Below are 143,029 nucleotides of genomic sequence, written 5' to 3' on the forward strand. Positions count from 1 at the left end.
AACAATGCTCAACGATGCGTACGTGTTCGAGACGTGTCTTGTGAAATGGATAATTAATCACTGTCATAAAAAAGCCTGTCGGCGTGGCGTTAAAGCGGTTTCTACGCTGTGAAAACAACCACTGTTCGAAGTAATTATTTAACGCTCAAAGATGACGTAAAGTTCAATCGTTATTATTACCCTGCCGATGCTTTATGACCGTTGGATGATTTTGAATGGGAAGTGGTTTCAGTGCCTTTGTCAGGATTTAGCATCCTTGCAATTCCTTTGATGATCAATCACATTGAAACGATTCGTCAACAGCCTACGTTGAATGTCTGCACTGTTAACTCATTCCTATTATTTCGCAGTGTGTAAAATATATGACGGTCAATGTAGTTAGATTAAGACATAGAGCCTTTGCAGGATAAGGGTAGCGGACATTTGAGCAAGAGTGCCACATTAGGCAATTTTTACTACAACTACTAATACACATTACTACAATTTGCTTTCATCTGTTTTTAAAAAGTTGACTATGCGTTCATTGTCATCTTGCATTTATTTATTCATTTCATAATTTGTCATAGAAAAGATAAATGCAAAAATATCAACTTTGAAGAACGTCCTGGCCGCAGTGCTAAAATATCTATTTTATGAATGCGTTGAAAATTGTCAAAAATGTGATAACTTCTTGTGATTTTACTTACTACTACCTACTTACCCACTTACTTACTTGTCAGACGCTAAAACCCCCTTCGCGGTCTTGGTCTGCTGCAATCTTCTGCATGTCCATTTTCCCAGCCTTTCTGATGGAGACATCAACGCCATCAGACCATCTCAATTTGGGCCTACCCCGCTTCCTTCGCCCATGTGGACGACCTAAACAGATTTTATGGGCTGTGTCGTCCGGCGTCATTCTAATGACATGACCAGCCCATCGGAGCCTGCCAAGTATAATACACTGTACGATAGTGAGTTATGGGGCGTCCATGAATTGCTTTGAATTACGTAATATAACTTTAAAAAATTAATTTTATGATCCTTGGTCCAATGTCTCATCGCTCTGTGTATCATATGTTTTTGTTAGAGTAAAAAAAATACAACTTCTTGCCGTGTAAAGACCAACGCCACTGTCGTTTCTAACACAGAACCGATCATGTTGCGTAATATCTCGCATAAAAAGTTTTGATGGCGGGGGGTGGAGGCCCTGTCAGAGTTTCGTTTTGTTACGATAGGGTGGGAGGGGGTCAAAAAATCCCGATTTTACCGTTACGTAATTTGTGACTGCGGCTTATTCGTACAGTTCGTAGAGCGCGTCATTGTACTGGCTTCGTCCTTCCACACATACGGCCGAAAATCCTTCTGAGCATCTTCCTAACAAACTCGGTTAAGAGGGTTTCGTCAATTTTAGTTAGAGTCCACTTCTCAGAGGCGTGTGTGAGTACTCGGACAATAAAAGTTCTATATAAACCTAGCTCAGGTCGTCGCAACAGGCGTTATAAGTAGAACAGATTCGTCGGACGAGCGAGACGTCGGACGAAAAGTCGGACGAGTGAGAGGTAATCAACAGGTGGAAGTGGTACTTCGACAGACTCCGTAACGGAGCAGATTTAGGAGGCACCGAACTAGGCGCAGGAAGCAGAGGAGTGCAGAACTTCGACAGCTAGCATGACGATGACCGGGTACCCCGCCATCCCTGGAAGAAGTCATCAGTGCCATCAAACAGCTGAACTGCAACAAATCAGCTGGCAGCGATGGGCTGGTGGCCGAACTGTTCAAGATGGGTCCGGAGAGGTTTTCCGCCATCATGCATCGGCTGATGGTTAAGATTTGGGATCAGGAAGAACTACCCGAAACTGGGTGTCATACACGCGGTGTACAAAAAGGGCGACAGGATGGACCATCACAGTCCTGAATGCTGCCTATAAGATCCTGTCCCGAATACTCTTCTGCAGACTGGAGCCCCTTGCGACAGATTTCGTCGAGAGCTACCAAGCTGGATTTGTCGGAGGCAAATCGACAACCGACTAAATCTTTACTCAACGGCAGATCCTCCTAAAATGCCGGGAGCACCAGATCCCTACACACCACCTGTTCATTGACTTCAAGGCGGTCTACGATACCATAGATCGGACCGAACTACGGAACACCATGCAGCAGTACGGATTTCCTGGGAAGCTGGTACGGCTGCTAAAGGCCACTATGGACGGGGTGCAGTGCAGGGTGAGAGTTTCGAGCATGCTGTCGGAATCGTTCGAATCTCACCGGGGTCTGACGCAAGGAGACGGACTCTCCTGTTTGTTGTTCAACATCGCTCTGGAGGGTGTCATGCGAAGCGCAGGCTTCGACATCCGGGGCACGATTTTCATCCGATCTCTCCGATTTCTTGGCTTCGCGGATGACATCGACATCATCGGACGGACAACTGTGGCGGTGTGCGAGGCGTACACCCGACTGAAACGCGAGGCAGCAAGAATTGGATTGATGATCAATGCGACGAAGACGAAATACCTGATTGCCGGAGGCTCTGATCGTGATAGATCCCGGCAGGGAAGCAGCGTGTTAGTCGCTGGCGACAACTTCGAGGTGGTAGAGGAGTTTTGCTACCATGGTACGATCGTAACTTCGAACAACAACGTAAGAAGCGAAATCCGAAGACGCATTGTTCAGGGGAATCGTGCCCACTACGGACTCCACAAACTCCTGCGATCCAGAAGACTCCAACAACACACGAAATGTACGATTTACCGCACCTTGATACGTCCGGTAGTCCTCTACAGGTACGAGTCTTGGACTATGCTGACGGAGGACGCCTCGCCATTTTCGAACGGTGCGGTGTGTGCGAGCAGGGTATGTGGCGAAGGAGAATGAACCACGAGCTAGCTGAGCTGTTTGGCGGTTCTGATATCCTGACGGTAGTTAAAGCCGGAAGGATACGCTGGCTGGGGCACGTGATAAGCATGCCGGACTCATGCCCCACAAAGATGTTTGTCGTCAGCGACCCGTTCGGCAGGAGCACAGCGAGCTCGGTAGCTGGATCAAGTGGAGTCTTACCTGTCGGAGATTGGATGCAGCGTTGGATGGAGAGCTGCAGCCCTAGACCGGGTTTCCTGGAAACTAATTGGAGACCTGGTCATGTCGACACGACGTACTCAATCATGAGCACGCCAAGAAGAAAAATAAGAAGAAGAAGAAGAAGAAAAGGCTCCCGCACACATTAGAAAGACTGACCTTTGACCTGAAATAGGTGAAGTATTGGACGACCGCGAAGCTGCGTCCACCTATCCGCACGACACACCTGCGTGAATGTTCGCAGGGCTGCTAGTGGTGCCACCATCAATCTGGTTTTTACGTAGCATTAAACCAATGATGTCATCTATGTCATCAGCGTACGCCAGGATTTGGATTGACTTGTCGAACATGGTCCCCGAAGATTCCACCTCCGAGTCACGGATGGCCCTCTCAAGCGCTAGGTTGAAGAGTAGACAGGCTGTCCCATCTCCATGCCGCAGACCCTTGGTAACAAAGGGCCCCGAAAGTTTTCTATTCACCATTTTCCATTTGTACTAGTCTGGTAAGTTTAACTGGGATTCCAATTGGGCTCACTGCTTCGCACAGTCTTACCCTAGCTATGCTATCGTATGCGGCCTTGAAGTCGATGAAGATATGGAAAGATCCGCCATCTTCTCCAAGATCTGCTGCAATGTGAAGATTTTATCCGTTGTAGGTTTTCCGTTTCGCGATCCACTCTGATACTTTCCAACTGTCTCTTCTATATATATTTTGAATATTTTGACTTTGATACCCCTGTAGCTGCTGCATTCTAGCTTATCTCCCGTCTTGTATATGGGATAGATGATACCAAGTTTCCAATCACAAAGCATCGATTCGCCATCTCATGCCTCAGTAATAACTCGATGAATCTCCTGTTCTAGTGCTGCACTGCCGTTTTTTTATCAGTTTATTCCGTTGGTGCATAAAATCATCTAAATTTATTAAATTTGGAAAATCAAATGAGGTGTTACACTAGCATGTGTTACGGATAAATGTGGTTCATCAATTCTTCCTCTCGTTGTGCATCTTTAAGCTGGACTAAGGAGTCGACTCGTTGGGTTTCAAGTATTTGACGTGTGTTATCAATAAAGCTAAGTATTTCTAAGCGGATTGTGTCACCTAAGTGCTCATTCTCGCGGCCTATTCCATTCCACAGCCGCTAACCATCTTTTTTGGGACCTAGCCCTCAAATAGTATAAACCATCCTGCTTCATTGTGAACTAGTGATGAAAAAAAAACGGATTGGAATCTGGGATTTTATCCCTAGTCGGATCGGTTGGGATGCGAATTCCTATCCCGAATTGAAAGCTCTAGGCTGTGAACAACAACAGTTTTTTATAGCTCTATTCTCAATAAAATCTACTTAAAGTCCGTGGAACGCTTGCCCTAAACATTGGTGACTCTTTTGCCCTAGAAGTTATTTTATTTTAAAATGCATATTTTTTGTGAAAAAATAATTGATTTTTCAACTGTTCCCTCCAATCGACTTCTTTTTGTCTCTATTTTGTCCTGTAATTCAAAGCTTTTTTTGTTGTTTCTTGGTGTTTTGAGAGCTTATTTGATGTGGGTAACATGTTACAATATTATCAATTTTGTTGAGCAGCAGAAAAAAGATGATAAATTTGTATTCATTTAGATACATGCTCTCAGTTGGTCGTTTAATTGAATTTCCGTACAATATAAAAAAACCCGTTTTATGAGCTGTATTAAGTTGTTAATTTAAATTTCAATATATTGTAGCGATAATAGCACAATACAACAAAATATTAGTTTACTACTGTAATTGTAAAGCTTTTTTTATTTAATAAATCTTGACTACAGTTTGTGCTTCTTCTGCTGTTATTGTTAAATGAAATCAAAATATTTCAGTTTTCACCTTTCTTCTGCTATCATTGAACATCGTTGACATGTACATAGCATTAATTATGGGTTATTCTAAAAAAAAAATGTTCATAAAAACTTTTCCTTTTACAGTTATTATCAACCAAACAACGGCTCCCATTGTTAAATAGCGAAAAAAGATTACGTACTAAAGCTTTTATTATAATTTTTTAAACACGTCTTTATCCCAGATGAACCCTTTCATTTATCTTTTTATGAAGTCCTCCTAATTCAAAACCCCAGAACGCATCTTTAGGCACACGCACATACCCTGTGACAGTAACACATTTTACATCCCCTTGATTAATGATCAGCTCTTTCGTCCCTCAGAAGCTGCATCATCAATTCCAAGTTTATGGTGGATAGGAAAAAAGAACAAACGGATAAAAAGGCTGGCAGTACAAAAGAAACGCAGCGCACCATTTTGCTATTGTAAGAAAAAAAGGATCATTATGCAATCGTGTCGTTGTAAGTAAAACAAGGAAGTCGTTATTCTAGAATGAAGAAACAACGTCTTAGTAGATTGGTCTTACATGTTGTAACAATCAAGAATTGTATCATTTTTGGGTTAAATACTTCAGTTTGATTCGGTTACATTCCTTCAAATAGTACAATCCAACGAATGAATTGCCCAGGCTGCTTTTCTGGGTCAAAACTTTAATTTTTTCCTTAGCAGTTCTTCTTTTTTCTTTTTGGCTTAACGACCTTTCTAAGGTCATGCCGGCCATCGAAATCACTACGGGGGACGGTCCGCCGGATGGGATTTGAACCCCGATCTTGCCGTTTGAAGACCGGCGCCGCTGTCGCCATAACTACCCAGCAGTTATTCCTTAGCAGTTGTAAGAGCCGATTTGGCGTGTTTTGTGCAATGTTAACCCAGAGAAGTACCTATGTATTCAACATCCCAATGCTCAATGCAGTTCTTTCTCAGTTTCTTTTAGGGAAAGTAATCTCTGCGGCTATTGGAGACAGCATCGAGGAACGATCGAGGATTATCATGTTTACCTTATCCTACGAAGTATTTTCTAAAACCACTGATAAACGGAATGCTATTTTCACTCAATGCTAACTGTCAAATCGTATTTCAGTTGTGTGAAATTAACTTTAACACGGCTTTAAGCATTGCTAAAATGATTTTTTTCTCAGAGCAACTATAATTTCAATTAACGACGCTGGCTTATGAACATTACACATCTGTGAATCTTTGCTGTCAATTTGGCTGTAATTTGATGATTTTTTTAGAGTTATTGTCGCTAGTAAGCCTTGAGAGCTTTTGTTTTTATAATGTTTTGGGTGTTATTTTACGATTCAGTAGTTTGAATCGGTTATTAAAAAATGTTATAAATTCATTTTGGCATTATTTTACCGATTGCATGACCCTTTTTACTGGTTTTTTCACGCATCTACAAATGAACAAATGACAGTTCTTATCGACCAGTGACATTTTTGTGTGTCTCGTCTGAAAACCAAGGGATCGAGAAACTTTGAGTTAACTGAAAAAGAATGTTTCAAATTAGTGAAACATGCTATCGTTTACAAAAGCTTTGACAAGTCCTATAGTTAGGTGACGTTTCCCTCTGAGTCTTTTATGGTAGTTTTTTTTTGCAAGTTTCTGCGATTGACTTCGGCCGATGACAATGACTATAAGTAGTAATATGCTCAAATAAGTAGTACTCTTCTTGGCTCAACGACCTTAGGGGTCATCGCCGGTCATCGCATGGCTGACTGGAAACTTGCTAATACGTAGGCTGCTATTTAAATTCCAGGCTTAATAATGAAAATGCAATTATTTATCATCAAAAATGGTTTTATTCTTTTGCAAAGTGTTCTCCAGCATGATTCATACACTTTTGCATGCGCTCAAACCAATTGTCGAAGCACTTTTTCCACTCTGATTGAGATACCTCCAAAACGTGATTTTTGAACGCAGCATCTTCGGGGGACAAAAATCGTTGACCACGCATTATTTTTCTTGATGTGCGCGAATGAAAAGAAGTCATTGGGTGCCAAGTCAGGGCTATAGGACGGATGACCCATCAATTCGACTTTTTATTTTAAAACTATATATTTTAAACATTTACCGAAATGATTCTACAAATCTATTATATGGATAGAAACCCCGTATGTGTGATGTTATGATATAATAATTAGAAATTAGAAACAATATGGCCAGGCCGTCCTTCCTGAAAAATAAAAAAATCGATGATTAATCGTAAAAAGGTTGAAGATTTCAATTTTCTCAAAAATATCGTTGATTTTTCATCCAAAAACTCACAATACAAAATAATAAGATAACATTTTCTCAACGCCATAACTAGTTCACGTTTGATTTAAGTTATAAAAAGCTACATGTCATATAATCATGCACTGTGAGTACAAAAAACAGAAACAAATACACATCAAACCACCTTACTCGACGAGGTGATTACAGTCATCCGAACAGCACGATCCTTTATTTTCTACCTCTAATGGAGTCGTAATTCCAACGTCCCCAAACGAGCGGCTGCTGTGTATTTAAATTGATTTACCTAATCGTTGCCTGTTTGGTTCGTTTCAGCACTTCCACATTCACGTTCCGGCACCGGCACACAACGTGTATAGAACGTCAGAAGCCGCTCTTGAAATGGATACATGTATTCGCAGCATAATGGGTTTTCCATTCGCAAGCACTCGCAGACTCGCAGACAAGCGACAACGACTTCATTGAAACGCGAAGGGACGCCTTAAATTGCGGGAGTCTTTTCGCAACCGGCTGAAAGGTCGCTGAGTCGGTAGATTCTTGATTAGCGGAGCTTGCCCCGACTCGCATGTTAACCTGTGTTAAGTCATCCGTGTGATAAGCTCTGGCCGGGCGCGTCCTTTTTCACTAAGCTTGTCGCCCTCGCAGGGTCGTCTACCGCAGCAGCATCCGTCACTGGTGATGTCGTATGACAGCAACACACGAAGCAAGACGCCGAGAGTACCGCCGTAAGCAAACGCATCTACTCCATCCTCGGTTCCGTCCGTCCGCTTTCAAGCACTTGTTAATGTAATGTAACCGGCTTTGGTTGAATGTCTCTTCAAACGTCAAAAAGCCAACCTTTCGGTTTGGGACTGAGAGTGTGTTTTATTCTTCGGGTTCGCACATCCGGACCCCAACTCAGCTGAGCACTGCTTAGACAGGAGCAGACCGGAAATGGGAGACAACGGGGCTTGGGTCCTCTTAAAGCTCAAGGACGATTATTAGCCGACTTTACTAGGGGGTGGACAGATTTTTCAGGATGCCATTTCATTTCTCGCTTCACAGTTTTTTGTCTCCCGATACCCACTAGCTGCTTGCCTCAGAACGCACTCTCCCTTACACACTCTTGTCCACTTATTTTCTCAGTTATTGAACTCATCAATCAACAAAGCAGAAGACAATTGATTAGCTTCCAAATCCAATTCGACCTATCGGCCTCAAACAGGCACACGTTAAGACTTAAATTGACCCAGTTTTATTGAGTGTTTCCGGTTCGTTCTGAGTTGCCCTAAGCTGTATCAAGTGTTGCAATTGTTACACCGCGTCTCACTTTGGGTTTCTTTTGTTTTACCTTCCACATGCACCAAGAAAAATCAGACAAAGCGAGACGGCAATTGAAACGTTGTGAGTTAATCAAATTTAACCCTAACAAACTGAGTATGAAATATGATTAATTTGCTTTGCAGAAAAAGGGTTCACCAAAAGGGTGTTGGTGAGATGAAAGGTTAGTTTACCGTTTTGACGAAAAGCGAAAATCCCTTGTTATAAGTGTTTAAAATTACATACAATTGTTTTCAAATTACCTAGCAAAGGCAAAGGCAAAGAATCTGAAACAATAGTCCGAGAAAACTTTCGACACTGCACAAATATTTATAAATTGTTAATTTTGCGTCAATATATTTTTATGTGATTTAAGTAGTAGTGTAGAAAAAAAGGAATTGTTGCTTATGAAAAGAAGCCCGTTATTGTTGTCATACTTGTTTTATTGGTGATGAACACTTATGAACGTTTAAACTTTAAGTTGATTTCAAGGTTTATCTCTTTTTTATCTGCCTTGTAAACGATAACTCATCCTCAAGTTCATGTTCAAAAATCAAATCAAATTTTTGTAACGGAAAAATTTGAATAAGGCTGTGAAAATAGCTAAAAATATAGCAAAGGATTGTATGCCTCATCGCACACAAGCTTTTTTTCATAAAGGACGGCCAGGCCGTATTGCTTGCACACAAGCTATTTATCGTTTGCAATTTTGTTACACAACTTTGCGTACAATTTATTAATCGCTCTCTCCTTGGTTATTTCAGTCTTTACAGATAAATAGAGCACGATTAATAAGGTGTATAAAATTCATTATACTTACATTTGCCACGCTTTCTTCTAATTACTTTAAAATTGCACCTTTGGTTTACTTTGTGCATGACGTTGATGTCGACTAGACCATTGTCGTCATCCACAGTTTTTCCAACCCGTGCATACCAATCAATGTTTTTTAAGGACCAGGTTACCGCATAGGTTTATTTTGATGGTTTTGTCATTTTAGCTGGTTGTTAGAGCTGTTTGGAGTCTGCCTTGGTAGTCGATAGGCACCTGAACCAGTGACGCCTTTGGAACTCGATGTGTATGTTACGACTGTAGGACTCGTTAGAGCTTTCTTTTACAAACGTTAAATATGATAAAGCGCCGATGAAATGTTTGCTCAATATTTTGTGTACATCGAATGCCAAATTGACAACAAAAAGGGTTAGATTTTTTGCATTAATTCCTTTAGCCAATGTGAGTTCGACAGCACTACTTTGGTGCCATACCAGTTGCATACAAATTCAAATTCATCTTGTAAGGTCCAGAGTTGTCAAACTCTTTGCGAACTACTCGGACGTACGCATACAGCGAGTGATTAAACCAGTCATACCAGAATAAATAGAATAAAATATGAAAATGATATGATTGTTAGCTAACAAGCTGTCATCAAAAGCACATTATACAATAAAACAATAGAACCAAGTCGAAGCTTTGTTGATTAGTTTGAAAAGGTTTTAATATTACTATCATGAAATTTTTCCACAAACCCTACACTTTTTTCGGTCCGCGAAGGCCATTCTAAATTTTCGATTTTTTTTTTTGCTACAGACATTCAATGTGTGCTCAAATGCCTGCACCAGCTTTATAACGTACCCGGTCGTATGAACCGCGCACCCTACTGCTCGTAGTCTGCGGCGTGTTTTGAAAGTTCGATATATAAATAGTAAAAGTCCCTCTAACTGGTCCTTACATAAGAAATTATTACAAAAGTAAATAGTGTATAATGCATTGCGTCGTCTCAGTACACGGGTTTCAACGTTTAGTATGTATACAAAGGAAACTCATAGAACATGTACAGCTCCACTTACAGAAGGAAAACACAAACGCTATTCCTCTTTCTTATTGATGTGTGCCTTATTGATTGTTGATATTTCGAAACTTTACCACGATTTGAAAACGAATAGTAGTAATGATACCACGCACAATGCTGGGTGTTGCCTAGCGTTTGTCCCGCGTATCTCTAACTTTAATTTTCCTACTAGCTTCCATGTGCCGAACGGTTTCATTCCCAAACTACACTGCTCTACACAACGACATGCATGCATATGTTTATGTGGTCTAGGTAATACAGTAAAATATTGTTCCTACAACCTGGGACAGTACAGACAGAGGGTGAGTGAATTCCGGTGACTACTAAGAACAAGTGTAATGACGGTACACGTTAACGGAAATATTGATTTGGAGTAAACGGTAGTAGTAACGGACTTTGATTTCGTTTGATTTCTATTCGGTTTAGTATTTGTTTCTTTTTTTCCCATAATCAATCCCATCTTCTAGTGACATTCTTTTTCCCTACCATTATTCGCAACACCCTAACACTTTTTTGTACCCTTTTGACGCGTTTTGTTTTCGATATTCTGCTCTTCCTATGTTGTTTAGTGTGTAACACACCCCAAAATTTTAATGTTTCCTATTTGATCTGCGCTAAGAAAATTCGTGCAATAAATGATCGCAACTAGTATGTATAGACAATGGTAAGATATGAAGAGCGAGAAGACGATAGAAATGCTAGCATACAATTTGGTTGTTATACATAGGTTTCACGTAAAACACTCACAGAGTAACACTATACGAAGCGAGCATGTTGTTGTCTTTCGGCAACAATCGATAATGTTCAATAGATTCCAGACAAAGGACATGCGTGAGAGTTGTCTTTGCAAAACTAATATAACAAGTAGCGATGATGTGCAAAAAGTTGGCAAAAACGTGGGGAAAATAAGCCGCGCATTATGCTTGTCCTGTAAAAATAGCAATATAATTATTCAACAACATCATTGATATGATCATCAAAGCATAGCGAACAAAGCATCTTCAAAACCATAGCAGAAAACACTTCCCCGACTAGTAGGTAAATAATGCTGTTCATTACTTTAACCTGGCGAGATTACAGAATGTTACTAAGTATGGTCGATGTTAAACAGATTGATGGTTAGTTAGTTACCGTGGGGGGGAAATAAGATAAATAACATTCTTTCAGGGTGTTACTCTTATTATCATAAGTTGTAAATTGCAATCGAGCAGAAGCTTTGTATTGTCCTGCATTGTTATTGGAACATTAATACCCTTTCTTTTGGAAATCACGCTGACATACTTTCTCCCAAGCGTGTCTCACAAAAGATCTTATACTTGTGGCTTCCTTTCCTTCCGCTCACAACCTTTCTTTTGCAATCATGATTTTGGTTCTGCCAGGGACTGCTTGTGTCAGGAGCCTTCAATCCTTTTCTGCTTATACAATGCGCGCGCGAAAGAAGTGCTGCAAAATTCTTATTGTCCAACAGTTTCAACCCTTTCGTGGTCTTCTACCAAAATAGAATATAATTAACTGTATACGCCCCGAATCAGTGTATGAGGTGAGACATCGGTGTTTGCTAGCAGTTTGTATTGCGTATCAGTGTGTGTGTGTGTCTGTGTCTTTGTGTCCATATCAGTACGGTTCAGCATATCTGAACTTCGAGAGGTTGCGCTGTATGTTTGTTCTTCATCTCTTCGCTTCGAGTTGTATGTTTTAAACGTATTATCACAAATGTTGTTATCTTATAGGCTAGCGTTTTCTGTACTATTTCTAAGTTTTACTTGCTTCAACACGTTATTTTGAGGAATCATCAACGTGGCCAAATACCACCACGTTAAGTAGCTTGTATGCCATGTTAGTGTTGCTTCCTTTACTATAATGCTATAAGGTGTTATATGGTTTCGTGTGTATGTATTACAAGTGTGTAAATGTGTATGTGTGTGTGTGTGTGTGTGTGCTTCCTATCGTTTTATCTCAAACATCGATCGAGAGGAAACACGCTATTGCTTCCTGTGTCATACAAAACCATTTACAACCAGTACTGGTGTATACATATATAAGTATAAGCACACGAGTAAAACGCTTGCTTTTCGTAACCTGACTAATTCGACATTATTTGTAAGTCTTGGGCATATATTTGGAACTTGTGCGGAGCAAGCACCTTGTATAGTTAGACCACTTTGCACTCGCTTTCTAAATACGCGAAAGACTATTACTCGGTAGAACAGACGACAATCGGCTAACTAGCAAAAGTCCTGCGAATCGGTACCGGTGGAGGCGATTTTAGTCTATCCTTTGCTCCAATCGGGACGGGAATGTGCGTTTCCTGTGTAAAATTGATAGCAAGTCATCAGTACAGTATGCTTCATTAAACTGTGCAAGTATTTACACCACATCATTACTTACATGCACACCGTTACCACGCTGTATTCGCCGCCATCCCGTACTTCTTCGCCAGGTTGGAGACGCTGGCGATTGAGTACGGTTGGATGCTGAGTTTTCCGCCTTTGGAGCGGTTTTCCCATTCAGCTGGTTGTGGCACGTGATCAGCACATCTTGTAGCAGATCGGCCGTGTTGAGCGATAGCGGAGGATTGCTGGTGACTGTACCTTTCACGACATCAGCTTCCAGCAACTTATTTCCCATATACCGACGATTTGGCGATTGCGGCAGAGATTGAGCCCCCTTCTTCGGTGACGTTGGCTGGCAAATAACAACCTCATCTTCCTCATCGATGGTTGTGGTTGCGCTACATGATAATGAGGATGTTGCCGGTAGCTGCAACTTTTCCGTTAATGCGTCACTCGATTCGCTAGACGAACAGCTGAGCACCTGCGCTCGTCCACCTTCGCTAGGTGTAGGACTTTGAGACAGTCTTTCATTCACATCCTCATCGCTGCTATCGCAAAGCACTCCCTTGATTGCATCTCGGGCTTCAAGCGTGCTGCTGCTCGTATCCTTCGACTCACTCGTGCTTAGATCTACACTGCTCTCGCCAACAGTGCCGCCCGCGGCCATTGGAGAGTGTAAGCTGCGCGTACTTCCGGACGTAAAACTGACTAGTCGATAAAAGTCACGAGTGAAATTCGTACACGCTACCTCTTCGTCTTCGGAGTACACAATCTGCAAGTAAAAACCACGGAAAGAAGCATGATTGACGACTATTGTTCATACCGCGCAATCGTTAGCAACATCAACAAACAACGCACCTGGTCATGTAGCAAGGCCGTAATGTCTTCAGTCTGCGTTTCCGCCGTTGTTAGAAAGCTGGAGTTCCATATCCATTCATGATTTTCCTCATCTAGCGCAGTGGCTAGCTCTTCCTGCGACATGCTCCAGTCCTCCATGTCGGCTGTGCAGGGTTCCGCCGACATCAGCCACTGTTCCGGCTCTTCGGGCAGCTCCTCCAGGTGTCCTTCTGCGGGCGGTTGTGGCTGACCCGAGCTCATCGTGCAGTATCCTTCATCTCGACTCTTTGCCGGACTGGCATGCGTGGTGACAAGTGCTGCATTCTGCGCTTCCAAGTCCCGCACACGGCTTTTCAGTATCGCCACCTCATCACGCAGACTATCCTCGGCTACGAGTGCATCCACCACCTTGCGCATGATGTCGTCCAGGCACGTTTCGTACTGCCGTACTCTTTGGTGTAGCGATTTATTCTCATTCTGCAACGCCATGAGACTGTTTTCTTGCTTCTGAAAGCGTACCTATGGAAGGAGGCATAACCGTTCATTAGTGTATTTATTCGCGCGCTCACAGCTTGCATGTCGTACGCCACACCACCCACCTGCAATGTTTTATGCTCTCGGCAAACTTGCATCGATTTTCGATCCTTTGTCTTCATCGCTTTGCTCATACTGTAATCGAAAATGGAAAACGGAAACATTAATTTAACAACATCTATATAACTTTGCAAACCACCGCCACCACTGCTGCCAAGTACGGTTTTGGGAACCCTTCGCTAATGGGACGGGAACGTATCACGGGGACGGGAACGTAGCAAAACTTCTTAAAGCTATCAACCCGGTCATTGAATGTTCAGGGTTCAGGATTAGTGCGCTATGGTAAATCCCGGAAAAAGGGCCGATCACCAAGGATACCAAATCACCACAAACTCTCGTCTGAAGAAGACTGCTTATGGCCTTCCGAAAAGATAGGGCAAGCAGCTCTTCTAGCACCCTCTGTTTTATGAGGAATTAAGCGTATCTATACGGATAAAATGTAACATTTAAACAACCCTAATTTCCTTCGGGGATATGAAAACAAACACAGATTCAACTAATTCCTTCTGGTAAGAAAGTTTCCGGACGCCGCCATTCAACAGTGCCAAAGGGAAAGAAGGAAAAGGGAAGTTTTAAATCGATAAAAAATTCATATCCTTATGCCAATACGGAATTATACGTGGCAGAGCATACAATTTAAAGAAATGGAGAACTCCTGTGCGTGGATCTTGATCGGTTTGACTGGGTACTGCTTCTTCGACTAATGCTCAGGTGGTTGCGATTCAATGCGAGCGTAGCATATATTTGCTAAAAAGATTACACTGCACACTGCTACCAGGCGGAAATTGGGAAGGACGGTCCTGGTCTGGGCAAACAAAGCCCAGAAGAAAAAGGGTTATATACAGAACGGCAACGATGACGATGATGATGGTGGGTGTTCTTCTGTCTCTCTCCAGTACCTAGTTTGCTTTTTCTAATCGTTTCACTGTACCGCAACCCATCCCGATGAGCTCGAAAAATGCGTCTTTGCAACAAAAAGTTTCCCTTCCGACCGATCTTCGCGCCTCTACGTTGAGAAGAAAGTCGCACATTTTCCTACTTCTTGCGAGAACATAAATCTCTTCCCAACCCCTGCAACTACCCCCAGTCCGTGTACCGAGAAAGATCTTCTATTAAAATCCTAGGTTAAACGGAAAACCCACAACCCAAACCCCTACCACTCTGCCACCCGCCGCAGGACTAACGAAGCACGCAGTCAAGTTTGTTTCCGCAGGTGACTTTTGACGACGAAAACCAGCTTTTCCCGAGGAAAGGAAAATTCCACATCCTCAGGGGCCAAATCGTTGGGCCCACTCGGAAAAAAAACCCTTCGAATACCTGTCTTTCTCTTCAAATACGGTGTCGGTGTGAATCAGTTGACAAAATAAAACCGCCCCATCTCGGGACAGGAAACAAACACAAAACCAAAACCTTCTTGCGCTATCGTATCCCGGCTCTCAGGGTCGTTTCGCTTTTCTTTCGAGACCGTGGCCCATACTCCCGCTTGCTTCGACAGCTACGCGCAGCTGGGATTTTCATATTTAGACAACTTATTATCAACGCCACGTAGAACAAAGAAAAAAGGGAAAGGTAAATATTTGCACGTTTTTTCGGCTTGTTGCTACCGGGTGAAACTAAACAATCGCGCAACGTTACCCCGCCGCCATCGTCGAGGGAGCATTTTTGCATCTGTGTGTCATCTTCATGCAACGCAGGTTTTGTTACTAAATTCGTTTGTTTTGTTTTAATAAATACGGAGGGGTTATTGTTTGCTGCGACTCTATACGACTAGGCACCGCAGAAAGAGCATAAGGAAAAGGGAAACATATGATAGAAATTTTTTGAATAATTTGGAGCAAAATACAGTAGTAGATTATTATCAGGAGTAGTTACTAATTTTTGTTTGTGATACCATTGTCTTTAAGTTAAAAAATTGTTAATGTTATATACTCACATTTCTAAATGCTCTTTTATCTCCTTTTCCAACGTTGGTGAGTTGCATTGACTCTGTAAATGAAAGAAAGACACATTATTAGCAAAATCGTAAAGTAAAGCCAAAAAGGTTCTAACATTCACTACTCGAGCGCACAATGTTGCTGTACCGTATAGCTATTTTATGACCGTGAATTCGTAGCTAGTGTTTTCATTTCACTTTACCAGCAAAGAGCTCATTTTCGAGTCGGAAATGAAACCTTCCCCAAACCAGATGTGCCGTCGTGAATGGAAAACTTTCGCATTCAATTAAAACCCAAACAAAGTGTCACACGGTATCGGTCGCAAGCTCGAAAATGGAATAAAAACAACCGGTGTCGGCCGCATCACATCGTACCATGACATGAAGGGAAATTCAATCGCAATCCTACTCATCACTACCGCATCAGTTTTGCTCCCCAGGCCCGCCCCAGCGTCACTCAGTAACCATTTTCGTAACGGTTTGATGGGGGGAGAGCATGGAAGAATTTAAATTCACTCCAGGAAGGAAAACTTCATCACAAAGACACAAGAGCCATTCGGAAGTCATCTTTGCGCAGGCCGACAACTACCACATTGCACCCTCCATCGTCGGTAGTAGTCATCATCATCATCATCACCATCATCGTCAAGCTCTGCAAAGCCTTCCCCACGAACAGAATGTTCTCCTGCGTTTATCTGTATCTTCCCCCTTTTGTTGTTTGGAGCATTTATGTCACTTTGACGTTCGCCACACTGATGGTTATAGGAGCTCTCACGCTGCTTGGTAGGCTATTCGTCGAATTATCCGTTAAATTAGAACCAAAGCGGTACGGAGTCTTATGGTGGGAAGTAAAAGCTTGAAAATTGTACTCTCCAATGCAACCCGAACCGCCACAGCTTTATGTACAGCAAAAAGGCTATTTCCAGCCGGTCCTTTTCATTTGATGTGCTATTGATGTTACTATGTGAAGCGAGCTTCGTCATTTTGCACCGAAGAAAAAGAAATTTTACGACGAATGCTACTGATGACCTTCCGATAACGGAAGAAAGGAAAACCGGGGGGAAAAAAGGCCGAACATAAACATCCAAAAACCTTTTCCCAATTATCTGCACACAGTGAGCAACCATTCAACGGAAACATCCAATCATTAGAGAATCTCTGATTGATTAGCAGCCGAAAAAAAAAGGAAGCGTTTTTGCACCCTTTTTGCAGGAAAAAATTCAACCCTAGGCAAAGGAATCACTGTTTGCCTACTTGAAATACCTTTTCAAGCAGTGATTTTCCGTTCGTGACGAGGAAAGAATCTACCAATACATCAATGAGTAGGCCCATTTTTTTCCTTCTTCTGAACATCCCACGTTTCGTCACCATTTCGTACACACTTTCCTCCCAAGGCCACGATGACGATGGCAAAATCGACCGGCCCTCTGAATCTCATCATCGTGTGTGCCAGCGATGGGCACACAGGAAACATTTTATTGGAAGGTTTGAAAATTTTCACGCACGTGTTCCATTCGCCTGTGACAGCGCGTTCCTCTTTCTGTCCCATTAGCACTGCCATTAAAGCAAAGCAAAGCGCGCCATGGAATAAAAATGCGTAAACACACATAAAAACAGGCAAACTTATACTTCGACGAATGTCATACGCGTGTCTCAGCAGCATAATGAAGCATAATTCTGTGCATATTTAACAGTCAAGCGACATCCATCAGTACATGCCACTCGCCCGTTCCCCGGGTCTTTTGTGTTGCTTGGGTGTATTATTTTTTCGAGATGGCTCCCTCTCCTGCAAGGGCTCTCAAAACATTGTTCTGCTATTCCATTTCAATGAAGCGATGAGTAATAGAACCAATCAGACGAAAAGCCACTAAGTGGCGCAAAGGATTAAGGCGTCCCCCATTTGGAACGGTATAATGTACCATTTCCGAAAATGCAATAAAATATGCCTACAATCAGAAATATGGCTCCATAAATAAATGTGGACAATTCAATTTAAAACTAAGCGTTTCACTGCCGTCTTCAGGAAAAAAAGCTAACTCCTTAAAGAAATTTTGCTGATAATATAAATAAAGGACTTTTCAGTTATTTTTTGTATTTCACAAAAAATAAACAAACAATTTAGCCCGAAGAGATTTGATTTTAAATTTTGACATTTAATTAAAAATAATGTTTGTATTGGTAAATAAAGAAAAATCTAAATATTGTAACTACAAGATCTTTTTTTATTTTCTAGCTTCTAAAACAACTTCATTTTGGATAGTTTCTAAAACGTTACTTCTATTTCCCTTATGCATGAGCATAGGGAATTTTTCATATTCTACTCACTTCCATGGCAAGCAATCGCAGCTTGTGTATTTTCCATCCACGCTGTGTAGTCGAAATTGTAGTTAGAAATCAAAATAATTCTTAGTCATCAATTATTCATTTTTGCTGCCACTAACGTTGTGTGGTCATCACGTTTTTTTTCCCTTTTTTCTAGCTGTGCCACACCACGTGACGGATGGTTCCTACCCATCATCATCTCCATTCGGCTGGATTGCACTTTTTGCTTTCTATGTGTTTGTACCATTTCCGGAACGCGTTGTAATTGGCCAGATTGTATGGTATTAGTCCTGATGCTCTGTTGTGGTGTTTTAGGATGTGTTTTTTTTTACCCGTTACAAGGAGTTCCCAGTAGATTGTTGTGTTGGTGTTATTGAAAATGCCCTCTTTTCACGAACAACATACCCCCGCGCCTTACGCCATCCCTGAATGTCCTGATAAGGTCATCCGACAGGGAAGTTTTTGTTACTCTATTCACTTGAACGCCTTCGCCCCAAAAACACCGAGCCGAGTCGAAGCGTCCGGTTGCAGAAGTCAGAATTGAAACGCCTATAACGAACGATATACCCAGTCGGGCAGTTGGGAAAACCCCCCCCCGAAACTAACGACGCACAAGTACGGAAAGTGAAATGACTCGAACGAAAAGCGCCCTGGGTGTGTTCGCTCCATTTGGCGCCAGTAAAGCACATTCATTTCGTTTTCATTAGCGAGACGACAACAGGACCTCAGTACAACTACACTGTCCCTGCACTGCTCTTGGTGCGTCTTACACAGGCCGGGGGATTTCCTTGGGCTTTGGTTTTTGGAAGGCAAGCGCAAGCTAAGGACGAGGGCGGACTTTGCGTTCGTCCGATCGGAACTCCCCTCGGTACGGTGAACGATTGGCGCCAGAAAGCGAACAGAGGATGTGTGTTCGTCAGTGGTAGTGATACCGACTCGTAACTCGCACTGACACCACCGACCGTTTCTTCGCCAGTTTAGGAACCTTTTTTTTTATTTCTTGGGCTTTGAAAAATCGTTTTCCACTCAATGTTACTTATGCAAAATCAATTACTTGGTAAACAGTGCTCCCGACCGGTAGGGTGAATTTGCAAAATTTCATAGCTTAGACTCTTCCTATCTGCAGGCGCCGGACGAGCAGAATATCGATATGAGAAGAGTGGAAAAACTGACATAAATTTGATGATACTTCGCTGCTACGTAGCGAGTAGCTGTCACATCACTCTACGCTCCCTTGCTAGTGAATTAATATTTAGCAGCAAACGCATTGTTTGTTACCGCTACCGGAAGAATACAGAACCGAAACAATCCCTCAAACTTGTTATCTATCCGGGCCGGGATTCTTACCAGTGAATCGGTAATAAAATGCGGATCATATTTCGGGTAATAAAGCAAGATTTTATCTTCCCATACACACACCGTAAAATCCAACCGGATGAACCTGGCGTCCTGATTCTTATTCTGCCACCACCTTGCGGCTGCCCAACCTGTCATGTTGGGCAAATACACACAACAACAACAAAAAAAAAGCAACGCTCTTTACCACTGAAAATGATCCCCTGGGACACACTGGTCCTACTGGTGTGTCCATATCGAGCTCCAGCTCGATACGAATAAAGGGGTTACATGTGCGTGAAACTGAGCACAGGAAACACCCGGATGCATCCAAAGGTTTAGTACGATGGTAACACTGGCGATATTTTGTTGTTTCTTCTTCCCCTCCCATGCGAACTTGTCGATTAGCTTTACACAAAAACACACACATGATGGTGGTTCCCTCAGGGACGTTATAACGTAGATATTTCCCACATACGACTGGAAGAACCAAATTGTACAGGTACTCCTCTATCAATAGCTTTTTTTCATTTCGTCCGTTTGAATTTGTTCGGTGGAACGAGAAACCAATCGCAGAAAGGAAAACACCTACGTTTTCGCATCCAACCAACGGTGCGATGTCTGATTCACGCGGAAAGAACGTGCTTTGGTGGGCATTTTAAAAGGTGGTGATAAAATGCTGTTCCCCACGCAATCCAAGAGGGTCGTGATGGGTCGGCCCAATCATGCAAAGCGATCCAGTCAACGAATGACCCTAAGGGCTTCACAACATAAACAAGAAATGAAATTTTTGTTCACGCACCAAACCCACAACAGTCACTCGATGTTTTATATTGACTGCGTCCTGGGTATTGGCGTTTCATGCATGTGCTTAAACCGTTAAATTCATCATATTCAAATTTGGCATCAGTTAATATTTTATTTACATCATGGTTTTGTTCCTTGCAGTATGATTAAAATCATCAGCAAAAGGCTTGTTTAAATTGGTGTGCACAAAAGTTACTTTCTTCGGAAACTGCAGAATTTCGAGGGTTCGAACGATTTCGATTTTATTTAAGTCTTTTACTTTTGTGCTGTTAAATTAACTGTATCGTTACGTTTTCCGTTTTTGCATACACAAGATCCATACTTACTGACTCTTATGCCTCATCGGAGCTAATCATTGCAACTAATCGGATTCGATTTATTAAAATACCATACCGAATTGCAGATATTTAATTGTTTTCATACCCAAATGTTCACCAAATCCTAACAAAATTACGCAATTTTCAGGCGAACTCAAGTGCCATTTCAAATTACGGTGTAAACTTCCGCCCAGTTTATTAAGAACAGATCCAAACAATATAAACTCATAATGCAACTTCCTTCCCTACAAATGTATTGAGTTTTTCGCAAATGTCTGGCGTCTGTTACATCGATTTCGCCAACCAACATCCTTCTTCCCGCTTTTACGTCCCATCAGCGCAATAAGTGGAAGCAATCAGGTGAGCAAAATGTGTCCGAAAAAAGAGGAACTGATTCGCTTCGATTGCCAGATTATAAAACCAATTCCAGGGATAATTCAAATAACAGATCATCTCAAGAAATCATTTCCCAGCTTAGCGGAGGAGTGTTCCCTTTTCTCTTTCCCCCCCTTTTTTTTCGGTCACGATTGTCCTGCCGTCCGGAAGACAAAAACTTCGACCCTCGACAAAGACAAAGAGATTTTCTTTCAATTTCATCATTTTCCTTACGAGCGGGACCAGGTTTCGGGTGCGCAGAAGAGGAAACTTTAAATTTCAGGCCTTGGTGCAGAGAAAGACTCAAACCGGCAGTAGAATGTATGCCAGTTTAAGGGTGTTTTCTACTGGAGAAGAACATAACATTCCATATAGTATTTAAAGAATCAATCGTGCACGAACATTCCAAAATTGTAGCCCTTCTTTTGCAGAGAAGCAAAAAAAAAGTGGAAATTTATGCTTTTGTTTCTGCCAAACACTCTGTAAAACACAATTTGTTTCGAGATAAATAGTGGTAAACTTCCTTATCAGGCAAGGAAATCGGGATTTTGTCACTTTTGCGTTTCCTTAATACGATTCTACGCAGTAGAATATTCAACGTCGTCCTTCGTGTCTCCTCCACCTTTAAGGGTACAATCTTTATCCATTTCCTACGTCCTTAAGTCCTTCTGAGCCCCTGGAAGTTTTTCGATTCTTCCTCTCACGTGGAACTTTCAACCGAATTGATAGTTAAGCCTGGTCTTCCTCAGCAATGAAACAAAAAAAAAAAGCTCTCCGAAAGCGATGGGCAACTCCAACGTGGCTGTGTTGCTCCAACGAAACGCAATTTATGTGAAGTAAACTTTAAGTTTGCTTTAACTTTAAGCGTTCTCCTTTTTGATTGTGTTTTGTTTTTTTCTTTTATAACTCGAAAATGTGTGACACTCTTTTTGCGTGCGTCGAAAAAACGGAACCATCAGACAAAAAAACACCGGAAAGACACAGGGCACGGTGGAATATTAGGGTAAAAATTAGGCAAAGTGAGGTTAGCAATTTGCTTTACAACAAATCGTAATAAACAGGATTTCATCCACTACTACACTTACTTGGTTTACTCGTTCTTGTAGCTTTAATAAGGCCTCTTCTAGTTCCGCAATGCGAGCTTCCAACATTTCCTGTCGATTAAAAAATAAAAACAAACAAAATTAACAAATTAAGATTCTAGTCCATTTCGATCCATTTACTGTGTTTTAAAACATTAAAAACCTACTGCAGATGATCATGTAAAAACAGCGACATAATGCAAGACAATTAAATGCATCAATCACACGTTCCACACAAACACGATGCGTTCAGACAAAACATTAATCCCGCTCTTGTCATCGGCTCTAGCGATAAGTGTGTAATTTTTCATGGAAGATTTTTCTGCCCTTTGATTTCACTGTCACTACCGAAAGGCTTTTAAAATCATTCTCGCATTTACGAACCATACACAACACCATACGGGCCTCCGTACATTCTCACTCAGCTTTTTTCAAATGTACTCTAGAACCTAGCCCGGATCCACTTCCCCGTGCTTTGATCTATGGCTTGATTAGTTTCCACTCATCTTTCAGCGCGTCTTTTTTAAAAAGCCGAACCAAAGAAACCCAAATCAAAACAACGACCGTGCAATAGAGCCGGGTCTAGAGAGACGAAGGAAATGGAAAGAAAAGAAAAAATCTAAACTCCCGCAACTTGGTTCGGAACCGATAGACGGCGGCACACGGCGGCTGGTGGGGCTGGAAGAAAGACCAATTTTGAGTTATTTTCAAACTCTTAGTGCCACCACTGCAGCATCGAAGTTTGTGCTGCGCGTAAAAAGAAACACAAACCTTCCGGGAGAAATTACGAACCAGTGGAAGTGTGCGACTTCTCTCGCTCTTCTATCGTTCGGCATCCGGCGCATTTGGCGTCGTTAGGTTTGCTGCATCTTATATTTTGCTTTTCTTAGGAAGAGAGCTGTTTACAAATGCTTACTTCCGAATGATGCCGCAAACGAACGGTTTAAGACAATCGCTTCCATCGCATCGAATCGTTTCCAAAGTACACTTTCACTGCTGGGGTGGCATAAAATATGCTGCTGATCTTTGGAAAATGTTCTAAGAAATTGAAGGTCTCCAATGGCTACCCTGAACCGGACGACTCGCGAACTTTGTACAGGAAATTACATCTCGCTGGCATGTGTTTTGCACGCTTCTTCAAAGGAATGCCTCATATTTCGAAGATGATCCTGTCTGCCTTAATGGCCACAGTACTGATTGACAGATGAGTGATGGTCGGATGTCAATTTTTGCGAAAGATATCGTACAATATATAGCAAATGCATTCCAAACACCTCACACCTTCGACAAGTAAGCTCCAAAACCACATCACGACTCCAATCGTGTGGCTTCCCTCACACAAGATCAAGTCCGAAAGGTGAATGTTTGTTTTTTCGCCAGACAACGTTGCGAAGATGTGTTGGCAAAATGTGTCACACCATAAATCACAACCATTACCGACGAGGCAGCAGCATGCCGATGACCGAATTCGATCAACCAGCGAGGTTTGTCATACTTTTTAGCGAGATCATTGCACGAACGGAAAACATCATTAGCAAAGCTAACGCTTTGATGGTTCTCAATCCATGCTTCAGGGCAGTGCACCGTACGCGATTCTATATTTGCGCCGGTGGTTTTATTTATTATCTTCCACCTCTCCCCCCCCCCCCTCCCTGCTCAAATTCTTTTCAAGTTTTTTTTTAATTTACATTTGTTTTTCAGTTTTGAAATCCTTCTCCGATCGGTGAGTGAAAATGGCAAGCAAATACCGTCATCCGATCGTTCAACCACATGGGAGGTTCGCTTCGAACGTTCGCGAGGTAGGCTCGCCGGGCCGGGAACCAGTTTTATTTATTCTCCTTTACGTAAAAGCGGCCTCGCCATCGTCATCCATTTGCATACGCGATTCCGGCGACATCCGGACGCATAGCATAACGACCTATGCTGGGAAAGGGGTTGGCGTTGCAGCGCACCTTACGCACAGCATACGACCGTTAATGGATACACATGATCATCAAATTACGCTTGATGGCGGTTCCCATGGGTGGAGATTTTGTTGCCGTTATTTTGTTTTTATTTGACGCAAAACATAGGCTACGGAACGGTTAGAGAATTTGTTCAGTTATCTAATGAAAAATCGATTCGCGATAGACCTGACGTTATTGTCTCCAGTGTCCAGTTTTTGCTACACTTTTTGAAGTGCTCCTACAATTTGCTGGGGAATATAACTCGATAATAATGCCGTCTAATGACCATCAAACAGAGTCAATACGATGTTTATCATTGCACAATAACCTGCTTGAATTATGTGGGTCATCCATCTCCGTCGATTATTGTTTGATTATTACCACCGCAAATGGTATATTAAAAAGTGATGGGAACGTTAGGCCAGACCCGGTGACAGTTCAGCTTAAAGGGCACAGGATGCACATTGGTAGTATTTCGATGAGATTTCATTTTTATGACTTTACTATGCACGTAAATATGAAAGCAACATCTACGTTACTTTCGCCACATTTCAAAATTCCATTTCCTTTTTCAACTTCAAACGCGTCTTGCAGCGGTAAATGCATGGTGAAAACAATAAAGACTTCCAAAACGAACCACAGCTGGTTTCGGACAGACGAGAGAGAAAAAAAAGGATTTGCGCCAAATCCGGATGAATGCACAATATAAAGCCTATTTATGTATTCCTCTGTTGACATTAAAACGGAGAATTTATGATCTGGTAAAAATAAATTATACAAAAACCCTCTCACACCTACAGATTTCTTTCAATCTGAAGCCCTCGGTTTCTTACTGCTTGTCCAATGGAGTTACGGTGCATCATCATCAGCGAGATACAGCAGGTACTGTTTGTTTGCAAGTTGCGACATGACCATCGGCTATTTGCACATCAGTTTCTCACCTTCACGCACTGGACACGCTGCAAGTGTAATGATGCATCGAGATTTACATGATATTTTTCATTAACGACGGCACGCATAAAAAAGAAGCAACAAGAAGCGCGTTCCGTTGGTGTATGGAGCCTTTTTTCCCCCCTTTTGCATAACATCATGATAAAACAAGTCAATTAATGGTCCGGCACGAAAGCAGGAAGCATGCGATCTACTAGAGAAAGCGTGTTCCATTTTATAAATGTATTTGCCACGGTAGCCCATTCTTTCCAGCTTCTTTTTTGCTCCACACTTTACACTTTGCTGAAGTCTTCACAGCCTCACACAGCCCTAGAAACTGCAGTGAGCGTTGAGGATTCGTTAGCAATTCATAAACACCACCAACGCACTGCCCGTTTTATTGTAAATAATCCGTGCGACGATCCCGCAAGAGAAAACGATGGAAAAAAAAGGAAAACTATCTTTCAATACTGAGATGATGGTAAAGAAGCTTTCATCATCATCATCGTCGTCATCACTCCTCAATAACTTCCTCGTCACCCAGAGCGTGTTTCATGCATGAAAAGTATATTCCATAACAACAACAACGAATTAAACAAAAAAAATAAACAAACTCTGAGCTTCGCGTAACACCGTTCTTTCTGCCTTTTTTTTGCGCGCGCGATGAATTATTTATAAAATACTGTCCCCGGAACAACCGGAGCACATCAATAGGCTTTCAGTTTGTTCTTCTCTTTTTGCCGTCCAACGCACCATTGTGGGCAAAATATTTGTTTGTTTATTTTTTTTTTTACGATGATTATTGTTCCTCTTCATCACCTCCTTTGCTAGCGGAGCGGATTTAAGGCGCGCAAGTAACTTCAACCAACGCTAAATAAAAGTCAAAGCCCACCACTAAACTGTCATTTGTACCACTTGCAAATGTGACGCTTTTATGCTGTGATGGATGGACCGCTAATAGGTTGTTTTCCAGCATTTTTTTTTTTTTTCGCGTTGTTATCCAGCTCCTTGTTTGCGCTTTTATTATAATTTTTTGGCTCATTTTGATGCATTGTAGACGATTGTTCGAAAACGAATGAAGTATTGTGGGAAAACGGCTCTATTTACTCTGCCTTTATCATCGTAGCTACATCAACCACATTCGCCAATTAAGCTACGGTGAGCTTTTTAAATCAGAATACCAAATGTTTTATTTATTGTGATCTAAATTATGATCTAATTTTTTTATACAATTTTTTCCTTTCATTTTCGCAGTTTGGTTTCGTTTAGCTTTGTTTTCTACTAACCGACCCGTAATAAAAGAAATTGTTTCGAACATTTTTTATTTCAATGATCATTTTACTCTTCTATTGTAAAACCAGCAAGTATTAGTAAATTTATGACGTATTACAGTCATGATGTGTATCTATAAGTATGACAGTTTATGAGCCATGGCAGTTACGCATGATGCACCACATACTACACAAAGACATTGTGGGAAGCCCTGTGATGTAGGCAATTAACACATGCTATAAAAATCAATTGTTATTAAACAAGCAGTCAAATTATAACTCTTTCATAAATTAAACCTTCTTAAATTGAAAACGCTGAACAGAAACAATGCGGCCTTAATACCAAAAAAAAGCCATCATAATTCTTAATGCATAGCAACCGCATATTTTAGTTACATAGCAAGAATTCTAAGCACCGTCAAAAACAATGCCAATGATTTGTTCGCAAATACCTTACATAAGTTTTTGGTACAGCCACTGTGAATCCTCACACCCATTCTCACACAACGTGTAACTGTACCCACCATTTGTGATTTAAATGTGCTACTCTACACGGCACCAGCACCAGCTCTTACAAATGTCCCGTTTTCTCGTGTTCAATTGTGCCTATCTCCGTATGGTTCACCGCCACCGCCACTAGTGAGGAAGCGCAAAAAACAACATCACATTCCACCATACATTGGCCCAAGAAACACACCAACTAATCTCGATGCGATCCCATCTAGAGCGTACATCACATGTAGTGAGAACGTACGGCTTTGGTTGCAATAAATGTTACGCACGGTGCTGCAAGTGTAACAGTCGTCGGTCGAGTCACGGACCCGGCTAAGACAATTTCTCTTCTCGACGCAGAACTCAACGGAGCGTGCCAGAGGGCGCGCGCTTTTCGGCAAGCCAAGCATCACACTGATGAAAACAGGAAAGACAAAAACGCGCAGTAAGCCAAACGTACCGCACATTCGGAAACGAAAGAATACACACCAAATGGGAAGAACGAATTCCACCATGGAATTGCTTGCCCTCGATCTCGTTCTGGATGAGAGCGCAGCATAATTGCTGGAAGCAACCGAACGCCCGAACTGGGGTAAAAGTCGGCACGGTCAGGCACACTGGCACGACCCGACCTGTTTCGATCTCGATCCCAAGATCTTGAATGCAAAGCGAACGGTATCAGATCAGATCATTGGGTAGCTCCAAAGGTCTCTTAGCCTTACAACTAAGAAGCTCATTCTTCACTCTTCTGCGTCTAGATGCACCTCCCCGTGAATCGTGGACGCGGCATATGGCAAGTGTGTGGGAACATCGGCACCACCACTCGGTTCCACTGACGCGCACCCCGATGGTTACGCTTTACGAGCTACACCATCAACAAGAGCATAACTTCCCACCACGCACCCTCTACTGCATCGATCCGTTCCACAGTCGTGGCTACTCCCCCTGCTTTGGCTATGGTCAATCATGTACACTTAGGAAAAAAGCGAACAGTGTAACGATTTAATTATGCTCGCTGCTTTATGCTTACCGTGTTCTTGCAGGAGTCTGAAACCGTGCCGGAAGTATTCCGCACAAGTTTCCCACACTCGTGCACGGGTGAAGAAGAGTTCGGGCTGCATCCTTGGCGTACCGTCGGCGAAGATGGTGGCGAAGGTGGTAGGGGCGGAAACACTGTTGCTTCATTTTCGACCCCAGCATCCGGGAAGGTCGTTGTGACCATCGGATATCCAGGAGGTGCCTTGTCACGGTTGATTCGTAAAACCGAATCTCGGCCATGCTGCTGCTGCTGCTGCTGCTGCTGCTGCTGGTGTTGAAGATCAGTCTTTTCGCCGTCCGGGAGTTGACCACCGTTCCTGATCGGAAGCGGAGGTGGCTGTTGCTGGGAGGATTCGAGCACGATCCGTCCCTTCCGCACTTCGATGTAGCGCGGTGAGGAGGCGGCTAGCGTTGCTTCGGAGGCAGCTGTGGCAGCTGCTTCCTCGCGATAGTTTTTCAGGAACTCCAGGTACCGTGGGGAGGCAATTATTTCGCTTAGACCTTCGCGTTCCGCTTCGTACTGATTGTCAGCTGACACGGATCTGAAATGACGTAGCAAAAACCACACTTTAGGTATTAGGCGAAAGTCAGCATCTTTACTGAAGAATTCTTTAGCAGAAAGGCACACAAATATAGCTGTATAAACAGTGAAGAGTCGGAGAACTAACCACAATTCAGACAAACACCTTCAAAACGTTCTAACCCCAGACGTGACGTATCTCATCTCGTGACGTTCATAGCATCGCCAGAGTAATGAAGCATCCACTTGTCGTCCATCATTTGTGGCGGCTTCGTTCTTTACCAACATTTACTCTCTTAGTTCATTGTTATTCATACACACTTGGCATCTTTTTTCCTTCCTTCATCGTGGCTCCTTACAACCCATGCAAGTGTGTGCGCATACGCGATGATTTCATACAATCTATTTACTGATTTTATTAACGAGGTGTGAAAAGTACAGCCCCTAAGTGAGGAAACCCTTCATAGATCTTGAAGGGTGATGAACGTTCCAAGTTCAACAACAGGTGACATCAACGGAAATCATCAAAGTGTTGTTGTTACATCAAGGTGTAAGAATTCTCGAACTCGATCGAAAACGTTTGAAATCCTTGTTTATCCTTCTTAATGCACGTTTAAAAAACAAAGAAAAGGTGGATGGCCAATGAAAGAACATAAAATTCATTCCTTTAACATTGATTCATTCAGAATTTCATGCTTTCATTTACTAAGGCACCAAAAACTATGATTTTATTGGATAAAAGTTTAGCTTACTCATTTTCATTTATTCATTGGACAACTAAATCAGAACGCCACTCACCCACTACATGTCTCAGAAAGACACAATTTCTATTTTCTGAAACCATTATGAAAGTATCGTGTAAATAATTCAATCGAAGATCCGGTTGAGGGTGTGTGTCATTTCATGACAAAACTTTGATGAAAGTGACGTTTTACAATCGTGGGTAAAAGCATTAACATCAACAACCTCTCTATAACCTGCCAACACGCAACTTTCCTATCTGACAACAACGGTCATCCAAACGATGGAATCCTTCCAATATTCTCATTCTACTCCAGTTGAGCAGACGCTGCCTTAGTTTGATCAAAAATACAATCCACTATGTTCCCTGCTCGGTAGAATCGGTAGCTTAAATTCTTTTAACAAATTTGAATATGAATACCTAGCGTTCCTGGAATGTTCGGGCATTTAAACCTCTTGCAAATGAATGGACGAAAGATTCTGCTGCCAAGTTCAAAAGGATAAAATACCACACACTGTGTCGCTGCAAACTGGCACTGGTCCAATCGCTACGAGGGATAAATTAATATTTTACATAATCACTCCGAACTTTACCAATTAACCTCTCCGGAATACCATCCTAATTTATTCATTCGGCACTTTGACCAAATTGAAATAAGTCTGAACGTCACATTTAGCACATCCGAAACAACGACGCACACACGCGCCCCCTCCTTTCACCTGAGATTATCGTCGGGCTGCAAACTCAACACACATTACATATGCAGGGAAGGATTAAGTCCGAGATTTCGTGACCCAAATATATCTTACTTCATTTAAATGATATTGCAAACTTTAACGCAAGGGGCAACATTTCATTCTCCAACACTCAAGCTAGAATGAATCAGCCAGTGGAGGACAATAAAAACGAACCCACATTTACTTATGTGCATTTTCCCTTGGTAGCAAATCATACACGATGCTACGACATCTTTACTTTGCAATTTTCTATCCATCGTATTTTCCATAGCGCGTGTTTTTGGCATGCGATTGGTAAATGGCAGCCAAACGAATCCTGGGACTATCGGGAGAATTATGCGACCTGCCATCAACAGCGAGCGCGGATAGTCCCTTCTTCTATCAGCACAAGCCAACGTAGGCGCAGGGTTCGTTCTACCCTACTCACATTTAATTGATTGTTCTGCCAACAGTAGCAATGGTTGGAACAGGAGAGTTTTCTTTTCTTGTAAAACAACTGCAAGGGATCCTGACATAAAAGATACATCCGTTCGATGCCTTTTCAAACAGGGTATTAGAAATATTTGCTTTCCAAATGGTTTTGTAATCGCTATTTTCTTACAATAAAATGTGGTTTTATTTAACAGATTTTTCCAACAAGCTGCCGAAAACTGAAGCCTCAATGTGGGAAATTGCACTGATGATTTAAAAGTCACGCTAAACTGTTAAATGCTCATTTTCTATTGAACAATATTCGATATATTTTACTAGTAAAAACGAATTCTAACCATAATCGCATCCCTGGCAGCAGCTTGTGTGTGAATGGCTTGGTAACATCACCAGCAAACATGTATTTGCAATAAATTGGTTGGCAGCAGTAAACGGAAGCAACTGTCGCCACCATTTTCCAAAATGAATTTTACTACTCATCCGTTAAATTTTTGTTTCTTCGTTTATTTATAGAGGCTTTGAGTCTTAGAGACTACATTCGCCTTTCTACTGCATAAATAAGTGTCATCCGTCGGTTGATAGAAACTGTTTTTGTTTACGAATTGTTAGGCTTGGATTTCTATAGTTGAATGATCAAACGAACTTTGTTATAAATTCCATAATTCTCTCGATTGCTGTATTACATCATAATTGCTTGTACGACTATCCAAAAGTATCTCGAGTTTCTAAACCTTAGCCTGTAAATACAAACCAAAGAAGAATTGTTAGTTTAAAGACTTTTCCAACGATGTTGTCTAACGCAAGAAGTTTCTACGCTCAGATTGATGATGGAACTTTCTCTTTCATCTCAAATGTGTCAATGTCCAACACACGAATCAACCATCAACCCAACGTCGGTACGGTAACCTAACCGGTAAAACGAACGAGTTTATTTATCATGTGACAGTGATTTAATTAAATGATCGCTGCTGTCCATCCGTTCGACCGTATGTGCTCGTCCGGCATGGATCACTAAGGTTGTCAAGCCAACACAGACCTCGTCTAACTAACGCCGGGGCATCAACCACACGGTAACAGGCGACAAGAAAGAGCACTTCAATTAGACCTATGATAAAGTCCGACCAACCTGCATCCTGCAAAACACACTCTGTGCGCCCTCGTATCACGTCGCTACACAATTTATCTCGCTCATATTACGATTGGGACGAAGCCTTCCACGAACTGGCCGCGCGGTCTCGGCTCATATTGAGGTTTTTCTTTCCGCTTTTCGTTACAGTGCGCTTCTAATGTTTACTCCATTAACATTTTGCTGATTTTTTGTTTCATAAGTACAGAACAGCTTGAAAAAATTGTTTGAATAAGCCATTACGTCTATCACTTGCCTGTGTTGGTTTCTTCTTGTACAATATGTATTCTATTTATGAAATAATGTTTTTTATGAGCTTTCTATCTAGAGATTACAGTTTCGAATGTTATCCGCGTAAATAAACGAAGAACTGTGGAGAACTGTTTACTAAGAACTGTGGATATTTTGTAAAGATTTAAAAATTAATTGCAGTAGAGTATGTCCTGTTTGTCGTCCCTAATTATGGTAATTATTATTACATAGACCTTGCAAATCACTGTAACGGAATTATTCACTGAATCATGAAAACAGTAGCCACCTTTTCAATATTGACGTTGAATCATCTAAAGAAAGGGGGACAATTTTACACTTTAACAAGATCTATCTTCTCTCTATCGCACTCTTCTTCACATGCCCAACATTCCCACTATCGTACCTCTTGTCACATCAACATTTTCAATTAAAAACTGCAGAGCGCTTCTTTCACCCGATCGTGTTCTTCTACGCGAGTACACATCAAATGACACACAATCTTCTCACAGGAGAAAAAAAGTCTTAGCCTAACCACCGAGAAGCATTCGTTCCACATCGGAACAACGAGCGGTTGCTCGAGCGCACAACAAAATATAACGTGCCTTCGCTTCGAGGGGCTTCGGTGGGTCCCGTTTCAGCAAAAATCAGCACTTTCATCACGTCACGAGCAATTTAGAGCGCACCGTGAAAGGCCCTCGAACTGCACCAATGCACCGATGAAAATCTCTCGCAGGCGACGGCCAAAGACACGCTTGCTGACCAATTGATGGTTGGCATAATGCCGAGTCCGGCCTATCCCAACACCAACCTCCGTTTCATCATTCGCTTTACACGCATCCATACACACGCACAGGGGCTCGCGCCCACTCTCACAGTCGCTGAAACAGTCGGTGAAATGGTGGAATGCACCGCGAAATGTGTTTTCGCTACACTTCACCAAAATGCCATGCCGCAGCCGTAAATGATGTTCCCTCATTCTTCCCCATTTCCTACCATTACTTCACCCCCGGGTGGAGGCATGTCGAATCAACCGAAAGATGGAGAAATTATGCTCGCTTTTGGTGGCTAAAGGCGCCCTTAATCCACCAGCAACGATTGACGCGTGTAGGAGATTAACACCAACACGTCCTCTCGAACCGCGGACTCATGCGCTGCGAGAGAAAACCCCTTTTCAGTTTAGTGACACTGATCCGCACACAATTGTTAACAACATGTCACCATAAGCGATGACAACAACCACACATTTATAAGCACTCAGTAGCGCTTTTGCGTGGAAATTGCATGCTGTGGATGGTAAGACTACGAAGAAATTGAGGATATTCAAGCAATAGCAATCGCCCACGATCAACGTACGAGAATAGTATGATCTACTCTGCTGAAGTATTGAAGACAACTGAAACATGTTTATATAAAAATTGGAACAATTCAATTGTATACGATAACAAAGTGTAGAGAAAATTTAATCGATTCAGAAACATATAATATGTTTCTTGTTAAAGCATGTTTAAAAGGCCTGATTATCTCTTATAAACGGAAAAAAAATCATTATGAAACTGTTCGTGTGACAGGCAAGTTTCGTTAAGCAATTTTTCGTTAAATCTTCAAAATCAATCTGTCAAAGTGATGAAAACAAAACAAAAACAAAAATTGTAAACAACTGTTTTTGTTGAGAAGATATTCTGTGTTGTACCTGATATTTTGATATCAAAAAGATTTTTCAAATCATTTGAGCGATGATAGCAGTAGTGATGATGAAGGAACGGAAGTTCTTAATAAACAACATCGGCTGCTTCGTAGTATGATCGATCCTTTGGAACTAACCAATCAAGCGTGAGTTTATCTTTTGACTTTTGTGTAAAATCTTTTTGATATGTTCTCATGGTTGTTCTTTTCAAATTTCAGAAATTTTTCGAAAGATCGAAGGTCATTTTCTTCGATAATTCCTAATAGATTGAGCCAAAGTTTTCGCCTGTTAAGGCAAAAAGACTCACGCCAAAAGAAATGTTGGCTGCCACCCTGCGGTTTCTTGCGGAGGAGAGTTACCAAAATGGAACCGGGAAAGATTTTAATGTAGCAATTGCTCAACCAACTTTGTTCGTGGCATTTAACAAGTGTTTAAATATTTTGGAAGAAACTTTGCGCCTAAAAACATATCATTAGCAATGGAACCAAATGAGCAGTAAGAGCAGCCTGACGATATTTTTTTTCTCCCGTAGTGGCAAACCTGGCTTTCTGAATTAAAATACTCACATTTTGATTGGAACTGCACAAGAAAACGAACTGGAAACACACAGGAACCAATGAGTTTGGCGCCTTTCCATTTCGAATAGGTGACAGAAAACAGTTTGACAAATATGAGTCTCCGTTTATGTTAGAGAATACCAATTCTAGGCTGTGTACTTGTAAGTTTGTCTTTCGTAAAGTTCTTCTTTCCAACAGACAACACAAACGGCTGTCATAATTCGAATCTTCCGTTTTTGACAACTTGTCTTGACAATTTGTATGTGGTAATCAGGCCTTATATCTTCATGTCTAGCTTAATACTAGAGCAATCAAAAAACACATATTAAGTTTTTCTAAATCAAAAGTCATTCTCACACCAAACGATGGTGTTCGCCGTGTTTGTTCAACACGAAACTTTGCTGCTTTCCCCAGAAAAAAACTTTTATACCCAGTTCATCTCAGACACCGTATCTGGAAACAGTCGTAACACAAATCGGAAAACTTTTATCTGCACAGACAGCAGCTATCCTTGGGCCTGCATATGGGAGATAATAATATAAAAAAATACTCTGATAAAAACCACACACACCGCAGTCACCAAAATAAGAAAGTCCGTTGAATCATGAGCAAAAATGAAGTGTTCCGTAACCAGCATCCACCCTTGCGTACGGGAGCGAACGTATACCATTCATGCCATTATCTTATGCATCGTATGATGTACGGGATGATGGTGGAGTTCCGCCACGATCAATACATGAACGAGCGCAGAAACGTTGACGCCGGCAGGGTTCATAGGCGCCAAATTGGTTAATAGTGTAGAAAAAGGGTGCCTGGTGCGCAACACCCGTACCGCATATTATAACTGCAAACGAAATTATCGATAACGAGAGTTGAGAAGGATGGTTGCTTCTTCGCCACAGCGCAACCAGACATTAGCAACAACCCAGGTATTATCGTTCATTTATTTGTCTCCTGCGGGCGGGCACTTGGAATAGAAAATTCCTACGATCGGCCCATCGGGTGTCCTGCAAAGATCTTCGGTAAAACTTACAGTCTCCAGTGTTTATGCATCGTTTACTTCAGTTCTCTTCAGACTTCTGTGTGAAGAAACGAAACGTGACTTGGACACCCTCAGAAGAAGCTAAAGTGGAGTGGCGAAGTTGAGCTAACATCAACGGACAACTTATATTCACTGGTTCACGTTGTTGATCTTCCATGATCTCGGAATATTAACGTTAGTTTCGAAAATTACTCACCACCAATGGTCGAGTGTTTGTACGCTTCCTGCCAAGCTTTCCCATTCTAAGACGAGCATGTTGCGCCTCGTGGATTATTACTGCTTTTCAACCTATTTGACTCGAAAATACCATCAAATTCTACTTTACGCACAGCGCTCGATGACTCCCATTACAAGCTCTTCAGACGCTATAAATACCATCAATTATAACTCAGATAATTTTCTACTGGGCAACTGGTTCTCAAACGAGCACTTCTCGCGTTTTCCAGTGTTGTGTGAGCACTGCGCGCCGGAGACGGGCAAGATTCTATTTTGCGCAACGCTTTCTCCAATTCTTCACGGCGTCTCAGGATACCTTCATCTCTTACGTGTTTCCTCTCTTTTGCTGTGTTCCCTAGAGGTCACCGTTAACGGAAATGCGAAGCCAACGTTGGGCAATGTCAAGAAATAAAATCCACTCCACTCACAGGGTTAGAGTTACTGGGCGTATGGGGGGCGGGAAATGAGGATATCGGAAAATATTTTGCCATGAAAAATGTGTGATGAAGAAAGAACATTCCTGCCCGTCAGCAACATTTGGCGAAGCTGACAAAAACGTTGCATAGGACACACGCTTCATCCCTCCATGACTATGGCGTCCAAATTCGACCGTTCCCCACCATTCTGTTTCGACCGGAGTCGAGTGAATTTTATTTTCTATAGAAATTCCATAAATTCAGATGTGCGCTCTACAGGGTGGTGGTGCTCCGTATGCAATAGCAAATAACCTAGTCAACCGTATCGGCTCGTTCGGTGTTCAGAAATCTGTGTAAACGAGCACATATTTGCTCTCGAATGTCATTCCCCAGCGTATAACCAGCTCTTTTTCGGTAACCGACACTTCCGTTACCGCTGGCTACCGAATAGTTGACAATTGGCCAAAAATGTGTCACATACAGGGTTTGCCATAACGTGCCTCAACAAACCAATCGACGCCCACGTGCTGCCTCACGGCTTCACGTTGCTCCACTGGTCGATATTGTCATATGATTTCGGGCACAAGTCGTACAATGCAATATACCGACGCACCCACCCACACCGGTTCAGTGCCTGGGGACAACCCTTTCGCCATCGGTACCATCACGCCCCGTTAGGAGTTTGCTTGGCGCCATACTATGCGACCTGCTGACGCACTGCCGTGGCGTCCCAACACTTTCGGGGACCGTAATGTTTCTTCCTTCCCTAAGGCAGGAGTCACCGGAGTTATTTTGTTTCTGGGTTACGCAAACAATGCCAGAAGATAAAGCCAAATTTTATAGCCCAATGTTTGATGGCCATGTTTTTCGGGGAACCTCGTGCGCGCACTGGGTGCGTTGCGAGGGCTTTTACACGATCGGACCAAGATAAAGGCACAAGAAAACACGCTGAGACAGTCACAGTCACATATGCTGCTGCAAAGTGAGCTTTGTGCTTAAGAATTTTTGACGATAAAAAAACACGTGTTTATTGGGTAGTATGTGAGTGGATAGGTATGCTCCTAACGGGCACACATCTGCAAATAACAGTAAGCTCCAACGTTTGCGTCGGCTGGAATAAGTTGAAACCAAAGACCAGTCAACTTTTATTTTTCCAAGGCAAACCGAATAAATACTGTGACCCAGTTTCTAATTCCTTGTTATGCGAGCGGCACTTAAGCTACCACCATCATCTAATGAGTCCTCCACAGGAAACAAAGAGCAAAGATGAAGGGTGTTGCTGAGTGAGTGGTTGATCTCCAATAAAACCATCGGCCATAAATAAAGCCGTTTGTTATAATTCGAGCAGCCACGGCGGCAGCATAATGCCAAAGATGCTACCCGTTGTGTACCGGAAGAATAATGCGATTGGAGGGCCTGCGCTTTGCAAACGTCCCGGAGAAGTTTTACAACTCCTCGCAAAAGAACGCACCTCAAATAAAATCTTCTATTAAACTGATTCATGAAGCTCACAACTGAAAAAGAATATCAAATCTTGGCCAAATCACGTTCCACTTATTTTTTTTTTTTTTGGTTCAGTCTTCCTTATTGCAACGAAAAACAGCTTACACGAAATGGCAATTCGGGCAAACCGTCACATCCTGATGTGGCAGGATGTTTTCATAACCCACCTACCTACTTTTACTCCCATGCGGAACTGAACGATTTCCTTCCCGCTAATTAATCCACCTCAAACCAACTACCGTACCGTGTCGTATCGTAAAGCTGACAGTCGATATCTATAAAACCCCAACAATCTGCACTAATTAGTCACTGACGTTCCCGGGTCGGCCCTCCCAGCATAATCATCGACAGGGTACATCCCTTCAAAAGAAAACAAAACAGCCAAACAGGACTTCTTTGAGGGTGGAGACTAGAGCGGTAATGGGAGTTACCGTCCCAAAACGTCGATGTAATAAAATGCACTCTCGTTAGTCTTTCCGTCTTTGAGCTAGTGAGCCACCGATCCGGGCCGGAGTTTTCGCGCAGCCCGCAAACTTGATTGCCCTTTTCCGACGAACGACGAACGAGGTCACGCTAGCTAGCTCTACACCAAGAGGTATAGGCTCTGGATCCACCGCTGAAATGCTCAGCTCGATCCGGGGACCGCTCACGCCCAGATACACTCGACGAAATTAAATAATGCTGACAGAAATACTAGGACTACTCCGGGTGGCTCCCTAAAACAGCCAACAACACCAGAAGGAAGGAAGGCAGCTTAACTTCCTCACATTCCAAAGCACCACAGAAGAGTGATGGGTTCGCTATTGTGTTGCGACCAATGCTTTCCCTCCTTCATTCTTTTTTGCTTTCTATCATGGATCTTCTGCTTCAATAAAAAAAATGTATTATGCCACCCCGCACCTTGCTATCCGATTGTGTTTCGGTTTCGCCTCCAAACGCGGCGACATGATGCCAGAGAGCGCAAATGGGATGTTGTAAATATGTCCACAATTTACGCGATGGAACGTGACACGATAGATCTTTTCGTGTTTCGCGGCAGCGACCTCTGCCCAACCCTTGACCCCATGTCTATCTTATTAGTGGCTAAAGGGTGTCCGTCCGTCGAAAATCCGCAATATCGGGCACATGCTGACGTTAGTGGAAATAGAAGATATCATTTGTCCGTTTCACAGCAAGGATTTGCTTGCCTTCAATAAACGGTTAAATTGTATGTACGACATTTGCATACGATGTTTATCGTGTTTGCTCTTCGTTATGAATGTGTAGGGAAAAATCTAAACCATAAATATTACCAGGGATTCACAGGGACATACATAATTGCATGGAGATAAGAAATCCGTTTAAGGAAAAGTGACAAACAAGAATATTGTATGATGAACATTATGCAATGCCAGTCAGAGATACAATATTTTAAAGTAATTTTTGCTGTCCCACATTTTAAAACAACTTGTACAACTTTTTTTCTGCGACAAACATAAACAATGTTTTCTTCTACGCGAAAATTGAATGCAATACCGGCACAGAGTTTGAGGATAATAAAAATACAAAACAGAATTACAATGCTGCTCCATCAGCCATGTGCTGAAATCCACTGAAATCCATCGCCCCTTGGCTATAATAAAACAGGACCCATATCGACGGGGAACGAACGTTGTCGTAACGATTGGGCAAGCAATGTTTTATGTGCCTGGCTTATGCACAGTACAAAAATTACATTTTTATTGAAAAATCGAGTCCCAAACAGGCGACACAGTTTCATGCTTTAAAATCTACCCAAAAAAACTGGCCACAAATAACCGTCCAGAGTCTAGCTTGCCCGTTTTTTTTTTTGTGTGCCATGAATCGATCAAGATTCCTCTACCAACCGTAAAACATTTGCTGCAACATGTTTCCGAAGATGATAAGCGTTTCCGTGCCAAGAGTTAAAAGCCCCCATCTCGGACAAAACGGCAAAGAAACCTGATTCGAGCCCCAGACATCAAACCGATCATTCGACGAACAAATCATAAAATCCCGCAATAAATTGCGATTCCTCATCATCATCATCGTTTTCTAAAGGAGGAACAACAACAGCACATGGCGTACCTTTGACCATTTTCGCCAATACCATTAAATCGACGATTCTTTTCACTGTTCGTACACAATTGCAGTCGGCAAATCGCCCAAAATTAGGTCACTTATTTGCTGCCACCACCGGGAGACTGGCAAGTGAGGCTGATTGCACAACAAGCCCCCACTAGAGGCTCGTGGTTCCAGACTGTCTCATGATTGTGGCACTGGGACACACGACGACGCTATCGTAAACGCCGGAAGAAGTGGAACGGAAAACGGAGAGACAACGAACAAACATAGACCCAACCAGCTATATGGCGGTGGCGGGTAAGCCGACCAAAAAGACGAAGGCTTTCTACCGCACTATTGCAATCGAGCACAATCCGTCACATCCGCCGTTATCTAGTTATGTTGCGATACACAGACGCGCTCGCAGCCATATTTTTCCTCCAATGCAACGGAGAAAACACAAGAGATTGAGCAATCCCTGCCTAAAAGCGGAAATAAATACGCTTGGCGCTTGTCCAGGCAGAATGAAACTGTTGTTGACTTCCTACTTTTGGAATTCTCGCCAATACTCCGCTGGATGCAGCTATGCGAATATGGAGAATCTCATCCATCATTTTGCTCGATCGGAGTCCCAATCTACCTCTGGTGCCGTGCATACCCTTCAAGCCAGACAGTTGTTTTTATTATATACAACTAAGCCCTACAATTGAAAGCTTTCAACCTTTGCAAAACTCCGTGGGTAGGTTCAGAACCTAGCTAAAGCGATATAATGGGGCCTACTCCGGACAAAACACACCAAAAAACACGATTGTCAGCATTTTTCCGCTCTATTTGCTTGGTTCCTGTTACACGCTCATAAATTCGAAGATGGATAAGTTCGTGTGATTGATTGTGGTGTAAAATAATGAGTCTTAGTTTGCTAAAGCAAGTTAATGTAATGGAAATTCGCCTCAAAACCTTTCTACATAAATTTGTAAAAAAAATTGCTACAAATCTAAATTTTTACACAACTCCTCGAAGCGTCGACATACAGTACTGGACAAAATAAATCATACGCACAAAGTAAAAATGCTCTTTGAGGAGTTTTTCAGATAAAAATCATGATTTATTTGGAAGAATTATAGTATTTTTATTAAAATTTTAAGTTAAAGTTATTGCGTCGTATGAAAAGCTTTAAATGTCAGGAAAACCAACTTCGCTTGATGTGAAAAATATGGTTATAAGCGATCGCAAAAAAAGAATTGCTTTCCGGAAAATTGCTGAAAAAGTATTCGATTTCTATTGGAGCTGTGCAGCATATCTGGTAAAAATACACGAAATCTTTAAAATTGTGCGCAACTTATCTGTACAAGGACGCTATCGCGTAACGACCCGTCGTCGTGATGATGCGAGAATAATTTGGATGGCAAAGCAAAACCCTAAGTTGTCTTCCAGGGAAATTAAGGAAACGATGAATCTGGATGTCGATCGCCGTACCATACGCCGGCGCCTCAACGGGAGTGGTTGGAAAAGATGTTTGGCATCGAAGCGCCTTTTCATAAGCATGCTAAACAAACGGAAGAGAATGGAATTTGCCAAAAAGTATACCGGGATGTCCATAGATTAAGTGTATTATGACCGCAGATGTATACAACGAACTTGTTGAATGAAAATTTCGAGGTTTTTCTATTGAAAACTGGTCTAGAAACAAATAACATTTTTCACCAAGACAACGACCCCAAACATACGGCCAAAAAACTACTGCGTTCTTCAAATCTAACCGAATTAAGGTGCTCGATAGTGTATTTATGGTGTTATTTGGACGATAAAGTTGACAAAACATCGTTCTCCAACAAGGACGACTATTTTGATGTTTTGAAAATAGCATGGGAGAATAGATTCAGAATATCTACGGAATCACGTTGAAAGCATGCCTCGTTGATTGGAAGCGGTGCTGAAGTCAAAGGGGTGGTCATACCAAGTATTAAGGGTTCAAATATAACAGGAGATATTTGATATAAGCATAACTTGTGAATAAGAAATCTGGTGTATGATTTATTTTGTTCATGCCGATCCTCATCCTTTCCTGGAAGATAGCATATATTGAGAAAGTCATGCGTAATTCTGATAACTTCACTTCTACAACATTATTGCATGATAATAGGACAACAACTTTCCTAAAGAAAGCATTGTTGTAACATTGTTGTATTACATTGAAGGAAATATTGAGCTTGTAGAAAGAATAGCGTATGAATTATTTTGTCCATTACTGTATATTTGTGTCCAGAAAGGGACTCTACATACACGACCAGTGAAATGAAGTGAAATAAAATTAATTTCAAGGGAACTTTTCAATCATTTTTGTAGACTATTATGCGTCGGCAGAGGCCAGGCGAACGACCCGAACAGCAACCAGCGAATATAAACAACAACAGCAAAAAAAAAAGCACGCAGCACGCAGACAGTCCAAGCTGCAAAAGCTAAGCTGCATAAATACGATTGTCTCTCGGTGCATCGCATCGTACTGCACAGTTTGTCGAACCCTAACGACACCCATATAATACCTTCTGGACACACCCCACTCAGTGATGTTTTGCCGTTTCCACGTGTTCGACCCACCGGCATCATTCCACTGCTGGCGTGCTGTTTTTGCAGCTCCATTATATTCGCCCAACCTGACGTAACTCGTCTGCTGTCTGGGTGCATCCAATGGGCAAGCGAATGACCATGAACGAACGACGAGCTTTCCGTACTCTCGCGCGAAGACGAATTGGCGGAAAACCGACGTTACAACCGTACCGGAGCCATTTAATAATACTGGCACCTTTTTTTGTATCCTTTTTCACAGTGTACGGAAGTTCATTCTTCTTTTCGTCGACGTCGCTACACGCCGCCAATCCGGAGAGGATGGCGGCCAATCCGTAAGGATAGGAGTTTACGGAGCTAAAGAACAAAACGTCACGTGTCGCGTCCGGAGAGTGAACCGCATTTCAAATCACTTCCTGTACGTATGAGGTCCGATATTTTTCTCCTGTTGCTTCATTCCTTGGGTGGGCATAGACAACGTATGGAGGAAGACTTTTATTGCCCATTCATAAGGTGCATGTTTCGACAAGCAATGCTGCCTTCTTTTATCCATCATATGAACGTAAGTTAAGCACAGCAATTCATTGAAGTTGTAGTTAATTTATGCGATTCGAAGGTCCAATATGAAATCGTCACATGACGTTGATAGAAACATCTGATGTCAGGAAAGGTATGAACTTATTTAGATGGATTTAAAAGTCAAATCACTCACTCACTCAAATAAAATAGTTTTTAAAACAACTTTAAATTCCTCTCTCCCTCATGGCAAAATATGTTTTCGTACCACCACAATCGGCACATGTCGCTTTGTTCTATTTATGACATTTTATTTACTTTTGCTCTACCAACCTTCTCGTAGTCCTCCATCGACGCTTTAGTGCACCCAACATTTTTTTTCTTCGCTCAGCTTCCGTACGGTAGGGCGCAGCTCCGCTACTGCATCAAGCAATGGTGCATATTCGCGTCGTCGGCAACGGGTTTCGCCACACGGATACCGAAAGCAAATAGCAGAATTTTATGCGCTCGTTACGCTGTCGTCAAAATGTCCATATAACATTCACTCAACACATCACTTCCGCGCATAGGGACAAAAGGTGTTGGGATAGCACGTAGGGTTGCTGTTTTGTTGCCCGTTTTCTTCACTATTGTTTACGCGCTAGTTGTTGCGCTCTCTTCAACGAAGACTTTGAGCAAACCTTTGCCGTCGTATCACACTTTAAACACCGATCGATATCGTAAGCACCATTCGAGGATGGTTCATAATTTTCGAAAATATCGTGCCAGAACTTGACGTATTTTAATTCCATTCATATCGAATACACGTTTTGCACAGAAAGGTTTAGTAAGCACTGTAATAAATGGATTTTAAATCAGATGTAATGTAATAAGCTAGAGATAAGTTTTCTCGTGTTTTTGTTCTTTCACATGCATTTGGTTTCATCGCCAGGATTTGATAGTCAGTGCAGTTAGTTGCTCAACAATCCTCTGTTTATAATTTACGTATTTATGCAACACTTTATTTTTCTTTTAACACCGAAGGTAATCCAAGATAAATTATGCTTTGGGATGAAAATTATTGCTTGACGAGTGAATAACTCTTCTGGATTACCTCATAAAACGATCGCAAATCATTATTTAGCTCAGAGTGCGTAAATTAACCACGTTGCCACTCCACACGATCAGGTTTGATGGCCGTACGCGCCCACACGCACACACTTTTGCACTTCGTAATGCATCAGACACGCTGTCTAGGGTGAAGCAAACCCGCATTCGAGACATCTTACGCTTGTGAGCTGTAGCTCCGTCCTGCTTTCTCATACTCACTGATTTATTTGCCCACATCTGCCAGCATCTGTGGCCTTCCCGGTGGCGACGATGTCAACCTCTAGCATTAGAAAGGTTCGCCTAACTGAATGCCCCCCTCCGGTTCTCAACATGAAGCGCATCTTCTCCTTCTTCGCTCGACAGTTGCTTATCCAAAAGGGATGCGAAATCGAAGCGAAATTCAACAGCAATAAAAATATTCCTTTTCTAACTCAGAAACATCCGGAACTATCTGATCTTTTCACGGATTTTGTCCGGTAAATGTTTTACTACAGATCCCCGGCAATAATTTCGGTACTTTTCTCACTTGGTATAAAGCCATATTTATCTGGGTTACCAATTTGTGTCACTACGAATGGAACGGCATTTACCGGAGCTAAGCAATGCATGCTGGTGCACAAGATATCCCTCAAAGATGCTGCTATTGCACTGGTGAGGTAGTCTATCGTGTGGGAGTTCCACCACAGCAGCGAGTTCGTCAAGCGCAACAAACATCCAACCGTACGCGAGCTGCGTGAGTGTGTATTATGCACCATTTGAGATCAACTTGGTCACATATTCGAGGCAACGGCACACGCCAGTCGCCGCTGTGCTACAAACCCTTCTGAAATCGACAACTGCGGTATGTTGCGGGAAAGATAAATGGGAATCAACAGAACGACGCAAGGATCGAAAAGTGCTAGCAATGGATGGATGTTTTAACGAACTGTCAACAATGTTATGGATTTTGGTTTATTGGAAAAGAACTTTGTAAAAAAAAAAACAAAACAAAACAATTCTTAAAATTTATTTTGCTAGTTCTACTTGACTTCTGCTGTGTCAAATTAATTTGGCTTTTATTGGTGGTCCTGTGGAATAATATTTTAAAATCATATGAATGCCTCAAGTTTGACTGCATTTCTTGCACCCTACGTGAAGAATTCTGTTTTATAAGCCTTTTTTCAGATACATATCAACTAATGATACAAGCGATGTACCCCCGGGGACAAAAAGAGAACGTTCAACCTGCGCGCTCGCAACTCCAGCTCGGTGTTCCACTCATTGCTCAGCTCAAAATCTATGCGACCTCATAGATTTCACCCTTCCCACCACTTTATCCACAGGAAAAAAAAGGGGCAAAGCGATTTTTCCCTTCAGCCAATACCCACACACACACGCACACAGTATTCAGTTTGAAATTTTTTGCGCAATGCATTCCTTGAGAAATGTGATCCAAAGGAACCGGCACTATTTATAGCTCCCCGTGGCCTGGCCCGGGTGGTACGGGTCCGGCCCGGAGAGTTTGGCAATCGAACATTAGAAGATGGTGGTGACTACTGCCGTCCGTCACCATCGCACCACCAGCGTTAACGGCCGTATGAGCATCAAACAAATGCTGATCATAAAGTGTTGTTTGGAGGAGCGCACACTTATGCGCGCTTATTACGACGTCATAAAACGCCCGAAACGGTCCGTCAATCCATCACGCGGGTGAACGATGTGCGATCGCTTCGCTCCTACCCGAGAGCCTTTTCGCCGACCGGCCAGCTTAAGCGAAGCCGTTAAGAAAAGAAACATTTAAATTTCGATCAAGCTTTCGCGATCAGCTGCTGAGCTGAGGCCGGTGTGTTTTGATGCTGATCAACGCCGTTGAAGAATGGGCCCTTCGTAGCGGGGAGGGGGGAAGGCATGAGAAGTGACACATTCTCGCTTCCCACTTGATTCGATCTTGATTCGCATACATCAGCTTGACGTGACAGGAGCGCGGTGTACTGCCCGCACAAACAAAAAAAAAAGGTATCTCCCAAAATGGACACACTCAAATTTCGTATTGACCAATCGGGCCGGTTCGTTAATTTGAGCCGTAAAATTTTAAATGCAAAACAAATCACCGGGCGGCGCGAAATTATGGCCAAAAATGCATTCATTCGCTCATCAGCCCGTCTCGACAATGGGCGATTTACGTTAGACGTGTTGTCCTATGCTTTTGTCCCCATGACAGTGGTTTTGTTACGTCTTCGCAAATGACCTTTCAGCAATTAGAAGGCACATATGACTTCAAACGGTCTGCACGTGAGCACACTACATCTTTCTGACGGATGATTTGTTTTTGAACGGTCCGAACCGGCTCAAGGTTTTGTTCAAGGACGGGCATGGAACAATGTGAATAATTGCTTTCAATCAGTAAAACATATGAAGCATAAATGGCCAAATCTTCAAAGCCAAGAATAATATTGTCAAAATAAAAACGACATTCAACACAATCAACAATTATGTGTTCCTTTGGTGGAATGGCGTCCCAAATTAGGTCCAGTAATCACACTTCATTACTGTTTTCATTTATTTTTTTAATCGCAACAAGAGAACACGAATGCATCAAAGCAAGGAACCGGTTGTAGCGCTTTAATTTTAAACGACACAGATTCATTCCGGTAAGGAATATTAACTTAGCGTTAATTGACATCCGACGATGACGGTTGTATGTTGTTCAATTGCTTGGGAGCCCCACCAACACCGTCGTGATCCCCCATCCTTACAAATATCAAATAAAAACCTTAGAAATTGCGACCATTTTCAAGCTCCAATAACCGCACAGGTCACAACGAAGCTACGGTTTCAAAATTGTAACTAGCATAAAATTTAATTATACATGATGTTAGACCCCTCGTAAGCACATCTAAACTTCTCTCTGCACCCCCGTTACACTTCTAATGAACCATCAGGTTTTTGCTCTGCATGTGCGAACAAATGTATTCCGCTCTCGTTGAACAAGATGCACGAGAGCACGGGCAAACAACATAATGTTGCCCGCAGTCATCGTGTGTATGTCTGTTTTTTTCCCCCCTTTTTCTTCCCTAAGATCGCTGAATTTGCACGAACCCACACGCCGAGCAATATTTGCAAGCAATCGACACAGGCAAGTGTATTGGCTGAGATCTTTGGGTTCTCGGCTTCTCCCAATCCATTCACGTCATCCCCCTTCTTGATCCACGGGTCGAATTGATGGTAAAAGAAACACAAGCAGAAGGTAAAAGACCTGACACAAATGCTCCTCTCACAATGCCAGCCTCCAACAAGATCTTCCTCGCCCTTTCTCACGAGCACCCCTCTTGCACCGAGCGGCCGAGCCTCTCGGTGTGTATCATAAATGTAATGGCGGCAAGTGGTTTTTACTGTTATTCGAAGTGATAGGGCTCCGGCAAAATAGGCAATACCGAAAGCCTACATAGAAGTGGCCACGCGAAAAAGGGGGAAACATAACGAAACGTAACATAAATTACTCAACGTGGACGAGGGCAAGACACGGTGAAACGAGCGGCGCACAACGCAGACAACGAGACTGAAAGAGAAGAAACGAGCACAAGCAAGTTCGGTGAGAAGACTTGATATAGTACCTCCGGAGTCCGTCTTCCAGTCGGCGTAGTTTTTTTGGTGGCGAGCGATCCCTTCTGCTCATTTGCTAAAACGGCGGATCTCACTCAGCTGGGAAGAAATTCTTCCAAAAGCCTTCTTCAAATCAATATGCAAAAAAAAAAAAACGACACGTATCCGGCAGAAGGAGAGCCAGAAACTACCTCAATCAATAAGCCCCCATAAACGAGGCTCTGCATTAAGAACGTCCTACAGTAAGTAATGCCGAATGCTGGCAGAAAATGGGCTGCTGATTCTCATGTTCGCGTTCAACGAAAGCGAGACATGCGAGTTAGACTGTAACCCCGTAGGAACTGGAACTCGTTCGAAAGATGTGCCTTGTCCACATACACACACACACACACACACACACACACACACACACACACACACACACACACACACACACACACACACACACACACACACACACACACACACACACACACACACACACACACACACACACACACACACACACACACACACACACACACACACACACACACACATATTCGCCGATAAACATCATGATTCAACCAACCCAGTTTGGTGAAGAAAAGCCGGAAAAGCATGGGCGTTTGATTCAGTCCAGATCAGAGATCGACAAACACAGCAGAAGCTAGAGCTATAGCAACCCATCGTTGTGCTATAATTGCAGGCTTTCAACCCCCTGGTTCTCTGGCTGTTTCCCTCACGGGAGCAGCCAAGCTCAGTTCAACGAACGCATACGAATCTCTCTCGGCCAAACAAATGAATGTATGAATGACGCCTACACTAAGCTCGGAAAGAAGTCGACCCATCTTCCGCACGCGGGAGCTTAAGTTGTGATATGACCTTTAGTCACCGTTTGCAACACACCTCACTGTTGCTTATCGGGCGCCAGTTCAATTCATGCATCACGCACCGGTGTCAGTGCCCGTGAAGAAAGAATGACTCAAAGTTACTGATTATCGTCGGTGCTGGGAAGCACACAAAATGAGTCGCTTTAAATAAAATTAAAAAAAAATATCTGTATGGGCGCTTACGCTTCTTCACGTGAGAGTACAACATTCGTGCAGTGCTGATAATACTAAAGCAGCTTAACACTAGAACCACCACATGGGACAATTTTGTCCCATACGTTATGTATATACATTTTTATATGTTTATTATAACCTAAGGGTTTCTTGTGGTAAAATAATTCATAAACGTCATAATTAGGTATAATAAAGCTTTGTTAGCAACTCAATCAATAATAAAAAAAATCGAATTGAGGTAATTGGTTGATCGTATCAACTGCCCAACCAAGGATATCAAGGGCAGTTTTCTTTACACTAATAGTGATAAACTATTAGTGATAAACGCTTACATTATTCCTTACAGGGTTGAACGGCAGGAAATCTAGGCTTAGGGCTATAAATTATTTAAACAATAAAGGGTTAAGGATGGTTTTTATGATAATAAAACAAATCTTTTGCTCTAAGTTGTTTGGATCTACACGGACATCTGTGACTCCCTTTAGAAACATTACAAAAATTTGATATCAATACAGCTTTAAATTGCCAAAAGAAGAAGATAAAGCTTCTAAAGCAAAAGGAACACCTAGATAATTTATTTCATGCATCTATAACACATCTTCAGGTTTCAAAATATTACGGTGCTGCATATGAATCTGGCTCACGTGAAACGCATAAGTACGAAACACTTTTAGTGCATTTTTTATATATTGCTTTTTTACGTGTGAAGCATTCGTTAGCACTTTTGCCCTCGTGACCAGACAATTGAACCACTTTTCACGGAGTACTTTCTACACATTTGGTCAACCAACTACATCAACTCCGTACTTGATCGAGCTGTACAAAGGCACAGATTCAGACTTTGATATTCTATGTCCTAAGTGCACCAGGCAAACTGGAGCATACACAGCAACCAAGCAAGCCGGCAAGTCGAAACGTGTAGGCTACTTGTTTGGACCTGCAAGTATTGTGCTGAGGATCCAAATACGCAATAGCCAGCAGGTGAGGCTTTGGGTGGAGAGCAGCCGATATGGGACTGCCCATATCGGATGAACCAATTTTACCAATAAAATTGCGGTAAAGTGTTAAAAAATGGTGCCAATTTGGACTAGCCGATTGATGATAGGGAAAAAATTCTTGCACTTTTATTGTTCTATTCGTATTGACATGCATTTTCACGAAAACGCGTACACGCCAGTGCTGCCAGTGAGACTTGCAGATGCACATTCGACACTCGTTCACAGCACAGCCACCACAACGTATTTTGCCTATGGGACAAAAATGTCTCATATGGCGGTTCTAGGTTAGAAATGACTTTTTTAAAGTACCATATGGGATGGGAAAATTTTGTATGAGCGCCTTCGAAAGATCGTTAAAAATAAAGAAAAATCAGAACGTTTCAATGGGTTGTCATGAAGGCAAGCGAAAAAACACACCTTTTTCGAGTGAACAAACAACTTTTTCGAGAGAACTAAAAAGTCCCATCGGCGGTTCTAGTGTCAACAGTGAGAGCGAATGCGTGATGTTTGTACTTGGAATACCTCGTATCCTGAATTTCGCAGGTGACCCAGGGACTCCAGTGAAGATTTTTTTTAAATCTTTCTTAAAATTGCAAATTAGTAAAAGTTAGAAAATGAAAGATAAGCTTCCTGATAAATCCTGTTTCAAGCTATGTACAGTCATTGCAACTGTTTATTGCCCTTTGTGTCGTAGTGTAACAGACGCCCAGAGAGTGTAGATAACAATAATTTATAGCATTGCAATCGCTTTTGACGGAAGCTAGACAAACTTTTTAATTGTCTGGCACGTTACTAAGCGTACCACTTACTTTCAAATAATGTGGGCTAGCGATAAACAATATTAAAAACATATGATTTGTATAAACATTTCAAATTTTCTCTGAAAAGCCCAAATTTATAATACAATACAGTGAGCTTTTTTATTGCTTATTCAAATATGCTAACTTTGCTATAATTAAATAGGAATACTCCTGCGCTAAATAGCCGACCACGAGTCACAATGGCCAAGGTCAATATGTATTTTGTTTGCTGCGATTTTAATTCCCTGTCGTAAATTAGTGTGATTAAATGGTGGATTACGGTCGCTTTTCTCAGCTACACAATACTAATCCGGACGAACATGTTTCTTCTATTTTCTCACCCACTAAACAACGTACGCCATTTCGGCAATGTCGCGCCATGAGGCAACACGCTTCCAACACACACAGGCCGCCGCCGATTATTTGTTTTATAGCATTACGCGTCTCGTTTAGATTCTCGGCGAACGCACGCACATCGCCAACTAAAATGTCTTGCCTGTTCAATCAGTTACAAGTCGATAGTAGAGGCTAGTGTCACCGGCAAGGTCTCTAAGGACGGCAAACCATGCCTAACAAAAAATCCCACATGCTTCCCAACACGCCACACATCAACAACACCACGCAAACCGGTGACTGAGTGTCGAGAAGCGGCAAAAGCGATGATAACGTAAGCGAAATGATCACACAGGCGGCATGACAGCTAGGTCAAGCCTCTGCTAAAGAAACCAGCGCGAACTGAAGAGGCGCCAGGGAGGCAGAAAACAACACATGCCACACAATAAACACTAACAAAACAATCCGCTTCGACGCACGACGCCCAACACACGCGGCGCACACGGTTGCACAGCTCGACGAAAATAAATTGCACTGTTTTGGGGAGTTTTCTTTTTTTTTTTTGTTGGCCTGTAATATTGTTGATTTTTTTCTTCTTCGTTTGTATCAAACGATTTTTGTTTGCGGCGCACACCGTCAGCAAGCAACCAAAATCACACTCGAGGGAAGGTCACAAGGGTCCAGAGGGGCCAACCGTCAACGCCACCTTTCTGGTGGTTCATACCACCCACTCGCAGTACACCCCGGACATACAAATACACACACGCCACACACCCACATCAACAACCACCGCACGACGATGATGGTCGTCCCTTCGATTTGTTTCTGCACGACTGTAGCAACATTCATTTATCAAGATTTCATGTTGCATTTTTCTTCTACTTCTCCTGTTCTCGTTTGCTTTATGTGCTATCTCGCTCTCTCTCTCTCGCATTATTAAATCTTCAGCCCCTGAAGGAGTAGCGGCAGCAGTATAATACACAAACCACACCATGCTGATTGCTTCTTGACGGTTCTGTTAAACGCCAATTTTCGCATAAAGGCCCATCATCACTCGCCAAAAAGCAACATGAGCCACACAATCGATTACGGTTTCTTTAGGGCACCAGCATCAATGGAACACACACACACACACTCGTAACACACAAACCGAACAACTGTTTGGTACATTGGAGTCTTCTGCACAACATGATTAATTGTACTCCTAGTAATGATTTGTAACAGGCACGGCGATGCAATAAGATGTAAAAACGGACACAGATTACATCTAATTTTAATCGATATCAAACATTGTGGTGATTACGATTTGCACTACACGTACACATAACATTAAATGCACTTTAACGCGTTTACAGAAAGAAAATGTTACATTAAAGCGTTTTCTTTCGCTCGCCCAGAATGAACCAACAGCCAAAATTAAAGCGTCGCAAAGCAAACGAAGGAAATTCTTTCGATTCCGTGACACGGGACGCACTGGGAAAGACCATACAACGTCGAAAGCGAAAGCAGACGGGCTAGACAAAACGCGAACGTAACAACGGGGACGCACACGCGAGGAGTTCTTCACACCATCAAGGATTAATCGCGAATGAGAAGAGAGCGAGCATACTTTTCTCAGCGCACCGCAGATGCGAGCTTAGTGTGAGTCCGAGTTGAGGTTCTCAGGCTCGCTCAATCGACACTACGGTGGCTGAATGTTAAATAGTTGCCGAAGGCGAGTTTTCAAGTCTTTTCATCAACAAATAATAAATCAACAAAAAAATATAAGCTTTATTACAACGTTTTACAGGCTATTTCTATGTACTTGTGAACTGCATTTTTAATTTCTGTAAAAGACTTTTTCAGCATCATATTTATATTTCACTTATTCATCCTTATCCCTAATTTGCTCCTCATCTTTCCCTTATCCCGGACATACTTAGTTACGGCTTGAGTTGCAATCAATTGAGCTGCAAGGTAATGCGGCGCAATCCGTAATGCTTAAAATAAATTTGAAAAAAAAACAATTGAACTCCAAACTAAAACCCTCAACACACCAATGGACCATGTACATGATGGACATATATAACCGAAAGTCGGTCGTTTTAGTGTAAAATTGTGCCTCTGTTGGGAAGATTTTATGCTGCTGCTTATGCTACTCTCAGCATATCAGCAAACGAGAGAGTGAAGAGAGTCAAATGCATCAAAACAGCTGCACGCAGAAGCGTTTGCGTTTATAAGGTGCAGTTCGTTTCCGTTCGAGTTCGTTATGCCGGTAAAATGCTGTTGCTGGAGGAGGTTATTGCTACCAGCGGGTCAGCCTTTACGCCGACTCACCCACCCAGTCCACCACCACCCCTCCAGAACAGACTCAACTGTGGTTTGAATAAAGAATATCATCCGCTCAAACTTTCTTTCTTCCGAAAAGGACTTTACGGCGGTAAATTTGACGTACAATGTGCGGACAAAGAGAACTTTTACAGAAGTGCTTTTTTGCATTTTCTTTAAATTGTTGAAAATAAGCATTTTTTGAAAGGATAAAATTCACATACATAAACGTGAATTAGATTGCTCCAAATTTCACATTTTAAAGTACATCGCACATAAAAATATGTAAAATATAATTCAACCATTTCTAATCGACAAATCAAATAATTGATTTGTGAATCTTCCATAAAATATTTTTTATTTCCCCTTAATAATATCTAACTAAATGATTTTTTCTTTTCTTACTCGATACTTCTACCATTTTCAAATGAAATCGATAGTTTAATTCGATTAACGAATAACCTTTACTACGAATGTCATCGAAAGAACACTTTCAACCGATGGCTGCTTCCTGCGCGTCACAAAGGCTTACCCTAATGAATGGTTTGTAGGTTCCACCTGAAAATATGGTATTTCGTAACTAATTAGCAAACATGCATCCACCGCTCACTACCAACTCAGTTAATGCTGTTGAAAACGACGAGTGTAACCATTATTTGTCGCCATTTTATATTTGTTGGTTTGTTGTTTCCTGCACCATAATATTATATGAACAACATCCGCAAACGGTAGATCAAGTGCCAGGATTCATTGACCTGAACAGACTCTGTTGCTTTTCCTTTACAACGTTTTGGCTGCGCGTTGAATGGCTACCCGAACGCTTCTCCGAAAATCTCTGCACGTGTTTTGGAAAAAATTTCATGGCCGATGGTGCAGATCTTTTCCAATCGTAAGCTATTCTCCGGTGCGCTGCACCTTTCTACCGTAACACCAAACAGGTAACACAAAAACACATTTGGCGGTTTGATTTTATCAGCGTTAATTATTTTCTGTACCAGCGATCGAAACACTTTTTATTCGCGACAGTTCAGCTCCACTCACTTTTTTATCTTTTCGATTGTGAGCATATTTCAAAGCTACGAGCCAGATGAAGTAAGAAAAGCACTAAAAGCAACCAATTATTAATGCCGATTGTGCCGGACTGACTGTGGACGGACTGCAAAATGGCGACAGGCTTACCCGGTTGCATCTGTAAGCGTTATCGTTTTATTATCGAGGCAGATGTTTGGTTGCGCTGGGCCGAGAACGGACGACAGAACCATTTGCTTTCATTAGTGCTCTCTGCTGGTGCATCATCATCATCATCATCATCGGATGTTGTGCTCTTACACCAGCACGACCTCCCATAGCAGGATGGAGCACAATATTCGTGAATCCGAAGCGCGACCCCACCAATCCAGACGACGTCTCAAAAGCCGTGAAACAGGAAATGAAATCGACACAAGCGCTTCGCACTACCCATAAGCTCTCCCCGGAACACCCCGGGACAAGGAACAACTGGAACGTGTTTTCGAACGCAACTTGTGCTTTTTGGGCTCGATTTCGGTGGGCTTCACTTCCCAACTGCTCTTATCTGTCGCACGTCACCGACTCAAGGCGATTTTTCGATGGTGGAGACGCCAGCCACTAATGGTAGTGGCAACAACAAAAAAAAATCAAAAACAAAAAGACCCAAAAACCCTCTCCTCGCGGACGTCCCGATCCCGGAAAAGGGAAAGAATCGGGAAAGCAGACAGCACGTAAAATACGGCGGCAACATAAACGGGACACCTCATTTGCAACTGTCTTAGAAAATGACACCAAGTGACAACAAACTACTCCCGGAGCCTATTGACAAGTTGCAGCAAAGTCAATTCTGCTGTTGCTGAGGCGTGGATTTCAAGCTTGCCTTTTGCTTTGGTTCCTTTTTTTCCTGCTGTTGTTTGCTTCGGTTTTCGAAGAAATGGACTTTGCCGACTACGCTTTTTGTGCGAGTCGCAAACATTTCTCCACCGGTGCACCGAAATGTGGGGATGGATATTCGTGGCCATTGCCCTCTGGAGGTGGCGAGCTCCTGGCGGAAATGAGCCGTTTCGGCCTGTCTTTCAGGAAGTGGTAACGGTATCCAACGAAGATTTACGTACTTTACCACCAACTCGACCATTGTGGTTACGCACCTTTAAGCCCTGAGCAACGGAACAATGCTGAAGTTCACATTTCATACTGTAGTAATCTCAAAATCGATAATTAATAGACCTTGATTTCGAGGCTACCGCAGTCTTTATTTATCGTGGATGTCACAATAATGTCAGACGGAAAATGTCAAGAAAATGTCAAAAAAAAAAAAATAAAAGATCAATCTGTTTCGACGATTCAAAGAGGAAACTCGTGTTTGACTTATGAAAATTACAATACCTTATTTCGTATTTTACTGTCTAGTTTTTGGCACTAAATCGATTATTATACAGACACTATTACAGAGCAAGAATCTAGAGTAGAATAGTTGTTTCAGAACTTTGTTATTTACATCTGATATTAGGCCAGATTACCACACACATATTGTCAAGACAAGTTGTCAAAAACGGAAGATTCGAACTATGACAGCCGTTTGTGTTGTCTGTTGGAAAAAAAATTAACGAAAGACAAACTTACAAGTACACTACCAAGAATTTGTATTCTCTAACATAAACGGAGTCTCATATTTGTCAAACTGTTTTCCGTCACCTATTCGAAACGGAAAGGCGCCAAACTCACTGGTTCCTGTATGTTTCCAGTTCGTTTTCTTGTGCAGTTCCAATCAAAATGTGAGTATTTTAATTCAGAAAGCCAGGTTTGTCACTACGGGAGAAAAAAAAAAATATCGTTAGGCTGCTCTTACTGCTCATTTAGTTTCATTTCTAATGAAATGTTTTTGGGCAGCAACGTTTCTTCCACAACATTTAAACACTTGTTAAATGCCACGAAGAACAAGTTGGTTGAGCAATTGCTATATTAAAATCTTTCCCGGTTCCATTTTGGTAACTTTCCTCCGCAAGAAACCGCAGGGTAGCAGCCAACATTTCTTTTGGCGTGGATCATACTGGCGTGGATCGTGGTTTTGGCAAAGGATCGATCATACTACGAAGCAGCCGATGTTGTTTATTAAGAACTTCCGTTCTTTCATCATCACTACTGCTATCAACGCTCACATGATTTGGAAAATAATTTTGATATCAAAATATCAGGTAGAATACCAAATATATCTTCTCAAGAAGAACATTTGTTTACACTTTTGGTTTTGTTTTTGTTGGTTTCATCACTATGACAATTTGATTTTGAAGATTTAACGAAAAAAAAATGCTTAACGAAACTTGCCTGTCACAAGAACGGTTTAAAAATGCAATTTTTTTCCGTGTGTATTGACAAGCTTGTCTTGAGACTTAGTATTTTCCATTTGTAAGAGATAATCAGGCCTATTGTCGTACTGACAAGTTATATACGTTAATGTAACGTGGCCAATGAGACAGTTTCCCATTAATAGGCAAGTACTACCCACAGAATGGCAGTTGCTGAGGATATTTTTTTCCTTCTTTTGTTGGACCTATGAGCTGAATAAAAACACACTGAAAGTGCTGCACTAATCTAGATTTTTGAATGACGTCGCGTAATTTAATGCGGTGGCAAAACAGTTTCATCTGTGGTTTCGTGCCTTCGAAGAGGACAGCACAGGCGCTTCGCTTTCGATGTGGCAATATGCGCGATGTCGATGCCTGTTGATGCATGGGAGTGCATTTTTCGCCCGCCAGAACGGGAACTGAATACGCAAGCTGAAACGTGAGGCGGTATGCTCTGCTAACCACAGCCGCCATTCGGTACTCAACGTTGCCTCATCAGCCAAAGTGATGCACGTGGCCCATATGTAAATGAGTGCTCCATCGCATTATTGAGACAGTGTTTAAATTTATTTACTTAAGAAGCAAAGAAACATGCTGATAGTTGCTACAATGATTGTTAAGTTAAAAAATTACACCATTTTTAAGCCCTTATTTGGGTTTCTAAACTAAATAAGATTATTAACTCAAGAATGTGTCTGTTACGCACATACCGTACCAACATGGATCATTTGAAACCTTCGTGGCGCGACATTTTCATGTCCACAGACCAACGCACCAACGCTAATCTTGTCCACGAATATTGCGGACTGAAATCAGACCCCGGACCAGAAACAAATATGTGCTTCATGTGTGGCGACCGACTGGCTTGTGTTTTTGTTTGTTTGGGGAATAACTGCAACCGCCCAACCATTAAGATGGTATGAAGTGATACAACAGCGAGTTTGGTTTCATCGACCCAACCAATCGGAAAGGCTTTTCGGCACTGTTTCGGTAAAATTGATCTTGCAACCACTGACAGATTTCATCTGTGACAACATCGTCTAAAACACGATGGACATATTCCACGAAATACTAGAATCTACCATTTGATATCTTCTTGTCCGTCGGAGAAAAAACTTCCACAGAGTGGTCAAATGTCACGTGCCCTGAGAATAGAACTGAGTCAGTTTTAAGAATGAACTTTTACGAACGAATGGGTCGACCTACCGATGTAGAGCAAATATCTGTGTGTGTAATGTATCAATTATCAATTTAAACAGAAATTAGGTTTCTGATCGTACATTCTTAAATAGTTTTCTTGCTCTAATCGAATTGACAGCTAGCTATATCAAATAAAACATTTTTTTAAAAGTGGGTCATTATTTAATACTCAAAATACGCAGCAAACTCGAAATAAATTTTATAATCCGTGCTACATTCACATCAACGCGACGGCTCGCAGGTCTCTTATCAAAGTCTCGCATGTAGATAATCCAATTTTCTCAAGAAACGAACACATTTAAACCCCAAAACCAATCCACTGGCCGTGTTTTGATAGTGTTAGCTTTAAAGCACTTATCACACAACTGATTCACCAGACTTGCATGATTAACCAGTAAGTAGGGCCGCACGTCTAAAGTTCATTTATGATGGAGTTGTTAACGTTAACGACTAACATATTATACGGTCACGTGCTCCATCGACCGATAACGAGCGTACACAAATTATGTTGTTTCCATCCGCACCTGACATCCACCAAACTTTTACTTTCGTACCTCATCAAAAGTGATTTCCTTCCGATTTTCCCGAAATACAATCAATTCGTCGTCTATCAATTGATGTCACCAGGACCGGAGTGCAAAATGAGGATATAATCAAAATTTATTGCCACGCTCATAAATTGCCACCCAGAAATCTAAACATGCGGACGGCCTCCGCCACGCTGAAGGCAGAAGCTAGGCAAAACAAAATTCGGAAACTAGCTAAATATGAACCTCGCACGAAACGTGTGAGCCAAAGAAATATGAATTAACATAAATCTCGGTCAAATCAATAGGAACGTGCCAGAATAGTTCGCGGTGGCGCCCAATGATTTGAAAGAAGAGAAAAAAAAACACACTCACAATAGGCCTATAAAGAATTGCTGGGTACCAACCGGAACGAGTTTAATAGAGCGAAGTCTACTACCGGAGGAAGTCCTTTTTATAATCCAAATGCGGGCCGCAAAGAATGGGTTCTTCATTCCATACAACGTGTACGGTTGGAGGCACAAATGTTGCTCTAGAAAACTAGCGTAAAACGTGCGGCACCGAGCTGTCTGCTAGAAAGGCATTAGATTGCGTATTGCGGAAAAACCACGCATTGGCCGTAAAGAAAGATGAAAAGTTCATTCAAGCTGAGCATATGATACGAGCAAATGTATGCTAGAATTAGATAATATTGGCATGATGAAGGAGGCAAGAAGAAATGGAGTTTTTATTTAAAATTAGCTTTTACGGCTAGTCGCTTTATTAATACATTTCTTCCATGTTGTTTGACTTATCCTGGGTATGGCCGGTATTAATATGAACTATATAGAAAATAGAATAGACATTACTTTAGCTACATACCGAATGAATTCCCAAGACGTCGACAGTTGTTGCGGTGTCGATGACTTAGACATGCTACCGAAACCATCGTTTCTGTCCCCATGTTGACGGCGGGCTGCATGTCTCCTGGAGTCTCTTTCACTGCTACTGTTACCAGCATTCCCACTATCATTGCCCCCTGCCGTATTACTGTCGCTCTTGCGTGAAGAACCGCTCCCGGAACCTCCTCCGCCAAACAGGCGCCTCTTTAGCCGTGGCGTTATAGGAGGATCGGGAAATAATCCCATATTTTCACTTCTTGTTCACCGCACTTTTCCGATTCGTCCCCCTGACTGGGACGAATAATCTGTTCACCAGATTAGGAACCGATAATAGGCCGCGAGTGCGACAAGCGAATGAACTCAAACTAAGCCGAAACTGCACCATAAGTGTTTTTGTTGCGAACGAAAATTCACATAATCTTCGAAAGTGTGTATGTTACCGATGTTACGCAAAATGTAAAACACCTACATTCCAGAGAAAATAGGTTGTAATTTGTAATTGAACCCTATTTCACACAATTACTTCTCGTAGCCATCATGCCTTCCTTACTAGCTTGTTTACACTTGTGTGTTAGAACTGTGTGTGTGTTCCGTTTGTCCTTTCTGCACTGTTGATTTGCTTTTGGTTGTCATTATGTTTACAAGCTGCGGTTGATTTCGTCAGTTCCTTTTTTCAAATTGTTCATCGCAAATCGTTTGTCCAGTACATTGAAAAGGATTATAACATGAATATCTTAAACAGTAATAAGTACAATCTTATTTTTAAAATTTTTATCTCTGGTGAGTGTTTACTAACGAAAACAAAGCTATGAGTAAATAATCATAATTTTTCAGTTAAAGAAAACTATGGGATTGTTCTATGGTCATAATATGAATTACAGGGTTAGTTGCCCGGTAAGTACAAATGTTTAAAATTTAGTTTGCATAGCCGTATTTGAATCACTTCAATTCGTTCCACCAGCGTGTTCAGCTTGATTTGAAAGCAGATTGGGGTGATCTCTTCTTTTTTAGTGAACTTATTGTATTTTTCAAAAATAACAATAATAGCGACTCTGTGCGTTTTTTTTTTACATAAGCCTTTTTATCAGCAGATTCATTGATGCCCCGTACATTCTCGAGAAAATGAACGTGCAAACCACTAGAAGAACCTAGAAAGACCAATATCGCTATTTAGTACTGAATTAAAATCGATCAAATTTGGTTCTAACGATTCTCTGTTAAAAACAATTTCATCTTACCTTACTCTAGGTAACGCGTGAAGGAGTTAAGGAGTGAAAAATAGCAGCATTTCCATCATCGTTTTTCCACGCGTATGGTACTGAATTAACGCGTACTGCACTACGCGTATTCCAGAAGTAACTATCAGCAGCTTCCTGTCGATCATGGCTAGTACGAAATCTTTTTATTAAAAATATATTACCTACGCAGAATGCCCATATATTGTATTGAGATATTAACAAGGTCTATTATTGAAGATGGCCGATGAGCCAGCACGGATAAAATGTTATCAGCACAGTTGAATAAATATAAATCCTGTTACTATAATTCACCACAAAAGGAATCAGTTAATTTTTTTATTCTATTCTATTGACCATAGAACACATCAAGCTGCAATGAAACATTATTGAACTCTACTGCCACAAGTTCACTGAATCTTTTAAACAATTTTTTTTTCAGTTACGCAGAACTGACTATCTAGCTGCGGATAGCATAAAATCAAACAGGTTGTAAGTTTTTTTGAGGATCTCACTCAAATTCGAGAGAAGTATCCCTTCCCTACGAATGTCGGTCCCGCACTCCAGTAGTGCTTCCACGATCCGTCGGAAGAATTAGGGGGAATCGTCGCTGGTTATCCTGCTGACGCTTGTCGTCCCAGCGCGTTGTGAACAGATACGCGGATCCACTGGCAAGAACTAGTCCTGGTCGACCTACGGAAAAGCCTTTCCGTCTGATCTAAGAAGATCTGACGACGTAGCAAGGAACTGTGCGGATGTTCGGGATCGCTCTTTCCTTCGGGTGATCGGTTCACTAACGGTGGATGGTTGACCAAGCCTGCTCGAAGTTGAAATGCCAATGAACAAGGAAAAGAAATAGTTCGAACAAATCTTTATTATCTACGGTTTGTTTTATAATTTGCACAATGGTTGTATTGCTTACATGGAAAACATTTTCATACTATCAAGTTGGGCCTGTTATTGAAATAGTAGCATTGTTCCTCTACCGTCTAACTAGCTTCTGAAGTATACTTTCAAGCAGTGATAAAGCAACATTTTGCTCTATAAGCTAGGTTTTCATAGCATAGAATCAATTGCGCATCTTAAACTTAAAGAATTGTTACAATAACATTTTTTTATATAATGATACAACTACTGGTAACTGTTTGAAATTGCGTCAAGTTGTAAAGTATCCTGCTTCAATTGTCGTTTACTCAAAGGGTGTGAATATATGGGCTTCCATCAGAGAATGGTTTCGGATAAAAGGACTTATTTTTTACAATAAATTCAAATTTAAAAATTCCTGGTAGCTTCTCCCAGAATGACTGATATTCGTTCATTTATGCGTGACTTCTTTTGATGGAAGAGGATAACCAGCATGCGAAAAAGACTCCCAATAATTGGAATATGGCTATTGCAAATCCAACGGCAATCAAAACTACAGCATTTTTGTGGAAGTGATCTTCCAGCTTCATCAAGCATCCGTCCTGTGAAAGAAATCCGATTTGTTCAATTCTCTTCAATTGCTTGAAATTATCAATACTGCACAATAACTCACCTGATAGTAACGATCCATAAACAGTGGTGGAGCATTTTTACAGTCATTAGTTTCTGGTTCGATCAGATCTGGTTTGCAGCAGGAAGCAGGCATTGTTTTGTTCAAATTGTCGTACCAATCCTTCGGTCCTTGAATGCCGCAGCACATCATCTTTCGATGTACGCTGTTCCAAGCTACCATGTCTGCATTGTTGTGCCGTGCGATCGATTTGTCCAGTTGCTTTCTCAGTGCGTCCTGCAAATCTGCCTTGAAAGCAATGGCCGCTATTGCCACCGCGACCTCAATCAGGAAGACTATTAGCAGAAACACGGCGAACGCGTTCAGCAGCTTCGGTGATTCCTTAATGGCGCCATAGCAACCGAGCGATGCCACCAAGAACACAAATGACCCTACTACGATCAGCACCACCGGCGGTGCCATCAAGCGGTCCTGCACAAAGTGCTGATAGTCGTTGACATCCACCAGCACGACAATGCCCGCGACCAGCAGGATCAGACCTGAAATCTACAAACCCAATATCATATTATTCAGGACATTGTGGGTTGTCCATCATTAGTCTCAAATACAGCTAAAACCGTCACTCAAGGTTGTTTGGTAACTGTACGTGGCCAAAGAAATACAAACAACAAAGTTCAGATCTTGATGAGTTTTTCGTCGACCTAAATATCCGATTCAACGGTAATGCGTTGTGGAGTACGGTAGCAGTCATTTACTTCCGGTCAACGAAAATCTATCAACGCCATATCATTAATCATGAATAGAGTTCCTGCCGAGCGTTTCGTCGCTGGACAGCATGAGCGTTTTAATGTACTTGTTAACCTGCGGGTTAGCCCCTCCTACACCTTTGCTTAACATAAGGCCTTGTATTATTAATATCATTTGATGTTGAAAACATAAATAAAGGCGCCAAACTCAGACCCGAATGGAAATTATTATGTTAATATTGATCGATGCTTGAGGTCACAATTATGTGGTTTTCTCGATGAAAACCTGGTATCAACTGTGATGTAGTTTAGCGATTTGGATAGTAAATGTTATAGTACTAGTGCTTTCTTGGACTTTATAATTTTTATACTTAAGATATATTGTGAGGGGCGGCTCGGTGGTGTATGCGACAGCGGCGCCGGTCTTCAAAACGCAGGACCAGGGGTTCAAATCCCATCCGGACTGTACCCCCGCAGCAAGGGATGAATAACCAACTACGGAGTATCGGCAGACTAGAAAGCCATTTCGATGGCCGGCATGACCTTAGAGGTCGTTAAACCATTAAGAAGAAGATATATTGTGCTTATGACGTCAGCCAGTTGAATTTCTTATTGTCTTATCAGATTAAAATATACCTAAATTACAGTAGTTTCATAGCCAGAAACCATGATTCTTGGCATTAATCCTTTTATGCCAGGTAAAGTTTTAGCATTAACTTTACCAGGTTCTTAGGTATCTTGCTTGGTAATTCAATACTTTGGATTAGTCGCCAATGAGGAAGACAAAGTATGGAAGCCAAATATTAAAAATAATTTTTGCCTGAACATACATTCCTATTCCTCTATCACAAAATTCGTTTTAATTATCAGAACCTACTTTCTCCAAGTTACAATCATTCCATTAGTACAGCTACACGATAAATCCAGTTAGTGGTGCTCTGGATCCTTTCATCAACCATTATGCACCAAGGACGAATCCTTTCATTATCATGCAATTATACAATATCACTTACTATTGGGGTCAAGCATGCGATAAACCAACGGGTCAGTGATTTTTCTCCGCTTTCTATTTGCCATTTTCACTCAAGCACGCTAATGCACACGAGCCAGTGCAAGCCCGCGTTAAGGCACACGAGGGAAATATTTAACTCCCAAAATCATAAATTCAAAACGGACACTACAGGGTCAGAATTTCACACACTTCGCCATTACAAAGAAGTACTTACCGCAAAGACGAGATTAAACACAAAGAGCAAATATTTTATGGTCGTCGTTCCACAGGAATTCATCCGCTCTCGTAAATTATCCATTACTTTGGACTTCATCTTGGCAAGTGTAGCTTTGGATAAGCTTGTCCTAGCTTGAAGAATTGAACTACCGTCGTCTGCCCACTCCAAACACCAAAACTATTTCACTACAGTTCACCAGTAGAACGTGCCTTAAAAAATCTGGATTTTATTACGGGCCCTACGGTTCTCCCTAATGGCAGGTGGAGAAATGATTTTTCCCTCGAGTAACACCGGAGTAAACCAACAAATCCTTTCGAGCGCTCAAACCAAACTGACCCAGCGGTGACCTGCGGTCACTAGAATATAGCCGTTTATTTAGTCCTATGTATTCGGGGACGCTTCAAGCTTTTTTTCTAGGCTTCGGGCCCAGGACATTCGCGGTTGCGTTCGCGTTTCAATACCAACACCAATGCACGCTGTACCTTAGTCAGGCAGGATCGCGTGTGCCACTTTTGGCCCTCGTCATCGGATGCACGCAAACATAAGCTCCACAGTGAAAACGCGTTGGTCAGCTTGGGAGGTCTACATCACCAATACAAACGTCCAGTTTGGATCGTTACAATGGGTCCTTATGTATTGCCCAGTAGGGCCTCAAGCTTTGGTGACTTCGGTGTTCCGTGGTGACGAATGAGTTTAAATTTCGGGTCAAAGAACAAGCCATGCTGCAGTCAACCACCATTTTTTTTTCTTTCCCCACCACAAACCATGCCACTGAATCTCAAAGGATATCATCCGCGGAAGGGAAAATAATTAGCTTTAGTCACCTTTTTCTTTGCAAGTCAGAATTTTCATAGCCCAAATGCCTTAAAACACCGGGCAGACACATTCTACACTTTCCAGACACATAAATTTGCTCCTGATTCGAAGCGATTCCCGCTGACATTGACTTATTTCTGATTTTCTCTCACCCAAGCCAGGTTCATGCTCGTTAAGTGGGCATTAAGGGAAATTTTTTAAAATGAGTTCGCGTTTCCCTTTAATCGATGTTTACGAACGCGTTCGAGGTCAAGTGTATTAACCTTTATGCGAATCGTAAGATTGATCGGAATAGAATAAGATTTGTCATCGTATCATGCTTACCAAAGCGTACAAAAGCTTGTGGGAGGTGATCTCAACAGCGATTTAGTAAAACCATATTGCTGCGTTGCCTTTCATTTAATGAGAAGGAAAATGAGAAACGAAATTTAATCATTAGCTCCACTCATCAACTGGAACACGCTTGCTGGCAAGTAGCGGATGAACTTACGAAACGAACTTTTTATAAATCACGTCGAAGTTCAAGGACAGTAGCATACCGGCAAACCTTCAATTCTAATGTAATTTTTATGCGTGAAAAACTATTGTTTTTACTTGAAAAGGGACTAAGAAGAAGGAAGTCAGTTTTGTAAATACATTAGAAGATAACGAATGAACTCTAACCGGATGGAAATCCAATATTCTTTATGCAGATTATTTCATATTGTCAGGATATATCTCTTCTTGGCTTAACGATCTGCTAAGCAATCAGATAAAGCAAGAGGAAGAGAAGATACAACGTTGTTGGATAGTTAATCCTCACTAAGGGCGAACGGTTGGGAAAGGATTTGGATTCGATCCTCGGTCTAAACCAGCCGTTCGGATAATTCTTCAATTGCAATTTCACGATTCCTAACTAATAACTGCTCCAAATCCAATCAGCTTATAACATTAAAATAATGTTTTTCTTTCTACACGTTACAAAAGAGAAAAAATAGTAGGACAAAACTCTAGGATACACGATTTTCGAATGAAAATTCGTTAAATCCGAAAAAAACATGTTATAGAATCACTATGAAAATTGTTAATTTCACGCGAGGAACAAAAATTACAACTTAAATTTAACCCAACATTAATTTATAGATTTGAAAAAAATACGCTCAAATCGCTTCGCATGATTTAATTACATCGGAAGGGCAAAATGTTAGAGGATGTTGGAAAAATAAAGCAAAATTCATAGCACTGCCATAGCGAGCCATAATACTTTACGGTCTTTACTAGTAAGAAATAAACAATCATTACGGAGAAACTCTTGTTCTAATTGTATTTGCCTCGAGTTTAAAATCCACCAAATACATTATTATCAAATTATTTCCTTTTTCAAACATTGAAAATGCAATTCACCTTTGGTTAGTTAGGCAATTACATATGCTTTTGCATTTATACGGTAAAAGCGTCGGAGGAGTCGAAAAGTAATTCGTTGCACCCTACCGCTGATATCAGTTGCAAATATATTTCTGACAGAGTTCTTCCAATACTTACAGAGTAGACTTCAATATTCCTTAACAATAAAGTTCTGCACATTCGATGACGAGACAAATCTTCCATGCTTGCAATCACCAAATTGATGCTCACCTTTTGTGTTACGAAGGTGTATGATCTTTATTATTGATAAAACTCCGACAGACCGCTTATTTATTTATTTATTTATTTATTTATTTCAAACGAAATATCTGCCACTAGGGCTACATATAAGTGACTTAATTGCTAAATGATTTAAAAATTAAACTAAACTAAATACGCATAGGCTAAAACGGACGACAATCGATAGGCTTCGGTCATACTAGGCATTGCAGAAACAACAAATAGAAAGGAAAAAAAACAGAAAGGAAAAAAAAACTACTTCACGGATGGAAAGAACGAATCAAAGAATTGTAGGAGGAGGCGTTGCAAAGACTGACATTCAAATATTTGATATCTGGTTTATTTAACGATAAAATATGACCATGAAAAAAATATTATTTACATTTTTTTCATAAATGTCTTTACATCTTAAAATAGATTTCAAAGAAACTTCCTGGAAAATCTCGTACAATCGCGTAAGGCATTATCGAGAACAATTACGGAATAATAATTTCTTAGATTTCTTTCTTCGAAAAACTGTTCCACAACCCTACATGTCCAACATCTCAACATTTTCAGCGAAGGTAAATTCCCCAGTGCCAGTGACTATCCTTGAAGGTCAGGTTGATATTAAGCAGCAGCAGCAGCATTTGTCACTATAAAACAAACAACCCCAACCGAGCAATCGAATGTTCTTTATCTGATTCTGTCCAGACGGTTGTCCATTACGTTCTCAGCAGTCATCTCGTCTTCGGCCAGACAAAAAGCGGAAATCCCATAAACATACATACACCTGAATCCTTCCACAAAACGGAATAGTGCTCGGAAGCTAACTGAACGCGGTTGGAATTCAAGCTTCCACCGAACAAAAAGTTTTCTCCTTTGCAAAACCTTCTAGCTGTTCCGAAATCTGCTTTGTCCACTCTTGCCAGTAGGGACAACTTTATTTACACAAAAACATGCTTAACAATGAACAAAACAAAAGTAACAGATTAATAGCGAAGGCGAAGCTGTGTTCGAACGGAAGCGGTCGGTGGCCAGGTTGTCAATGGAAGCGTTACGCAGTCGAAGAAAGAAGCTTTTCACGCAAACAAGTGCTTACGACAGTTGGGTCTCGTCAAGCAGAGGAAGAACGTTTCCTTTTTTGTCCAGCACGCTTCCTTTCCTAGAATTCACCTTTTACAAGCGGTGTGCTATATACACTGGTTAGGTTGCTATTGTTAGTTCTTATACATATCCTAGCCGTATATAACAATCCTCAAGAAAAGTGGTTTTCTTCTCTAGAAGCTTGGTCCCAGTGTTCCGGGCGGAGTTTCGGACGGATATCGTGGTACCAGTTCGATGAACCTGAGTCCACACGAACCCGTTTGGGTTTTTGTGGAATTGTTTCTGCTCTACGCACGGTCGTAGATTATCTTCGCAAAAAAAAAAACCTAATTAATAGTCACTCCCGTCCACACACCCCTGCAATGTAAGAATGTTAGAACTTCTTTTCTTTTTATAGGACCATCAGTCGGGCCACAAGGAGCGAAATCGTTATGGTAACGGTGGCCGGCAAAAGCCCCTGCTGTCCACTGCTGCATTCCTGATCCGGTTCATCGAAAGGCTCGCTAGGGAAGGAAGGGAATAAGGAATGACGCAAAGAAGGATATTAGTTAGCATGCTTCAAAGAGGTGGTTAGTTTGGTTGTCACACTTAACACATACAACACACATAAGCATTATTACCGTACACAATCCAAATGGCAACAAGTGATTAACGACAAGTTTTACTGCGCATTTTGTTACTGTGCTGTTGTTATAAGTTGATAAGAAAAAAACATTTGACTGACATTTACTGGAGTAACACACAAGAACGAATCGTTAATAGGTTGATGAGTTCTACAATTCTAAATACACACACTTAACCAGCTTTACGTAGGACAGCTCACTATTGTGAATGACAAACTGAGGTGTCATTATTACGCACTAAATCGAGTTCGATCGAATGTCTGTCGTTTCTACGCGTTGAACCTGGGCAATTGTTAATCTCCTTACACCAATTGCTCCAGTAGGAACGGTATGTCGATGATAATTTTATGTTAATCTAACCATGGATGTTGGAAGTATTCCCATCGCGAGTGTGTAATTATCCAACAATGAATGGATCATTGAACTTGCTAATCAAGGTTCGACAAAGAAAAAACTGTGTCAAACTCGTTACAAGACGTCAGAAGAATGAACGAGATCGATCGATACTATGCTTCAAACATGATTGGCGATTAATTTGCATGGCGGAATCTTTGCTTCACATTCACACCAAGTTTGAATTGTTAAAAGATTTCTACAACATTTTCATCGATTTTCAGCCTAAAACCTTCGTTCCTTGACCTTTTTATGTCCTGAGGTCAAGGATTACGACGATAGCGATATCCCTCCCCAACTTCCCGTGAATAGTAAAAGTTTCTTCATCTCGGGAAGATTGGCACTTGATTGTTTCTTGTGTCCACTGCCAGGCAATGCTTGCAGTTGAGTAACGTGCTCTGTTTGCTTTTACATATTCCAAAAACAGGTTTTTACAAAGTTACGATCTACCTCGTCCGGTTGTTACTATTTTTGTACTATAAAAAAAAAAACAAACCATAAACGCGTTTCTGACCGTCACAACTCTCTTCTCTTCAAGACTACGTCGTCGTACGTGATCGCACGATTAAATTCAGACGATAGTGGCAGCTTCAAGGTTAACTACATGGCGAATACATACGAAGCGGAAGCACATGATCTACAATATCGACTCGATGTAGGTATCATCTTGTATAAATTCGCGAGTATTACCATACATCAGTCTCTTAATGTTTAACTAATGAGACTGCACAATAAAGCTGTAAGTTACATTTCTGGATTATCCAATAGCGATATGAAACATGTTACGTTTGGGAATGATTCTGTAAAGACGAGACAGAATACATTTAATAACACATACAGACGCACACATACACAAACAAATTTTCTCACACAAACACACACAAACCACAATTACACAACACAGGCTACATTATGAAAATGTTAAATAAGATGGATTGGTGCGCTTGTTTGATATTTTGTTTGCTTTTATATTATTTTTTTCCATTTACTTTTAGCCCAACGTGTAGTCAACAACGACAGTAACGAACACAAACATACAAAAAAAAAACATATCGCTTCAGCAAAGGACACAAACCCATAAGCATAAGAGCATACGTAGGGAAGCGATCTAAGAACAGTGGAACCGATATTTACAGAATTCCAATTACGCCGCAGGCAACGCGACCACCAGCATTTCCTGTTTTCAGCGAGTCCGGATGGTTGGTCTTTCCGAGATCGTCCACCTCGGCATGGATGACGATCGCACGGCCGAGAACGCTGCGGGCTCCATACAGCGACACCACAGTATCCGAGTACGAGGTCTTGGCGATACCGTTTTCATCGGCCACAATATTGCCCAGATCACCGACGTGACGCACCTGATCGTTCGGGGCACCATGGCTGACCTGCAATAGCCAAAAGCATGATCCAAGCGCCCTTGTCAGAAGGTACAACCCGCTAAGCGTTCTTTTAGCGGTGTGGATGTATTACTCTAATTACCTTATCCGGGTTGTAGTGTCCTCCGGTGCTGGCACAACCGTCCGTCAGGTCTCCCTTCTCATGGATGTGGAACCCGTGCTTGCCAGGAGTGAGACCGCCGACATTGATCTCGATGAACACTGGCTCGGTGCACGAGGATTGCGAGATGGTCACATTACCGCTGACACCGGACGTTCCTTGCAGGAAAACAATAGCTTTCCTTGGCTGGTCCTGGAAAGATTTGATGTGCAGAAACGAACCTAATTATTAACTTCGTATTATTGTATTGCGGATTTCCCAATTATTCTTTCTTATTTAATGTGATACAAAAGTACAACTATTTTTTTAATTCTAAATCCAATGGTCCTTTCCATAGACCTGAGCAAACACTTCAAATCCGAAATGCATTTTGCATCTGGTCCGTGTCAATTTGGGCGTTGGTTTTGCACGAATGGAAAACGAACCGAAAACGACAATAATTGGAAAGATTCATGCAGCCTCAAATACACAAAGCAGAACTGCATAAAATAGAAAATAATATATAAAGAAAACCCAACACGCGCCAACTTGCGGCAGACCGACATTATACGTCATCATTTTTTGCCCCCCTTCGTCTCATAGCACTGTTATCCAGCACGGCTAGGTCATTTGTTTACATGGGACTCTAATAGAGTTAAATTGCGCTGATAACGTCAGCCCCAGAGCAGCGTGCCCTGGACATACCCCCGATAGAGGCAGCATGCTATCCGTTTATCAGCTGTCTCGCGACAATAGATTGGCGTGACGAGATTTAGCTAAGCGTGCCTGCTCTACTATCTGTATCCGTTTCGAACAGCACTGTATCAGCTTCAGCTGATTGCAATCAGTTCTGTACCACTTTACCGTGCTCCCTTGCTCGCAGCATCACACAAACTGACACACGGGAACATTTCCAAATTTTTAGCAAATCAACCAAAATCCCAAAGTTACTTCTATAGACGCTAAGGTTTTAATTAACCTTCTTCGTATTTGGCTTCACGCTCTCACCTTCGCCAGCACCACGCACAGCACGGTCGATAGAGCAATTAGCACCTTCATGTTGACTCTGCAGGCCACTAGCAAATCACTAGCAAATCGGTAATAAGTTACTTAAACAAAACTTAAATACTGCACGAATGGAACGAATGGCTCCTGAAGTACTTCAACTGAACACCTTCGAGTCTCGTCAACGAATGGATGCAACGCTAGGTCCCAACGCGGTCGACCCCTGCTCCAATAGGCCCACTGCTAGTCCCCCGTAGGTGTGGTGGTAGCACAGAAATTGACTCTAAATTGTCTCCCAACGCACTAGTGGCATCAGTAGCATTAGCACCACCACCAACAGCACTAGTATCGGTGTAGCGAAAGGAAGCTCTAGAAGGGGTAGAGACTCGATACACACTTGCAACGCGGTTTGCACACACACGCTACCTTTATCTGTTCATCTCACGCCAAACAGAACGAAGATTGTGACGCCGAACGACGCCAAACCTGGACCACGATCTATGTGACTGTATGTGCACCTTGCTCGAAGCCAAACTCACACGGGACAGATAGCGTATTTTCCAACTCTCAGACCGGTCTTCCCACTCGACCACACGCAGGTCGCGAACGCACACCCCGTCAGGGTCGAGGAGGGAACTATAGGCTGTCTGGAAGTTCGCCAGCGGAATCACACGAGTACAATGTACACGCGTATGCGTTCGAAGCATAGCAAGCAACCTGTCGCTGTCACAGCGAAGGATTAGAAGGAGTGTGGGTACGGACTAGAGCAACACTTCTGAGGACTGGTTTGAGGACAAGCACTCAGACTCTTGATCGATTGGTTATGAATACACAAACCATAATTGGATAGCCGGCGAGTTGGTTGGCATAGGGTTCGAGAAACTATAACACAACAGGGACGATGCAATTTGAACTGCATTTTTTTGTCTATCACTTTCCGAATTTGAACCCAAGTGACACATGACCTAAATTTAAAAATTACCTAAAAACGATTTACATCATTTTTAATAATATTTTTGTTTTCTCTTCACCAGAATCTTATCAAACCGATTTATTATCACCAAACAACCGAAGAGAAAAAGTTTGACACGTCCAAGTTGTTATGCCTCCATTATCATCAAATTTTTAGCTATCGATTGATTAGTCGTAACCATTTGCTCTTGTATTTTTCACCATACTTAGCATGGCCTTCACACGTTACCTGTTTGCTCTACTGCGGTCATCATGGAACGTTCACCGCACAATACAATCGCACATCAGGTGACATGTGGCCGCAGGCGCTCAACGACCTCTAAATCCTTCGAAACTCACCGCTCCACTAACGCATCTACAATCCTCTCGAGCGAGCATGCAAACACAATTTATTATGTATGGATCAATCCCGTCCGTACTTGCTAACGTGGCTACCGGCATGGTAATCATTATTATTAAAATCGTTTTCTAAAACATGCAAAACTCTAACCGATCATGTTGCGTCATCGATTTATTACTATAGTGTGTGAAAGCAAGAGCCCATTTGTTGCTAAACTTTCACACCGGTAACTCTCGGTTCTGTTCGCGATTCTACATACTCGCACGCTTAGAACGCAAACTTCCATCCGTCGGAACTGACTTAACGATGCTTCCGGTCCGAGCAACCCTCACGAACACGGAAACGACAATGACCTTTTGTCTAGTTACTTTTGCAATCGGTAAAGGTCATCTAGCCAGCGGCAAAAGGTGAGTTCTAGTAGAGCCTAACGATCAAAGCTATTAGCATCCAAGCTAGCGTCATCGCGGGAAATTTTATCACACTCTGTAACTGTACGCGCGGTTAAAAGTAAAATTTAGCAACACTCTGGAGTTTCTGAATGTTTTTTCCACTGCTAAACTATGTGAACTAGTTACACAGAAAATGGGGTACCCAATGCGGTCATGACTAATCAGTCGCGTGGGTTATGGATCAATAAATTTACACCGCAAAGGTTCGCGTTAAAGGTTCCGATAAGCTAAGGCAGGGTAAGGTAAATCTTGAACTGTAAAAGAGTTACACGTTTTCCCTTGCATGATATTGCTAATCAATTATGCGCTTACATTAAAGTTGACGTGAGCTGCTTCTTTATTTATTTGAAGTATAATATTTTTACGCCAAATCCCAGGTTTTCATCAACTCGCAGCTCCGGACCGGGTACTTTTGATTATTCAGATAGTATACTAAACAGAGGCGGTATCTTCCTATAAGCGGACTGAACGGCTGCTTGAAGCACGAAAAGGTCCCGCGACTCGAAAGCCCGGGCTCGAGCTGAAGCACAAAAGCGATTTGGTTATCTCTGGTGGTCTAGTTTAAGAGTTCCATAGAAAAAACCGTGTAGTTTGGCCCCCGAGCATGATAAGAGACCGTCATTTCAGACATAGTTTTTTTTTTCTATTCAATGTAGGGAGCGTATTACGAGGATTTAATAAAATTTCTTCTTCTATTAAGATACCATGGCCTTATTTACGTTCCTTTTCTAACTACCGTAAATTATACAGCGGGATCCTGAGACCTAGTAATCCAAAGGTATAGTTCTCCTATGAGCATCGTTCTCAAAGGAATCTCGGCCTTCAAAAGAACATTTAGGGTCCTCGTTTTTCGCAAGGCATCATGGAACATGCTTTTTTCTCCAAGAAACACACAAAGTTTTCGAAAGTAATCTTTTTCTTTTTGGCTTAAGGACCTTCAAATAGGTCCTTCTAATAGGTATGCATGATGTAAACATTTTGATATTATTTGACATTGATGTGATCGCGGGATTAATTCCAAATCATTCCATTATACATGTTCCATTTTCCAAGGAACGTAAAATAGGATAATAAATAGGTACACCTACTTAGACCCTTAGCGATGAGATGCTAGAGTTAGTCAAAAGGTCACTAATTGCTAGGAAGTGTTAAAAAAAATAAAACGCGGACTTCAGTGCTGAATGCAAAGTAGGACTTATCACCCATATACATTTTTCAACTTTAACATGGGTTCTGATATTGAAATAGTTAGTTTGTCTTAAATAGTTTTAATTTTTACAACTCGGACAGTGGTCTTTTTTCATCGTTTTTAACAAAAACAAAAATGCCACAAAAAGTTACGATACTGATAATTCTTTTACCAAAGTTTGGTGTGGTCATATCTGAAAGCGTGCTTATTTGGCGTTACAACCTCATCGCGATCTTCTGCTGCGGGATAAATCCTCGAATCAAAGCCATCACTCCATCTCTTGGAATGCTCCTTGACAGTAAGTTGAGTTTCCAGGATTAGATAGAGCACGTTGTCACCAAGGGTAATCATCTGATTAGCCTGCTTTAACCTAACGCATGGTCTCGATGACTCGGTCTCGATTTAGATGCTGTTCTGACCTTGACTGTGGGCTATGTTGGATCCGTACACCCGTGGAGTAACGGCCTTCTGTATGGAGCTTTTGTTATAAAGAAATAGTGAACACAACAGAGTTCATCTAGCAAAAATTCACTTAGTTTGCTTTGTACTCCTGGAGACGTCAGGTTGATTATGATGGCCGCAGCGCAATATCGGGTAATCTCTAAAGTAGCATAACTGCAATGCACAGTCTTTTTTACGGTGGAATTTGTTAACCACCGATCTGGTGGTTCATAGGTGACTCGCCGAAGCTATTTTCCAGTCTTAATCTATGCGTGGAGGCGAGATCGCTGTGGGTAAGACCATTACTTGACGCAAAGGATCGCCTTACCTGGTTTAATTCTCCTGATCCCTCTCTGGTTTACTCTGATCGTGCAATATCATGCTCATGACGTGACCTGCCCACCAGAGCCTGGCGAATCTAATTCACTGATTTAATGAACGATGGCGACATTACCGCACAACTCATAGAGTTCGTAATTGTAGCGAATACTCCATTGCCCTTCCATACGAACGGGGCCCAAGATTCTGAACTACTTTTGGGCAGGACCCACCTTTCAGAGGCTTACGTGAATACTGAAACTGTGAATGGTTTATACAGTCCCAGCATTATCCGTCGCAACGTCGTCGAATATTTGGAGTATTCTAACGATACATCCAACGATATCGATTTAATTGTAAATTTAACTCCAATGTCTTGAAACTCTACACTACTTAGATACTTTGGTAGCTGTGGTCTAAAATGCTTCGTATTGCACAACGATAAGATAAAAAAAGTTTAATATAAGACCTACAAGTCCAAATAGCTAAAGTATATTATAAGCATTTTATCTATTTTGAGGATGTGCAACAAGGTATTCAAAAAGCTCCGAACCAAACAATTAGTTTGATAACATAAAATTCAACTGCCTTTGAAATTTATACAATATGAAAGTCCAAACCTTACGCCAATCTCACTTTATCCAGTCAAACATTCGTCAAACATTAATTCATGATTATGATTATTTTAACACTTGTATGAAAATTTATTGCTATTCATTTTCCTTTTGTATTGCTTATATACTCTCCCTCCCCTCTCGCTATAGTCAACGTAGCACAGCGGTATAACAGTTTGCATTTTGCCCGATCCCAATGCAGAGAACCACTACATATATTTCTGGCGTCCAAGCGAAGCAGTCTGCATCGGCACACTGTTCTCTATATATTGTGCCGCCATCGTCGAGTTGCTCGAATCAGTTGCTTTGGTGCCACTCTTGTGAGATCGTTTCATGCCTCGCTTTCTGTCGTGTCCATTGTTGGCGGCTATCGCTTCCAGCATCAATCCATCCACCGTTTGCAGACTCTGAGCGCGCTGCAATGATAAACGGAGCGGTTTCTTTGGTGGTGCTGGTCGAACACCACCGGCATGTTTGCCCATCGGTCCAGACGGTTCCGACGCGTATTGGTCGTTTGTGTCGGATTCAAAATCTAAACTTTTGCGAATGTCTCCTCGACGTCCGATCGTAGCTGTCTCGTGTGGGGTCGCCGCTACCAAGCGCTTCCGTTCGCCGTTCAAATGTTCTACGCTACGAGTATGGTTGCGATTGTGACTGTGCTGCAACAAACGGCTACGGTCACAATCGCTCTCGAGATCGGTGGTGCTACGCTGCAGTTTTGCTCCGAACTGCTGCAGATAGCGTTCCCGATCTTGTCGTCGTGTCTCACGTTCTCGCTTATCCCGTTCCTTGCGATTGTAGTACTGGGCCGTCAGCGAATCTCCGCCATTACCGTTGATACTGATCTTGGACGAAGAAAGCGAATTTCGTAGATTGTATTTCATCACATCCGATCCACCATTTGTTAGTTCGCCATTGATACGATCACACTCCTTGATGATAGTGGTTGTCGTGACGTGGCCCGGACTTCCATTACGAGGCGACGATCCTTTTTCGTCGATGTAATTGTAAATGTGTGGTGGTTGTGGTGTTTTACCTTCCGGTGGTGTTGACGGTGGCGATGTGATGCTGATGGAAGTTATATGTGCACCACCACTCCCATTGACTGCCACTCCGCTGCGGATCACACCATTATCTTTGGAAGCGAGCAGCTCTCTAACCTGTTCCTCCAGGTACGAGATTCGATGCTGCAGCCGGACATTATCAGCCTGCGTTTGTTGTAGCGATTGGTGGGATAATTGGTTCACGCTACAAGCTGCTTTTCTAGCACGCGCCACCACAATTTCCGACTTTGAGTGTGACCCGATGGCACGGGCCATTTCTTCTCGATTACGACCACCGATTGCTTTGCCGTTGATTTCAATAATGCGATCACCTCGCTGAAGACTCTCGCCTTCCAGCACCCAGTCCACCCAAAACCCGGGTTGTTCATTTTTGGTACTTGCATTCCAACGCCCAGTTGACGCACGCACAGCTAGCAGGCTCAGGCTCATGCCCGATTGCAGCATGCCATAGAGAGTGTTTGGTTCTTGCTTTGGTTTTTCTAGCCGTCCCTGCAGGGCTCGAGCTTCCTCGACCAGCGAAAGTAACTGCAACTCTTCCCGCCCAAGTGCATACTCCAGCTCGGCCTGCCGGATTCGTACATCAATGTTGCTACAAAGGAAGAAGTTGTTAGTCGTCGTTTCACTACTACTACTACTACTACTAGCATTACTTACTCTGTCACATCGAGCTTTTCCAGTGCTGATTTTAGATTTTTAATCACTTGTCGCTTTGTTTCGGCGTCTGATTTTAGCTTTGCAAGCCGCTGTTCGGCGACTGGTCTTTCCGTATCGTCCAGCGGAGGACCTGTAGGGCGTGGTAGCTTACCCAGCCCTAGTTGTAATCTTAAGCTAAAAAACGTGCAATACAAAACAATTTTATTAGATTTTGTTTTTTGATTATATTGACTGATTTCTGAGTGTTGTACTCACTTTTGTATAACAGCTTCTCGATCTTGCAAAGCTGTTCGCAATTCGCGCGATGGAGCTGTTTCGGGTCTAGGTGAGGAGCGAGCTGACAACGATCCTCCGAGGGACGTGCCTTTTCTTCGTCTTGGTGTACCTGCGCACAGGGACACCTCGATATTTGCCATCTAAAAGAAGAGATACAGAATGCAAATTGTTCTAAGCGCTTTTTGCCATATTTTTGTTTGTTTTTTCAAACACATACCTTTGCTTCTAAAGTTTCCAATTGAGACATTCTCGGAGGATGCTGATGTGATTTACCTTGCGATGGAAGAATTGTCTGCAAAAACGAAAAAAATAAATTGTAGTACATTGAAATCTTCCGTTTTATGTCTCTTTCATTTTTTTATTTTATTTAAAGTCACCTCTTGCAGTTCAATCTTCTTGAATCGATACCATCGAGACCACAAATAGCTGATCGAGACCTCGCGAAGTCAGTATCGCCAATTTATACCATTTTTGCTATTAGGATAATTTCTGAGCTACTGAAGCCACACATAACATCAATAATGTTTTAAATGGAATGTCACTGAAATAATTTTGTTTGCTTGCAAAGCTTTATTTGACTACAATAGTGTCCAAAAATTGGATTGAACTATCGTTCGTTATAATGATCAATAATAGTTTTAAAAGCTAATAATTTTCAAGTGCAAGGAACGATTGTGCGCCATCGGATCTTCGACAGTAACAGTAATCCTTTCCCCTTCTACTATTTGCTAGAAGATTGCTTTCTCGTATCCGTTTAGCAAAAATAACATTTTTAATTAACTTATTTCACTATAATAGTATTTTAGTATTTTATTAAAAGTACAAATATACAGCACAGTTCAAAATGAGTCTCAAACTTGCTATGCTCGGTAGCAAACCTGAAAAATAAAATTTCAAAGCTCCATGAGCAACCTTATTTTGTGAATGTATTCTCAGCCCGAAATGTTGTTCAACAAGCATCCCTTGACCAGCAATACGACCTAGATGTTGTTTCAGAACAAATAAAGAGATCCTCATGACTTATAACTGCAACATAATCGTAGGCGAAATAAAAACTTTCTTAGTTTTTAAATATACACAAAACAATTAAAATCTTCCATATGCCAAATCACAATTATCACAAAAATAATTTGTTTCACACTTAATAAAGAATATCATTATTAACGGAAACTTTATCTTGCCTGTTATGTGTAGTACTCAATAAGTAATCAATTAAATCATTGGTCAGTGCTCTTCATATGAAGTGAATGATTGTCCATAAAAATCCTAACGCCTCACACAAGTCCATCGGTACATAGAGCTATAGGATTCACTCATGTGCACGTGGAATAACAATAATGGCACGCCGGTGGCAAACAAATAAATGCACTTTCATTACATAACGCCAACTAATGTGCAGCCCTTTTTTGCTATTCCAACCAACTACCCTTCTCAATGGCATAATGTAGCTGCCGGGGGTGGAATATCAACAAGGCTTGCACTTTACATTTCCTGCCACACTGCTTGATGACGAATGCAGAGATCGATCTGCGGTCCATCATTTGTACGATTTAAAGTGCAGAGTGGGGATAGTTGGCAAGTGTCGATCCCACGCTCGCAAGTCGATCTGATTTTCCTTTTTTTTTTCCCTCGTAACGCGCATCGGCACCGCACCATCAGTCGCTAATTTGGCTTCTATGTTTGAATTTGTTTTGGTTCATGCCGGCTAGAAAGGTGCGGCAAGCCTTTTCCTTCTTTCAAATGTTTCAAATAAATTCATCACGTTCAGTCGAACTAACGAACTCACGGGCGCTGGGCCCTGGCTGCAATAACATCGTACCACACGCAAATAATAACTTCAGCATCACTTTCGAAATCATAAACCACATTTTCACCATCTCTTAGATTAGACATGGTCGGGATCTGTTTCAGCCATGGTTGTTGTATCAGTGCAGGCTAAAAGCATATACAACTCAACGTCTGTGGTTGATTTTCGACAACTGTACACTCATCGTACAAGAATGTGTCATCCGGTAACTTTCCCCTCGATCGCTCGGCAACACCGTTTTTATCATTTATCATCTTTCTGAACGGGTGTATAATCAATCATCATTGTCAGAGTTGATGGGACCGGAGCGGATCGCACGTTGGTGCAGACAGTTCGCCTCATCGATTTACTGCCGTTGAATATGGGCAGGATGAATATGACACTGATGATTTTACCTTTTCTTGCGCGAATAAAAAAGAAAGAACACACACACACACACACACACTACTAGACCAATCAAATTGCCGAAGTACTGATGCTCTAAAGCTTTAGTAACGTTAGCAATAAGCCTATAAACGAACACATCCCGGCTCTGTGGTTGCAGAAAAAAAAAACCCCCGTCGACAATTGCTTCTTTTGCCACATGGCTGCAACATATAGCTTCCACACTTACCATCGAGGAAGAACGTTCATTCAGAAATGCTCTCGGAATCGCTGCTGGCAAATGACTAACGACGATGGTTCCAGATTCCATCACGACTCTATCATGATGAACGATTGAAGGCGGGTCTACAAAATTTTATTGAACAGTTGTTGATCTGAAATAAGAAACATTGGAGTACAGTCATATTAAAATTAGTTTTTTTATGTAAAGAATTTTTCAAAAAACACAGTAAATACATTTATAACAACTTTGTAGTGCAATAGATGTTTTCCCTTTTTTTATTAGAATTGTGTATGTTGAAATCAATTATATTAAAAAGCAATAAAAATGATGCAACACAAAATAACAAAGACAAGCCGAAATGTACAAATTGTAAGCGTTATGACCCATTGCATACAATCCAGAAGATATTATCAATATTTATACATTGTTCTAAAATCATCTGTTGATATAAATGGAACTGACCAAATGCAAGTTACTGAGATATCCTAAAAAGTAATTAAACAGACCATAAGTAAGTTCTTCTAACGCTAAATAAATGCATTTTAAATGAAACTGGAGACTGGATTGGAGACCTGGCCATGTCTCTCAGAAGAATTGTGTATTCAAAGTGTTTTATAGGTTTTAAAAGTATAAACCAATACTAGCAGTTCTACTTTTGCTGCCAACAAATGCCAACAAAAAACTCAAATATTTGTAAGTCAGCTTTCAAACATTACTTGAACTTAAATTACTAACAGAGTGTAATTATCGTCAAGATTACTACGTAACATAATAATAACCTTTTCCATTAAAACCCATTGTTAAAGCTTCTCATACGGGAATTCTCATAAATAAAAAGCTAATTCGTAACTGAAAGCAAAAGTTTGCTGCAAACCAGTTTTATCGTTAAATTTATCGCACGATGTACGATGTATTATTAAAACTTAAGCTTGGTCCAGATAATTCCCTTAAGTGAATGGATAACATGCAAGCGTTTTTAAACAAAATAATAATTATAATATTCACATCCGTCTGTGCGTTGGCTTTTATGCTCCACTCTAGGCGTCATTTAATCATAATCATTTGAACGTTCTCAAGCTGTGCGCCTAGATAATTTCAAATCTCGCCCGATAATCACCACCCTCACACATTGTATAATATATCATCAAAAGTTCTACAAAACACGGGCCGCGCGATAGACCTAGCAGCATTTAAAGCAACCTCACGCTACCATCCGATGCGCTCCATTTTGCACATAATTTGCCTCCAATTTGCCTCCTTCAAAAGCTCCCACCGAAAGAAAAGAAAAAACCACAATCAGCACCCTTTCGACGTGCCTCGCGGTCAGGTTGCCCATACACTACACACCGCCTCGTATGATATAATCCTGCAGAAATTGCTCTTCTTTCAAATTGCCCAGTACTGGTGTTTCATCATCAGGTCGGGCCACACCACCGCATGTGTGTGTGTGCTCACGTCGATCGTACGCCCGAAACATAAGACATAACCGTCAACGTGCACACAAAACAACCTGCACGCAACAATGCTATCATCGAAACAGCCCAACCCTTGCGTCTAGGCGATAGAATAGACACCGTGCGTGTCTTCAGGGAGCTGACACGATCGGGCTGAGTTTAACGATTAACAAAATGCAAACAAATAAAGACATTTCTCACACTCGGCTGCAGCTGGTCTGATCGTTTGGGTAATTACGGAATAATGCCTTTTGCGAAGCAAGTCATGCGCTTTTATGCATCATGTATTATCACTCTTCCCGCTGATTCTAACAGAGTGAAGAGTTATGACCGTCAAACGTGGTACAAGATAGTTTAATAATTCCACAAATAATGTTTAAAATTAAAAAAAAACCGTTGCCGTTCAACTTTACATTAAGTTTACACCGATCCGGCGGTTTTCTCACTTTCGCGAATACATCAACGCTTACCAACAACCGCCTTAACTAGGCTCGCAACTGTTTAATTGACCTTTACTTTCTGCGAGCCAATCACAACCGGGCAACGTTTGTTCCGTTTTTTTGTTTACCTCCCACTTTTGTCTACATCGCCCTGCACCCTAACTTCCACATTTCGGCGGTATTTTTGCTGCAAAGAGCCAAAGAAGGAGTAAAAAATAAAACAAGCTCGACATTAGGAGCGCTGTGAAACTAAGTGAAAGAGAAATTTATTTTAAGCAGCTCCATATCGAAAGTGCGGCAAAAGTTTTCTAGTAATCACCTTTTTTTTCCCTTCTTCTCTCTACCTTGTTACTATATTTTATTTCGATTGCAGATCTTATCCCAGTCAGGCAGTGTATCGCACGATGGGAAGTACTTTTTGAAACGTGGCCGCCGACGCCGACTGATGATCGTTGAACTGTGCAGTCACGCTAATGACCGGTAGTGGCAAAAGGTGATAATTTCTTTATGAAATTTTATTACTCCCCAGCTGTTCGGTTCGAAGTTTGTGAAATACTTTAATTTTCACATCTTTTCTTTACCGCCAAGCGAAGGGGAAAAGCAGCTAAGTAAAGCAATAAAGCTCGCTTCCCTCCTATCATCGTGCGGCGCATCATGGGAACGATTAGGTCAGTTCATCACCACGGGAAACAATATTGCCAACCGATAGCACCTGGGCCCTAACTATTCGTTAAACAAGACACTTCCTCTTGCTTCCAAATGACTGGTTTGATCGTCGAAAAATTGATCGTACCCCAATATCTTTACTTACTTTATTTGTCTTCTTCGATCTTCCGCCCTCGTGCTTACACTACACGCGTCCCTCTGGTCGAACCATTAAACCGGCATTAAATTCTATTTCACCAAATTTTCGGGCCAATGTCCATCTTATCTTTATGGTCCGATCTTCACACTGACCGGATGTTTTCTTGTTTGATATCTTTTTCTAACCTTCATCAAAGGGAACCCAGCAACTTCGGTTGGGTTTATCTTCACAAAGTTACGAAGCATGTTTCTTCAAGTACACTGGGCTTTTCCGTTCATTTTTTATACGCGACCATGAGGCGGTAGAACCATCTTCATATATTCTGACGGTTCCGCCGGGTGAGCTTCTGTCCGCATAAAGTAAACGTCGCACAGCTTGTTCTTATAACAACTCTGCTCACAGAACCGTATCGCCGGCACGGAGTGCAATTCTTCCGACGATGAAAACTTCTTATGTATTATGAATGTTTCTTTGTTAGTTTTTTTGGTTCGTTCTCCCAGTCGGTATAACGCCACCACACGCACGAACACACACCCGGCCATGCCTCAATTCCTGATTCGGGGACAGGGTGGTAACCGGCAGTCCTTTCCATCCTGTGCAGAGTAGCCTCGCACCAGTGACCATGGAGAGAAGTTGAATGGATGAAGAATCTCTAAAGAAACAACATTTAAACTTCATTCACACAACAACCGCTCCCCTACGCCGGGAGTTGGCCCGGGCACGCAATTCTCCAATCAACCAACCGAGAACCGACGAGGGCTTTACGGTTGGTTTGACAGAACCACAGACCATAGGCACTGACAGAGTGCCTTCAATGTGTGTTTGGTGTAGTGAGAATTTTGCTCACAAATTCACCGGGCAACCCTTCGTCCCTCGTAAGGGGTTCTTCCTCGCTTTGGGGCTCTGAGCTATTGGATTAACCACAACGCCAACCGAGTGCTTGCGGAATAATTGTGTGAATTCTTTGCCCTCGTCCTAGGGGCACACACTGCTACCACCACACTGTGTCACAGGGGTGGGCCATTTTTATTGCTGACGGTTGTTCGTGGCCAAAACGGTACCCAACGAAACTTCCGGTCCTTTCCGCTCAAACCATTCGGCAACCAGGTGTGGTTTTATGTGAAAGTGTTTCAACGTCGGTCGTAAGTTATAAATCCATAGCCTCTACGAGTTTATTTACACGACCAAGAAAATACCGCAAGAGGTTCTTTCCACTCCGGATTGTAACCTAATTTCCAAGGGTTCCTCCTGTAATGTTATCATGGTACTCGTACAGTTTTTCTCAATTACTGCGCAATACGTAGTGAAGGAATTATGTTCTTGCATACCGATAGGGTCATATTCATTAAAGGAAAACATTCATATTCCTCAGCAACAAAATATGCCGCCATGAAAGAATTCTATGGCAAGCGATAAAATAAATTAATGCTAACGAATGTCAAATGGTGTTAGGGAAAATGTAGCAGCGAGTCAAATTTTAGCTACCTAACGAATATTTTGGCTTTTCAACTTTGTTTATTGGTTCTAAAATTGTTTACAAGAACTTCGAGCGGAGCCGGATAATTCAATAGTTATATTGCACTTCAAACTGCTTTATAAGACATCCATCCAACTAAGTTAAGCAATTGCTCACCATCTATTTAATTTATTTGTTTCCCTTTTTCAAAGCAACCCTCATTACCCGGTGAGGTGTTAGTTTCGCTCTACCATGCAGAGAATATTTCCTATAATTACTGCTCGGAGCGAGCTTACCACGCATGCTTACCCGCTTCAGGCTTGGTGGCGCAGAACGGCTTAAAATTCTTAACACATTCGCTGTAAAGGATTAGCAATGATTCATTTCCGCATGTTACGATCAGGGTTTTGTAGACATATAAAATCTACAGCTTGTTCACCAGTCAAGGTCAGCACAAAATCCTTCATCTAGAACTGGATCGTGGACTGGTGCAACTCGACTCCCCAACACTGCCTATCATATCGTTCTGAGAACACAACAACATTCCATAATTCATCATTCGATTCGATGGCTTACACGATTGGCAAACAATTAGTGTGTAACGCTGTAACCCGGGTGAAAAGATCGTTAATCGGATCGCACTTGCAGGAGACGCCTCACATCAGCAATCATTGTCCGCCGATGAGGACCCTAAAGACAGGGGAGGACTTTTGTAACTTCCGCCTATTCAATTTCGTCGGCGCAAGGTCGTAACGCATCATTCACAGCCTCGGTTGCAGTTGGACTGTCCTACCCCCTAGTTGATATTTATTACCGAAAGCCAACGGAATCGACTGTACGATATATCAGCGCACGGACCCTCGTCAACCAACCAATTCGAGTCCAACACCACCGGGCCCCAGGTACCACAAAGGCAGGGGGAAAAAAACTCCGACTCGTGCGTGCATCCCTTTTCGGCAACTTCGGCAAGCGGTGGTGCATGAACTTGACCACAACTTGTCCGCGGCGCAAACTTTACCCAACAAAGGGCCGGCAAAGACGTTATGCATGATTTCGCTCTTCCGTTCCACCGCTTCGGCTAAATATGTTGCATTGTCCGGTGCGCTTGGGTACGCTTACCAAGGCCCTAACCGGCCGAGGTTGATAAACGCATCCGGACCACCGATGGGTTGACCGAACGATCGATATCGTTTGCTAGTTCCCTTCTTGCCCGGACCCCTTTTTCCCCGCACAGTAACTGTCGAACGGTGCAGGCACATTCATCGTTAATGGTGGTAAAAACTAATTTTTGACGATCTTTCGCTCGTACTTAAACGCAAAGGGGCATATTACACGTTCCCTTGCGTCGACTAACCGACCGCTAATGCGCTTAGCGGTGCATACGGCATGGTCACGCACCGGTGCATTGCGATGCTGCACCTCGTTTCGGTGGGAATTGCACCGAATGACACAAAACGGTATGTCAGTTGATATGAGGTTTACGGACGATGAATGATGCTTCCGCACGGTGTGTAACATGCCAAGCATGGAAACAAATAAAAAAAATATATTTTTTTGTTTTATACAGAGGTTCATTATTTAATGCATCTTTATTGCGATTTTTTAATAAATTTATTTGCTGTGGAATAAATAGTTCTGGTTTAAAATCGGTGGTCTAAAACATGTTTCACAGTGAATATTATTACAGGGATGGATAAAACAATAAAATTATCCTAAAATCTTTTTTCCAGAATTATTCTTTTTGATACTTATAGGAGCTTCGAATAATACAACTACTTAACAGCATTCAAATTATTTGGTTTTTTTTACATTAATCTTAGTAGAAGTATTTTTAATTTCATTACATTGCATCATTACATATTTTATTTATTTACGCGTTCGGGATAATTTTGACGGTTACATTTTTGTTTATAACTCGTGATGGAGTTGGCATAGGAAAACAAGCAATACGTCATTCGACAGCTAAAAGTGTACGGAACAAGCAGCGAAAACATCCTGTGATAAAAAAAATGCCAAAAAAAGAGTACAATGTGGAAGCGGATCACATGCATCATGATGATCCGCGCCGGACGCGACAACCGCCGACACGGTTAACACCCAGAACAACCGGTGGCTGGCTTACTGTCCGGCGGACGTGCCACGGGTGCCGCAAACCAAGTTCCCCCAGACGGTGATGGTGTTTTCCTGCGTGTCATCGGAAGGGGACGTGATGCCGCCCCACTTTTTCGAGCAGCCGCGAGCCGGAACCGCGAAACTGTCGCCAGGGCTTGTTCCCGGTTCCGGAGTCGGGTGGAGGCCGTAATAGAAGCCGAGGGCGGATATTTTGAATAAAATGAATAAAATACATGGTAAGCTACTATTTCTAAAACAAAATAAAAATTCCCCGATGGTTAATTTTGCCATGAAATTTTTTTTTCTTTCTCTGTAGGTGACTATCAAAATTATCCCGAACGCCCTTTATTTATAATTAATTATGACGGTCCAGTACCATATTTTCAACACCGCTTGTGTTGAATAAATGTAATAATCATATTGATAAGGCATTTCCTCCTTATTCTTTTCCTTATCCCGGGCATACTCGGTTATGGTACATCATTGCATATCATAAATTTAAATAATCTTGTCTCTTCTCTGTGTGTTAAAATCTCTTCTTGTCCTTCAAATCTTTAGTAAACGCTAGCTCACTTTTTCAAAAACACGTTTTAGTTCTTTTAGATAAAAGTTAAGATGTAACTGATACATCTAATAGAAGCATCAAAAGTGGTCAAATTCGGATAGGAAGGTGCTCATATAAAGATCGACTGTTTTAGTTAGTTAAGTACATTTCCATTTTAACAAATTTGTTCTTACACTAGTGGCTGTGTTCTTAATATTAATGGGCACGAATGCATCTTCTCTCCTCATTGGCATTTTACCTTATTAGCAACGTGGCTGTAGTGAAATTTGGCGATTGTATATTTTTAAATGTTAAGGGAAAAAATGTGTTGGAATTTGAAAAACCCTTGAGTTGAAAGAAAACTAAAGCTATTGTTTCTAACCAATCCTTATTGCACTTAATTTAAACAAATATTTACAATTACTTTGGACGACACGCTTATAAGCTACCAGCTTAAGAGGGAAAATCTCTTAGCATTTCCACCGTGCTGGAAAGGCATCATATGCCGCTTTTTGTTTTTCTTTTTTTCAATAATTCCTCTATAACGGTTAAGTTACATTCTAAGTGAAGTATACACGTTTTGTACCAAAGGGAGAACTTTAAGAATGACTTTTGAAAATTTGTTTTACGATCTTTGCAGATTTAATTTGTGTGTTGGAGCACAGTATGATCATAATGGTGATGCATATGTTATGATTGGGCGATCTAATGATTTGTTTAATAACAATTTGTTATGGAATGAAAGAATTAAATATTTTTTCCCATTCTATGGTTATATTTTCTATGTGGGTTTTGTATGTCAGCCTTCTATCGAGAAATAGTCCTAAGTATTTAATCGAGCTTAACCATGCAATTTCATTACCGTTAATTTTTAAATTCGTGCAAGGAAGTTTGCGGGAGCTGGTGTATCTTGTAAAGAATATGGCTTCAGATTTAGCGCCGTTTACTTTAAGTTTCAGTTTTTACAGTATTTAGAGTACTTTATAATTGCTTTATAATTTTGCGGATAATGATAGTGCGACATCATCAGCGTAAAAGTATTGTTCGCACTTCGGCATGATTGGAATATCTGACGTGCATGTATTAAATAACGGTGGGGACAGGACACTTCCCTGCGGTACCCCTGCCGATGGGGACCCCTGCCGATCGACTGTAAATAATCGTTTTCACAAGAACTTTAACAAAGTTTTTACAAACTAAAACAAAGGGAAATAGTCTCTTCATTCTGCACCTCAAGCTTTCTTCTACTATCACTCTGATGGAAGGCCTTATTGGTTCAACTAATCTTTTCAAATTAAAATATTAAATAAAGGAAGATTTAATCTTCCTATGTAAACCACTACCCCAGGCAAGTCCGGGTATAATAAACTCAATTAAAAACGCAAACATTCTATCATGCCTAAGCAGGTTGATGTGTTTAAAAAAATCCTACCATAACCAGTTGCACAGCATTGATTCAATCAATTCGAAGCATGTACATTCTGCATTAAATATTCCATTCCATGTCGAATTTTGGTAGAGCTGCGTGTCATAAACGTGATTGTTTTGCTTTGAACGAAAAAATAAAAACGACCTTGGTATATTTTTCGCTGCACTGCTTGCCTTTCGCACTGTTGACAGAATTCTAAGCTTGTGTCTAACGAAACTGACAAACTGTGAAGGTAGTGGATTTTTTAGTTGCACCCACGAAACAATAATCGAACAAGTTGTGTTGAGCGATTTAGCACACCGACGTCATTTCGCGAAGGCGGATTGAGGAAAGACAAATGGATTAACTTGAGTTTAAACAAAAGCAGCTCCATCTAAGGTCAATGATTAATATCAAGTGCGATGAAGACAGGCCGGAACATTCTTGTGCTTGTGTAAAACAATTCGTATCAGAAGCTTATTGCTAGAAGCCGGAAGTACGTTTGGCGTCTAAGGTTTTCAGGCTACGGACAAGAATGATTCCTCTAGTAGCAGAGGTTTGAGTAATAAATTGATCAAATGAAAACTCTTCCAGGCTTTATCGGGATGTAGAAAAAAATGGTGATTGTTTCGGACAACTTGTAATCAACACAAAATTGTACGATGATACACGAAATTCTTCTGTTATAATCATTCTTTTCGGAATTTAACTTATCAAATTTAACAAACGGTGGTTTTAAAAACTGTTCTTCCTTTACTTCAACATTTGCAACTCGCATTCCAGTCTTCCAATTCACGCCCCATAAATCAAACCGCTTGGTGCCACCTTGATGTCTTGCACAGCCCATTTTCGTTTTGTTTTTCAAACCATTTTAATGATCTGTATACACTTCGTGTAAACAATTGCAACAAATCAAAACGGTCGTATGTAAACTAAGGAATGTGTTGCAAAGTAAAAAAAAAAGAACCCAAAACATTACCACCCAAACTCACGCACACGCACCGTAGTACATTAGCATCGGCACGATCGCTTCGCACCCTGCCACACGCCATAACAATGGGTAAAGTTATGCGCAAACGGAGCACAGACAGAAAGAAAGACAACAAACACACCCCCAAACGGCAAGGCGCATGCATAACAACAACGGGGAAAAGAAACTGAGCTAATGCAATATGTGGCAGCTAGCTCCGGCTCAGCGATCGTCATCGTCGGTGATGCCCTCTCGAGATCCGCTCTTCTTACGAGACATACCGACGTTAATCGCCGAGTTCCCCACGCTACAATAACTACAATTATAAATGCAATTTACCGTGCACGCGGTGTACGTACGGAGCTAATGTGCATTAGCCAGGATGGAATGGTTGATGGAATGGCGATTGGGTGCGTCGTCGTGCATACTTTGCTAAGAGCAAACATCATCCCCCAAACGGCCTCTCAACAAAGATGGGAACAAGGGCCCACACTTCAGGTCGTATCGGTGATGCCACTCCAAACACGCCAAGGGAGGGATCCCGCTAGAGTGCCATTAAAATGTGGTGGCAATTTTACTGTCACACGCTCATACGCTAAGAGTCATCAGGGTCTCTTGCGAGTCTACTAGCAAATCTGGATCAATTGGTTTGGTCTGTTTCATTAGCGTCTGGAAGGCGTCATACCGGTAATGTGGACAAGCATTGAAAAAGGTCGACTACACGCGATAGTAGAGAAATCTTCGCGGTCAGATCTTCAAAGCCTTGTTCGAAGATGGGCCTTCGGTTGAGGTCCGAGAACCGGATCGGCTTTCTCCTCGAGATCGATACCCGTCAATGACGTTGTTGTGAAGTTAGTGATTAGCTTTTCAAGGTTAACCATCATCCATCCGATCCGACATCCGCCGATTACCCTCGAACGTCCTTCAGCTGCGAGTACCCTCGCTTCCTTCCAGCACCTCAACTTCAGAGCGATCAAGGAGCTGTCGGCGATAAATGCGTTAGTGTGTCATTGCATATTTATTAGCTATCGAATGACGATGGAATCTCCGCCTCGGGACCGGTTTCAACCACCGGATGGATCAATTCCGTTTGTTGGTCGAGCATTCCATTCCCGTTGTCACGATGCTTAGATGAATTAGTCGCCATCAAATGCCACTATTGTTGCTAGCTCCAAGTGTGTTCCAATTATTGCTTCTAACGTGTGCTTCTCACATTCACATAGATGGTGGATAATAGTCCGCAAGATCAATTCTGTTTGGAAAATGTATTACCTTAGGATTGTCAGGCATTGTACTTTAGCTTGTACAGACGACCTTTCACACAGAAATTAATTCCAAACATGCTGAGCATCACACACATTCTTCCATCTGTTGCTCAAGATCCAAAACGACTCGTCACATTAATATCATAAGATGTCATCGAAGTGATTTGCATTTCGATGAAACAAATTCGTACTCCCGGCGAGTCCATAATCGGCGAACCATTACAGTCAATCGACATATTTTTTATGGCTTCATTAAATTCCGAAACGCCAACAATGTGTGCAGAGCACATGTGCACGCTTCTAGGCGGTACCTGTTTGGGGCCAGATCAGCGAGTCTCCTTCCACACCAACGGCAAACGCGTCCCTTCAATCTACGCACGGTCCGACCGACACTGCGCATTCGTGCGTTGAATGCATAAAGCAAGACCAGCTACACCCTACCGTATGAGAGTTTTCGCATGATTTATCACACATGTCGGGCATGTCGATAATCCTGTCGATCAACCCTTAAAACTTTGGATACCGATCTTCTCAGAGGTATCTCTATGCCGGCAGGGCTCCAACCGTGCCGTCGTTGCTTTCCATGGTGTTGGGCTTTTGGTTTTTTGTGTTCCTTCTGTTTATGCACCCTTGGCACAAGCAAACAAACAAAAAATGAGAGTAACATAAACTGAGGCTTACATACAAGAAGAAAAAAACATCTCCCAATCTTCCCTCCCCTAGCGAGAATCCAGGCTGGTGATGTGTTTCTGATAATTGTACATATGACCCAATTGTTCGTTGATCAGATTGTAATCTGGCGTGAGCTGGTGTACTGCTTGTTCGGGTGGAGTTTTGGGCCGGATCCAACCCTGGGGGACGAGTCAATCCTCATCTGGAAAACTGTGCTTTTCTGCTGATCGCACATTGAATTGCCTTTTTTCCGCTACGCACATTTTCGCGGCTCTCAATGCTCTCCGATCGTGTGATCGATACGAATGGAAAAAAGAAAGCACCACCTCTTCCTCGTTGGAGCAACCACCTCCTGTCGGTGAGGTGTGATTTTTGCTTCCTTTCTTCTGTTGTTTCGCTGCATTTGAAACGTAACATAACGTTACATACACTCGCCAAGCTCGTCAGCTCGTCGGTCTTGAATTGCTAACAGGCGTGGACTCATCAGGCCAGGTCAATCTGTTTGCTACAGTCTGCTAGTGCGCGAGCGTTATTGTATCTCAGTTGCGGTGTTGTCTAGCTTTACCTACGCTGGTTTGTTATTGTTATGTTTTGCTACTTTTTGCCTGCTGTTTAATATGAGCTTCCCAACACACATCACCGTATGTTTCTGCTTTCTTCGCCACCAATCTCTCGCCACAAGATCGAAACAGATCGCTTTTCCCTATCCCTTGCTAACTATTTTCACTCAACGATTAGGCTCAATTTCACATTCTTAACATAACAGTCTCGTGGAATAGTCGCCCGCATCCGTATTGTGACTCACCGGGCTCGGTAACTGCCAACGCTGCGCGAAAGATGAACCTCCCAAGCTAGACAATAACAACAATGTTCCGGTTGTGCCTGGAGTCCGGAATTCCATAGGCAAAAAAAAAGCGTGCGAGTGAGCAAAACGCTTCGGGCGATTCCGTCCTCGCGATCTCTGATCTGAAGGTAGCAAAAATAATTCGTCTACCATTTTCGTTGTCGACATAGCGCGTACGAGATTGTCCGCGATTGCGCAACATACCGGGCCGGGTGTCGCCGTTACCGGCGGAACTTCCCAAAAAGCAGCCCATCTCTTGTGCTCAACATCCAAACCCTTCTTCAAGCCGGAATTCGGCAAATAGCTATGCTTTTCCCCGTCCACCATTCGGTCGCACTCATTTTTTAAGGTGTGTCGAGCGATGAATGGATTGCGTCTTCCGCTTTGCAGATGTCTTCGCTGTCTCAATGGCACAAAAATGGAGGAAAACATGTCTCCTCGGCGAACACTCCACTAATCGGTGATGACACTGTTAAGCTATGCGAAAACATTACAACTCCTTTGTACTATCACGTGCGACACGCCGTTTTGTACGGCCTTGTGTCTTGTTTCGTCGTTTATGTCTTGATCGTTACGATGAAGCCCCGTTTAACAAAGCCCTATTTCGTTTACTTCGGAAGGTCATTTTAAATTATTAGCTTTCCTTCTGTAACAACCGTTGATGGCAACTAGGAAACATTGTACGTGTACGATCGGAATAAATGAATATGAATGTGAAATGAGAAGGAGTTGTTTTTTCCTCGGTACCATTTATTTTCTTTATAACACCTGCCAAAACAACGCCACGGGGCAAAGTCAACGCATATGGAAACACGTGCCTTTGAGCACTTGCCAAGTTTGAGCAAAAAAGGAAGAGTTTGACCACTGCAATTCATAACCAGAGACAGAAGAGTTCTAGAACTGCATCGCCCATAGAAGCTATTCTACTTTTCCATAAGTTTCCATAGAGTCCTGAAGTTACAACTATACCAACAAATCTTTAGACTTTTGTTTGTGTGTTTTGTAACTTCCCTTGTCCATAGGATAACTATAAATTAAAATTTTTCTCATCAAACTATGCAAAACAGATAATTTTTTACCACACCTGGCAGATTTAATATCTTCCCTCTTCGCAACCTTACAGAACAAACATATCAGCAAGGAAGAATAACTCTTAAAACCGCAAACAATCACAAATTTCCTCTTCTCACAACAACATTTGCTAAAGAACAAAGGAGAGCAAACCCCTAATCGCTTCAACTGACAGCTTGACGTAGGGAAAATGTTCTTAGCCGCGCGCACCCTCTCAACCCTCTTGAGAAAATCAACAATCAGCTGAGACAATAGGGTCGACAAACAATTCACCCTCCACACACAAACACACACCCCGCCGGACGACGTTTTCACACACAGCCGCGAAGGAAAATGCTGCATAAACCGAAAGCAAATGTTGCTCAGTGCAGCACAAACCAGATCATCCCGCCCCGGCAGACAGGCAAACTTGTCCAACAATGTCCAACAGAACTGCCTGATCGATGGTGCGCAAGAATGCGATGCAGGGCACGAGCAAAAAGTAAGAAGATTCCTGTGGCATCGTCGTCGAAACATGACGGTTCGCCTTTGCGCATGCCGTTTGTGTATCGCATGCGTATCGGCACTTCACGTGGCTCACCCTCAACGAACACGAAGGGACCGAAAGTAGGGAAGAACAAATGGTTGAAGAAAATAGGATAATGTGGAAGGAAGTTGTCGTAACGGAAACTGACGCTTGGCAAAGGAAGTGGTACATTTTCGTGGACCGTTCGATCCTTTTGTGATCAAATGACGCGCGAACCGCACCAGTGTTCAACTCAAACTAACAACAGAAAAACCGGGTAATGCTTCATCATCGAAACCGTTCGTATGCTAAACATTGAAGAACAAAAAAAACCCTTTAACTTACCGTATAAAACAGCAGCAAGTCTAGAAAATTTCGAACGTGGATGGCCAAGCTGATGATGGTTGGTGGTTTCTTTCCATTGTATTGTGAAACGTAGATCACGATTTAAATGTCACCAACAAAACAGCTCTTCGTAACACAGATGATCTGTTCGGTGTTCTATACAACCTTTCCGAAACTAATCGAATGCTCTTTTTTTGTATAACGCTACACATGCACTGCCTTGTTGATATGCGTCTGGACTTTCAGTTTTAATGTTGTGTATGAGGAACCTTCACACCGGGACGAAATCCTACACACAACTCAACTTTATAGTTAAACAACCACACAACATCAATTAACTATTCTTTCGATCAATCTCGATCGTCACTTGCACTATCAAATACTTCCGATTAGCACTCACTTTATTAAACTAAACTATCTAAATAAATGTTCACCGCCAAATGTCTGCCGACCGCACAACGCTTTCACACACGCGCTGCTTGAATTTCGGCTTTGAAATGGAAACCGTTCGTGGTGCGAGCGTAGCTTTTCCCCCTTGCGTACCAAACACAATGCGCACTGTGGGACAATTTGATATCGTTTCTGGGCATAAGTAATATATTGTTTAGTTCTCTGTTAAGCAGACTGACCAAACAATTTAACTAAACAATGATATGTTGGGACATTTTATTTAAAAAAAAAATAAAAAAGAATTTTTACTTTTCAATTGATTTTATTAGGACATGTGTAGCAACAACCATTGCAATAGTATATGAGCTTCAACTGGTACCGGCACTCTTTTGCTAGGGAAATGAAGCTTATTAAATGTTATCAATAGCGGAATGTATTTTGTTAGTATCAATATTACGACTTTAAAATGAATAAGATCTTATTGAGTAACAATAGCTCATGGAACACATAGAGAAGAATTTTGATGACTTTTGCCGCATACAAAAATTGCATCACAAGACGTGAATTTCTTCTTGCCTTAATAGCTAATTAGTCATTTTCTTAACACATCACACGGCAGAATTTTAATTAATTTAATATGTGCTGTAGATTTGATTACTTTTTTCACACAATAATTTATTTCTTTTTTTTTATTTAGCGTCCTTAGACTGCTAAAAGGTGCTATAAAATTAACGTAACTAATAGGAGCTGTTGAATCTATTTCATTTGTGATCAACAAGCCTGTCAAGCATCTTGCAGCCAGTGACTAATGTCCCAGTAGCAGGCATTCATAGCATACTCTCAGTTATCGAAACACTTCGACTTTATGCATTTACAAACACCTAAGCTACGACACCTTGCAAGCAATGGCACCATGAACATATCAGGCTCTCTACGACAACGTATCAATGCTGTTCATAATGTTGATAGGTGACATTGGCGCCTTCTTCAAACGGCAGGTCCGGAGTTGTAATCCCATCCGGACCGTCCCCCCGTAGTGAGGACTGACTATCAAATTCCGTGGTATCGGCAAGTCTAGTATTCGATGGCCGTAATGACCTTAGAAGGTCGTAAAATCAAGAAGAAGAAGAAGAAAAGGAAGAATAAAAATAAGACGAAGAAGAAGAAGAAAAATGTTAATTCATATAGAAAAAAAACATAATTGTATGGTGCTATCCCACTATTTTATGGTGTTGCCAACAAGAGTCCAGGAGGGTAAGTTTGTCTACATCCTATTTCTTAGTTTCATAGTTGTTAAAATTTTCGCAAAAAAACTGTTCTGCGGGCAATTTAAATTTATCTGTATTTTTAGACCACTTTTACACCTTTCCTCAATGTTTGAGCAGTTTGGCTTGTTGAATGCCCCGATAAGGTTTTTGCTTCCAGATCTAAATTTGCAGAGTAAACCATACATCATTTAGAAATTTTATATTTTTTTAAAATATATGATATAGAAGTAAATTTTGACTTTTACTTTTCTACTGTCCCATTGTGAGTTCACGCACACTGATAAAGTTCGTGTGAACACGCGCGCTTTGTCTTCACTAATCCCAACAAACGAATGCAATATCGTATTGTATATCTGCTCCCTTTTTGTTTCGTTTTCCTTTCCGATGCACGAGATCGTGCCAAGTGCGTAGGGGTTTTTTTTTAAATCATAAATAACGGTCAGGTGGTGAACCAAGTAATTTATTTTCAGAGTTGAAAGAACACAATTCATGAACAAATTTGATTTTTTAAACCCTGTTCATGATAAAACTATTTTGTTTTTCAAATGTTACAAAATAACTATAAAAGCAAAAGAATTGTTATCTTATCTTTTGGAAAAAGCAAAATATTGTTTTCTGTAGACCAAATGTGAGAATATTTCATACTGAGTATGATAATTAGCATTTGATGGAATATAGGGAAGTAAAAATGTAACCCTTTCTCTATGCCTTGTAAAAATTTAACCCGTAAACATAATATCTTTTGAAAACGGTTGATCCTCCATGCAACAGCGCTTTTTTGCATACCAACCGAAAAGTCATAAACACTCACCACAATCCTAGTGGTCCGTGAAGCGAATATGTTTCCCTTCAAATTTCCCAAACGTTCCAAAGTACAGTTCAGAACTCGTCACTAACGTCACCAAACTAAGATCAATCATCCGGACACCCTTCTGGCCGTGGAACCAAGGTGTGTAACGCCGCCGTTATAGTTTGCCCGCTTGCATAATCGAAAATCGACGCACATTGTACGTCCTCACAACTGCACTTATCAACGATTATTATTATTTTTTTCTTCCGCTCACATATACGCCATTGTTTCCCTACCCTTTTCCTGCTAGAACCCGTCCCCTACTACATCGGTGCGGCTTTTTAGCGAAGGGTTGTGGAAATGTGGAGAATTTGACAATCTCCAACCATTTTTTTCATCCATTTCCAGGGAGTTCTCGGGTCCGATCCGCAACAGCATAATGCAGACTTGCAAGAGGATTGCCCGTGCGAGGATTTTTTTTCTCTTCAGAATTTGTGGTTGGTTTGATCAGGTTTCAAAACAAACACTAACCGTAGGTTAGCGTCATTACCACCGGAAACCCTCGATTGTACAACATATGGCCTTAGCAAATCCCTCTAGTTTAGGTTGGTTTGCACAAAAGATTAGAATTGACTGGTTTTTTTTTTTGTCCAAATAAAAGGAGGAAATTTGGATTCGATTTTAGTAACGTTTAAAATCAACCAATGCGGGTATCGTGTGGCGTTACTTTATTTCTTAATTTGGTTTGTGTTGATCCATTTTGCGGAGGGAATGAACACGGGTATCGTTTTCAGATATTGGCTTTTATTTATTTACTTATGTTAAAGGCTTTCATTACCTACACAACATGTCGATAAATATCAATGCATAATTTTTTATCCTCCAATTACATCAAGTATAAGAGCGAATTAAGTATGCCACACATGTACAGCATCCACAATTGAAGAATCACTTTTACGTAGACGAAATATTTTCCAAATTTGCGTAATAAAACTCGAATTCGAATCACTGCACTTTCGTTCCCAAATTCTGCGGCACGCTACGCATCTACGCGAGTGTTGAGCAATGCTATTAAAATGGCATAATTTCATTTTAACAGACGCATAGCTTATGATTTTTGTGAAGAAGAAGCAAACCCATTTGCATCGAAAGGAAATGCCTATTTCCCATGGATTCAAAGTAGTTCGTTGGTACGCTTTTCGACCGGTCAAAAGTGGTGCTTCTGGAGTTAAGTAAGTCGTAACAGCAGGGAAGAGCGCATCAAGTGGTTATTATTGCATTGTTGAGCATCGTTCCAATTCCGCGTCGAAGCGATGGGAAACGATCGATTGAATCTTTGATCTTTTCGGGTCTTTGGATGTGATGTATTGTTCCGTTTGTGACAGCCGTAGCAGAAATTTTCGTTTCATAGACGGTTTTCTGTTTAGGGGAATCTTTACAGCGTTACATCTTTGGAGAGCTAAACATTTTTGCTTAACCAATTAAACGGTTTTATTTTTTAAAAAATATTCCGATAATAAGAAATCAATTCAAGCACAATAAACAGTAAACGAAACAAGTACGCAGGAAGGGTGAAACGCATTTGCCAGAACACTTTAACCTGGGCAACGCATTTAAAACCCCATAAATTTCAACTAAGCCAACAAACTGAAGCCATAAATCGCATTTAATTTGTCCAGTCGCACCAACCAGTTCTTCCGAGGGGGAAAAAGAATGATTTCAAAACTGTAACACCGGTCGACCAGATTACACAATGCAACACTTATGCTGCAAAAGGACTCAACAAAAAAAAAACCCCCCGGCCGCACTTTAGCTTTTAATCGAAAAAACCGACAGGATCCCGGCTTAAAATAAACAAACAAACAAACAAGTACCTTTGATTGCGTGTGCATCCTGATGATCTTTATGCAAATGTGAGATTACACTCGTCACTACACATCCCACCTCTACGCCCTGCTTTCCTTTTGCTTTTGGAATATTGGGCATACACCAACAAACACTGCAGAAGAAAAAAAACGCAAACCCAGCAGGGAGGGAGAAACAAACGGAATTTCATCAACGCATGGATTCATCAGCTGCACTCCATCCACAGCATTGCAAACGAATGATTTTTCCACTCACTCTTTCGCTCTGCTTCGGAATAAATGATGTATCAGTGGAAAAAAAGGCGACAAATGTTGCAGCTGCATTGCCATCCCGGTGCAGAAGTCTGCCCTACTCTGAATCTGTTTGCCCTCCCGAAGATATTGTGTCAATTTTGAACTGCGAATTTTCATCGCAAAAACCCATCAACCTTCAAAAAGTCAGCGCAATATTAATCAATCCCGGCCGATGTAACCAATGATCGAACTCATCAAACGCATCCTTCACGGTTTCCTGATTATCTGATGCGAGGGGTTGCATGCGAGGGGTTCGATGTGAGTGATGTGCCCACCGGAATTATGTTGGGCTGATGCACTTTCGGGAACACTTCACTTCATTGGCACGCATTGTTGTCGGTGATAATAAAATCGCCAGACACAGGCCAAACCATGTAATACTGATTTCTCTATTCTGACGCGTTACGGACACGCTTTGTGGCGAAGTACTGCGCGTATAACGCACGCCTTTGTTGGCCCTTTGACACCTCTATTCGGCATCAAAATATGGACCAATGTTCCGTTACCCCCTTACATCGCTGGTTTGTGTTCAGCACTTACACGAAGTCGATATCTTTATTATCTGTACGGTTTGATAACAGTACAATGAAGATAACATATAGCTTGTGTGGGAATGTCACATAGGTAATACTTTTAATGTAATGCCCTTTTTATTTTTGGCAAGATTCAAATATGGAATGAAAATATATATACAGTGGCTCGCAGTTAACTTGAGACCACGTTGAAATGTAGCTGATGCTGATGACTTGGATACATTAAAAGAAACATATGCATTAACAAGTTAACAAGTTAAAGACTTTTCATGCAACCGGCCTAGGTTCTAGCGGTTCATTTAGCCTTCCATGTTGTTGGTCAATTGAACCCTTTGTAATAAGAGCCTTATTCTTGACCATTATGTTGAAACTAATGTGTTACATTCTGATGATAATTGCTTAAAGTTTTACAAGAACTTCTCTATTACAGAGTATGAACGACGTCGACGACGACGAAAGACAAACAAATGAATAAATGGTACCTGACGCGGGTAACCAAAGTTTTGTGCTAGAAGCCATCAAATATCAACGAAAAATCCATCACCATCAAACCAAAAATCAACGAAAAATGCTAAGCTTACTAGTCTGGTGGTTTCATCGTTGTGAAACTTTTCTCCGTGAGGTCTTGCACTAGTGGATTTATTATTAATTATAACGGCACGTCGCCGTATTGTCAACTCTTGAACTTCTATGAATGAAAAAGTCTTCTATGTGACCACTAACTCATTCAGAATGAGCTACTTCTTCTTCTTGGCTTAACGACCCTCTAAGGTCGTACCGGCCATCGAAATGGCTTGCCACCGGGCCGCCAAAAAAGAAACAAAGAAAGATGAAAAAATAAGCTTCTAATGAAGCTTATTAATATCTTCTACCTTAATAGCAATCATACGAATTATTTTTCAAATCTTTTCCGCAGGACCATAGCCAATCTTTCTCCATGTATGACCGAATACGAGGGCTGACAATAAAGTAAGGTCTCCAATTTTTTTTTTTTCATAGAAAATGACATTTATTTACAAAAAGCGATACACCGTTGGAAAGGCCAAGGTCTTGGCTACTTTTCTACATAATCGCCATTTTTTTCCAACACCTTGCGCATCCGCACGATGAACTTGTCTATGCCGGCAGAATACCACTCTCCGTCCGCCTCGCGCAGCCAGGTGTTGACCTGTTTCTGAACCTCCGCGTCACTTTCAAACTTCTTCCCTCCGAGATGTTTTTTCAGGGCGGGGAATATGTGGTAGTCACTTGGGGCCACGTCGGGACTCATCATCGAGGGACTCATCGGAGGAAATCATCGCCTTCCTCTTCAAAACGGGCCACACCTTTGGTCGCACATTCCACGCGCCGCTTCATGTGGTCTTCGGTCAGCTGTTTCGGCACCCATCGGGCAGAAACTTTGTGATACTGCAAGTTGTTCACTAGGATATGACGGATTGTTTCGCTGCTACACACTCCTCCAAGCTTCTCTTCCAAGTCCCTAATTGTCGCACCTTACTTACTTACGAGACCTTGCTTTATTGTCAGCCCTCGTAGTAAAAACATTGCTCTAACGCCCAGAAAGAGCAAGCAGACAACAAAAACATTGTTGTAATATCTTTCTTAAACGTAGATTTTGAATCAATGTAGTACTAGGAATATTAACGATTTTCACCAAAAATGAAAACAGCAAAAAAAGCAAAAGGATCATCAACACCCTATAACATTAAAATATTTTATTTATAATTGAATATGACGGTCCAATGCCGTATTGTCATATAACATTAAAATAATTTTATTAAAAAACAAGAAAACAGAAAGCTGCGCCGGTCCTAGCCTGGCAGAACCGCGATTCAAATCTCATCCCGACCCGGAGTGAGGATTGAGATTTTCAAACTACCTTTCACCAAGTCTAATAAGCCATTACAGAGCCAGCGTGACCTTCGAAGGCCGTTAAGCCAAGAAGAAGAAGAATAAGGTGGCCTATGCTCAAGTTGAAAAAGTAGAAGCGATCACCAGAACTATAAGAAATTTATGAAAGGTTTTCTTTTATACTGTAATCTGTATTTGTAATATTTACATCGGAAGAACAAAACATGATTCTAAATCGAGTTTTTGATTGATGCAATAGTTTTTTCGAAAATCGAAAGTTTTACCATGTAAATTCGTAATTTGTTACAAAAGTATGTGGTCTTCTTCTGCTGTGTATGTAAAGCAAGGAATGATTAGTGAATGTATAGATGTCCCATTTTAGGTGAAAGTCACTGTATGTTATCTTCGATCAGACTAATACCAGTTTAAATATGATATGAAGAATCGTTGTTAATTTCCTGCAATATGGGGGAAAACATTCAACTATATCAACAAATACAAACTTTTTTTTATCAGAAACTGTGTCAAATTATTGTATGTTGCAACGTTTAAAGGCGTTCAGTCCGGGTGCGACACCTCTCCTCCTTGATTATGTTATCAACCTTATCGCACGAAATATTTATGATAAACAACCACGAATTGCATCCAGCTTGAGGTCTAACGAGGCAAGTGTAACGAGTAATGCTTCCATCTAACAAATTTTTAATAATCTTTTACATCGTTATCAAGTATGTTACGATAAAACAGGGAGCAAAGGTTATTGTTAATAACCAACTATTATTCTCAAAATACTATTCGTTTCAATCAAAAAAGATCATTGTTTCAATATGACTATAAGGGACAAAAAACAATAACGTCTGGTTCCAGTTCCAGGTTCCAAAAACTCTTGGTCTTGGGTTTAAACCTTATCTTCGGATGATTTGAATAGGTACGTAGAAAAAGAGTGCTTAAACTTTAATGACTAAATTGTATTAACATGAATGTTAATGCAAATAATATTAACAAAATGAATCGCACTGGCCCATTCTTACTTAACTTACCATCGAAGAACAAATACTACAAAATCGGGTTTTCTGATACTAGAGGTGAATAGCGTGGTCCACCGCTAGAGGAAGCTTTCTGTTTCGGGTATATCACATACAACGTCAATTGAATTCCGGCCAATATTCCTCCAAGAAGATTTGGAACCTGAAAGTAATCAAACGATGGGCATGGGCATTCCGGGCATGTTAGGAAACGATTCATCCGGTAACAAAAATAACGCCTTACAATACGATCTGTACACCAACTCACCTGTATAAAACGATCACCAATAAGTACGCCGTAGGCGGTCCACAGGAAGCATACAAAAAATGATGCTACAATTATTGGAAAAGGAAGACTGTCCGTATTTTGTGTACGTATCACGTGCGCCAACATTGTTAGTGGCGAAGCGAAAAACAGAACCGCCAAACAGCAGCATAACAGGCCTGGAAAAAAAGGAGGTGTTTAAGAAATATTTTCAACCTGTTATCGATGACCTATGCCGCTTACCTATGATTCGGATCGACTTTTCAGCGTCCTGCTCAAACATCGTGTAAAAAGTGGCGCTCAATATGATGCATGATATAAGCATCATTTGACGAATTACTTCCCGCTTGTTGACACAAAATATAAAAAATACTACGGTATAGGAGAAGAAAAGCGCTGATCCTATGAAGTTTACCAGCATCACGGTACTTTCCTCGGTTAATACTCCATACTTCAGCCACATGAAGCATCTGTGAAAAGGGTCATTATGGAATATTAGACCGAAATACAGCATTACAGCACTGCAAACCACTTACGACAAAAATCCGGATATGAACGGAAAGGCGGATGTATCTCCCGTTGACTTCTTTCTAATGTATCGGTTGCAAATCACCCTAAAAAAAGAATCGTTGATTAGAAATCTTTGATTACAAATGAAATTAACAAAGCTACTTACGTCCCGGTAAGAAACTGTAGAACCGTCGCAACCGTGGCCAGTGTAGCCAGGCTCCCTTTGGACAGTATCGCATCCATTGTGCTGATGCGTTGTTGTAAGATTAATACCACCGAGGTTCGACTCCGCTATCCCACTTTTCTACACTCCATCGAAAGAATAATACTGCAGCGACACGCGAGCAATCATACCTTACCGCCCTTGAGTTCAATAAATTACGGAAAACGGACAATTTTCATGCGCTCACATTCGCTACGTGAGCAATTTGTTTATAATCACACTTTTGACAAAAAACAGTACGTGTACACAGCGAGCACCAAAAACACACACAGGCCGGATCATGCCACACCGTTTGACAGTTCAACACGATTAGAATATCAAACTGGTCCCAAACATAAACCATCAATAAACTCATACAGCATTTCCAAAGATACCCCACGTTCATGCATGTAGAAGTTGCAGTAACTTCGTTATCCATCTTCTAAAAGCATCCAACAATTCGTGCCAGCTGTTCTGTTCTGTACTCAAATGTCAAAAGGTACACCAGCGTTGCATAGGAAAAGGCCTTTTCGCTCGATTCTGTTTTTCTTCTACGAGCTCGCTGTAAATACATGAGGCTGTGTTCTAGCAAATATTCAGCTTTGCTTTGTATTTCGTACCTCACAAATGTCAGACCCAATACCCGACGAATTCAATCATATCGCTCGGTTTGGTGCTTGCTACGTCGGGCCCTTGGTATTTTCATTTAAGTGATAAAGATTCGTTGGTCCGCCCGTCCGGAGCCCCTCTTTAAGTAGGGGTTCCACAATTTCTACCTCATTTGCATGCTGTTCGCATCAGAACCACATAACAAGATCACATGAGTGATACATTGCAAACGGCGCGCTGTGGCTACTCGGACCAGCTTTGTCCCTAAATGTCGGAGGTTGTGCGAACAGTTTGCGGTGGTGAAAGTGTTTTTGCTAGCTAACTAGTGTTCTGAGTAGTGAGTGTATCGTGCGAGAGCACGAGTAGCCGTACTAGTGTAAATTAGAAATTCCTCTACCTCAAGCCACGGGATGGATCAGTTCGATCACGAGGAAGCAAGCGTTCTCTACAGCCCCGGAAGGGAACCCAAAATCGTTCCGAACGTAAACGCCAACGTGCGCAAGGTTTGTTCTGCCTTTTTTTTTATTTTACTAAACACGCCCGTAACTCGCATTACCTGTTTTATCTACCCTTTCTCATTGCTCTTAATCCCTCGGTTTCATAACGTAAGTGGTCACGGTCGCAAGCTTAGGGCGGAATGTGTTCCTTCCCTCGATCAACTAGCGCTGAATAAAAATAGTGAAATCGCAAAGCAAGCAGACAAAAAGAGAGAGCCGCTGGTACCGCCGCTGCGAATCACCAAGTAGTGTGCGGCATTTGCGAAAAGGTTCACGAAAACGCGGGCGAAAGGTAGACAGACGGCGTGTGAGCAGGTGTGTGTGTGTGTGTGTTGAGAAAATGATGAATGCGGCAGAAACAGCTGATGGACGGCGCCAGACGATGCATTGACGACGATGCGGCATAACGGAGACGCATGGATTGAATTTATGGAACCCAACCGTTCGCGCTTTTTATAAGCACAGGTTAAAATATTTCACATCATACCAAGCGCTCAGGTTGACACGTTTGTTGACGGAAATGAAATTACGCTTCCGAAAAAAGAAACACACACACATCTGTTCCCACCGTGTTTATCTACCGCTTCAATACAAAAACGCGCGAAAAGTAAACACGATCCTAGTAGCCGGCGCTTATGATTCAACTTGAACATTTACACGGTTTGTTTGGGTAGGTGATTATGAGGTAGCACCACATGGAATCCGCAACCTGTGCCACTCGCCGGACGAAGCATCTCAATCACTAACGGACGGACAATGCAATCGGGAATTGTCCAGGGCTTGGCGCACACCCGACAATAAATAATCGATAATGGATTATCGCACAATTAGCACCATTATTACCCGATAGTAGCGGACTGCATTGTCCGGCGATCCTGAACGGGGAATTAACCTCCTGCGGGTCGTTACGATTAGTCGTGCGAAGACTGGACACTTTAACGGTTGACCAAAGGGGTGACCAAGGCTACCGTTTAAACGCCGAACTGTTGTTGCACAATTAGCATCTAATTAGATGATTAAACATTTTGTGAAAAAAATACCAACAAACTATAATGACTGCGAGTGCCGTTCCGGCTCAACAGAACCGTGAAGTGAGTGCGATAAGCAAACGTTCGATGTGAAACATGATCCCGGGATTCGTGTTGTCCCATTAGCTTCAGAATCTTAAACCAGCTCGATGTGTTTGTGATTGGATAAGGAAAAAAACCGACCAAGAAAGGGAATCTCATCTTTTTTTTTAGTTACAGTCTCGGAAGTACTCGGGTCGGGTTAGTTTTTACGCACTGGTGCAGACCGGCGACATCGATTGATAAGCTCTTGAAGAATCTTCCACACTTTAAATGTAGAAACCCATAATTATCACTAAGTGCAAAGCGGTAGAAGTATGTCCTTCGAGGCACATCTTTTTGGTACGAGGCTTAAGTGCTTAATGAAGAGCAGCGCCAATCCGTTTCTTAATCTATGCAAAAGGGAGGACAAAAAACAAAAACCCCCAAGCGATTACCTTATCGTAGAGAAGATAACAAACGAATGCCGTACGCGACCATTATTGATTGTCTCTATAGTGCTGTCAACGAATATCGCTCGTTTGTCAAAAAGGTTTGATAACATTGCCTTAAGACTTTACGCATTTACAGGAAGGGCTTTGCTTAACGGAAGGTTAATCCTGAAGCTGAATAAACCGATCTTCTAATACACTTCTTCATCTTCTCTTCTCATTACGATAGGAAACCAGATGGACGTTTTGGTTGATCACGGCAAGTATTTCAACCACCTTCGGAGCTGCAGTGCCCACGGGCTACAATATTGGCGTTATCAATGCACCGGCTAATGTGAGTAAGGCCCGAATTTCGGGTTTCGTCAGTGCTTCGTTTCCTACGTTGATGTAAAGTTAGATAGCATTCTCTCTGTCTCTCTCGGTAATACGATAAACCAGTGCTAGATGTTTTGTTATTTTACGGTACGCCGCCGCTCACCAGAAACAGGACGAATGCAACGTGCAAAGAACGGTCAATGAAACGTGCTCTCTATTGCACAACACATTCCCGCGATTGTGCTTACCGGAAGTAAGCGCTTCAGTTTATCCTTCTATGAGCGTAGTTTCGTAGCGATCCTGTTCGGGACAAAGGAACCTCTTTCACTAATAGATCGTTCTTTGCGCAAATTTTCAGTACATCAAAAGCTGGTGCAATGATACCATTTTTGAAACGTACGGTAGCATCTTTACCGAGGGTAATCTGGAAACGTTTTGGTCAGCGGTCGTATCAATCTTCCTGATCGGTGGCGTTATAGGTTCGCTGGGTGGTGCATGGGTTGCTGACAGACTTGGCAGGTATGTAGCGTAGCCTTAATCCAGTTTAAATTCGTAGAAAAATAATCGTAATTTCCATTTTAGGAAACGTTCCTTTCTTTTATGTGGGTTTCTGCTGTTCTTCGGTGGACTTTGCTTCCAGTTTTGCCAGACGCTTAGTTCCGTCGAGCTTCTGATGATCGGTCGCTTTGTTGTTGGCCTTGCAGCTGGGCTAACGACCAGTACCGTCCCGATGTATCTCACCGAGCTAGCTCCGCTAGGTCTACGCGGTGCCCTCGGTGTGTTCTGCTCCATGGGTGTTACCGGTGGCGTGGTGGTTGGGCAGATTATAAGCTTGGAAGAAATTTTCGGCACCGATGATCATTGGCAGTTTGCGCTCAGCTTCTACGTCATTCTGGTCGTAATTTTTTTCGTGCCCTATCCCTGGCTACCGGAAAGTCCCAAATATCTGTTCGTCATTCGGCGGCGCCAGGATGAGGCAGTGAATGAGCTGAAGCGTGTGGCGGGTCGAAAAGTCCGGGACGAGTATGTGCGGGAGCAGATCGATATCATGCGGAGGGAGTGTACGCCAACGAACGACGAGGAAGCGGTTGGCGATGGCAGTAGTACAGCGGCCCAAAAACCAAAAGAACGGACCGTTTGGTCGGTACTGCGAGATCGAACGCTGTTGCTGCCGCTCGTACTGGTTTGTGCCTTACAAGGTGGCCAACAGTTGTCCGGAATCAATGCGGTATGGCAATTCGAGGGTTTTTCTACGATAAATAATCATATTATTTCAATGATTTTTTTTTCTCGTTTCAGGTGTTCTTTTACTCCGTTTCGATATTTGAATCGGTTGGCTTGAGTTCAACAGATGCAAAATTTGCAAACCTCGGTGCCGGTTGCCTCAATCTGTTCGTTGCCTTCTTTAGCCCAATCTTGATGGCAAAGTTCAACCGGCGCTTCCTAGCCCTAACGTCCTGTGCGATGTGTGCAATATTTCTTTTCTGTCTCACCTTCATCGTGTTCTTTATTGTAAGTGTATTCTTACGATCACCAGTGTACAAATATTGAACCAGAAATCTATTTTTCAATTTCAGGACGATGTGGAATGGTTTTCCTACGCTAGTATCGTAGCCATTCTATTGTATATTCTCTTCTATCAAATTGGTCTTGGACCAATCCCTTACTTTATCGGTTCTGGTAAGTTTAATTACGGCCACTAAGTCGGCTTTATCCGTCCTGATTTTAATTCCGGTTCGTTAACAGAACTGTTCGAAGTTGGTCCACGACCAGCAGCAATGGCCTTGGGCAGTTTATCATCCTGGGGTTGCAATTTCCTCGTGGCAATGCTGTTCACCACGCTACAAAGTGCCTGGGGAGCGTTCGTGTTCCTGCCGTTTGCGTGCACATGCGTTGCATTGACCGTACTGCTGAAGCTCTATCTGCCCGAGACGCGCGGTAAACACATTTCGCAGATTGTGCCGCTCGTCACGAAAGGATTCAGCTCCAAGCCGCTAGTGCCTTAAGTTGCCGCACCCTGCCACAGCAATAATGACAAGCAAAGAAGCTACACAGAAACATGTTGTGATTCTTACCGATTGCTCAAAGATGTGTGAGGTATAGGGAAGCATCGTGAAACAAAAGTGGCTTAACCGTAATCCTAAGCTTAGCGTCGTATACTACTAGTACTTAGCTTAAGAAGAGCGTTATTTTTTTTAACCTACCAAGGATACACGATAGAATTGTGTGAGTGAGTTGAAAATGTATGATAAAAAAAACATCCCAAATCCAATCAAACTAGTACTTTACCATTTTCTATTTAGATTGCATTCGATTATGGTTTCCCTAGCGAAGGTCGAGGTAAATATTGCATGCATTTTCATCCGTACGCTTATCTTGCGCAGGTGCATTGGGGGGCTAAACTTGTGACTTGATATCATTCCCACCCAAGCATGCCTGTTTGTTGGTAGAGACATAAATTTCATCCGAATCCCCTTTGCTGACGTGCTACGCAAACTTGCCATGCGGAGAAACTACAAAATGATCCGTTGAACAGCCAACATTGACATGCGACTTCCGTATGATTCCTTCGTTGCGTGATATTTTATCTTAATATTTCCTCGTGCCATGATCTCGCCATTCAGTGTATCGGCAGCCTTACGATGGACCTTACATTACCGGTTAGAGCAGGCGTTTTGGAAGGTTTTTGGTTGAATTCAATGCCAGTTTATTCATTTGGCTACAGGAATCGGGATGGACATTTCGTCTGGTAGCGTTGGGTTCAATCACAACCTTGGGTGCGTCAATTCCTGTTGGATATAGTATAGGCGTTATAAATGCGCCGGCAGAATTCATCAAACACTGGAGCGATGAGACAATTCTTCGAAACTACGACGTTCACCTGTCGGATTCTTCATTACGTGCGTTCTTTGCGGCGGTCATTTCAATCGCCTTGATTGGAGGCGTGATCGGATCACTGCAAGGCGCTTACCTAGCGGATAAATATGGAAGGTACGTTTTGGTGATCCTTTTATTAGTCGTTTCTGCTAAAACTGAAGCAGATTGTGTTACATAGTTGTTATTAACTGTTTGATTTATCAGATATTTCGTTATTGTAAAAGAATACATAGATAACGTTATGTTTATTCTTTGTCTGGGAGATCGCTTTACCAATATTTAACGACTCCATCGAAGAAACGACGCTCCTCTTGAGTTGAGGTTTTGAAGTGTGGGTGTGGAATATTTTCACGCTACTCTTCATCTTTTCGCGTTCAAAGCGTCAGCGCCGACTTATCACGATGGAACTGAAGCTCCCTTTAGGTAGCGACGGTAATTTCCTCACCGTTTCATGCTAAAAGTGTTGGTTGTTGTTGACTATTACATTCTTAGAACACTGGATTGACGTGGGGCCTAGCTTGGTTTGGTGTCATAGTGAATTTGTCCGTTTCCGTTGCTGCCGGATATCAAGTGAGCTCTATCAATGCACCAGCAAAAGTGTGTACGGTAGTTCGGCACTGCAATCCCACATACTTCGGATTTGATAGCATGTTCTTCTGTGTGGTTCACTTTTATCGCAGCTCATCCAAGCTTGGCTCCGTACCGTTTTCGTCGATCGTTATGGAGTACGTCTTACAGAGAATACGTTACAAATTCTATGGTCGGTAGTAGTGGCCACCGTTTTATTAGGTGGAATTATAACATCCCATTTCAGCGCAATCATATCTACCACTTATGGCAGGTGATCTGGAGGTTAAATATGCGTTACAACTAGTAATATTAGTGCTAATATTTCCATCTTTTCTTTCTTTTATGGTTAGGAAGAAATCTTTCCTGTGCTGTGCTGTCCTGCTCTCGGCTGGTTCATTATGCTTTCTTTCGTGCCGCGCAGCTTCATCGGTGGAGTTGTTACTCCTGGGAAGGCTTCTCGTCGGACTGGCATCCGGATTGACTACCGGAGTAATTCCAATGTATCTAGCAGAGGTATCACCTATCAAACTACGCGGTGCAATGGGTGTGTTGTGTCCACTGGGCCTAACGGCAGGTGTAGTCGTTGGACAGGTGACAAGTCTTGAACAAGTGCTAGGAACCGAAGCACACTGGCATTACGCTCTAAGCTGTTACTCGGTGCTGAATCTATTCTGCTATGCGTTTTACTTTTGGATACCCGAGAGTCCTAAGTATCTGTACAGTGTGAAAGGAGATCAGGCGGGATCATTACGCGCTATAAGAAAACTTTTCGGTCGCCATTCAATTGGCGATGATTACATCAAACTACAGATGGAATGTGCTAATGGACAGAGCGGTTCTTCCAACAACGGCATGCCTGTTGATGATGGGCAACCACCACCAGCGAGCCGTACATTGTGGTCTGTTTTGAGGGATCCAACTCTTACGCTACCGTTGCTGCTTGTCTGCGCCCTTCAAGGAGGACAACAGCTCTCTGGGATTAATGCCGTGCGTGTGACTTGAAAGTCCTTCATTGCTTGCGATTATCACGTACCTGTTTCTTTAGGTCTTTTTCTATTCGGTGTCAATTTTTGAGTCTGTTGGATTAAGCTCTAATGCTGCGAAGTTTGCCAACCTCGGAGTAGGATGCCTAAATCTGTTCGTGTCTTTGTTTGCACCGCTATTGATGGCACGGTACAATAGACGCACTCTATCCCTACTATCATGTTCCTCCTGTGCTGTAATTCTCTTCATGCTCACCTTATCGATCCATTTTATTGTAAGTATAGCCGTATACAGACAAGAATTTCAACTTACATTTTAACTAAACTTTTGTATTCTCAAGGAAATGGTCGACTGGTTCTCGTACCTATGTATCGGATCGATCTTACTCTATATTATTTTCTACCAGTTCGGTTTGGGGCCTATTCCTTTCTTCATCGGGTCGGGTAAATAGTATCACCCAGCACTGGAAGAAAATTTTCTGAGCCTTTTCTTTTCTTGCAGAGCTTTTTGATCTTGGTCCTCGACCGACGGCTATGGCAATGGGCAGTCTTTCTTCGTGGGGCTGTAATTTCATCGTCGGGATGGCATTCCCGACGCTTCAAACGGTTTGGGGTGCCTTCGTTTTTCTTCCCTTTTCCATAACCTGTGTGTTATTAACGATTTTAATTAAATTTTATCTGCCCGAAACACGGGGCAAGGAAGTAACGGAAGTTGCCCAAAAAGTGGCACAAGGTTTTCGTTCTAAAGTAAAAGATTAGTTGCTTATTTAAAGTACGACTACTCTTTGAACCAATAAATTATGCTAAATTTAAAAATTTAGTTAAAAAATATTATAAACTTTGACAAATATTCATGATACATACGAAAGAGGAATCTTTGCTCCAGGAAGCGGTAATAGTTTTAATTTTTTTATATTTATTTATCGAGACTATCTAACGTTTTATTCGCTAACAATAACTACCGGTGATGATTTAACACAAAAAAAAAAACAAATTTGTACTTGCTTTAGCGTACAGTTTAGCTAAACTATTGAGCCTCATAGTATTTCCTGCGCATCGACTTCAACTCATCGAAAAACAGTAACACCAACGTTGCATGTGGACCGATCCGCATATAATGTGGCCAAAATCCTTTATACAGCCCTGCGACTCCTTCCGCCTTTAGGATTTTAATAAAACAATCCACTACACCTTTATAGTAAATGCCCTTACCACCTGCATCTACCCCTTGATTGTACAGTCTCGTCGCTATAACGTCCGGCGGTGTCATTGTGATGGCCATTACCGTTCCACCGACCGCACCGGCCACAGTCGACACAAAAGTATCGCTTTGTTCCGACACAATTGGATGCCGCACTAGAAAGTCTTTCGTATAGCCGAACGCGGCCAGTTGTCCTCCGCTTCCGAGCAAAGCACGTGGCATCGTAACGGCAACCCCTCGATAAAGGCCCTGAATTCCATACTTCTTAAAAATGTCTTTAATGGCGCTTATCATCCCGGTATGCTGATGTTGATAACCGACCGCAATTTCGGCCTTAGCCTGCGATTGTAGATGGGTGCGTAGCTGAAAGTATGCGAAAGCGAGCGAGTTAGTTTCATGTTCCCGGTAGCAACTCGCTCGCATATGCATTACCATAAAGAAAGGACTCGCTAAGGCCGATCCGACGAATCCACCGGCCGCACCCCAGAAGGCACTCTTCAGAATCGATTGATTACCGTTCGCCTGCTTTGTCCATCCATGCTCGTTGGCCGTATTGTAGATGCCTAATCTAATCTAAACGATGTAGCCTTCCATCTCTTTACCCACGATCGACCTCGTGTCGGGTTCTTAGCCACAATTACCTGCACGAGTTGAGAATGAACTGGAAGCACAGGGACGGTGCTAGTCCTTTCTGAAGCGCTGCATATCCATCCTTTTTTGCAATCGTAACAAACGCATCGATCACGCTTCGGTAAGGTTTGTGGTAGGTTCCTTTAGCGGCCAGTTCGCCCTGCAGTTGCATTCTCGTTTTGACCACCTGCAACGATCGCAACCCATCATGATCTTCCATGGTTGTGTGTAGAAATTATTCATACCTCTAGCGGGTTCGTTATTAGTGTGGCTCCCATGGAACCAATTCCTCCTAGTAAAAAATCTGTCCCGTCCATCACTTCACTATTGCACTGTTGAGAGTGATTTGTTTTCGATGTCTTCACGCAACATAACACAACTTTGTGTAATTATTTACATCGGATTTTCAGTGTCGTCCGTTGATGCTTAAGCCGCGTGTACACGTGTACCGGAGATCGATCGAAGACGATGGAAGATTTTTTTGATAAACATTAAACTCATCTTTTCAGCATTTTAATTCTCATTTTTAAGTTTAAAAGAAACCTCTTACCGATTTTTTCAAATATAAAAATATATTTCTAGCCAGAAATATAAATAGCAATGGTTTTTCGGCCAACCGCAACGACACATACAAATGTATCTCGAGTACTGGAGGAGCCCGTGTAGACGTTTGCCAACCCTGATGCACTTGCTCAGCTAGCAACAAAACAGCCACAACAAGCTGTCATAGGAAAATTCTAATAAGTCGCACAAAGCTTCTTCCGTGCGGAGAAATGATTTCGTCTCTCTGCCAAAAAATCCGAACAATTTAGCAGTAACCTTGAGCCACGGGGTGAAAATGGTGCAATATTCGTTAATTGTTCTGATTTTGGCCTTCTACGGCGCCTGTGGAATTGGATACGACCGATGTAAGTATGGACGCGGATGAACGGACCAATTGCTGTGTTGTTGACGCATCGTTTTCTCGTTGCGTGATGGAATGAGCAGATTGGTTCGGATGAAGGGCGGGTGTGTCGCCGAAGAATGATATCCATTCTTCTTCAATATGGTTCATACGCTAAGCAATACTAATCTATCTTCCCCCCCTTTTCCGCCTGCAGATGAGTTAGTGCGGTCCGGAATTTGCCACGAGCGCCGGAACTCGCTACTCTCGCAAATCGAATCGTTTATTGATCCGAAAAAGCAAGTCAAAACAATGATCGACTTTGCTAGCGGATCAGTTTACGAGCAAAGTTGGAACTCGTCTTCCTTCAAGCGCTACAGCGAATGTAAATTCACAATTCAGCCCAACCCCGGCTATGGTCTGTATCTAAGCATCCGCAAGATGAACTTGCGGAGAGACGAGAAAGGCAACTGCATCGATTATGTTTCGGTGAAGCAAAGCAACAACCGAAAGACCAAGTTCTGCTACACGCCAAAGGACGTGCCAAGAAGCTTTTCGGACCCAAACTACTTAAAGATCACGATAAAGCTGGACCACTCCGCCACGCTGCCGGTGGCGGACGACCCGCTCCATATACAGATGGTGGCCACCCTTCATACGGAGTGCACGGGGAAGAAGAATCAACTGCAGTGTGAACGCCACGTACTACACTCCTGCATACACCGATCGTTCGTGAACGATGGTACAATCAACTGTCCGAACTGCATCGACGAGCCAAGCTGTGACCTAGAGCCGGTGGAAATATTTGTCGCGAGCAACACAAGGGAGAAACTAGTGCTTACCGGATTCGTGTCCCTGTTTGCGACGGCCTTCTTATTTTGCACCTGTTTTCTGTGCCTTTACAAAAGCCGACAGTGTGCACAGACGTGCGGCAGCAGCACCAGCAACAGCAGCAACAGCCTTGGCAGTGCTACCCGAGGCAATGCTGCTACCCGTGCTGGTGGCCGAGGTCGAGCACACCACGGTCGGGGCAATGTTGTCGCTGGCGTACACTCGGTCGAGCTGCGTGGCTCATCGAACGACCTTCGACCGTCCGCACCGGCTTTAGAGGAAAAGGATCTACCGCCCAGCTACGACGCTCTGTTTCCTACCACCGCAGTTGCCTCCAGCACTTCGACTGGGCCTACGACCGTCTCGACTGCCACCTCGCCCACCATACCGAAAGCCGGCGTGGACCGGGAAGTGGTAGACCCAACGAAGTAATACTAGCATCCTGCCACATTTGCAGACGTCCGCATTTCGTTGCACTGTTGAATGTATATAAGCTTTAACGTACGTTTCTGATAGCATTATTTTACTCGTAAGGCGAACAAGGTAGGCACTAGGAGGAGCGGCGGAGGTAGGTACTGGCGGTAAAAACGTAACCGTAAACTGACGTCAACCATTGGTTTATATAGGAGGTAAGGAGAATGATTCTACTAGTAGTATTGTACGAAAAGTCGCGCAAATTGATTTTGTCCCAAAAACTTTGTCAACAACTTCCGGTATTATAATCTAATCTCAGAGATATTTTGCGCATTTACGCAGTCAGCATTACTTAACGGAGCATCAGCACTCCGGAAAGGCGACGGTGGTGACGGAATCTCGTGCCGTAAATGCATCGCCAAACGTACAAAACGTACAAAACGAAGAAAAGATTAACACGCACATTATATGGCGATTCGGTCAAAATTCGCCAACAGACTTACTTTAGATCTATTTATTATCTACGACGAGATGTGGTGAATTGATTACCACGTACGCTCCGTACCCATTACTGAACTTCTACAACATATTCGTGCGTTGCCTAATATCGTTGAACTAAAGCTAGAGAAGGAGAGAAGGTGATGTGTTATTTTGAAAATAAATCTACTCACTAGAAAAAAGTGATCCAATGGAGTGGCATGTCCGGATGTTAATGTCTTAGTTCAAGATAAAAGGATTTTTGAGCTTATTAAATTTGTTTACTCCGAATTACTCTGGTGTTTTCTCCGATATTAACTCCGGATTCAACTTCGGAGTGTACCGCGAAATCATTTTAGGTTTGTCCGGATTATTCCGGAATCAACTGCTTATTTTACTTCGGATTTATACCCGAAATCTAAATTGCTGTCGATTCCGGAGTAATTTCGCAGTCTTCCAAAAAAAAAGTGTTTGCTCTTTAACACAATTTTGTAATTATATAATGTAATTTGGTAACAACGTTCGTTACCATCAAATAAACAAATTTGTGTTACAGAACAAATGCCTTTTTTTGTTTGGAAGAATGAAGTATTACTCCGGAATCGACAGCGATTTCGGGTTTTAATCCGAAGTAAAATCAGGAGTGGTCTCCGGAGTAATCCGGAGAAACGTACAATTGATTTCGCAATGTCCTCCAGAGTTAATATCGGAGATTACTCCGGTAATCGTAACTTTCACCGGTATGTATTTCCATTTTTCGTACATTATCAGTTATCTATCTAAAGCGATGAGGAAGAATAGTGATTTTTTTCTTTTGTTGTCGGTAGGATTCTTTGTCTCTCTAAAAGCCCACCGGAGATTGCTATCTCCGTGTCATCAAAACTGAAACGGCACGCGCTTGTTTCGATTGTTTCCAAATATCTTGGCGTGCGCGATATACCACTGTAATATGGGGCTTGTCGTCTGGTGGCTAATTAAGATAACGCGTTCCTGCTTTGTCTCTCAACCCTGCTGGCAAGCAACACCATAAACACCATCCTGACGTGCCGACCTGTGGCGTAACTGGCATCATATTTTGCCGTTGTTTTTCGTGCTGTAAAAAGTGACTGAAGTGTCCAAGATAAGATTTTTGTGTATACTACCACATCTATTAAGGTTAAAACAAAAGTAGTGTCATTGTACGTGTTGGTGTTCGGCCTCTCGGATAAAGGGATTGTTTTGTTTTAGTATCGCAATCTGCAATCTGTGTATGCCATTCTTTACGCGTTGCGTTATCAAACAATTTTTAAAGATAACCCATTTGATTAGATTCCTCACTTTTTCGAATGTCTAAAAACAGAATCGGAGGAGGGAAGCGAGGAAGAGATCTGGAGATGACTTTAACACTCATTGCCGTTAGATTAAATTCATTCAACGGTGGTTCCTTTCTTGACATAACCGATAATGGGGGATCGTGATAATTGCGATCCCTCGAAACCTGGTAACGGATGCAAATTATGGGCCACACTTACTCACCTATAGTGCAGCCGGAGACATCCTGCCCAGCCATATTCTACGCATCAGCTCACCATACCTTCGCGAAGATACTAGTAGAAGCTTGTTGGGGACTAGTCCGTCGTAAAAGACACTTCCACGATATGACACGTCCCGTTATCTGTGTAGTGTCAGTACTGATAGCAGCATTGCCCGCGAGTGGTGACGTACGGTGTTTTGTTATTGTCGCGAATGCCTGCAAAAATCACCCACTTTGACTATTATTGTTTTATCTGATCGGAGATCGGAGCAGTACTCTGTGCGCAGGGCGCAGTATAAAAACGAGTCTCTTGGAGATGTGAAATCTTCGACCCCATAGCATTCGGGCGCGCCTATACGGACGGCTGCAAGCGACAGGCTCACACACGGCTTCAAAGAAAGCGAGTGAAGTTGGACGAGAGTCGGTAGCACAAGGTTGCATTGTTCGTTAAATAACTTTCGATTTCTATATTACACGGGTTGGCGCGGTAAACGGATTCTTGTGGCCTAGTAGCCTTGCGGCAAACGATGGATCTCTTTTTGTTGTGATTTTTTGCCGGCTTTCGTGTCCGAATGTTTTCTAAACCGAGCCACAATCTTATTTCTACGGAGTTGGTAGTCGTGCTGCGAAAGAGCCGGAAGATACGGCGAGAAGAATCTGAATTTGAATCCGTTTTTGTTTGTGAAAAGTGATACGCGTTCATGGCGTTTAAAGGAATACACAATCAATTCGCGAGCTTCGTGATGATCGGTAAGTTTGGATGTTTTTATTCTCTGTTCGTAAAGCGCACCATTAAGTAAGGTTAGGTTAGGCTTAGATTTGGGCAAGGACATAAACGAAATTATTTTGCAAAACTCCCTCATCCTGCAGTGGCAATGCAATATTATGATCTTCCTCGATCGACGTTGTTTCCGGGAACTGTGTGCAAAAGATTTGTAGTTTTTTTCTTTTACTTTGCTTTTTTCGGGGGAGGACAGTACCATCAAAAGTGTTCGTGGTGCCTGCTACCAACACCAGACGATGTTTTATCGGTTCTGTAAGCCTGGAAAGGTTTCCTGAATACGCATTTGCTTATCGCTGTATTAAGCGGGTATTAGATAAGGTGCAGCTAGCGCAAAACCGAATTCTCATTTCATGGCTGATGGATTTTTTCATTCGCATTTTAGCACTTTTCGTGGTCGGAAAGGTGCAAAGCACACCGGACGCATCGGGACCAGCGACAGTCCCGGAACGGGTCAATGGGACCCCGACCGAATCTAATCGAGACGACGCTGCAGCAACTAGCATCGAAGACGACAACTCTCTAGTAGGTAAGTGAACACAATTGAGGGTGGAAGAAACGCTTCCAGTGCCCTTAGACGCCGGTAGTAATTGTCCTTTTTTCCGGTAGATTCAACTACTCCAACCATTAGCACGACGACACATGATCGCGTCCTGTTTACCGATACACCTGTCATGGACGCGATTACCATCGTATGGTACCTGGCCACGTTCATTGCCCTGATATCGTTCTTCCTTGTGATGGCCTGTGCCGATCGCAACCGGTGCGGATTGCGCAAGCCCTCAGTGGAAGAGCTTGCGCCACCACCAACTCCAGCCCCATCTTATCGTCAGTTTGCGCCACCTAGTTACGATTCGCTCGTGTTCGAGAAGGATAACGACAGCATTTTCATTATTCCTTATGATGTTCGCATCGAGAGTGACCATCAGCAAAATGCGGAGGACATGGCAAGTAACCTGGAGCACATCATCGAACCACCACTAACACCAGCGTCACGACGGCCGTCCAGTCATTCCGTGCGCATCAGTGATATTAACGACGAAAGTGACGATGTTCCTGCGGTTATTGCAGTGACGAATATTCGAGTTCCAAGTAGTGACGCCACAGAGCGCAACGTCACAACGCTGTGAAGGTCCGTCTCGGTGCTGATTCCGCGTGTGTGATTCGATAAGTGGACAAACACGTTTTAGCGGTTCAAGTGCACCTTGTTCGATTGTTCATCGCCAATTGGCTACGCAATGCTGACGCAACAGTTTGCCGTCTTTAAACAATTTTAAAATGGAAAAAATGTTAAGGTGATAAGACCCGGAGGGAAGAGCAATCAAAGCTTTTGCGCACACTTCCGCGTGACTGGCAAACGATCGATCTACACGTGGTGCTGCTGCTGCTCATGACAATATCGACGAGCCTTTTGTATATACAGTAGTTAAGGTAGCGAAAAGGAGTGAAACCAATCGATAGTTATAATTATAGCAAAGCATCAGTGATATGTTGTTATCAAACGTGATGTGGCAGTGAAGGTTCTCAGCGTCTGTGGACTTGTAAATACTGTGTATTATATTAAGGTTAGGCATTAAACGCGTTTCAAATATAGAATATGGTATTGTTTTTTTTTTTACTTCAACAAATCATCCGCATTTCTTTACCACTCGAGAAAAAGCCGCTCCTGCTGAAAATTGATTTTCATGCACTGACGTATTTAATTCGAGTGATAAAAAACCATCAGTTTACGATATGTGATTGACTCATGTTGTTATCTATAAGCGTTACTCGGAAAGAAAGAAAAAAACAGTGCGAACTCCTATCGAAGTCAATGTATTTGTTCTGGAAGGGTTTAACTTATCATTGAAGACTTTTCTAGCTTTACTGAAACTATCTTGAAAGATGTATTTTATACACTTAGCCTATAGCCAATGAATCGACACTATGATTCGATGAATAATTTTAATATTTGTATAACGTTCAAAAGGTTTATCTTGTTCATAATGAAACAATATAGATATAAGCTCAATCTTATAAACAAAAGCCGTTATAAGATTGAAGTTTTTAGTTTGTACCAAGTGTACAGAATGTAAAACGACAATTTTGAAATTTTATCTGGAAGATAATGTTGCCCTTATCTTGTTGTAAAATAATATAATCACTCGTATGAAATGAGTTATAATGTTTACCAAGAGCTTTCTTTCGTTTAGATTTTTTTTAAACTACTGTTTCACAGAAGGTAAAAGAATAGTAATAATCTGGACTGATAATGATTTAGTGACTATGAAATAGTATTGTATCAAGCGCCAAAATTTACCACGGTTCAAGCGCCACGGTTATTTAACGGCTTTTTTACGATGTATTTCAAAATCGGTTCTCTTTACGAAAAACGCGTTGTAATGAGAAATGTCATTGAGTTCGTCCGTTGGTGTCGCCCGTAGTTGGTTGTACACTGTGCAGCTTCGTAGGTAAACAATATCCAGCCACCACCGTACAGGTGCGTCAAACTCACAAACGTTACCAGCGTGAAACTATTTCTTAATATTTTTACTTTTATATATGAACATTTCATACCTGCATAGATCATGATGAAGGCTTTGCTAGACCAGTTAAGAGCTGTTCATACTTTAAGCAATGAGATTCTCTTCTCATTACAAGGTAATTTAGTAAAAGAAACACGATTCATAGTTAGGATGCATACGATTTACGGACAAACTTTTCAACGAGCCCAACACCCAACCAACACTCAACGTTTGCCACCACTGCGTACGGTTAGAGCATCACGCATCCCGTAGCTGTCTTCGTGCGCGTGCGAAGTGCGCCTCGCATTTTATTGTTGAATTCGAAAGAAAAGTTCCAGATGGTTTGACGTTGGCGGCTGGTGTGTTATTCGCGTCTTCCTTTTCGTACGATCGCAACGTCCGGGACGAGATCGCTCGACGCCATCGCTGGCTGACATTCTTCTCTGTTCGTGAAACCACCCCAATGGTGTTATGGTCTATGACTATGACCGACGGTTGCTGTGTGGCTAAAATGTGGCCATGTGTAGGGTAGTGGCGTGTCCATCAAGCTAACGACATACCAAAAGCTGAAGGGTGCAAAAAATTCAAGAGATTTGCCAAGTTCAATAGTGTGATTCCGCTCGGGTGTTGTTTTGTAGTAGAGCGAACCGGAGAACCGTTAGCAATAGTGTGTGCGTACAGTGTGGCCGAAGGTAGCGCTGCTGTGTGCTGTATTCCCATCTGTTTCCGCAGTAAATGTGTGTGGCTGGCCTAGCCAACCCCTACGTACCAGCAGCACTAACGGACGCAACAGCTGGAGCTTAGCGATACATCAGCAAAACTAAGACGAGCGAGATGAAAATGATCTTCTTTCCGAGGACAACATCCCTGGTGCAGTGGTGGTGTATTTTTATACTCTACACACAACGCACCGATTGTGCATCGTTCTTCTCAAGTAAGTTGTGCAACCGAATCTCACAAGACGCGCGACCAAACACGACGCTAAAACATCGAAAGCAGAAACATCTTTTCCGTGTCTATGTCCGGTCCGTTTAATCGAAATGGAAACGGTACATATAGCATCCACGATCATCTAAACAAGGGCATTCGCATGAAATTAGCTGGAAGGAAAAGTTTCGATCCAAAAAGCGGGTCACTATTGCTGCGAGAGCTCATCCCAGTTGATTCACTAATGAAAGTATTTCCCCGGTTCGAGATGAATCACGGTTTTGGCGAGTCGTGTGGGAGATTCGAAAGATTGGAAGATCGCTAACAATCATCTCCGGTTCAAACGGCGACGAGTGTGTGCTCACGTAGGCTTTAACCTCCACGGGAACCTTCACACACCGTCACCGTAATGGAAATCGAACCAAACCAGCTGATCGATTGATTGGGCTGATCATTCGAGGAAGCTGTTACTGATGCAAAGTAACGAAAATTTCTTTTTCGTCTCTACTTTCAAGAGGTTTAGTTTATTTGTTTGGCTTTGTATTTTCACTATAAAATATTATGCCATGTGTTATAAAATTTTTATACAAGCCATCTTTAAGCTGTTTAAGGATTTTTTCTCATTTCCAACCAGCGTCCCATCATCAAACACCCATCATAATGCGTACCGATCACATTTGACCCACCTGTTCCCCACTAAATAAGCTCAATTTATCTTCCAACGTTACGTTTATTTATGATCTTTTTCAATCACACACTTCACATTAGCGAGGTTTCGCGAACACCTGACGCACCCACCCCCCCCCCCCCCCCACTATGAACGGGGAACGCCGCGGAAGTATTGTTTGGCTCTTCGCTATACTTTTTCCACGCTGACGCCCACCTGGTTGCACCCACCAGCTCCACCCCGTACTCCTCTCCCCTCGTCTATTGCCCAAAGTCTCGAACGATCAGATTGAAATTCATGTCCAAATTCATCAAAATTCGTTGTTACGATCGACGTGCGTCGCCTAAAGCCTACTCATAGTAGCTGTCGTTATGTCCCAAACTTTTGACTTACAGAACCAAGTTTAGCGAAAGACAATCCGATGAGGAAACCGATTTACTTTGTCCCACTTAATACGTTCGATGCAAATTTGGCCAAAAACAGGGGGGGAAAACACCGGAGGTACAGTTGAGCAATAAACTCTATTCATTTTACACATAATTACGCACGGTGGTTTCCGTAATGGTGCGTGCAGATCGCAAGTGAACCGAATTGGATTCGAATTGCACCGGGCACGCCCAATATTGAACGTTGGTACCTTCGTTGGTACCAGATTAATTGGAAGCGGTTGTTGCAAAGGGTCGTTTCTTTATGGCTGATCGCTCTTACACGATCATGATGCTTATTCCTACGAGTTTGGTGACGCTTTGTCAACACAGACACACTGGCACCGGCATATCTATCGTTTGCTCACTACTTGGTTTGGATTTATTTGTCTACAACGGGTATGGGATTTTGTAAATATTGCTCTTAACCAGCCACCTCACTCCGGAAGTAGTTTGATTTTAGCACTTCGCCGTCAAGTATCCGGGTGTATCATCATCATCATCCACGAGCCACTTGAGTTTGGTGAAACACCTGCACAACCTGTGCCGCTCATTGCATCAGCCTGAAGGTGCGAGATACTCGTGATTACACTCGCCGCGCGATTTGGTAAAGTAAGACAACGAAGTAACGTACCGCTGTTGAACATCTTCAAGATCAATCTGCTGTTAACGCGATCGGAACGATCTGTCTACGATGATGATACGGACGCTTCGAACTGTCCAGCCAGCCCGTAATGGGTGTCACACACCACACACACCTATCGTCGATCGGATTGAGCTTCGGTGAGGTCGGTGCCGGGTATCCAGCGCACATATTGAGCAAGCGACGCCAAACAAGTGCCAGCATTAAATTGATACAGGTCATTTTCAGTAACCTTCGCATAATTGATGCCATTGCTTCGGAACATGGCGAGTAATCGGCACAACACACCTACTGCTGGAGCTATCATCGTACCGTTTGCGTTGGTTTCTTTTATTAAATTGAGAGAGAGAGAGACAAAAAAGCTAAAAACTACTATATTCCTGTAGTGTGGCAACATTCGTCTAATTATCGTAAACACACAAAGAGCTGTTACTCGAGGGAGAAAATTACTTGTAAAAGTTACCTCTTACTATCACTGCTAATGTGTATCATAAAGAGCATACAAGGAGGAAAAAAAAAATTCCCCTATAACTCCCTTTTTCTCTTACTTCCGTGTTGTGATTACATCGAAGGAAAGGCGCGTTAACAGTTGCGAAACGTTGACCATTTAATTCGCTTTCAGGATCATTGCTAATGCTGCAATCGAGGACACTTTTTTGTAACGCTGATGAATAATGTCTGCTTTATGGAAATAATGGACCAACAAGTAAGGAAGTGCAAAAAATATTACGCGGTAGTAATGAATGATGGTTGAATAACTGCTTTCATTGACAATTTCTTTATTGCTGACCGTTTAAGGTGTTTAAAGTCCATGTTAAAGCATGCAAACAATTATAGTTTTGCGTTGAAGTCTGATAAGGCATTGATTGCAGGTTAGATTATTATTCTTCTTCTTCTTCTTCTTGGCTTAACGACCTCTAAGGCCATGCCGGCTATCGAAAAATGGCTTTCTAGACTGCCGATACCACGTAGTTGGTTAGTCAGTCCTCACTACGGGGGGACGGTCCGGATGGGATTTGAAATCCGGTCCTGCCGTTTGAAGACCGGCGCCACTGTCGCCTATACCACCGGCCGCCCAGGTTAGGCCGGGCGTGCAGGTTAGATTAAATTTATTAAATGGATCCTAGACTATCTTCACTCTACGGCAGATCCTCCATAAATGCCGGGAGCACTAGATGTACCTACTATGGGTACATCTAGTTGGGTACTTGAAGTCAATGATACCACCTATCATTGACTTCAAGGCGGCCTACGATACCATATATCAAACCGAACTATGGAACACTATGCAGCAGTACGGATTCCCTGGGAAGCTGGTACGTTTGCTAAAGGCCATCATGAATGGGGTGCAGTGTAAAGTGAGAGTATTAAACATGCTGTCAGAATCGTTGGAATCTTACCGGGGTCTGAGGCAAGGAGACGGAATCTCATGTTTATCGTTCAACATCGCTCTGGAGGGTGTCATGCGAAGCGCGGGCTTCGACATCCGGGGCGCGATTTTCACCCGAAATCTTCAATTCCTTGGCTTCGCGGATGACATCGTCATTATCGGACGGACAACTACGGCGATGTGCGAGGCGTACACCCGACTGAAACGCGAGGCATAGAATTGGATTGAGCATCAATGCGAAAATGACTATCCTGACGGTAGTCAAAGCAGGAAGGATACGTTGGCTGGGGCACGTGATGAGGATGCCGGACTCATGCCCCACCAAGAAGGTGCTCGTCAGCGACCCGTTCGGCACGAGGCGTAGAGGAGCACAGCAAGCTCGTTGGCTGGATCAAGTGGAGTCTAACCTGTCGAAGATCGGATGCAGCCGTGGATGGAGGACTGCAGCCCTAGACCGAGTTTCCTGGAAACTAATTGGAGAAAAAAAGCATTAAATTAAGCATTGAACGGCGATGAATTCAGCAGCTGGCAAAATGGTTTCTTTTTTTTTCGTACATTCAAACGAACGTATTTTCGCCTGGTTTCCTTAAAAGTAAATGTTTTGGTGGCCCTAAGCGCTTACTTGTTTCTTCTTCTTGTGTACAGAACGATTGGAAAAGGAATTCCGGTAGAGGATCGCCCACAAAAAAATGTATTGACCGTTTGTTCGGGCGGGTCGAGCCGAACCTACCGGGTCGGAACCGTCCATAAGCGGCCTGCAGCGGTTCGATTAAAAAAGCGATAACAATTTTCCGATTTTCCATGGGCTTACGATGTTAAATGGCGATGACTTTTATGTAGTCAAGTACCTGGTGATCAATGTGTACTAGTTGACTACATACTGTCAAAAAAATGTTGTGATTTATCCCTTAAGTTACAGAACCTAGGACGAGAACAGTAAAAGTCTGCTCAATCCAAACCAGAGCCCTTGGAACATTGAACAGAAGCTGCGGTTAACAATCAGTGGAAAGGACGTCATATCCCGTTTTGTTTTTTTTTCAGCAATGGTATTTACTAATCTGATTGTTATGTTCTCATTGGTTGCTAACTACACTACAATGAGCACGCGTATTTACAATAAAACACTTATTAACGTAAAAACACACTAAAATGAATACACACATACTGCCACAGACGCCATGCTCGTCCTGCTACGCTGATCGCCAGATACGGAGATAACGACTGGCGATCGGCCACGTCTCGCTCATCCTGTTTTTTTTTTTATAAATAAAGGACGACCAGGCCGTATTGATTCATCTTGCTTAGTATCGTCTGTAGTTTTCGCAGAGTCCAGATAACATTTTGCGTGATATAACAGTGATTTATAGTACAAGGAGCCTCCCAATACTTGCCACATGCATTGAAAAGTTCCACAAAGGTGGCGAAGTGGTGATGTAATCTACACGAAGCAAGCGCTGAGAAAAAGGAGCGTTTGGGGAATCCCAAGTAGCCAACCTAAATGTGCCACAGTACCTCAGTCTTATCGCAATTTTCTTCATCAATGTCATGGATGAATTGGAAAAAATTGGAAACCTTTTAAAAGATAAAAGGTCCAGAAATTATTTTTATGGCTTAAAAGCCGCAAAATGGCGCAAGATATCGAGACAAAGGTTAGACATTTAAAACATACATTAAAGATTTATTAAAGAAAATCATTCAATTTGATTGGTTATATTATCTTTTACCATTCAATTTTACCATGCATTTGAAAAAAAGGCGCCTTTTTAATGCGTGCGTTAAGCGAGTTCGACCAGTTGGTTTGGATCGACTCGTGGTTCCGGGTCGACTTGTAGATGTAATGGGTTCGGGATGATCAAATGTTATACTTTGATCCGAACTCTTTACATTCTTGTCGCTTGTGTCAAGGACAAACTATCCTAAAGATAATTCCAACAAGCTCCGTCAGAACCACATGCAGATTGTCACATGGAAGAATTCGTTTCAGATGTGAATAGCATTCACCATATTCGAGGCCATATTATAAACTAAAGTTGTTTCTTAAATCCTATGCTTTTCTACGGTTTGACTATCGTTTAATTATCAAATGTGCAAAAGAATTAACCATCCCTTTTGTCTTCTCCTACTGTACCTACTCTATGCAGATGCCGAACCAATGGCAGCGAGTCTATTATCGCTGTGCGGAGAGAGCGGCGAATCCAGTGAGCAGTATGTCAGCGATAAGGGTCCCGCTTCTAGTATGTTACTTGCCTTACGCCCGGAGCATGGCAAGGCGTCACCGTCATCGGCTACTTCCTGCAAACGCCAATTCCGGGCACCCGATGCGTACAACTTCTTCGTTCGATTGCAGCGCGTTTCAGGCATGGGCCCTCGCAGTTCGGCAGGCAGAAAGTACAACGGCAACAAGTCTAGCAACAGCACCCATAGCTGCCCCCTAACGATTGTACGTACCGTCTGTTATGCGTCTAAGGAACCAGTTCTAGCTTAAAAGCGTGATCGCAACAGTCGTGTATGGGAGAGGATGTGTATGTGCGTGCTGGTTTAATGTTGTGCATTCTTAACATTCTACTATTCCGATGATGAGCAGGTTACGTTTACCGGCAACTTACCGAGCACACACACGTGTCTCGAAAGAACTGCCCATGCACAACTATAACATGAAGTGTGTAGTCGTACCTCAGCTAGCCAAGTGCAACGATGCGCAACAAATAACTCACACCTCACACATCCACATCCTCAACCACCCACAAACCGTCGGATGAGTGCTAATTAGTTCGAGCGAAAAAATGGTTCGAAACCTCAATTGATCTAACTGAACTTGCGCCTTTCCTCTTTCTCCTCCTCACAGTCCCAATCGGCAAACGGTGAGGTGTTGCCCTCGTGGCGCCTGGATCCATGCCTGCTGGAAACGACCGGCACGCAGGAAGAACCGATGCGTCTGCTGCAGGGCAAGCTGAACATTGTCTGGAGCCACGATGGAAATGCGCCCAACTATCGACTGCAGATCACGGTGGTCGGGCAGGGTGCGGTTTGTGTGGAGCGAGATAAGCATTCCTGTCTGGAGTATGTCGGTACGCCGCTGCTTTGCATTGCCCGGGAACTGGTGTGCGACGGATTGCCAAACTGTCCGCCGATCGGTAGTGAAGTTAGCGACGAAAACGAGGCTATGTGCATAAAGCACCGACAGCAGGAGTATTCGGTAAGTGGTCTACTGTTTGGTATGAGTTTGCTTTTGATGATTAGAACTGGTGCGAGTCAAATACCTTGACCCAAGTTTGGCCAAAATAGACAAGTTTTATACGTTGTCATGATTGTTGTACGCTTGTCAGCCAAGGGGCCAGACAGAACCTCCCTTCCGGTCACCAATGTGATAGGGAATTCCATTCGGAAAGAGCTTTCGAGAGGATAAATACGTCACAGCTTACAATGCTGTTTTCCAACGATTCGACTTAGTTTTTGTTCCAAAGCTTAGTTGAATATTGTAGGAAAATTATAAAATAAATTCCTATTCACTTTTTGGCATTCTTTCAAAAATACTTCAGAGTGAAAAAGAAGACCATTCCAAACCATGACCAAATAAACATATTTAAAAGTATTTGGGCATCTTTCCTTTTTTTTATTTTAGCCTGGATCAACTTCGAAGATTAAAACAGTTAGACATATTATGTATCCATATTTTGAACTCTTTTAAAGTTTTTCAGTTACTACAATGATGTGGTCAATTTTGAACGAAAAACCAAACAAAAGTGCAATACAAAGACAAGATGTTTTGATGTCTAGCAGAATTTTAAAAGCAGTAATACAAAAATTGGATATAAAAATGGTCTTATTCTATTGTCCATTACTGTATTTTACTAACACATTAAATCAATTGTTTGGTTCTCTGTAGTGACCGTTACGGTATTAGACCAGCTCCAGCGACCTCGGCTGGTTTATAGCAACATAATTTGGTACGTCACGAGGCATTGGGTAAATCAACCTCCACTGAACGAGATAGGCCACGGTTGTCAACCAGAGTATAGGATTAGGGCTCAAAGGAAATGCGGTCCTAGATCCGGCCTCTTTGCTCGCCAGAGTGTCATGCTAGATAGGCGTAAATAAAGTGTATTTGTGCGTACTACAAGGCACTATTGCCCAGTACGTTTGGATCAAGCTAATAAATCACTTTTGGAATGTCCTTACCATTACATTGACGGATTTCCGGGAAAAAATTGGCTAATTCTTAGAGATTTCATGACATTTAGCATTAAATCTATCGCTCTCTTACAAAATTAAAATCTCCCCGTATAACAAAACCCTCAGTTTTCAACTTGAAAATTGTAGATACAAAACGGGGTTTCCAACACACACAAAAATGCAGTATTTCTGTTCCTTAGTAGATTAATGTACGACTTCTGACCCATCACAAGGCGACTCGTCAATCAACGGTGTCAACATGTCTGTTTTCTACCGCTTTATAGCCGCCATAATTCAAAGTTTTAATTCACGTGCCTGCGTAGCACTGAGAAAACGTTCCCAAGAGAATCTAAATAGAAACGTTGCAAGATGAGGACTGACCAAAACTGTAAAGTTATTCTCTTGTTACTATTTTCTTTACTATTATCAAGGCTATTTTCTCATTTTGTTTTACTGTTACCTTCTTACAAGTAGGGGGTACACGATACAGCCTTCTGGACATGTTTGGAATGATAATTAGCACTTCGGTGATAGATAATTTTATTATCTTGTTGAAACTTGTCCATTTTCCTCATGACGGGTCATGAATGTCTCTCTGTTCCCTGTTTGCCTGTCAAGTGTATTACAGAAAATGTGTCACAGAAAATATAAATGGTACCGTTCTCTTGTCGTTAAAAATAAACCATGTCACCAATAATCCGGAATTGCATTCACAGAAAAAAACCGAATGTAGAACAGCTTTTAAAATATTGCAATGTTTTCTTTCGTTTTCTTTCCGGTCAGGAAAATCCCGTTCATTCCGTATTTCGTCATTACATCCAAAATACGATCAAGTCATTCTTTGGCGGCGAGCCAAAAGAGCTACCTTCGAAACCGTCCTACGGTGAGATAGACATTGCGCTGGAGCAGAAGTTTGGTGCCATGTACCCGCCAGCACCGCCGGTGTCACCGTTCCCATCGGCCACGCCCGAACCGACCGTACCACCGAAAAAGCAACGCAGCAGCCTAACCGGACTCTCCAAATATGGCCCGTGGGGTTACCTGTTCCTGGGAATGCTCATCTGCGGTGGTGCGTTGCTAATTTGCGGTCTCTGGGGTAAGCTGCTGCGGTTTAGCGTTTGTTGTTCCGCCCAACGACGAATGGCATCACTAAAACGGTATCCCTTTTGGTCGCTTTCAATTTGCAGAATGCTGTTGCCGATCTCACAAACCGGAGCACAGTGCGGACGATTCCCTACCCGATCAAGTGCCCTCCTTTCTGCAAACATCGTCCCCAGCCGACGGTGGTGGTACCGGACGACCCGGTTTGACCACCGGTGACAGTCCCTCCAGCCACAATCTACCTCACTATGGCGAGCTTGATCCACCGCCCGCTTACTCGGTGCTGTTTCCCACTCAGAAGCCGGCCGATGGCAATGAGTTACCGGCGACTGCCGAGACCGCACAGAACAATAGTCCTAGTAGCATTAGCGATACCAATAACAGCTCTGTGGGTGACGATGGGCATTCGGGGATGGCAGATGAAGAAGGCGTAGTAGTTGCATCCGAAGCACTACCGGATCCGGATTCCTCTTCCTCCACCCTTCCTTAGTCCTTAGATTAGGTAGGACAGCATACAATCGCCCAAAAGAAAGCAAGTCTGTGTCTGTGAAAGAACAAGTGTAGCATGTGTTGGAGTTAAAATGGAGCAGTATTTTGGCAGTTAGGTTTTAGAGGAGAAGCATTTTTTTTTTGTTTTTGAAAGGAAGAAGGTCGTTCTGTATTCTTTACATTCATTATTTTCGCTATCTAAACAAACACAATCATACACAGCCTGCATAAGCTCTGTATCTGTCGATGAAAGGCTGAAACCATTTCCTTCCTGAACTAATTTTTATTACCAAACCAAAATCAAAGACAATCAGAGGATAGGTAGGTGTGTCTGGATGTGTTGTTACCAAGGATGCAACATCGCAACAATACACCATTGCGAAGATGGGCGCGCCATAAGCAGTCGTGGACATGGGCCTTGTTGTTGTGCTGAAAGCGGTTGAGAGCAATGGGGACCAAAACGAGTAGCATTAAGTTAGTGAAGCCAAATCAATTCACCGATCGAACAAAGACAAACAATCAACGACGATCAAGCATTTCACCATGACACATACACACGCACCGTTTTAGAAGCGCCATGTCGGGACCGGGTAATGTCGCCACATCTTTGCCAGACATTTTACACGGACAATGCAAAAACAAAGCACGAGCGCCTGCGGGAGGGAAGCGAATGCGAAACATTGCCTTTCCCGTTAGTCCTTCCTCCTTAGTAGATGATAGTGCAGCTAGTAAGTAAGCAAAGCTAGGGCAGAAGGATACAGTACGCACATGCCAAGAGTAGGTAGGGTGGGTAGTGAAACCAGATAATTGTATAAGAGCGAAGAGAATTCTCAGTTAGCGTTTAAGCAAAACACACGCATTTACTAGGACCGTGGTGCGCGAATGGAGCGGAAGGTACATGTACTGTTAAAATGCTACTAACAACAATACATAATGTGATATTAATTTATTGATTGAAAACCGAATAAACACATCGAATTCTTTCATATAATCTTGCTTTTTATCTATCTTTTTATCTCTCTTTTCTTGGTTCGGTATATTGTGCACGTCTGTGAGACTTGGTAAAATTTTCAATCTTCCTCGAGGAAACTTGGATCTCCGACATTTGCGACTTAACTGGAGAACGTCAATGTGATGGGCCGCTGACAAGCTACTTCATGGTGTGGCATAAATATGGGATAAATAACATGTATCATATTGTACAATATAATATTCGACACACATTGAAGGGCACCAACAAACCACATTAGATACGAGCAATATGGATTGCCGCAGCGTTCCACTTCTACACATTTAGTAGGATTTCAAAATTAATTTCTCGAGAAGAAATTCGAAAACCTAGGACTCTCAAACTCAATCCTGTAGTGGGTTCATTCATACCTATTTTTTCGGACTAATCGAGTTAAAAACGGGTTATGTTCATCCAGTCAATTCTCTAGCAGATGCGGAGTCCTACAAGGACGCTACGTAGTTAATATATAACTGATGTTTGACAAGTTCTTCCTGCTAACCACTATGTTATGTCAGACGTTTGGTGCCCTTATGGTGAGACGTGGTTACGCGGAGGCCGGTACAAGCAGTTGATTCGTATGCTTCACATTGATCCTCAATTCAATCTAATAGAATCCTCAGATTTCAGTCGGATGTAAGTCTTGAACGCCGCCGCAGATCCCATGATGTCGATATTGAACCAAACATTGTAAAAAAAAACACAGACAAGCGAACTGTCAACTATAATCAGTGAACAACTTATGTTTATTTCAAGAAAAAATATCGTAAAACAAAATGTAACTTTAGCAGAGCATGTAAAGTAGTATAGGTATGTAAATGCGCATGCACGATTGCCTTTGGCTGTTATGTTTTTAGCTGCATGCGCAGATGCAGATTTCTGCTTGTATTATGATTTATGTTTGTTTTTTTCTTAAGACATACTGTTTTCGTTCCTTCTTTTCCACTACGTTTGCAAATTGCTTTCCTCAAAAACGTCGCCTTAAGAAGAGATGGACGCTTGTGCCTTCATCTAGGATCGAGGGTTTACAAGTAACCGCGGTAAAGAGTTAAAAGCTTAAAGAGGGTATATAAAATCCAACCAAAACCATTATTTGTAGGTTTGCTTGAGGCTTGAGATAGTTTACGCGGGTGTGCTGGATGGATATCATTGTAAGAGTTTGTTAAGTTGCCTCAACTTGGTTTGGACGTATGGAAAACGGGTGTTTTAATTATTTGTTCTTTGGAAGGAAACAGAAAGATACGGCGAACCATTCTTGCTGTGCTCACACTGTGTATACGGTTGCAGCAGACAGTACCTTACGATCCTTTACAATTATCTAATATTATTATTATCTTTGGGCCCACAGTTAACAAGTTATCAACTTTTCTTTTTATATGTTTGATGTACAAAGCATGCGATTGCTCTGCTGCCTTCTCGCTTGATTTGATATCATTTTTATGTAGCGTTTTGTTTTTGTTTCTCTCTCTGCAACAATCTCTTTCTGGTCGTTGGTGATTACCTTACTGAATTATTGCTGTGTTTTGCTGTTTTTTCTTTCTTTTTTGTTTGTTTTGTTCTGCACACATGCATACGTTTATTGTACACGTATTTGTCACTCACAACGAACCCCTCTCTACACGAACGAACAATGATTATAGGACTCGCTAACTGGTTGTGAAGTGCGGTAATGTATGTATGTGTGATAAGTGTTTGCAAGAGAGCAATAGAGCCGGTTGCAAACTACACGGCTGGTAGTAGTACGCTTTGGCAACATTCATGGCGGAAAAGGAAATGTTGATGAAAATGCGCCGTTTGGAAGCTTAAATGCTTAAAACTAGCATCCTGTGCATGAAAAAGGTGAATAGGACACACTGTGATACCGATTCTAATCCCTCAATTGTAATGATCGTTTTGTTTTTGTGCCATTGTACTACATTTTAATGCTAGGAAGTACGTTGCACACCTTCAACCGTTAAAATAAAAAAATGGAAAACGTAATAGCTTTAGATTTATAAACGTTTTTTTAAAAAAGGTATCATTAAACATTAAATTTTTGCCTAAACAGAGACGAAGCTATCCAGAATACACGTTTAACACATACCCTTCATCAGTTATTGTCGAGTTTGCCATGCAAGAAGGTAGTAGGAAACCTTGGCAGATAATAGAAAACGATAAAATCGGACTTTTCAAACGTTCACTGAATTGCAATTTCTTATTTACAAAGGGGTGCTAAGGGCAAAAAAAAACAGAACAGTATGAACAGTATCATAAATTTATCGTTTTTTTTTTCTTCTAAGAGTACGACGTAACATAAATCTGTTACTTGCACCTTTCTCGCAGGAGAAGAAAACAGTGTGATCACAACGTCAACATACAGACGACGGTGGTAGATCACCGTGTTACACCCTTTGTTAAACATACTTTTATTCATTAACCATGCTTTTTGTTGTTGTTTACTTTAATAAGTTTTTGCTTTTGCATGTCCGATATGCAAAACTAGCCTTTTTTAACCAAGCTTTTTGTTTTTTAATAACATATTTATTTCACGTTTTATTTCCAACCATCGAAAATCCGTTTGATATCCATTTTCCTAGGTATGTTTTCGCTACATGTTTTTGTTTGTTTCCTTGTTTTTTTCTTCTCTCTTTAGCTTTTATGGGTGTGTTGACGGTGTGACGCGATTTTAACTGTTCCGACAAAACACTGATCCAACGATACAAATAACGATAATAGATTAACATTTCCCGCTTTCCACCTTGCTACTTATCACACCCCACCGCCGGCCCGGGGGCTACAGCCGTTAATTTGAAACATTATTCAATTTTCTTATTACTACATGGATGTAAATGTGTATTGTGTGCACGTGTGTGTGGTGTTTCGCCTTTTGATAATCGCAACCTCAAACAGCTGCAAAACGGGCGCGATCGCTCACACGATGGGTTAGAATATATGTTTGCTCAAGACGCTTAGCTACGTTAAAGTTTGCTACTATTGCTGCCCTTTTCATATATTTTATTGTTTGAATTGTTTTGTTTCAAGTTTGTTTTTTGTTTTGCTCTTCTCTACTCGATCACTCTATTGCGATTGAGAAAAAAAACTATTTGTTGCAATACAGAGTTTTGTGTTGCTTATTGTAGTCTATTTATATCAACTTTGCCATTATTTGATTACATTAAAGTTTATGTTTATTCCATCTTTTTTTGTTTTGTTCTTCATGCCCTTGTTTTGTTGCAGTAAAGTTTTTTTTATTTAACTTACTCCCTTTTTTTCACTTACAAACCATTCACTACAACAGCTTAACTTCCGCTCGGATGAATGCGGCATCACCATAGAAAAGATGCATGTATATGTATATTATGTGTATATATGTGTATATGTTTTAACGGTTACATTTTTAAGAGACTGTCGAGCTACGCGGTTTACATGGAAAAAACATGTTGGAAAACGAAGTGGTTCCCTTACGTGAACTAGAAATGTTACTAAGAATTGCAGCATGGCACATGGCGTAAGAAGTTTTCTCTTACAGAATTAATTTGATTTACCTTTTTGTTTCTTTCCTTCTGTTGGTTCGCTTAGCCTTAGCCTTCCGCCTGCACCATACGCTGTCACATTCCGGGGGCTTCAAAATCCCATTCAAACGAGGGGTTTTTTTTTTATTATTACTATCGATCCTTATTTTTTCTGGTGATTGTGACCGATTGTGACTGAACGACCTCTCTACAAGAAACCGTATCGTGTGTATCGTCGCTTCTATCCACGTTACATTAAACATATCTACGCAGTTTCAGATACGCTGACAAAGGCACTTTTAGCAAAAGTTGTATAACGATATTAATGTTACAGTTTGATGTTGTTGGTTTAGTTGTTTGAATTTGTCGCTTGTTCTTACGCTATATTTCTCCCGCCATATGTTAGCTTCAGTAATGATACGTTAGGCTTTCTCAACTCTCCTTCTCGCCTTTCTCGTCTTCTATTATCGTTTTCTTTTGCAACGGGGTTGGGGAAACGAATTTGAACGACCCAGATTATGGGTAAGAAATTGGAGTTTTTTTTTTTTTTTGCAAGAAGCTGTCCCTTGACGAGCGTACTCGTAAACGCTTATAGCACCTGAAGATTCTCGCAGTTTTTAAACTTTGAATCCTCCTTGCCGAATATCCACGTGATCATCTGACGTGCCTTCATTGACGCTCGGACTACGCTGCGATTTTTGTACCAGTGTGCGGACGATGGTTCTCGAATGCCCTACAAAAGAAAGACCGCCCGCCCATGTAAAGTACACCGGTGAGACATCAGAACGACCGAATTGTGTAGCCAAACTTGGCATCTAGCTTACCTGTACGGCGGATTGCTCCCGTTTCAAACGTATCTGTGATAGGATGCCCGCCAGCAATTCGTCCACATTATGGTTGATTGCTACCGATACCTCGATGAATTTGATTTTGTGCGTACAGGCCAAGCATTTGCCATCTGAAATAAATCAAAACCAAAAACATTAAATCAGACATGATAAATTGAGGCACAAGAAATTTGTTCTTACCCTGGGAAGAAACGGCTCGTGATCGGGCCAGATCGATCTTGTTCGCCACCAGTATGGTCGGCCGAGACCGGCTCACGTCCATATCGTGCAGCATGTTGAGCAGCTGGTCGGCCCGGCTAAATGTCGCCTTGTCTACCACGGAGTACACCACCAGAAATGCGTCCGCCTTAAGCATTTCATCCTGCAACGAAAGGGACACAACAAAACGAAAAGAATAAATCGACTTAATCAAGGCACACGAGACACACGGTACAACTTGGCGCAAAAATCTCTTCCCCCGATCAGGATTAGCTTGATTATGTCAACTCGTTTCGCATTAGTATTCCGTTCGGGCCTGGACCGTGCCCGTGCCCATCCCTCTACCCATCCCTCGCTGGCTCGCTTCCAATTAGAACGACATCCTTCGTGACGTTGTGGAATATATTTTATCGCTTGGCAAATAGCGGCGAGCTCGTCCTCGTCCCGCGGGTCCCGAAGGACGACGCGTCGCATGACATTTATCTGCACAGGGAGCGAAGTATTATGGCGGGCATGCTTTGACTGTTTAATCCCCCAACAGTCGTCTGTCTGGGAGCGCGCTTTAGTGATTCAAATTGCTTCCACAAACAATTCCGCACCCGTGCACCACCACGCGCCCGTTGTTGTTTTTTTTTCTTTCTCTGTTCGACAGGTTTGACTAATTGACCACGGTTCGGTTGAATCCGTTCCTTTTGCATTTTCTCACCAATTAGTAATGATTTAATGACATCGACTTCTGATGGCCGGGACATTTCGCTTTTTGTTGGCCCCTTCACGTTTTAGATAAAGTAATTATGGGAAGTGAAATTTAATGTGCTAATGTAGTCTTGCCTTCCTGCTGTTTGCCATTTTGTTGAAGATTGGGGAGATAAGTTTTACACAACTGGCTGCCATTTGCCCTCGTAATGGGTTACAATGTTGATAACAGTGACTTTTGCTGTACACCAATTATTTTCTTTTGACAGTTAATTTAACAAAGGATATCCGTGGAAAACTTGAGTTCATATAGGGCTTTCGAAAACCATTTTTTCTTATCGGCTTAACGATCTTCTACAGAACACGCCCGCCATCTAATGGCTTACTAGAGACTTGCTGTTCCATCTACCACCGGATTGCTTTGCAAAGAACAGCATTTTTATTATTTCCAATATCGAAAGGGTCAAGGATGTTTCAAAGAAACTCTGGTCATGCAGATAGACTTAGGTACGCCAATTGTTTAATTCCAGTAGATCAACAGTAGTGAGAACGTACTCTCGTAACTACGTGGTTATTATCAAGTCCAGTAAACCATTCGTTGATCGGCGTGTCCTAGGAGGTTGTTAAGCCAAAAAGAAGAAGTCCGTCTCAATTGCGCTTAGTTTAGTAAATATGTAACCGACATTAAAATAACTAAAATGCTACTGGTTAAGATAAATTCAAACGTGCCATATATGAAGAAGACATATTGGCTAACAAATCATTATAAAATTTCGCCAGTTTTGTACCGTTTGACTCTATAACTTTTGTTATCTCGTACTCCCTTGCTTATCAGCATTTTGTCTGTTATCTGATTTACATCAAATTGACGATTAATTCCGCAAATGATTAATGATAAATGATGATCAAGTTTCTTGCCCAGAGTGAGTTATTCATAAAGAATATTTAATTATTATTCCTCCTGCTCGATAAAGGTCAGTAGAGAGTCTTTAGGTCTCTTAAGCAAACTTCTCCAGCAATCGATATAAAACTCTCTCCGTCAACCAAACACTCGCTAAAACTCGATCTATTTGAAAAATAAATAAATGTTGTGAACGTAAAATCAATAGTATTTTAGTGTAGCAAAACATGGAGTATTGAAGTACGGAGCATGCTTTTAATGCCTCACATCAGTGGTACCGCACAACCGAGGTTTTACATCCTTGTCAACCACTTTCTCCAGTCACGAGCAATGCGAATGCCCCGTTTTTGTTGCTCGATTCATATTTCTACTGATGATATTTACTTGGTCAGCAATACGGCCAGGCCGTCCCTTATGAAATAAAACTTGATAGCTACTGCTAGGTTGTCGGTGTACCCTTTTCTATGGTTCCCTATTGTTAAGCAAACCTCTCAAATTTGGCCAGAGCTTTACTGGACATATAATAGCGTTTTTACTTCAGTTAGGACCTCCTAACCCTATATATACTATATGAACCATTAGGTAAAAATCGATGATTCTTCGAATTTGAGACACCACTCGTCTCAAGCGCGTTACATTGATGCCTTGTCTCGGGGATCAAAAATACCCAGGATCGGCTTTTCTCTTTTATTTTTTCTCGATGTTCTTTCCTGACCTCTCTATCCTCGTGATGCTCTGTCCATTGATCTCGATTGATTACTAACAGTTTCGTAATTTTTCTTCTCTTCATGTCTCTTAATGTCTCTTATGTTGTCTCATGTCCACTTTCCTATCCTTATGTACATCCTGTTTAAGTTTTATCCAATTGTCCGTTGTTAACTTCGTTGTTTAACTTCCAAGCGACTTAGTTCCAGACGACTTAATCATTGTTAAGCGTTATGGCAGATTAATGGTTGAATATTTTCTCTAGCAACGATCCGGTAGTAATTCAGTAACGGCACTGTACTTTAAACGGTACGACTGAGACTCCCCGTACGCAGCTGTGACTGCCTGGCTTCGGCTAAAACTCACTCGACGGAAGCCATTGATGACAGCAAGGTGGCCACTCAACCGGGAAAACCGAGAAAACCGGGAATATTTTTCATATAACAATTTTTTGGGATTTCTAAATTTTATTATCGTAGCGTAATTATATTTTCATGCAAAACTGTCACTACATTTCATTTGTTCAGGGGCAACTTTGCTGTCCACTGTTTGAAAGTTCAATGTATTCGTGTTGCGTTCTCGTTTCTTCCAGTGGTGCCGGCGTAGAGGCAAAGCGAGAAAGCATGATGAGGAGGCTGGCGAACCTAATTCGCTGCACGACGGTGAGGTTCTAATAAAGTTCGTACAGCTCGTCGTTGTAGCGGCTCCTCCATTGTCCTTCCAAACATACGGGGTCAACGATCCTTCTGAGCATCTTCCTCCCGAACGCGGCTAAGAGGGCTTCGTTTGTTTTGGACAGGGTTCATGAGAGGCGTATATGAGTACTGGGACTATAAAGGTAAGATACAGTCTCAGCTTCGAGCGTCGCAACAGGTTTTTTGAGGTGAGATGTTTCCTTAGGTTGTAGAATGATCGGTAGTTCCGGATTTCTTAGTGGGGCCGCTGATGGTGCCACTATCAATTTGGTCTTTGCCTCGTTAATCTACAACCCGAGGTTTTCTGCCGCCTGCTCGATCCTTTGGTAGGCCTCTGCTACCTGGGAGAGCCGCAGACCAATGATGTCTATATCATCAGCGTATACCAGGATCTGGGTTGTCTTATAGAAGATGGTTCCCGAAGTCTCAACCTCCGAGTCACGGATGGCCCTATCTAGCGCCAAGTTGAATAGGAGACAGGCGAGCCCTCTCTGACGCAGGCCTTCGGTGGTAGCAAAGGACCCTGAGAGTTTTCCGTTCACCAGGTGAAACCTGGCATGTGACGTTGGTTATGGTCATTCTAATAAGCCTGATCAGTTTGGCCGGGATTCCAAAAGAGCTCATAGCCTCGTAGAGTTTTACCCTGGCTAAGCTATCATATGTGACCTTGAAATCTATGAAGAGATGGCACGTGTTCAACTGCTGTTCAGCCATCTTCTCCAAGATTTGCCGCATGGTGAAAATCTGGTCAGTAGTAGATTTTCCGTTTCGGAATTCTCTTCGATAGTTTCCAACTATCTGTTCAACGAATTGGACAAGCTTATCCTGAAGGATTAGGGAGAATATTTTGTAGGCGGTATTGAACACTGTAATACACATTTTTTGATACATTTGTATCGACGTGTATATGAAAGTATTTTTTGATAGAAATATTAGAAGATGTACAACAGGTACATCTCCCTTCTTTTTTTGAACAATATTATGATTGAGCAAATTCTGTGAGCGAAAGAAAAACATTATTCATTTCTAATTTTGAGCCTTATTGAAAATTAATTTGTTATTAATGGCATGGTTGTTGCAATAAAAGTTCAGTTTACGATTCTCTATATTCCCAACCCGTATATGTTGTCCTTGTTTGTTTTCCTTCAGTTTTTCAAGAGTTTTTGTTTTTGAAAATTTTGAAGTTGTTTCCTTAAAGTATTCTTTAGCACATAACTTACATTCAGTTGTGATACCCATTCCGCTCCGTTTTGAGCTACTCTCGCTTCACCTTCTCGTACGCTCTACAGTATCAAACTAATTGATAATCGAGATCATTCGAACACTGCATGAGATAGGTTCTAAATGTAAAATCATGAAAGCCTTTCATGATTTTACCTCCTTACAGGTACACCCTAGCACTCAAGCTAGTTTAAATCGTGTCAGCTTACCAGGGTCCTGCAGTTTACAGAAGACACCTCGTTGAGGGAGCAAACTAAGTCTATCCCCGATAGTCTTCGCAGGACAGCAATTCCCAGCATTTTTGTGGAAAAGTATGGCCATTGTAACAGCAACCATTTTTATACTGACGGATCCTCATCAGAGCAGGGCATCGGTTTTGGCGTATATAACATTGTATCCGCGGCATATTTACAACTACGCCAGCCATGCTCGTCAGCCATATGTAGCGGAGCTCGCCGCAATCTTTTACGCCTTGTTGATTATTAGTGCTTGTCCTCCAGACGAATATTTTATATTCTCCGACAGTTTAAGCGCTGTCGAAGCATTAAAATCTGTGAAGGCTATTAAGAGCCCGGACTACTTCGTAATAGAAATATTAAAGGTCGTAAGCACATTGTTTGAGAAATCATTCCGGATATCTCTTGTTTGGCTGCCTGCACTTGGCGGTATCTTCGGAAGGGTCCTTTTTCGACAGGCTTATCCTATCTCACGAGTATATGTGTGCCCCACAGTCTCTCTGCATGGCTCGGTGGTAGAGTTTGTGGGAAACCGATGAGCTCGGGAGAATTCTATATTCGATCGCTCTCCAAGTGTCCTTGAAGCCTTGGTTCCACGGCATCTCAGGTGATCGTGCGTTCATTCGAATGATGTCTAGGCTTAGGTCTAATCATTTTGCTTTGGGCGGGCATCTCCAGCGTATAGGACAGGTCGACTCCAAAATATGTGGCTGCGGCCTCGGATACCACGACATAGATCATCTTCTATGGTCTTGTGTGGAATACGAGGCTGCTCGACCCGCCTTGTTAGACGCAGTCCAGGGCATTGTAAAGTTGCCAAACATTCCGATTCGGGACCTGCTGGGAGACTGCGACGAGGTCTACCTGAGAACAATCTTTCTTTTTTTGCCGTGCTAACGGATTATTAGTATGATCTCCTTCCCACCACTACTCCCACTTTTTGTCTGTCTGTATATATGTTGTACCTAGCTTGTATGAATGATGATGGATGAAAGGATGAATGAAAGAATGAATGTATGAATGAGTACGATGCGTGAAGGGTTGGGTACCATATGGAAGAAGTTGCAACGGCCGACGCTATGGACGGACATACCAGCGAAAGGGAGAGGAAGACTTCAAGATTGGACACAATCAGGAACCTTCGAAATGGAAAACGACCAAGACCCCCGCTACCATCAGGACTACGAGCATGGAAACGCCCGACATACCCCGGGATAAGGTGTCCTCACACGATAAGACCCTCGCTATGATCACGACTTTGGCTTTGGATGACGGAATATACGCAACGGAACAACCGAACACACCCGGGATATGGTGCCCTTTCACGGCTCGGAGAAGGAAATGTCTCCCAACAAAGATGAAAGGAGTATTTTACTTTTAAGTTTATTGTAAGCAATACGGCCTGGCCGTCCTTTATGAGTAAAAAAAAAAACTTACATGCAGTTTTGAACTACCCTAGAAATCATAGAGACAAATAACAGATAAGTTTACCTACTATCAGCAATCGAAATTTAGTGAACTTGCATAAACTAGAAAAAACCGGAAAAAGCTGGGAAAAAACCTTGAATTCGAAATCATAATCTGAGTGGACACCCTGTGACAGGCCAAGACTTGAGGTTTTTGATCCCAAGAAGAGAGAATTAACTCTACTTTTTCTGTCAGAATGTAGCACTACTTCAAAGGAAATAAATAATATTTGTTATTTATAAAGGAGTTCGAAGAAGAGATTCATTGCAACACGATAAATAACTTACTTCAAACTAACAACCTAAACATGAACAAAACTATTTATGCGTTGTGGGATAAAACCAACAAAACTGCTTACTTTACAAACGCTTTCCTTCATTCTTCATCTCCTTACAAATGAAATTTCTCCCTTTTTGAAATATTCATGGACTTGGGTTGAAAAAAAAATAGCGCAAACGGCACAAAATAAGTATGCATCGTCGCAATCTTGTCATCGTGGCACGTACCTCCGGTCCACCTGCGATGGAAATCATATCTTTGATTAAGGAAATGCGTGTATGCGCGTGTGTGTGCATGTGTAAAGACAAATAAACATCACGCACTTGTTTCTATCTCTATCCACCGTAACACGAAAAACTCCAGCCTTCGTCGAACAGACCGAGCCCCAAGAAAATTCGTTATCAACTCTAGCAAACGATGGTTCAGCTCATTTTCATTTTGTTACTGAATTTCTAATTTGAAAATATACTTGTCCCAAACAAAACGGAACCCGAACCCGCTGAGAGTATGTATGTGGATAGGTGTGAGGGTACGGATCTTCCACTGATTAAACACGTTTATTCTACGGATGAAATAAAATCGCCCACACGTTGGGGCAGGGGTGTGCGAAGGACGGATGGTTGTTTGTTGGGCGCACTATGTTTGACCCTCGGAGCACCAGTTTCACACCCCGAATCCTTCGCCTTCGTTCCTTTGGTTCGTATGGTTCTGTTTAAAATTCATAAACGATTCCATTTGCTGTGCGCCGATTAGGACATAATGCGATACCCTCGCAAACTGAATCTCGCACGGTAAGCCTTTCGTCCTATGGCAGGATATCGTCTTTCGTTGCTTGACGTGTGTGACACCGGTGCCGCTGCGTACGTTCGGCGTGAAGAGTTTTGGCCCAGCCCCGGTCGAATTTAAATATTTATCTTTCTTTTTTTTTTCGTTTACTCGTTAGTGGAAGGAATTGGTTGTATGAGAGTAGTGAAACACGTTTTTATAGTCTTGTTTGAGTTATTTTTATAACAAAATGGAAAAATGGTAAAGCAACGAAGCTGAAATACAAGCATTTTCCAATATCAACAACCTGAATTTCTATCCATACGTCACACATTCAAGGGTTAACTCTGGCATGTACTCTCCGAGGGTAGCCCAAAACCCCCGAAGAAAAGAAGAGTAGATATTCATATTTTTATTTATTTTTTTTTGCGAAGCTAGGACATAAACGTGACGCAAACCGGACGACCAAAAGCGGAAGAAGCACCCTTGTGCCTGGGAATGTAGTTTGCCAGTATGGCTTCGGGCTCGGTCCATGGGTAGTTACAGCTGCCCTTATCAGTGCGATGCGAACAACTCTGTCAGTTTCTGGTGCTCGGTCAGCCGAGACTGACGGAATGACTTGGCCAGATTAGCATCAGCGGTTCGGAATGGAGAAGCGACCGGTTCAAACCGGCACTGGAATCCTAAGCGACAGCTTTCACTTAAATCCTCCCGCTGCTGCTGCTGCTGCTGCCCGGTGCGTCTGCCTGGGTTGCGGGTGCAAATAATAAAACGGACTGTCGCCTTTCGAGTTGACAGCTGAAGTTGAAGTCCTTCCGAGGTGCCTGCCGCACGCAAATCTCAAACCTGGGCCGGCTACTACTCGCCAGAATCCAAACCGTAACCGTATGGGAGTGCGCACGGAATATCAAATAAAGGAGGAAACATTTGTTGTGCGGCAAAATAAACGACCGAATGGCAGCTTTTAAAGGTTGATAAAGTAATTATCATGCACATTCTGTTCGTTCCGTGTGCTCCTCTTGGTATGCGGCCGATCCTGCGTGACCCACCAGTCGCTCAAAAAGGATACAATCGACAGTACATACCGGTACCGGTAAACGGTTGTGGATGTGATGATTCCGCAATAAAAGTGCCATGAATTTGCAATTAGCATTGGCGAGGCGTGGGATGCGTTCCTTCTACTGTTGTGCGGTCAGTTTTCTACCATTATTTTTTTTTACTTTACTTTGTTTTGTTTGAGAACCCGAGGCGTGATTCACGCTTTCACGTTCCACCTGCGTGAGCGGTTGCTCGGTGGATGGTTGAGGCCATGATTTCATTTGAATGCTGATTAATTTTTCATTCGGTGGCGTATTTGACCAATTAAACGGCCCCCGAAGTGGTTACCGTGGGCTAGGAAATTTAATTTCGCTTCCTGGCTGTTACTTCTCACCCGCTTGATGGGAGGCATGTAGTCATAGAATGTTACAGTTTAGCTTATGTTTACCGGATTTGTTTTAATCTGCCATAAAACACAACGCCATACACTTTGTGCGCGTTGTTTGAATCCAGGCTTCCAGGTTGAAGCATACAAATTAATATTTATCCCTCGCTTCTCTAATCCTTACTTACTGTATTCCACAAGCTTGCAATTGGAAAATCAAGTTTTCTACACAAAAGCCTATGCGTATTTGGTTTTGATATCATGTTACACTTTCATTAATTTTTATCCGGATTATTATTACGATGATTCAATTGGTTTATGAATAATTTCTATTTCAACAATATCCTGAATATCATATCACAGACACTATAGAAACATAACGAATTTGGAAAGAAACGTGTCACATAAATTTCAATCATAACTCAACATTACTGAACGCCTGAAAACAATTAACAAGCGCTGAGCAATACGGCTACGCCGTTCTTACCAATTAAAAAAATTCACTCGGTTACCACCAGTAACAATAAAAACCTAATAAATTGCTTCAGATTTAATTAAAAAAGGAGAAAAATTTTGTTATGAAAACCGGCAGCTTTGAGGATTTGTTAAGTTTTTCAGTTTCTGATGATGATGATGATGATAATTTCCACCTCATGCCCCATCATAAATTGTCGTTATAGATATTTCAAACTATAATTATGCGTGAACAAAAAAATCGGGAAACATTACAGGCATTACAGGGTACTGCTTGGAATCAATCGAATACGCAACATTAGTCCCCGAACACCATTGATTGGTGGCGGTTTATTAGTAGTCGGGACCCAACTGTTCCATGGATATGGTCAGCACCTCTGAACATTGTGACCACGTACAAACACCAAAGAATTATTGTCTCAATAAGAATTTCTCCATTACATGTTTGCGACCCACAGTCGTTGTATGCCTCCTCACTATTCT

At 42.1% G+C, this 143,029-nt stretch overlaps 12 protein-coding genes across 15 annotated transcripts in view; 5 read left to right on the top strand and 7 right to left on the bottom strand.

Moving 5' to 3' along the window:
• Window positions 1-12,313: 12,313 nt before the first annotated feature.
• LOC126561688 (uncharacterized) lies at window positions 12,314-58,648 on the bottom strand. Its single transcript, XM_050217982.1, has 8 exons — window positions 58,379-58,648; window positions 27,909-28,458; window positions 22,243-22,311; window positions 16,002-16,054; window positions 14,074-14,143; window positions 13,496-13,993; window positions 12,693-13,409; window positions 12,314-12,612 (listed from the first exon to the last, which is right to left on the bottom strand). The coding sequence occupies exons 1-8, from the start codon at window positions 58,642-58,644 to the stop codon at window positions 12,526-12,528; spliced, it is 2,310 nt and encodes a 769-aa protein (XP_050073939.1). The 5' UTR covers window positions 58,645-58,648; the 3' UTR covers window positions 12,314-12,525.
• A 2,285-nt stretch (window positions 58,649-60,933) lies between these two features.
• LOC126562860 (leukocyte surface antigen CD53) lies at window positions 60,934-63,253 on the bottom strand. The gene is made up of 3 exons (XM_050219453.1): window positions 63,101-63,253; window positions 61,171-61,674; window positions 60,934-61,099 (listed from the first exon to the last, which is right to left on the bottom strand). The coding sequence occupies exons 1-3, from the start codon at window positions 63,197-63,199 to the stop codon at window positions 60,953-60,955; spliced, it is 750 nt and encodes a 249-aa protein (XP_050075410.1). The 5' UTR covers window positions 63,200-63,253; the 3' UTR covers window positions 60,934-60,952.
• Window positions 63,254-67,019: 3,766 nt separating this feature from the next.
• LOC126563014 (uncharacterized) lies at window positions 67,020-70,334 on the bottom strand. The gene is made up of 4 exons (XM_050219621.1): window positions 70,129-70,334; window positions 69,124-69,333; window positions 68,779-69,029; window positions 67,020-67,131 (listed from the first exon to the last, which is right to left on the bottom strand). Exons 1-4 carry the CDS (start codon window positions 70,177-70,179, stop codon window positions 67,020-67,022), a joined length of 624 nt encoding a protein of 207 aa, XP_050075578.1. The 5' UTR covers window positions 70,180-70,334.
• Window positions 70,335-74,508: 4,174 nt separating this feature from the next.
• On the bottom strand, window positions 74,509-79,019 carry LOC126561833 (uncharacterized). The gene is made up of 5 exons (XM_050218166.1): window positions 78,863-79,019; window positions 76,660-76,734; window positions 76,422-76,582; window positions 76,167-76,340; window positions 74,509-76,101 (listed from the first exon to the last, which is right to left on the bottom strand). The coding sequence occupies exons 1-5, from the start codon at window positions 78,941-78,943 to the stop codon at window positions 74,658-74,660; spliced, it is 1,935 nt and encodes a 644-aa protein (XP_050074123.1). The 5' UTR covers window positions 78,944-79,019; the 3' UTR covers window positions 74,509-74,657.
• A 21,666-nt stretch (window positions 79,020-100,685) lies between these two features.
• On the bottom strand, window positions 100,686-101,997 carry LOC126562944 (sugar transporter SWEET1). Its single transcript, XM_050219548.1, has 5 exons — window positions 101,705-101,997; window positions 101,565-101,642; window positions 101,272-101,498; window positions 101,032-101,207; window positions 100,686-100,926 (listed from the first exon to the last, which is right to left on the bottom strand). The coding sequence occupies exons 1-5, from the start codon at window positions 101,779-101,781 to the stop codon at window positions 100,795-100,797; spliced, it is 690 nt and encodes a 229-aa protein (XP_050075505.1). The 5' UTR covers window positions 101,782-101,997; the 3' UTR covers window positions 100,686-100,794.
• Window positions 101,998-102,743: 746 nt separating this feature from the next.
• Window positions 102,744-106,728, top strand: LOC126562022 (solute carrier family 2, facilitated glucose transporter member 3-like). Of its 2 annotated transcripts, none has more exons than XM_050218431.1 (7): window positions 102,744-102,852; window positions 104,574-104,678; window positions 105,018-105,178; window positions 105,242-105,887; window positions 105,959-106,171; window positions 106,237-106,339; window positions 106,406-106,728. In XM_050218431.1, the coding sequence occupies exons 1-7, from the start codon at window positions 102,760-102,762 to the stop codon at window positions 106,663-106,665; spliced, it is 1,581 nt and encodes a 526-aa protein (XP_050074388.1). In that variant the 5' UTR covers window positions 102,744-102,759; the 3' UTR covers window positions 106,666-106,728. The 2 variants fall into 2 exon arrangements, with proteins under 2 accessions (XP_050074388.1, XP_050074389.1); XM_050218432.1 differs by lacking the exon at window positions 102,744-102,852 and adding an exon at window positions 103,833-103,937.
• Window positions 106,729-108,030: 1,302 nt separating this feature from the next.
• Window positions 108,031-109,848, top strand: LOC126562381 (solute carrier family 2, facilitated glucose transporter member 3-like). Its single transcript, XM_050218885.1, has 5 exons — window positions 108,031-108,133; window positions 108,457-109,093; window positions 109,152-109,364; window positions 109,431-109,533; window positions 109,592-109,848. Exons 1-5 carry the CDS (start codon window positions 108,120-108,122, stop codon window positions 109,846-109,848), a joined length of 1,224 nt encoding a protein of 407 aa, XP_050074842.1. The 5' UTR covers window positions 108,031-108,119.
• Window positions 109,849-110,116: 268 nt separating this feature from the next.
• On the bottom strand, window positions 110,117-111,319 carry LOC126562681 (solute carrier family 25 member 35-like). The gene is made up of 4 exons (XM_050219244.1): window positions 111,166-111,319; window positions 110,932-111,107; window positions 110,723-110,858; window positions 110,117-110,653 (listed from the first exon to the last, which is right to left on the bottom strand). The coding sequence occupies exons 1-4, from the start codon at window positions 111,235-111,237 to the stop codon at window positions 110,117-110,119; spliced, it is 921 nt and encodes a 306-aa protein (XP_050075201.1). The 5' UTR covers window positions 111,238-111,319.
• Window positions 111,320-111,632: 313 nt separating this feature from the next.
• On the top strand, window positions 111,633-113,177 carry LOC126562483 (uncharacterized). The gene is made up of 2 exons (XM_050219002.1): window positions 111,633-111,828; window positions 112,021-113,177. The coding sequence occupies exons 1-2, from the start codon at window positions 111,759-111,761 to the stop codon at window positions 113,064-113,066; spliced, it is 1,116 nt and encodes a 371-aa protein (XP_050074959.1). The 5' UTR covers window positions 111,633-111,758; the 3' UTR covers window positions 113,067-113,177.
• Window positions 113,178-115,781: 2,604 nt separating this feature from the next.
• LOC126560748 (uncharacterized) lies at window positions 115,782-116,949 on the top strand. Its single transcript, XM_050216702.1, has 3 exons — window positions 115,782-115,788; window positions 116,205-116,348; window positions 116,429-116,949. Exons 1-3 carry the CDS (start codon window positions 115,782-115,784, stop codon window positions 116,947-116,949), a joined length of 672 nt encoding a protein of 223 aa, XP_050072659.1.
• Window positions 116,950-119,163: 2,214 nt separating this feature from the next.
• LOC126562145 (uncharacterized) lies at window positions 119,164-128,139 on the top strand. The gene is made up of 5 exons (XM_050218573.1): window positions 119,164-119,257; window positions 124,517-124,815; window positions 125,221-125,571; window positions 127,332-127,644; window positions 127,736-128,139. Exons 1-5 carry the CDS (start codon window positions 119,164-119,166, stop codon window positions 128,137-128,139), a joined length of 1,461 nt encoding a protein of 486 aa, XP_050074530.1.
• Window positions 128,140-133,227: 5,088 nt separating this feature from the next.
• Window positions 133,228-143,029, bottom strand: part of LOC126562337 (GTP-binding protein RAD) — an 18,590-nt gene continuing 8,788 nt past the window's right edge. For all 3 annotated transcript variants that reach the window (XM_050218807.1, XM_050218805.1, XM_050218806.1), the window contains 3 exons: window positions 133,667-133,847; window positions 133,463-133,596; window positions 133,228-133,371 (listed from right to left, as the gene is read on the bottom strand). In XM_050218807.1, coding sequence (XP_050074764.1) covers window positions 133,228-133,371; window positions 133,463-133,596; window positions 133,667-133,847 — 459 coding nt within the window. The remainder of the gene's footprint in view (window positions 133,372-133,462; window positions 133,597-133,666; window positions 133,848-143,029) is intronic.

Source organism: Anopheles maculipalpis, chromosome 3RL (assembly GCF_943734695.1).
Source record: "Anopheles maculipalpis chromosome 3RL, idAnoMacuDA_375_x, whole genome shotgun sequence".
Classification (NCBI taxonomy): Eukaryota; Metazoa; Arthropoda; class Insecta; order Diptera; family Culicidae; genus Anopheles; species Anopheles maculipalpis.

Bases quoted from the DNA above. Each gene is read 5' to 3' on its own strand.
- LOC126561688 (XM_050217982.1), bottom strand. From the start codon at position 58,644: ATGGGATTATTTCCCGATCCTCCTATAACGCCACGGCTAAAGAGGCGC. The intron at 28,459-58,378 runs GTATGTAGCTAA...ACGTCATTTCAG, and splicing joins ACGTCTTGGGAATTCATTCG to ATCCGTGTCAGCTGACAATC. The intron at 14,144-16,001 runs GTGAGTATATAA...TTTCGATTACAG, and splicing joins ATAAAAGAGCATTTAGAAAT to TATGAGCAAAGCGATGAAGA.
- LOC126562860 (XM_050219453.1), bottom strand. From the start codon at position 63,199: ATGAAGTCCAAAGTAATGGATAATTTACGAGAGCGGATGAATTCCTGT. The intron at 61,675-63,100 runs GTAAGTACTTCT...TTGGGTTTGTAG, and splicing joins TGTTTAATCTCGTCTTTGCG to ATTTCAGGTCTGATCCTGCT. The intron at 61,100-61,170 runs GTGAGTTATTGT...TTTCTTTCACAG, and splicing joins TTATGGATCGTTACTATCAG to GACGGATGCTTGATGAAGCT.
- LOC126563014 (XM_050219621.1), bottom strand. From the start codon at position 70,179: ATGAAGGTGCTAATTGCTCTATCGACCGTGCTGTGCGTGGTGCTGGCG. The intron at 69,334-70,128 runs GTGAGAGCGTGA...AAATCTTTCCAG, and splicing joins TGTGCGTGGTGCTGGCGAAG to GACCAGCCAAGGAAAGCTAT. The intron at 69,030-69,123 runs GTAATTAGAGTA...TGGCTATTGCAG, and splicing joins GACACTACAACCCGGATAAG to GTCAGCCATGGTGCCCCGAA.
- LOC126561833 (XM_050218166.1), bottom strand. From the start codon at position 78,943: ATGGAATCTGGAACCATCGTCGTTAGTCATTTGCCAGCAGCGATTCCG. The intron at 76,735-78,862 runs GTAAGTGTGGAA...TCGTTTTTGCAG, and splicing joins ATGAACGTTCTTCCTCGATG to ACAATTCTTCCATCGCAAGG. The intron at 76,583-76,659 runs GTATGTGTTTGA...CTCTTCTTTTAG, and splicing joins TGGAAACTTTAGAAGCAAAG to ATGGCAAATATCGAGGTGTC.
- LOC126562944 (XM_050219548.1), bottom strand. From the start codon at position 101,781: ATGGATGCGATACTGTCCAAAGGGAGCCTGGCTACACTGGCCACGGTT. The intron at 101,643-101,704 runs GTAAGTAGCTTT...TTCTTTTTTTAG, and splicing joins CTACAGTTTCTTACCGGGAC to GGTGATTTGCAACCGATACA. The intron at 101,499-101,564 runs GTAAGTGGTTTG...CCCTTTTCACAG, and splicing joins TTCATATCCGGATTTTTGTC to ATGCTTCATGTGGCTGAAGT.
- LOC126562022 (XM_050218431.1), top strand. From the start codon at position 102,760: ATGGATCAGTTCGATCACGAGGAAGCAAGCGTTCTCTACAGCCCCGGA. The intron at 102,853-104,573 runs GTTTGTTCTGCC...TCATTACGATAG, and splicing joins TAAACGCCAACGTGCGCAAG to GAAACCAGATGGACGTTTTG. The intron at 105,888-105,958 runs GTATGGCAATTC...TTCTCGTTTCAG, and splicing joins AGTTGTCCGGAATCAATGCG to GTGTTCTTTTACTCCGTTTC.
- LOC126562381 (XM_050218885.1), top strand. The intron at 109,365-109,430 runs GTAAGTATAGCC...TGTATTCTCAAG, and splicing joins CCTTATCGATCCATTTTATT to GAAATGGTCGACTGGTTCTC. The intron at 109,534-109,591 runs GTAAATAGTATC...CTTTTCTTGCAG, and splicing joins TCCTTTCTTCATCGGGTCGG to AGCTTTTTGATCTTGGTCCT.
- LOC126562681 (XM_050219244.1), bottom strand. From the start codon at position 111,237: ATGGACGGGACAGATTTTTTACTAGGAGGAATTGGTTCCATGGGAGCC. The intron at 111,108-111,165 runs GTATGAATAATT...CGATCGTTGCAG, and splicing joins TAATAACGAACCCGCTAGAG to GTGGTCAAAACGAGAATGCA. The intron at 110,859-110,931 runs GTAATTGTGGCT...CGTTTAGATTAG, and splicing joins TTCATTCTCAACTCGTGCAG to ATTAGGCATCTACAATACGG.
- LOC126562483 (XM_050219002.1), top strand. From the start codon at position 111,759: ATGGTGCAATATTCGTTAATTGTTCTGATTTTGGCCTTCTACGGCGCC. The intron at 111,829-112,020 runs GTAAGTATGGAC...TTCCGCCTGCAG, and splicing joins TGGAATTGGATACGACCGAT to ATGAGTTAGTGCGGTCCGGA.
- LOC126560748 (XM_050216702.1), top strand. The intron at 116,349-116,428 runs GTAAGTGAACAC...TTTTTCCGGTAG, and splicing joins AGACGACAACTCTCTAGTAG to ATTCAACTACTCCAACCATT.
- LOC126562145 (XM_050218573.1), top strand. From the start codon at position 119,164: ATGATCTTCTTTCCGAGGACAACATCCCTGGTGCAGTGGTGGTGTATT. The intron at 119,258-124,516 runs GTAAGTTGTGCA...TACTCTATGCAG, and splicing joins TTGTGCATCGTTCTTCTCAA to ATGCCGAACCAATGGCAGCG. The intron at 127,645-127,735 runs GTAAGCTGCTGC...TTCAATTTGCAG, and splicing joins GCTAATTTGCGGTCTCTGGG to AATGCTGTTGCCGATCTCAC.